The sequence below is a fragment of the Bubalus bubalis genome, chromosome 2 (assembly GCF_019923935.1).
Source record: "Bubalus bubalis isolate 160015118507 breed Murrah chromosome 2, NDDB_SH_1, whole genome shotgun sequence".
In the NCBI taxonomy this organism is placed as follows: Eukaryota; Metazoa; Chordata; class Mammalia; order Artiodactyla; family Bovidae; genus Bubalus; species Bubalus bubalis.
This window is the reverse complement of record NC_059158.1, coordinates 75,406,599-75,528,494: the sequence shown is the minus strand read 5'-3', so window position 1 is coordinate 75,528,494 and position 121,896 is coordinate 75,406,599. Positions and strand designations below refer to the sequence as shown.

Sequence of the window (121,896 nt, the reverse complement as noted above, 5' to 3'; positions counted from 1 at the left end):
TTCCTCAGTTTGAGTATCTCCAAAAGGCAGCTCCTTCTACACAGCCTCAGCAGTGAAAGGGAACCAGCCTGCATTCCTTTGGTGTTGAAATGATAAAGACGCATGTATTAATACCTCTTAAGACTATACTATTTTATACATCTATATGATTTACATAAGATAGATATTTAGGTATCTAAAATCTGTATTTAATTCAGCTGCTTATAGTAACTGCTGAATCATAAATGTTACTGCTAATTCTTGAATAGCTTTTGCTCTGCTTATTCATATAATTTATTAGCCATCTAACCACTTAAAGATTTTCTCCCTCTCTAAATAATTAAGTTGATAAAATACTTCTTGGGTAGTTTTCATTTTCAGGTTCCTCAAGACTTCTAAGTCTTTTTTTTTTTTTTTTTTAATAACAGTTATCTTCTAAGTCTGTATCTCTAAAAGTTTTAAGGCTAAAGCCAGAGGCCTCTCAAATTAGACTGTTTCAGCTCAAATTCCAACTCACTGTTTTCAAGCTGTGTGACAAGCTACTTAACCTCACTGTGTTTCAGTCTCCTCAACAGCTTAATAAGAGAATAATAATACCTATCCTAGCCCATAAGTTAAACAGTGAGAGCCTGGCATGGAGTAAGTAGCTATTAATATGTGATCAATATTGTAGAAGTGAAATACACTCCACGGGCATTTGCAACTCCATCAGTCCATCAGAATGGCAACTGCCTACATGCATGAGTCTGTTGTAAGTGACTGTGAGTGAAAAACACTGCCTGCTCTATCAGTAAACAGAGGATGTTGCAGCCGTCAAGCCATGATATTACAGCTGCTGGGAAGGTAAGCTCTGAGGGAACTCAGAAGGGAGGCAGGATGCCCCCCTCTCTAACAGTCAGCCACCGCAAACACCCTTCACAGTGTCTCAGAGTGAGAAAACATAGGATGCTGCCCCAGATAGCTGAGGTGCATATCAAAGGAAGAATTCCAAAGAACCCAGACTTTGCATTTCCCCATATACAGAAAAGCAGTAAATTCCTTAACTTGCGATATGTAGTTTTCCTTAATTAACAGTAATCTTTTGATGTGCTGACTACCTGGTCTGAGAGCCAAATTGGGATAGAAGTAGGGGGCTTTGATCTTCAATATGTGAACGGTTATTAATCACCAGTTTTCAGGGTAGAGTCCCTTACTTCAGTGGCCCTTTACATTAATCTCTGCAAATGATAAACATCTGTCTCAGGGGTGAGGTAGCCATTTGGGGGTACCAGCCTGGGGCTCCAACTGCTTCTTACACTGAATTTCAACCTTTCCTTCTGTTTGTAGCTCACTTGTGCCCCTTTTCAGAAAGCTATTACAATGTTGCCAGTTTCTGAGTCTTTTGGGAATCCTTCCCTGTCAGAGGAACCCATTTTCTTAAGATGGTTATCATCCTACCCTTTCTTTACCAGCTCCTAAAATGTTGTTCCTTTTCCTCTCCTAATTTCTTTGATCTTGTGGTTTTCTGTTTTAATTAAAAAAGACATATATATCCCAATGTTCATTGCAGCACTATGTACAATAGCCAGTACATGGAAGCAACTTAGATGTCCATTGATATAGATGAATGGATAAAGAAGTTGTGGTACAAATGAACAATGGAATATTACTCAGTCATAAAAGGGAATGAATGTGAATCAGTTGAACTGAGGTGGATGAACCTAGAACCTGCTATGCAGAATGGGTAAGTTAGAGAAAAACAAGTATCATAGATTAATGCATATATATGGAATCTAGAAAAAATGGTACTGATGAACCTATTTGCAGGACAGGAATAGAGACGCAGATACAGAGAACAGACTTGTGGTCACAGCAGGGGAAGAAGTTGGGACAAAGTGAGAAAGTAGCACTGACATATATACACCACATGTGTGAAATATGCAGTGAGTGGGGAGCTGCTATCTAACACAGGTGGCCTAGCCAGCACTCTGTGATGACCGAGAGGGGTGGGATGAGGGTGGAGGGAGGCTCAAGAGGGAGGGAATGTATGGCCGATTGTTGTATGGCAGAAACCAACACCACATTGTAAAGCAATTATCCTTCAATCAAAAAAAAAAAAAAAAAAACCAAACAGTTTAAACCCTTGTTACTGTGGGTTTAGTGGAGTGGGGGGAAGGGGAAGTGGCTAATTGCTGGTATTGAAGTCAGGATGTAAACCAGCCTTTAAGCAACTTCGTATTTCCTTTAAAATTTTTAAATTTAATATTAGAACATAATCATTTCCCTGTATAATAAAAAATAACTTGATAAATATCATTTAGTTGTTGCTTATATGACATTGTCTTTCCTTAATAACTATCCCATTTGGGCATGTTTCTAATGTTTCCCAGTTATAAATAATACTGTAATGAACATCTCTGAGTATAAAATCATGACCTGATTTTAGATTATTTCCTTAGAACTGTTAAGAAACAAAATTCAACTGAGTAAATATAAAGATCGAAATTGGCTTTATTTCACAATTCATGAATCGGGCGCATACTAATCAGTAGAGAGGAGCTCTGAGGAGCTGTAAAGAATGGAAGACTGTACAAAAGGGTAGAAAAGGGAGAGAGATAAAGAAAGAGTGCATTGTTTCAGGCAAGGTTACCTTCTTAGAGGGGACGGAAGGGGTCTACTGGGTGGATTACAGTGCTGACCAGGTAATTCTAGACCGGTTAAAGATTACATTCCTGGGAGAGCTAAAACTTCTATCAGGCTAGGTGCTGAGTCTTGGTTTGCTCAAGCGACTCCATCTGGGGCCTGTAGCGTCTTTTTTAACAAAATAAATTCCCAGAGGAAATATAATGCAAACAAGAGAATGCAGACAAAAGAAAGAGCAAATCCTTCAGTTGCCTCAGACTAGCCTGGAGGGCTGGTTAAAACAGCCTGCTGGGCTCATCCCTAGAGTGAATGATTTGGCAAGTCTGGGGTGGGGCCAACAATCATTTGCATTTTTAACTTGTTCCGAGACCTTGGCTAAAGCTAAGTGTTGGGAACCACACTCTGAGAACACTGATCAAAACCAGAGACAGGGAAAAATAGTCTTGAACAAGAAAAGGAGGTAAATTGAGAACAGATGAAACTGCAGAGGTGTTTGTTGGTGGGACCTAGGCAAGAAACTGCTCCTTTTTTCTGACTGAAGTAGGAGGCGGAATCCTCGGCCAAAAAAGGTAAGTGTAGAGCAAAAGGTGTGATAAGAAGAGTGAGTGATTCAGGTTTAAGCCATGGTGGGATTTAATGAAGGCACAGACTTGGAATCCTAAAAGAACATTAACTAAGCGCATTGATAGTGGAGGACAGGGAAGCCTGGTGTGCTGCAGTCTATGGGGTCGCAAAGAGTCAAACACGACTTAGTGACTGAACAACAAGGGCATTGAAAACCCAGCTTAAACTAGACATCATACATTTAAAATTATAGTCTTCATCGTCCTATAATCTTTCACAATGTTGTTCAGCTGCCAGAGGAGGCCTAAAGAGTATAGGGCAGCTGCCCCAGGGGCTGAAGCAATGAACAGGAGACCTAGGCTAGAGATGAGATCTCTGTGTGACCAATTTGCCAGAGGACAGGTTTGATAAGGAAATGGCAACCCACTCCAGTGTTCTTGCCTGGAGAATCCCGGGGACAGAGGAGCCTGGTGGGCTGCTGTCTATGGGGTCGCACAGAGTCGGACACGACTGATGCGACTCAGCAGCAGCAGGTTTGATCAAATATATGGCAGGCCTTGTGGAAATAAACGAGTGAGAAAGCTGGAAAGATGGGGACAGGACAGCAAAGTGAGTCAAATTATTAGAGCTGACCTTTCTGCAAATGGAGCTGTTCTGAAGTGTGAGAAGAGTTTGGAGATAGGGAGAATTTGATTGAGGAAATCTGTCATTTGCAAGGGCGTTAAAATTCCTGGGAATAATGACAAACCCTGGGTCACCTGGAGGTTGAAATAAGTAGCCCAGAGGGACAGTAAAATTGAAGGCTGAGATGGGGGGAGTCTCAAAGCCTTTTGTATCAAAGTTGGAGACAAATGAGCTGAAATCAGCCACGGAGAGGTAGGAAAATTCACACAACTCTCCTCATTTATGGTAGGTGGGGTGTGGGAAGCGGGTGGGTGTCATCTGCCAACACCGGAGTTGGCCAGGTGGTCGTGATGAGGGGCCAGGCCTGAGAGTTGAGAGCTTCACTAAGTCATTCCTGTAGAGGCTGGAGGGAAGCGAGAGTTCCCCCAGAAAAGCCTGAGGTCTACAGAGTGATTGTTGGTCCTCAGGAAACTCAGACATCTCCCCTCCAGGATGAAGGATGTTAGTGGCAGCACTGTGACCATTAATTCATTTCACTCTGTGGGGAGGGGAAATTTCCGCCTCTACTCCTCTTGGTTCTTATAACTGGGCTAATAATCAAATTAACACAAAACAGGTTAGGAGAAAAAGGAGCACGTTTTAATCCAGGTGCATGAAGTTCTCATGGAACCTAAGGAGTGGCCAAAGCAGGCAGCTTTTATACCTTTTAGAGAAAGAAACAATAAACTTGTGAGGAACTGGCAGGACAAAGAAACTTAGGCGCCCAATTAGCGAAGAATCAACACAGAATTTGGGCTTGGGGTAGTAACTTAAAGAGGTAAAAAGGTTTGTGTAAATAGGCCTCTCAGCCTGAATTTCCTATCTTTGGCAGTAAGGGTGTTTGACCTCCAGATGCAGGAAATCTACTTTTCACGGGAGAGATTTCCTGCTTTCAGGGAGAAAGAGAGGAGGGTCAGAGTATCCCTCTTTTGTTGGCCATTTCTTAAGCAACTTTAATCCAAAATCATCAATATGCCTTTGAGGGCAGCCTACCCCGGGCTCTGATGCTGGGGGGGCTGCCGTACTCCATCTCCCCAGGATCATGGTCCTTCTCTGAGCTCCAGGCAACCACTACCAATCCCTTTAGAGTTTGTACAAAAAAATGAAGCTCCGTGCCATTCTCATGCTAGGCCTTGGCAGCACTAAATCCCCATTCTCAAGGATTTTAATGACTGGGGGCAGGGGAGTAGGAAATGAAACGAGTCTTGATGGGGGCTCAGAAAAAGTAACACCTAACTAAGTCTAGAAAGCTGGATAGAAAACGATTTTTCCGAGGATCTTTCTAAGACAAAAGCTCTTTGAGACAGGTATTTTCTAGGAAGGAACCTTTTTCAAAATGCAAATAAACCGCTTAAGACCAAAGAGTACCTATTGTTTCCCACTATCTGCTATTTCTGGCACACTTTCTGAGAACAGGAATTAGCCTGGGGCCAAGTGCGAAAACGAGGGGCAGAGTGAGATGTTTGTAGCTGGGCTGCCCTGCAATGACGGAAGCCTCGGCCAATTGTAGGGTGTCCCAGCTTATAGGGAGAAAGGGGATAAACAAATACATTGCTCCCAGGTGACATTTACCTTTACTCTGCCTCTGAAATTATTTGCCTTTAAAAAACTGCATTTATTTCTTTGCGCTGTGTCTTAGTCACAGCATTGGCATCTTTAGTTGCTGCAGGCGAATTGTTCTTTGCGGCGTGTAGGATCTAGTTCCCTGACTGGGGACTGAACCTGGGCCCCCTGCACTGAGACTGCAGAGTCCTAACCACTGGACCACCAGGGAAGGCTTTCTTATAACTCTAAAGACTTGGCCCAAAGAGGGATGAGTAGAGGAGGAAAGGAGAGAAAAGAGACAAGCCTGTTGGATGTGATCACAGAGAGCATGTGGGGCACCTCAAACAAGCCCCAGGAACACTGGCATCTTTAGCGTGGGCAGAGGAAGTGAGAAAGATTGCCTGTAAAGGGGGCTATGTAGCTTCCTGGGGAAATACGCCCCATTCGGCAGCCAGTCTTGGGAAAGGGATTAAAGAAACCGAGAGATAAGAGTACATGGTGGATGCTGGAGTTTTCAGAAGTAAAAAACAGGCTGTCACATGAAAGGACAAGCAAATAACAACCAATCAGTAACTGAGCTGGGGTGAAATTCTTGAAAATTTATTCAGTGGTAGATTGAAAGCCATTAAGGAATTGCAAGTAGGGGAACGACATGGCTGTGTGTGTGTGTTCAGGTCTCCCGCTGACCAGGAAGCAGCTGTGTGGGTGGGGAATGAGGGATTGGCGGCAGGGGGATAAGAGGCAGGGAGAGGATTCAGCCACTCCATAGTCTCTTTCATTCTGTATTCATCTGTACTCGTTCTGAAACTCATTGAGTTTCTTCTTCTCCCTTCAACCATGTGTGTGCTCAGGCGCTGAGTCATGTCCGACTCTGCCACTCCACAGGCTGTAGGCCATCAGACTCCTCTGTCCATGGGATTCTCCAGGCAAGAATACTGGAGTGGGTTGCCATTTCCTCCTCCTGGGGAATCTCCCCAACCCAGGGATCGAAGCCATGGATGCATCTCCTGCACTGGCATTCTTTACCACTAAGCCACCTGGGAAGCTCACCTCCCTATATATAGGGGCCTTAAAAAAGCCTAAAAAATAGTCCGGAGACTTATTTTTTCTCCCAAGTTGTGTGGGGTGATTCTTCCTTTATACAATTGTCAGAAATGAAAGTGACAAATGTAGCCTCTTTCTCACTGAAAGAAAAGAAGCCTTGCTAGGTTTTAAGAAAAAGGAGACTGTCAGGACAGAGATATTCTATGTATTTTAACCAAGAAACTTCTCAGTTGCTGTCCTGGCATCCCCAGGTATTACCTTAATTTATTCAATATTCACTATATGTCACTGTAGAGGGGAAAAATAATTTTGCCTCTACCCTTCTAGGTTCTTGAATAAGTGCTGTGCTCAGTCACTCAGTTGTGTCCAACTTTTGCAATCTCATGGACTGTAGCCCACCAGGCTCCTCTGTCCATAGGGGATTCTCTAGGCAAGAATACTGGGGTGGGTTGCCATGCCCTCACTCCAGAATCTTCCCAGCCCAAGGATCCAGGTCTTCCACATTGCAGGAGAATCCTTTACGGTCTCAGCCACCAGGGAAGCCCATGAATACTGGAGTGGATAGCCTATCCCTTCTCCAGGGGATCTTCCCAACCCCTGTAATGAAAAGATTAACAAGAGGAAAATTTAATTCCATTCCTGTACAAAAGCCCTGCAAAGATAAGAGACTGAAAGACATGACCAGAGCAGGATGCTTTTATAACTTTTAGACAAAGAAATAATAGATTTCTGAAGAATTGACAAGACAAAGGGGTTTGGGCTGGAAGTAATAAATGGTGAGGAAGTAACAAGATTTGTTTATCCAGCTTTTTTGGCCCTAAATTCCCTGTATCTGGTGGTGAGGATGCCTATTCCAGGTACACTGAGGGTGCCTTTCATAAGGGAGTTTTGCTTTTTTTTAAATTTCTGCTGTACAGCAAAGTGACTCAGTTATATTTAGTCTTTTTCATATTCTCTTGCATTCTGGTTTGTCACAGGATATTGAATATAGTTCCCTGTTCTGTACTGTAGGATCTTGTTTATCCATCCTCTATGCTAGTTAGCATCTGCACATTTCAAGCTCCCAGTCCTTGTCTCCCCAACCCCCTTGGGCTACCACAAGTCTGTTCTCCATGTCTGAGTCTGTTTCTGTTTTATAGATATGTTCATTTGTGTCTTATTTTAGATTCCACATATAAATGATATTTGGTATTTGTCTTTCTGACTTCACTTAGTATGATGATCTCTAGGTATATCTATATTGTTGCAAATGGCATTATTTCATTCCTGTTTTTTATCACATGGGAGATTTATCTCCTGCTTAGGGGACAAAGGAAGGTGCGAGTGTCCTTCTTGTACTGGCTGTTTCTCCAGTGCCTTTAATTCAAAATAAATGCCAAGTGGGAGATATGTTCTAAACCGCTGTACCATCCATGGTACTAAGATGAGGACCGTGAATAAGACAGATGGGATCTCTGTTCTAGACTTTACATTCCAGGTAGGTTTTGGATGTGGGTGTGCACATGCATGCGTACATGAGTGTGTGCGTGTGTACGTTGGGAGCAGTGAGTGAGACGGACTGTAAACAAGTAACCATGAAAACTTGAGATTCTGAGAGCGGCTGTGAAGACAAAGCGTCCTGAGATATAATAGAGTGGAGGACAGTCCTCTGAATGTAATACAGGCTCAAGGGAGGTGACATTTGAATTTAGACTTGAAGGCAGAAAAGGAATTGGAGTACAAAGGTCCTTTCAAGCAGACGAAAGACCCTGTGCAAAGACTTCGGGATGGCTATGAGTCTGAGGTTCTGGTCACGTTTGAGCACGGCGGTCACTGGATTAGGATGAGATGGAGGAGGCAGGCAGGACTGGAGGAAGGGAAAGCTAATGAAGGATTTTTTTTTTTTGGCTAACGCCGGCTCTTAGTTTCGGCATTTGGGGTCTAGTTCCCCAAGACTCTGAGCTCCCAGTGCAGGAGGTCTAGGTTTGATCCTTGGTCAGGGAAAGTGTTAGTTGCTCAGTTGTGGTCTCAAAGTCAGACTGAGCGACTAACACTTTACGTTCCCTTACCAGGGATCAAGCCCAGACTCCCTGTTTTGGGATCTCAGCGTCTTAGCCACTGATCCACCAGGCAAGCCCCTGGAAGGATTTTTAAACTGGAGAATGATCCAAGTTTAGAATGATCCAAGTTTAGAATGATCTAAAAAACTGCCGTGGTTCTGTGTAAATATATAATTGAGGAAGTCACTGGAGTATCCAGAGGGATTTTAGCCAAGAGTTTAGCCAAGAACAGTGGTAGTGGCAATGCACAGAAGTAGATGGGCTTGTGACCTATGTGTGGAAGTAGAAGCAACAGTATTTGGTGACACATTAGATGTGAGAAATAAGGGATACAGAGAAATCAGGAATAACACTTGATTTTTAGCTTGGGCAACGGAGTAGACAATGATGCTGTTTACTGAGACGGAAAGATGTGGAGATGAGTGGCTTTTGAGGAGGGAATCGGAGATCTATTGTGGTATGTTATATTCAAAATGACATTAAGTAGATGGTTTAATATACAAGTTTCGAGCTCAGAGGAAAAGTTTTGGTTGAAGATATAATATTGGGAGTCATAGGAGATGATGGACTACTGCCCATGGGCTCAGATGATCTGTTCCTAAAGAAGTCAGATCAAGTCAAGCGTTTCCTAACTTAAGAACGTGTCATGCCTGAGTGCCATGTTTCAGGTAATCCCCGCGTTTCACAGGCAATCACCGTTCATTCTAATTTCTGTTGCCATTGTTTCATTTCACCTGTTCTAACATAGGTTTTCCCTTCGCTGTCTGAAAGTAGAGCATTCCTCTGAAATGTTTCACAACCTGAAATGGGGTGAAGAAGCAATTACCTTAGGACACACCTTGCTAACCAGTGCACAAAATAAACTGAGATACAGCACAGACAGTTCAAATCTGGCGGGTTGTTGCCAAGATGCTGACTGTTGTTCCCGGGGAAGGTTGGTGGGGCCCCTGTAGCTGCTTCCAGTTGCTCGCCACCTTTATAATGGTGGTTGGTGGCTGGCTGCAAAATAAGTGCTGAATGTTATTGTCATTTTTCATCTTCTTTTTTGGTAAAAGTGAAAATCCTCTTTGGCTTTCTTTCCACTGTGAAAAACAGGTAAAAGTGAAGTGGTTATAAAGCAAACTTTTGAAAAGCAGGGGATAACAATACAATAAGGGGATAAGTACAATAAGCATTGTACTTTCTTCATCATTGTCCAAAGTAATTTTTCCTTTGTGATTTCTTTGATTCATGGATTATTTATATGTGCACAGTTCAATTTCCAAATATCTGAGACTTCTCTAGTTATCTTAATGTTGTTGATTTCTAGTTGAATTATTTGTGGTCAGGGAATAGATTAGGTAAAATGGCAATTTCTTTTGAAGTTCATTGAGAATTATGAATTCATGACGTAAAATAATGCGTATCATGATTTTCCATTTTTACTTGAAAGAACATGTATTCCGCTACTCCACAGTTGCTGGATAACATGTTTTATAAATGTTAACTATGTAATTAGGTGAAGTTACTTAATGATGTTTTTTCATATTCTTCATATCCTAGTTTTTTGAGTGTGGTTGTGTGTTGGTCTAATTCTATTCATTTCTGAGATGGGATATTAAAATCTCCAACTATGATTGTGAGTTTCTCTTTTTCTCTCTTTAGCTCTATCAGATTTTCCTTTAATGCTTTGAAGTTCTGCTATTAGGTTCATACATTTCAGAATTATACGTCTTCCTGGTGAAACAATCCCTTTATCATTATAAAATATTCCTCTTTATCGCTGGTAATACATGTTGTTTTTAAATTGAATTTGTCCTGTATTAAGGTGGGTCTTTTTTTTTTTTTAATGCTTATTCATTTATTTTTGGCTGTGCTGGGTCTTTACTACTGCACTCGGGCTTTCTCCGCTGGGTCTTCACTGCTGCACTCGGGCTTTCTCCAGCCGTGGTGCGTGCGGTCCACTTTTCATTGTGGGGCATGGACCTCTCGCTGTGGTGGCCTCTCTTGTGCAGCACGGGCCCTTGGTGCATGGGCTTCAGCAGTTGCAGCACTCAGGCTTGGCAGTTGTGGCTCTTGGGTTTAGCTGCTCCACAGCACATGGAATCCTCCCAGACCAGGGATCGAACCCATGTCCCCCACAGTGACAGGCGGACTTGCACCCACTGTGCCACCAGGGCATTTGTGTCTCTTGTTGATAGCACATAGTTAGGTCTTCCTTTTTTATTTAGTCAGATAATTCCAGTCTTTCAATTGGTTTGTTAGATTCATTTACATTTGATGTAATTCCTGGTGTGTTCAATTCAGTTCCACTGTTTTTGCTATTTTCTCTCTGTCTTGGCTCTTTTTTATTCCTTTATTTCTCCTTTCTATCCTTCTGTTGGGAGATCATATTTTTTACTATTCAGTTTTAGTTCCTCTATTAGCTTTTTAGCCCTGACACCACAAGCCAATAAAACTGCAGATTATCTGCTGCAGGTCTAGCTGCCCCATGCAGCCTAGACACGGGAACATCCTGTGTGAGTGGATTTCATCTAGTGAGTGTAGTTCCCCTTTTTAAGGCTTGAAGGCACCTCCAGTTTTCGCCTGCTGTGGCCCCTCTCCAGTATCTTCAAATAGTTGATTACATTTTGTCCACAGTTTATAACTGTTAGCAGTGTGAGAGTTATTCCGGGGGTGGTTACTCTGCCACTATCAACACTATATAAATCTCAGTTCTCTTAATCCTTTAAAAGTCTTTCTTATTATCAATGAGAACAGCTCAGTTAGATATTGTTATTTAACGTCACTCTTTTTTTTTTAATTTTTTATTTATTTTTTTAAACGTCACTCTTTGTTCTGTCCAGGAGATCATGTCTCAGACTTTAGAAGACAGTAAAATCTAATTAGAACTTAATAATCATGTTTCATACTTTATCCATCTATCATTTTAGTGACAGCCCATTATATTGCTTTTCCAATTGTAGCTATAATTTTAAGTCTTATACAAGTAAAATAAGTGTGAGTCCATACAAAGAAAACTAATTAGCATTAATAGTAGGAGGGTTATACAGTTATGGCAAAACATGAAATAATAGTGCTGGGAATACTGAAGTTAGGAAGATTCTTTTCGGTAACATACTTCCTCTGACCCTGAGACACTGGTGAATGGAAATCTAGAGTAAGGAAGAGAAGTCAGGACAGGGAATAGGGGTTAGAGATTTCAAAGGCTTAAGACCTTCAGTCCAGTGCCATTGTTAGAACCAGTTTTTGTAACTTTAATGTAAAAGGTTGTTGAGAATACAGGCTTTCTAAGAAGTTCTATCTTTGGTTCTCTAAGATGTTTTTATCCTAATACGTTATTAAATTTTGTAAGAATCAGTATAACCTTTTAAATTCCACTTCTGATAAATGTTTTTTATTTGATTTTTGCTTTCTATTTCCAACCATTTTGAAGGTAGTTTTAAAATACATCTATAAGTTGATTTGTTTGAATGTCTCTGATGAAACTTCAATTTCAGAAATGTCTATTATTTCCTTTTTTTTTTTTTTTTCCGTATGTTGATCTTGATCCTCAGGAGAGTTACAAAATTTTCTTTTAAGTCGTTTAACTCTAGTCCTAGATCAGGTCCATAGCACCTGAAAAGTAACCCCTTTGATATACAAAGAATATAAAGAAAATAAACCCCCAGGGAGGCAGCATTGACTAGAGATTAGAAAAAGGGGCTGTCAGGATGATAATCCAATTTAATCAGCTCTCCTTTTTCTAAACTCTCTGCTACCAGTTTTCTACCCTGGCTTTTTAAGGATTGGTATGACTACCTAGTGCTTATTTGTATTTATACAATGAAGGCAAAATTTTATTTTCTTAACTAGCTTTTTAGTCATTTCACTGTGGAGTAACTGGTTTCTTTGATCTTCTCTGAAGGATCATTCTGTTAAGGGCCTCGTGTCATGGACATCTTACCCTGTCTTTTCTAGTTGGTGCTGTGCTAAAATTGAATTATGCTAAAACACAATGATGCTGTGTTTGGAAACACAAATACTTTTGAAGAGAAGTCAGTGGTCATTTGTATTTTCTTGTATATGTTTTTAAACTGTTTTTCTCTTCATCTTTGGTTTTCAGAAAATTTACAAAGGATATCACAGGTGTGGTTTTCTTTGTATTTGTTCTGCTTAGGGTTTGCCGAGCTTCTTGAATCTATAAATTTGGCAAATTTTCAGCTATTATTCCTTCAACTATTTTTTCCCCTGCCTCATTCTCTCTGTGCTTTCCTTCTAGGATTCCAATTACTCATATATTAGAACTTTTTATATTGTTCCCATAAGTCATGAAGTCCCTTTTCTGTTCTGTTCTCCCCCCCTCCCCCAACTGGTCTTTTATCCTCTGTTCTTTAGACTGGATAATTTCTAATTATCTCTCTTTATGTTCACTTATTATGACATCATAACCAGTATTCTTTTAAGTGTATCCATTAGATATTTTATTTATATTTCAAATCTAGAATTTCCATTTGGTTCTATTTTTATACTTTTGCTTTTTTTACTGATAGCTCTTATTTGTTTAAGGTCATAAAGAAAAAGTAAGCTTAGTCCTAATAACTTTTATAATCTTCCTTTGCTAACTTCAGTATCTGCAGAATCTTGAAGTTAGTCTGCACTGATTACGTATGAGTCATGCAAGTTTTCCCCTTTGTCTAGTGATTTGGGGTTTTATTCAAAGCATAAATAATCACTGTAGAAACTCTGGATTCTGTTCTGTTTTTCCAAAGAGTCTTGATTATTTGTTTTGACGGGAGGTTAACTGAGCCTACTTCAAACTCCACACTCAGCCTCCCCTGCAGTTGGTAGCAGCTGAAATCTCTGTTTAGTTTTTAAAGCCATAGATGAACTTTTTGGATCTCTCATGCGCATGTAGTTTAGGAATTAGCCAAAGATTTGGGCAGAACTTACGCGCAGAACTTGAGGCTACCCCTTTATGATTCTCTTTAAGAAAAAAAATTGTATTTATTTATTTTTGGCCGTGCCGGGTCTCTGTTGCTGCACCGGCCTCTCTCTAGGGCCTAGCGTCTAGTTGTGATGCGCAGGCTTCTCATCGCAGCGGCTTCTCTTGTCACGCCGCACAGGCTCTAGGGCGTGTGTGTTTCAGCAGTTGCAGCACTTGGGCTCAGTAGTTGCAGCTAGAATCCGAGGCTCAATCGTTGTGGTGCACGGGCTTAGCTGCTGGCCACGTAGGATCTTCCCGGATCAGGGATGGAACCCACATCTCCTGCATTGGCAGGCAGATTCTTTACCACCGAGCCACCAGGGAAGCCCAGACTTCTGTTATTTATTTCTAGTTTGACTCCATCATAGTTATATAATACCCTTTCTATAAATCACATTCTTTTTAATTTCAAAGTTTGCTTTATGACCCAGGATATGGTTTGGTTTCTCTGGACACTTTAAAAGAATGTGTATCATGCTGTTGTTGGATGAAGCGTTATATGAATGTTGACTAGGTTCTGTTGGTCGGTGGTGTTGAGTTCTTCTATACCCTTGCTGATTTTCTGGTTAATTTTATCACTCAGTGAGTGAGAAGCATTGAAATCTCCCAACTATAATTCTGTCTTTTTCCTGATACCCAAGCCCTGTAAATGTTACCTTATTTGGAAATTACAGATGTAATTTAAGTTAAGGATCTTGAGATGAGACCATCCTGGATAACCAAAATAGGCCCTGATCCCAATGGCAAGTGTCCTTATAAGAGACACAAGAGGAGGAGTCACAGACACAGAGGAGAAGGTCATGCAAAGATGGAGGCAGAGACTGGTGTGAGCAACCATAAGCCAAAGAATGAGGACAGAAACCCAAAACTGCAAGAGGCAAGGAACAGAGACGCTCTCCTAGAACTTCTGGAGGGAGCACAGTCCTCTTGATACCTTGATTTCAGAATTCTGGCCTCCAAAGCTGAGAGAATACATTTCTATTGTTTTAAGCCACAGAGTTTGTGATCATTTTTAACAGCAGCCACAGGATACCCATACAGTAGCATACCTAGCCTTCCAGGCTCTAATCTGAAAAAGAGGAGTCCAAAGAGACACAGCTTGACCAAGCTCTCACCCTAGAGATTAGACTACTGTCACAACTCTGGTGACAAATTAGACTAGATCTTTCAGACTCATCAAAGACAGTAACTAGAATAACCAGTCTTTACCAGTCTCCACTTAGGAACTTATAAAGCCAATGTTTGTGTCCCGTATGTTGGGACATTCATATGTTGGGAAATCCATGTGTTGATGTTCCATCTCCAGTGAAACAGTATGTGGCGGTGGGGCCTTCTGGAAGGATTGAGGTCATGGGAGTAGAGCCCTCGTGAATAGGATTAGTGCCCTTAGAAGAGATATGAGAGAAATTGCTTCTCTATCTCTGCTCTCCCCTGTTAGGAGAGCAAGAAGGCCATCTCAAATCAGGAAGCACACTCTTGCCAGGCACCTTGATTGTGCATTTCCCAGTCTCCAGAACTATAAGAAGTAAATGTTGTTAAAGTCATCCAGTCTATGGTATCTTTGTTGTAGCAGACTGAACTAATAGCAGCCAGTTTTTATAGTTTCTAAAATTTGGAATTTTGGATAATTCTTCTTGCTGCCCTAAGCAATCATATTTTCTTTTCTTTAAATTTTATTTATTTTTTTCTGGGTATAGTGGGTCTTCCTTGCTGCACGGGCTTTCTCTAGTTGTGGCAAGTGGGGTCTGCTCTGCAGTTGAGGTGCTTGGGCTTATTGTGCTGGCTTCTCTTCCTGCAGAGCACAAGCGGAGAAGTTGTGGCACACAGGCTCAGTTGCTCCACAGCATGTGAAATCCTCCCAGACCAGGGATCGAACCCATGCCCCTTGCAATGGCAGGTGGATTCTTAACCACTGGACCACGAGCGAAGTCTGCAACCCTGTTTTCTTATTGGCCATTTGGTCTCTTTTGCTTCTTTGTGACATTAGCTCACAGTAGTCCTCAGTCTGCCTTGGACTCAGAGCATCATTTATTTGCTTTCTATTTCACCACTAGCCAGTGTTATCTTCTGGTATTAACAAGGATTAACTAAGTTAAGAGAAAGAAAATGACCATGGGACCACTAAGGTATTAATGGATCAGTGGCCCCTATCTCAAGTGTCTAATCTGATTGGGAGCAGGGGAACATTATCACCTGGTATCAAATGTGATGCTTAACCACGTGGGGCTGGCTATTCAGATGTTGTCTGGTACAGTACAGCAGTAAAGAGTGTGAACTCAGTCTAAGCTGAAATAGCTATGCCACTCTCCATGTGTTCTATGACCTTGGGCAAGTTAATCTCTCAGTTTTTGTATTTTGTCTATAAACTAGAGAAAATGAACCAAGCCTGCCTTACAGGATTGGTGTGAGGATTAAATGAGTACAAGTCTGGCATATAGTCAGTGCACAATACATTTTATTTATTATTACTGAGCCTGCCAAGTGCATAACTTTTCCCATTCGGTAGTTCCAAAGATGCCCAGACCAACATGATTAAGATAATACTTTTCTAGTCAAAAATACATATTCCCATTGTTAAAATAAAGCTTCTAAAATCATAACTAACTATTGTATCTAGAGACAACATCATGGGGCAGTATCAAAGCTGCTTCCCAGTCTTAAGAGTTCACAACCTCCTGGCACTAAGCATCCCATCTCTAGTTCTGCTGCAATCCCTTCCTGCCATTTTATTAAATACAGCCCCTCGTGTCTCCAAGGTAAAGAATCCGCCTGCAATGCATGAGGTGCAAGAGATGCAGGTTCAACCCTGGATTAGGAAGATACCCTGGAGGAGGGCATGACAATCCACTCTAGTATTCTTGACTTAAAAAATCTCATGGACAGAGGAGCCTGATGGGCTACAATCCACAGGATCACAAAGGATCAGACACCACTAAGTGACTGAGCACATAGCACATTAGCACATGGAATGAATGGTACCTTTTACCACCATCAGCGTCGCTGATACTATTTAGATATTATTTGACTACTTATTAAAGTATCAGTTCAGTTCAATTGCTCAATCGTGTCCAATTCTTTGTGACCCCATGGACTGAAGCATGCCAGGCTTCCCTGTCCAACAGCAACTCCCAGAGCTTGCTCAAACTCATGTCCATTGAGTCGATGATGCCATCCAACCATCTCATCCTCTGCTGTCCTCTTCTCCTCCTGTCTTCAATCTTTCCTAGCATCAGGGTATTTTCCTATGAGTCAGTTCTTCACATCAGGTGACCAAAGTATCAGAGATCCAGCTTCAGCATTAGTCCTTCTAATGAATATTCAGGACTGATTTCCTTTAGGATTGACTGGTTGGATCTCTTTGCAGTCCAAGGGACTCTTAAGAGTCTTCTCCAACACCACAGTTCAAAAGCATCAATTCTTTGGCTCTCTGCTTTCTTTATAGTCCAACTCTCACATCCATACATGACTACTGGAAAAACCAAAGTTTTGACTAGATGGACCTTTGTCAGCAATGTTATGCCTCTGCTTTTCAATATGCTGTCTAGGTTGGTCATAGCTTTTCTTCCAAGGAACAAGCATCTTTTAATTTCATGCCTGCAGTCACCATCTGCACTGATTTCGGAGCCCGAGAAAGTAAAATCTTTCACTGTTTCCATTGTTTCCCCATCTGTTTGCCACGAAGTGATGGGACTGGATTGGAGAAGGAAATAGCAACCACTCCAGTGTTCTTTCCTACAGAATCCTGTGGACGGAGGAGCCTAGTGGGCTGTTTCCATGGGGTCGCACAAAGTCAGACATGACTGAAGTGATTTAGCATGCATGCATGCAATGGAGAAGGAAATGGCAACTCACTCCAGTATTCTTGCCTGGAGAATCCCAGGGATAGAGGAGCCTGGTGGGCTGCCATCTATGGGGTCGCACAGAGTTGGACACTCCTAAAGCGACTTTGCAGCAGCAGCAGCAGCAGCAGATGGGACTGGATACCATGATCTTAGTTTTTGAATGTTGAGTTTTAAGCCAGCTTTTTCACTCTCCTCTTTCACCTTCATCAAGAGGCTCTTTAGTTCTTGTTTGCTTTCTGCCGTAAGGGTGGTGTCATCTGCATATCTGAGGTTATTGATCTGTCTCCTGGCAATCTTGATTCCAGCTTGTGCTTCATCCAGTCCAGCATTTCTCATGACGTACTCTGCATATAAGTTAAATAAACAGGGTAATCAGTATACAGCCTTGACGTATTCCTTTCCCAATTTGGAACCAGTCTCTTGTTCCATGTCCATTTCTAACTGTTGCTTCTTGACCTGCATACAGATTTCTCAGGAGGTAGGTAAGGTGGTCTGGTAGTCCCATCTCTTTAAGAATTTTCCAGTTTGTTGTGATCCACACAGTCAAAGGCTTTAGTGTAGTCAAGAAAGCAGAAGTAGATGTTTTTCTGGAATTTTCTTGCTTTTTCTATGATCCAGTGGATGTTGGCAATCTGATCATACATATTAAAGTATATGAAAAGTATTAATGCAATTATATTAGGTATATACATATCTATTAATTAATGAGGAAATTAAAAAAATAAGATTTCTAAGAAATAAAGTAGCTATAGAGACAAGCTCAGTTAACCATGACCCTTGCTCCAAGAAAACCAGATCCCCTGTTTCCTGCCTTAAAGTTAATACTGATGAGTACAGCGCTGGGTACATACTGGATACCTATGGACAGAGTGAGAATGCTAATGTGAGCTCTTATATTTTTTTATGAGCCTAGGAACCATATCATTCCAATAACCCTACCATTTCATGCTTCTCTCCCACTGGTTACATTCTTGTTCCTTCTGACTTTCTAAATATCTCTTACATTCTGTTTTATACTCATCCCTCCCTCTGTCTTTCCAGAACAAAATTAATTTAGACCTCATTCTGTGTCCTGGATAGCTGGAACAGTTTCCTGTTTCCCCAGCATCCAGCTTCCTTGCCCCTTTCCTGTGCATTATTTTTTAATATATATATTTTAATTTTTTTATTTGACTGTGCTGAGTCTTAATTGTGGCATGTGGGATACAGTTCCCTAACCAGGGATCAAACCGGGGTCCCCTGCATTGGGAGTGTGGAGTCTTAGCCACTGGACCACCACGAAGTCCTTCTTGTGCATTCTTTATCCTGGAACCAGAGTGATTTTTCTATAGTGCAAATTTTACTGTGTTGTTTGTTCTTTTGCTCAAAACTCTATTGCTTTCAGGATACATAAACTCCTTGCTGCTGATGCTGCTGCTAAGTCGCTTCAGTCATGTCCAACTCTGTGCAACCCCATAGACGGCAGCCCACCAGGCTACCCCCTCCCTGGGATTCTCCAGGCAAGAACACTGGAGTGGGTTGCCATTTCCTTCGCCAGTGCATGAAAGTGAAAAGTGAAAGTGAAGTCGCCCAGTCGTGTCTGACTCTTAGCGATCCCATGGACTGCAGCCTACCAGGCTCCTCTGTCCATGGGATTTTCCAGGCAAGAGTACTGGTTTGGGGTGCCATCACCTTCTCCGCCTAAACTCCTTAGGCCTTTCCAAATTCTAGCCCAGTGGGTTCCTGTGGTTGCTGTTAAATCATCTATATTGCACCTGTTGGTACCTGCTTTCTGCTGCATTGCCTGGTAGTCCTATGTAGCAAAGCTCCTTCCTAGTTCTCCTAACACCACCTCATCATCCCCTTAGTCATTAATGTTTGACGGCACTTGTAGTTGCAGATGCTGGTCTTGCTGAAACAGGAAAACATACCCCTTCCTCCCTTTAGAAAATTCTTTCATTAAACGTTAAAGGGAGCAGTCCATTCTGAGTTACACCCTCAGGAGGCACAAGTTTCATCAGCCTGTTTAAAGACCATTAAGTGGAATTACTGTGTCCCACTCCCAAACGTCTCTTTGAACCAAAAATCTAAGTGGTCCAGGAGATTCCCAGCCTGGCTTGAGTATCTGTCAGTCATTTCCTTTCGCACTAAGTGACGCCCATCAAGGTCATGCTGGTTCTCCCAAGGCTGGATCTCTGTACACCTGAGCCAGACAGACAATGCTGACTGTTTTTTCCTTGTTTCTTCCTGGTGGCCCATGGAGGGAGGCCATGTCTATGAGTTATGGATGAGTCATGTTCATGAAAATTATTTTTATTTTAAAAAATGGCAACTCTTTTTTCCTGTCACACACCCTGTAGGATCTTAATTCCCCAACCAAGAATGGAACCTGTGCCCCGTACAGTGTTAGCTGAGTCCTAACAACTGAACCACCTGGGAATTTCCCCCAAACGAATCTATTAATATTACAGCAAAAAAGAACTGTGAACTACAATGGCTTTTTGGACTATTAATAGTTCCCTCACATTTCCCACAGTAATTTCTTCTCTAGAAATCTGGGAGAGGATGGGGTGGGAATGTGGTTTTCCTCCTCACTTCCAACACCTTTAACCTGACCCCATGAGTCCTTATGGAATCCAGATTTTTGGTGAGCTGTCTGTTGTCGTTATTTTTTTTTAAATGTGGTCATATGTACATGAAATTTATCATTTTAATCATTTGAAAGTGTGCAATTCAGTGGCATTGAGATAAGTCACTCGCTCAGTCGTGTCCGACTCTCTGTGACCCCGTGGACTGTAGCCCACCAGGCTCCTCCGTCCATGGGATTCTCCAGGCAAGAATACTGGAGTGGGTTGCCGTTTCCTTCTCCAGGGGATCTTCCCGACCCAGGGATCGAACCCGCGTCTCCTGCGTTGCGGGCAGATGCTTTAACCTCTGGGCCACCAGGTGCGCTGAAAACGTTGTGCAGCCATTAGCACTATCCATTTCCAGAACTTTCTCATTGTCCCAAACAGAAACTCTGTGTGGGTTAAGGAGTCATTTCCCTCCTTCCCTTCAGTCCCTGGTAACCTCTATTCTACTTGCTGAATTTTTCTATTCTATGTACTTTATATAATATTTGTCCTTTTGTGTGTCTGGCTGATTTCAATTAACACAGTGCTTTTTAGGTTCATCTATGTAACAGAATTTCATTCATTTTAAGGCTAATTAACATTCCATTGTATGTAAATACCACATTTTTTTCCTATCCATTCATCTGTTGATGGACATTTGTGTGCTTAACACCTTCTGGCTATTGTTAATAACACTGCTGCAAGCATGGGAGTACAAGTTAATCTTTGAGTTCCTGCTTCAACTGTTTGGGTATATACCTAGGAATGGAATCGATGGATCATGTGGTAATTCTATGTTTAACTTTTTGAGGTCTGCTGGAGGACTGGTTTTGAGTTGTATAGATTAATGTGCAGATTAGGCTCTTCCCTAGGGTCCTGACCAGTATCTTGAGCTTTTAACCAATCTATAGTCAATCCTCAAGTCTCCTTTTAGCTAATAGTCAAACTTCCTCTCTCTACAATTCTCTTTGCACAGAGTTGTTTAAGAGGAACCAATCTGAAGAAGAAATCAATGCCCTGGAAAATTCACAAGTAGGACAGTTTACAATAAGCTGTCTATGCAGCGAACAGAGAAAAGAAACTTTTCATGCCTTTTTTTGGGTACTCCCTAAGTTGTTTCCGGTGGTGAGAAAGTGCTAAAGTGTTAGTCGCTCAGTTGTGTCTGACTCTTTGCAACCCAATGGACTGTAGCCCACGAGGCTCCTTTGTCCATTGAATTCTCCAGGCAAGAACACTGGAGTAGGTAGCCACTCCTTTCTCCAGGGGATCTTCCCAACCCAGGAATCCAACCCTGGTATCACACTGCATGCATGTTCCTTACCATCTGAGCAACATGGAAGCCCCCCAGTGGTGGTGGTGGGATGATCAAATTAAAAACAAACCAAAAACTCTTGAGTAAAAACAAAAAGAAACCTTGCTAAGTACAAAATTTTTAAAAAGTTCTGGAAGGAGAGCAAGTTAGAATCGAGTATGGATCATAAAACTGTAGGCAGAGTTATAGTTATAATTCAGCTTCTGTAATGTTGAAACTGATTCAGTAATTAAAACTTGACTTTATCTCATTCAGTGTTTAATGGTGCCTTAACTTTAGCAATCAAGTATTTCACAATAGATAATGCTTATCCATTAAAAACCAAATATTTCCTCTTGTGAAAAATGGCGAGATTTGCTTTCAGGTTTCCATCTTCCATTCTCGCACCAGGCATCAGAGGTCAGTAAACTGACCTACTTAAAATGGTGTTGACATATGATTAAAAACAAACATACCAATACGGTTTGGAGGCGTAGGATTTATGAATTTGACTGAGCCAGGGTGGTCATGGGCTGGGCCCTCATGCAGAGGGACTTCTGGCAACAGAAGGGTAACTTTAGAGCTTTTTGGTTTCTTGCCTTTGTGCATCCTGAAAGCAGGCACTGGGCAAGTAAATCAATAATTAGGGGGTTATTTAAAATAGAGATTTGTCACCTGACAGAGTGCAACCTGTCTGTATCCACAAACACAGTGACAACTCTCCCAGCCCTTTGTCCCCACGTGTGTGGTGGCTATTGAGGGTTTCTCATTTACAGAGCAGCTTGGGTTCAAGTTACCTTGCTCGAAAGAAGGAAAGGTGGGTGGGACTAGAGCAGCACACCACCTGGGACATTAGCTTTGTTTTGAAATCCATCTAAAAGGGATACCTCTTATTAAGTTTTGCACTCTTTGTCCTAAAACCAAGCATCTCAAGGTTGAGATTGACTTAATTCACCTTGTTATTCTACAGGTGCTGAGTGCTCAGATCCTCAGGGTCAAGTACCAAACTTCATAGGAAATGAAATTCTTTGTGCAAAGTGAATAAAAGCGATGAGACAGCATACAACCATCCTGAAAGTTCATAATAGCCTGAGGAGTTCAAAGCTCTGTTACAGGAGATTGGTATTTTAGAATGTTTCACAGATTTAAAATTCCTCCCACCATCATTCTAGTTGGTAATAAGTAGTTACTGAGGACCTGCTGTATTTACAGCCCTTGCATCAGATACTGTCTGTATATGTCAGGTATGTGCTTATGCAACGTCAGGTATGTGCCTACTACCTGTTGCTCTGGCCAGTGGCCTCGTCATCTCTGCTCATTGAATTTCCATTCTTACTCATTTGTGTCTTTCAAAATGAACATTTTACCAGTATATGATTAACATAGTGACTTAAAACCTTTATGAAATAGCTAAAATTACAAGACTAACTGGCATTCCCTTTTATAGGACCCTGTATGGAACTGCATGTGTGTGTATATATATATATATTTTTTTTGGGGGGGTGCTGTGTTGGGTCTTTATAGGACCCTGTATGGAACTGCATGTGTGTGTGTGTGTGTGTGTGTGTGTGTGTGTGTGTGTATATATATATATATATTTTGGGGGGGGTGCTGTGTTGAGTCTTTATAGGACCCTGTATGGAACTGCATGTGTGTGTATATATATATTTGGGGGGGGGGGGGCTGTGTTGGGTCTTTGCTGTGGGCAGGCTTCTCTAGTTGTGGTGCATGGGCTTAGTTGCCCTGTGGCATGTAGGATCTTTGTTCCCCCTACCCCACAAGGGGTCAAAACCACCCCTCCCGCAGGTCCCCTGCCTTGGAAGGTGGATTCTTAACCGCTGGACCATTCAAGGAAATCCCAGGACTGCATATTTAACACTACAATATATGTCTTGATTGACAGGACAACTGTTTCAAAATTAAAAAAAAATATTTTTATCATAAAATGTTTCAGACACAAAAAAGCCCACAAAAAGTGAAATTATAATACACTCACGTATCTACTACTCACATTGAACACTTTGCCATTTTTTCTTTGTACCCTTTATTATTATTTTTTTAAATATTTATTTATTTATTTGGCTTTACCAGGTCTTAGTTGTGGCACATAGGACCTTTATTTGTGGCACGTGGAATAGCTTCCTGACCAGGGATCGAACCCCTGACCTCCTACACTGAGCACACAGAGTCTTAGCCACTGGATCACCTGGAAAGTCCCCATACTGTTTATTTTTAAAGAAAGCATTAGTGATAGAATGGAAAACCTCATCCTCCCCTGTGTCCTCCATCTTTCCCTCCTTAGAGTTAGCCTCTATCCTATTCTAATTGCTCATGTCTTTATATACTTTCACAGTTTATGTATGTTTTGTGTTTTTTTTAATTTGCATAAGGGGTATGCTTTACCAAAATGTTTGCAATTTGCTTTTCCGTTCAACATTAAGATTTACCTACACTGATGCACGTAAGCTATGCCATTCCTTTGAACACTGTTCAAATTCTGTTGTATGACTATACCACTGTTCCTGTCTCCATTTCCTTTCTGAGGGCCATTTAGATTGTTTGCAATATCTTACTATGATACACAACACTACTATGAATGAACAATCCATTCCTCTGGTCCAGTTAGCTCTGCCTTCAAAATGATGTATCTTAAAATCTGACCACTTCTCCCTCATCCCACAATCACCCTAGTCCAAAACATCATTTTCTCCTTTAGGGGCTCCTAAGTGTCTCACTCTTGCTCCCCCATCCCCGTTTAATAGTTCATGCAGCTCATGGAGTCTGACTGGGTCTTTTCTTCATCAGAATCCTTCCTCTCATACCTGATATAAAGTCCAAGCTTCTTCCGTGGCCAGGGAGCCCCCCTGTGATCTCTCCCATGCTCTTTCTTTCTCTAGCTTTCTGTAGTCCAGTATGGTCTGCTGCTGCTGCTGCTGCTGCTGCTGCTGCTAAGTCGCTTCAGTCGTGTCCGAATCTGTGCGACCCCATAGACAGTAGCCCATCAGGCTCCTCCGTCCCTGGGATTCTCCAGACAAGAACACTGGAGCGGGTTGCCATTTTCTTCTCCAATGCATGAAAGTGAAAAGTGAAAGTGAAGTCGCTCAGTTGTGCCCTACTCTTAGCGACCCCATGGACTGCAGCCCACCAGGCTCCTCCGTCCATGGGATTTTCCAGGCAAGAGTACTGGAGTGGGGTGTCATTGCCTTCTCCATATGGTCTGCAACTAAGCTTCTATTCACTGCCTTAGAGCCTTTGAACTAGCTGTTCACTCTGTCTTATGCCAGCACTTCCTTTATCTTCCTATGGATTCCTCCCTATTTTTTTTTTTTAATGTATTTATTTATTTGGCTGCACCAAGTCTAAGTTGTGGCATATGGGATCTTTAGTTGTGGTATGTGTGATCTAGTTCCCTGACCAGGGATCGGATCCGCGTCCTCTGCTTTGCAAGCGTAGAGTCTCAGCCACTGAAGTTCCCCTCCCTTGTTTTTATTTGGGTTTTTGATCAGATAACACCTCCTTTCCTGTTTCTATTATCTGAATTGGTACCTCTTTTATTTCCTATCCCTTTATTCTGCTTTTTGCTTCCCTGATGGCTCAGAAGGTAATGAATCTGCCAGCAATGCAGAAGACTTGGGTTCGATCCCTGGGTTGGGAAGATTCCCCTGGAGGAGGAAATGGCAATCCACTCCAGTATGTTTGCCTGGAGAATTCCATGGACAGAGGCACCTGGTGGGCTATAGTCCATGAGGTCACAAAGAGTCGGGCACCACTAAGCAACTACCAGCTTCTTCTCAGAATTGATCACATCTGGAATTATCTTGCTGTTTACTTCTGCTCCTCCACTAGAATGTAAACTCCCTGGGCTTTACGTCCTAGTTCTCAGAATAGTGCCCAGTGTTACAGATGTTGGCAAGCCTCCCCTGAACAAACAAGAGAGCACAGTACAAGCCTCAGTGCACCTTCTCCTGGACAGTGTCTTGGAAACTTGTTGATGGTGAAGCACAGTAAGAAGTACACATTTTATACAACACACACACAGACAGGCGCAGGAGTTTCAGGAAACAACACACTACTCTTATTTTTAAAATTCTATTTCAAAAAGAAAGAAAATATGCTAGTTGCAACCCACTAAATTGATTTCAAAATTTGCCAATGGGTTCTAACTCACAGTGTGAAAAACTTTGTTTTAGAGTATATACCTGTAAGTGGTTTTGCTGAACATTCCTGAATTGCTCTCCAAAGTGAAACATTTACTCTAATAACATCCTTGCAGGGATTTCCTCATATCCTTACCAACACATGGTCTTAACAGGCTTTATATTTTTTTGCCAGTCTGAGTGAAACTATCTGTTTTAATTTGCATTTTCCTATTACTAAAAAGAATAGCCCAGTGATCTTAACCTAAAAAAATAATGTAAACTATATTATAGTGCCCCCGGAGGACTAAGCGGATTCTTTACCAAATAAGCCACAAGGAAAGCCCTCCTTATCAGAACCAGTAGGCAAAGTGACTTAATCTTTCCCTTCCTTAGTTTAGCAATTCCAAATTCTCATATGTTTGATTTTAGTGGCACAGATTGCATTTCCAAAGACACAGCACTAAGAACAGTTTTAGTTCATTCACCATTCATGCAGTCATTTATTTACTCAACAAATATTTATTGAGGGCCCACTACTGCCAAGGAATTTCGAGGGACAGACCAACAACGTCTCTTGGCGCCTACCTTCCAGACCGGGAGTTCTTTGTCCCTGGCACTGTGGCAGAATGACCATGGAGCCGGCGGGTATTAGAAAGGCTGGAAGACTCCGACCAAGTCCCCTCCAATTTTTCCAATCCACATTCTTTTGCGTCGCTTGTTCACAAATTTTTGTCTTCAGTACACCCAGAGAGGAAGCAGTATGTTCAGGCATTCTCTTCCTGCAAAGAAGTATTCCCCAGAGAAGCTGGGAAGGAGAAAACTGATGTTTCATTTCAAGCATTTGTTTTAAAATGTAAGATTATAATTAGCGTCTTTTAAAGCAATCCAATTTATTTAACTTTTTCTTCTAAAAGCAACTTTTTTTCCTACTCTCTACAAACATTTGTTTTAAAGCTTCACACTTGATCTCGTCGTAATGTCAGTTTCGATTCAAGGGGCAATGAAAAATCTCACCTTCTTTCTGACTTAAGTGATTACAAATTTTGACAGAAGAAAGGAGCCCCAGATCACATTATTACAGTCTTTAGCTTCTATTCTTCTATAATCTCTAGACTTTATTATCCCATAGTTAAGTCTTAACTAACATCAGACCTTTCTTATTTAAAAATCACAAGTCTTATGTAAAAGAACTTCCCGAGCTTTCTGGAAAGAAAGATAAGGGATTTAGGTCATTTTATTACATTAGATAATGTTGTGGTTACCAGATAAGGGGTGCTAGCTATATCGCGGGACAGTGCCTGGGCTGTTGGGAGTTCATGCTCCAGTCTTTGATTTTTATTTTAAATACCTAAACCGCACGCCTCAGGTAAAGTGCTAAGTGCGGAGGCTGGCACCGCTCTCCATTACCCACTGTCTCCCGCTTTCCCCTCCCAGCCCCAGAATTCATGCAAATTAGGCTGCTATCCCGGGGGCAATACGACCCATTTTCGCGCCATTCTCTAGGGACCCTGCAGCTATGTAAAGAGAGAGGTCCCGTAGCTTCCAAGGCAGTACTTTTCCAAGGCGGATCTTAGGGGACTGCAAGACTATTACTGGACTTTAGCGTATCTGGAAGGGCTGCTTTTTTCTCGGGGCCGAGTGGGTCTTGCGCGGGTGGGCCGTTACCAAAGCTGGCAGGACCTGCGCCGCAACGCGGGAAAGTCGGCCGCGCCCCGCCCCTCCGGCCCCGGCTCTGCACACCCCGCCCGCCGGCCCGCGCGGCTAGGGCTCAGGCTCCTGCGCTGTGGGACGGCGGCGTGCGCGGCTGCTCAGCTCTCCCCGCTCCAGCGCCGGCCGCCAGCATGGACGCTCGCCGCGCGCGGGTGAGGCTGGACGGGCTAAGGCGAGGGATGGGCGCGGTGGGTGCTGGGGGCGGGCTGACCCCCTCCAACTTGGCCGGCGGAGTGCCCTTATCAACGGGGGGCAGTCCTGGGCGGCACCCGTTTAGGCAAGCCCCAGATTTTGTGCACTTGGGGGTATTTTAGAGACTAGGGACAGTGTCCAGCGGGCGTGACACCCGGCGCACGGGCGGTCAGAGTTGTGAGGTTTGAGGTTTGCAGGATGCTTGGCAGCCTGGAGGAGCTCAAGGCACACGTGTGCTGCGGGCAGCAGGGGCGGGCCGGTCCCCCATTGTGTCTGCTGGTCCGAACTCTGCCCGCGGGGCGCGGAGGGGAGCGGGACGTGGAGTAGGGTGCTGCCCTGCAGCCTCCCGGACCTTTCCCATGCGCAGCCCGGGGAGGATGAATGTCTAGCAACGCAATCTCCTGGGCGCACTTGGGACCCTTGCGCTAGCTTCCTGCTTATTTTCCCCTTGGCCGTGCTGGCAGGCGCATCTAACTGCTGAGAGTTGATGGGTTGGGAGTTTAAAGGTCTTGAAAACCGCTCTCTTTAGAACTTGGGTTGCGCACACTTGAGGGGGCACTTACGGTCACAGGAGGTGATTAGTGCAATGGTGGTCTGATCGGTTTGCCGACCATTTGCTCGTTTCCCATTCCCTTCCCCACCCCCCAGCCTTTCTTGCAGCAACAGGACGGAGCCCTGAATGGAACATGGAACGTTACTGTTTACTCTAACGGAAACCGGAACGGAGGGTCTGCCCCAGGAGAGGTTAGAGGGCGGGGGGTTGGGTGAAGAGGAAGAAAATGACAAGCTTAAAATAAATAGCAGGGGTAAGGGGCCCACGTGAGGGGGCTGGGGTACTCCGGGAGTGGGTTGGAGAGGGCGTGTTGGGGGCGTAGTTTCAGAGATACCTCTTCCCGAATGGACCTTGGCATTGGCTTTCAGGATGAAGAAAACCACATGTAGCAGGACCTGGAATATGACATCCCTGGGTTCAAATTTGAGCCATCATGGGACTTGAATAATCTGTTTCACCACTCTACGCCTCAGTTTCCACCTTTGTTGCAAGGAATTGCTTAGTGCCTGGCACCAAAAAAAAAAACAAAAAAAAACAAAAAACAAAACTGTTGAATGGTATTTGTTATTACCTACCTGCCAGGAAAATCCATGACCATTTGTGTTGCTTCTTTCTGTCTTATTCTCCAAGCATACATTTGCCTGTTAACCAACTTCGCATGCGCTGACTTGTTAACGCCCAGCAAGTATTTCCCTGAGAGCTTCCAATAGAATACCTCCCTTGAGGCAGTCTTGTGCCTCTGACTGCAGGCAGGTAGATTGATGATTGCGGGTGGGCGTGCCTGCTAAAACGCTTCAGTCCTGTCCGACTCTTTGCGACCTTATGGACTGTAGCCCACCAGGCTCCTCTGTCCATGGATTTTCCAGGCAAGAATACTGGAGTGGGTTGCCATGCCCTCCTCTAGGGGATCTTTCTGCCCCAGGGATTGAACCCCCACCCGGCTCCACCGGAAATGGTGATAATTCCTGCAGCAGTGTGAGGAGCACAGCTGTTTTAGGAGACTGCGGATTCCTTCCAGCCCTGTGATCTTGGGCAATCTTATTTCACATACTTGGTACCTTTAATTTGTTCATCTGGAAAATAGGGAGTTTCTGAGACCTCCGTTAATAGGTAGTACCTCTACCTATTATCACATTTTCATGATTTTTAAAAGGACAAGACTAAAACTTCCTAAGATGATTGAATGGAGTCTGTTGAGAAGCACTTACTGGGTGGTTGGGTTCCATCATCATGAAAATGATTTTATTTTCAAGAGAAATGTGTAACGTTAGGTGTAGAAAGATCAGAAGGATATTCCCCCTACACCTCACTTCTTGGCATTATTTTGTGGGACCCGTAGCAGAACTTGCCTTCTTAAACTTTTCAGTATATGGAGTCACTTCTGTTATTCCATGGCCATATTTCAGATATTAAAAATATAGGAAGTAATACAATAGTAATGAATATTCATTGGAAAGACTGATATTGAAGCTCCAGTACTTTGGCCACCTGGTGCAAAGAGTCAACTCACTGGAAAAGACTGTGGGAAAGATTCCGGGCTAGAGGAGGAGAAGGGTGCGATAGAGGATGAGACAGATAACATCACTGACTCAATGGACATGAGTTTGAGCAAACTCTGGGAGGTAGAGAAGGACAGGGAAGCCTGGAGTGCTGCATTTGATGGGGTTGCAAAGAGTTGGACACGACTTAGCGACTGCACAACATTTAGGAAATCTCTTCTTATGAAATATGAAGAAATGGTAGAAACTACTATCTTTTTTACATGAAGTAGATGTCAGTTGCATATTCTGATGATTGGTGCCAGGCAATTCATTGTTTATGAAGGAAAGAAGCATTTTCATATCCATAGGTCATATGTGTCTAATAAAAGGGCTTATAAAAACTCAAGACTTGTGTAGCAATGGAACTACAGAAAGAGCTGAGTGGCCAGCCTACTAGAGCCCTGAAGTGGAATTGGGCATTCTACCTGGGTTTGGAGGACTGTTTGACCTTTAACTTGGTTCTTGTACATTTGTTCACTGGGTTGATATATTTGATTTGTAAAGACTTGTGCAGAAATCACTGTTCCCCTCCTGATTGGCACAAGGCTTGTTTGAAAGCCTGCCCTCTTGAAGTAGAGGTGCTGCCCAGTGTTCGAGGTTTGAGAAATTAGCATCACAGTACAGAGCCCAAAGCTTACTTAGAAAGACCTCATTAGCTTGATTTTGGCTGAGGGAAAGAAATCACTCTACCGTTTTGTACTTTTGAAGTACAGTCTAATTTCTTTTTTTTTTTTTTAAGGGCAGATTTTTAGCAGTGTAGCATTTAATGCCTTGGGAGCTCAGTATCATGTTAAGAGTTTGGGAGTTTTTAAGGTGGGTTAAAGGGTAATTCCACAGGTATTTGAATACATTGATACCAATGGTCCCTCAAAGGGATCTCTTTTTAGGATTTTACCTGATTTTGGAACATTTTGTAGCCATTGCAAAGCCTCCTTTTTCTTTATAGGGTATAAGAAATGGACATACCTCCTCTGCGCTGTTTGAACCTACTCAACTCAAAAATGATACCTTTCTTTAGATTCTGCAGCAAGCGTCCCATTTAATAGTATGGCCATTTCCGTTTGCAGCAAAAGGATTGCAGCGCAAAGAAGAACTTCAAGAAATTCAGATATGTGAAGTTGATCTCCATGGAAACCCCGTCATCCTCTGATGACAGTTGTGACAGCTTTGCTTCTGATAATTTTGCAAACACAGTAAGTGCTGCCTGAGAATAAACACAATGGAGTCTGCAGTGCTCAAAACGCCCCAGATGCTTTGTGCATGATTAGAACTGCTTGCTTTTTGCCTACATTTCTATACAGCTGTTACGGAAATACAGTATGCACTGTAATTTCATTTCACTTTTTGCTGTGGTTCTAGGTAGTAATTGTTGGAGGTAGATTAGCTACTTATTCTATCCTTTTGAAATGTCGCCTAACCTAACATGCCTGATGATTTGCCATAACAACTCAGAAATCATTTGTAAACCTTTGAACCATTTTTCTTTGTAACAAAAGCTATTCTCTTGTAGTGCACTTGTACATGTGATTTGCTCTCTGCACGGTTTACGGAAAATTGGTTCTTCAAAAAGGAAAAAAAAAATGCACAACCACATTTATTTATTTATTTTACAGAAACCTAAATTCAGGTCAGATATCAGTGAAGAACTGGCAAATGTTTTTTATGAGGACTCTGATAATGAATCTTTCTGCGGCTTTTCAGAAAGTGAGGTGCAAGATGTGTTAGACCATTGTGGATTTTTACAGAAACCAAGGCCAGATGTCACTAACGAACTGGCCAGTATTTTTCATGCCGACTCTGATGATGAATCGTTTTGCGGTTTCTCAGAGAGTGAGATACAGGATGGAATGGTGAGTTTGAGAATTTCACCAATATCAAGCAATAAGATACATTTAGAGGCATGACATACTTGCTTAAAAATCTTTTTTCCGTATGATTTTCATTTTAGTCATGCCAGAAGGTTTTGTTGATCTTTTCTTCATGTCTTAAAGCAGTTTTTTGCTAATGTAGTTCTAATAGTAAGGCTTGAGGATTTTTGTAGTCTCTGAAAATCTTAGAAACTTGTAAGAAACAATTGGCTAGCATGCAGATTTCTGTGGCCACAGAAATCAACCCCAATCAGAGGAAGCAGATGTGTCCTCAAGATGAGCTCCAGTCACATTTAAGTGCCCAGCCCAGGGCCTGACATAGAGAAGGCCTTCAGTAAATGTTGATTCCCATAGTGGATCTATACCTGCATCTGGGAAGCCTGTGATAACTCACATTCAGGAGCTTGAGTGCAGGTAATGACAATTAGGGCCCTGCTTGCTTCCGCTGTTGCTCCTTCGTTGGCTTTTCTTATGCCTGCTGTCTTACCTTTAACCTCTATTGTCCTGCTAAGGACGCTGCTGCCAGGGATGCGCCTCAGTCCCACTCTTATCTGAGCATGCTGTTTACTTCTGCACGTTTTCCTCTTAGCAACACTTTCTCGACAAAGGAAATGTGTTTTGGGTGCATGCTCTTCAGCTCATTGTGGTCTGACACGGGTCCACTGCCTGGGACCACAGTTGCGCGGCGCTGACATAAGTGAGAACATTTGGCCAGGGAGTGTTTTATCATGACCTAACTTCATGATAGTGTAATATTTTCTCTTAAGAGGTGATGTTGATCTGAATCAGTGCGTATTGGAGTTATTGGCAGCACTGCTCTGTGAATCTAGATATGACTCAAACATTGTCTGCAGCCTGAATCATTTCTGGGCAGTGTTTCAGTTCTTTGTAGATGCTGTTTGTTGCGACTGAGAAAATGCCAATCGATTAAAAGGCTTAAGGATTTGTAAAAGTTTTTTTGTCATTTTATGTTCTCTCAGTCTGCACACTAAAAATAACATAAAGGTTATAAAAAGCAATGAGGTTGTTGAAATGTTAAAAAATGGGTCTTCCATTTTGGGACTTTATGGGTGGTATTTTTTACTTCTCTCTTTTTTGTTAGTTTTCAACCATCACCACAGTCAATTTCAGAAAGTTTTCATCACCGCCAAAAGAAACCCTGTTCCCATCAGCAGTCACTTTGCATCCTTTCCCAGCACCCTCAGTTCCTGGCAACCACCAATCTATTTTCTCTCCTAGGTTTGCCTGTTCTAGGCATTTCATATAAATGGAACCAAACAATACGTGGTCTTTTGTGACTGGCTTCTTTCACTTGGCATGATGTTCTTGAGGTTCTTTCATGTGCCATTACTTTGTATCTTTTTATTGCTGAATAATACTCAGCTGTAAATATTCAGACTATATCACCTTTTATGTATCCATTCATCAGTTGATGGATGTTTGAGTTATTGGCACCTTTTGGCTATTATGAATGATGCTGCTGTGAACATTCATGTGCAAGTATTCGTGTGGATATACACACCTGAGTATATACCTAAGAGTAGAATTGTGGAGTCATGCAGTCTCTATGTTTAACCTTTTGAGGAACTGCCAGACTGTTCCAAAGTGGCTGCTCCATTTTACACTTCTCCCAGTGTTTGCAGATTCTGTTTTTTCCACATCCTTGCCATACTTGTTTATTTGGCTCTGCTAGTAGGTGGGAAGTGATATCTCGTGATTCAGATTTTCCCCGGTGGCCAACTTTAATACATTTTAAATGATGGAAACATTACTTTTGGAATCTGAAATTTAAAAAATTTTATGCTTACACAAAATGGATTAGAGAGTTGTTAATGTTTAGTTGCTAAGTTATGTCTGACTCTTGGGACCCCATGATCTGTAGCCTGCCAGGCTCTTCTGTCCTTGAGATTTCAAGAGAGGTAGTCAGATTCATAAAGACAGAAAGTAGAATGATGCTTGCCAGGAGTTCTGGGGGAGGTGAATGGGGAGTAATTGTTTAATGAATATAGAGTTTTAAAAAATTTCTGGAAATGGATGGTGGTGATAGTTGCAAAAACGGAGTGTATTTAATGTCACTCAACTGTACACTTAAGAATGGTTGAAGAGGAACAACATTGTAAATTAACTATACTCCAATAAAAATGAAAACAAATGGTTAAAGGGGTAAATTTTATGTTATGTATATTTTGCTACAGTTTTTAAAAAAGTAGAGCATTGAGACATCTTTAATATAGTTTAATACTACCATAAGTATGGAAATCATGAGAGAACATATATTTGTCTCTAGGGAAATTCTTTTAAAATACATGGAGATTCTGTTTTTTAAAGAAGTGGAAAAAGAAGCTGGGATTTTTCACAGTTTAAAAAATGACTCAGAACCACTGTCCTAGAGGCTGTGACTGGCGTAGTACAGCGTGTCCCAGGAAAGCTCCTAGTTAATCGGCCCTCAGGTGGTTGCATTTATTAGTAATTCCGGATTTTGTTACTCAGAGCCGTCAGTTCAACTTGACAATTAAAGTGTTCAATGCAAATGTATTTGCAAGTGTCTTTTGTTCCAGAGGCATTGTGTAGTCACACTCTTGCAGACTTTGTGACAGTCAGCAAGTCATTAACGCCTCACCCGTTCTCATTGACCAGAGGCTGCAGGCCAACCGGGAGGGCTGTCGGACCCGCAGTCAATGCACGCGGTCTGGACCTCTCCGCGTGGCCATGAAGTTTCCCACTCGAAGCACCAGGGGGGCAGCCAGCAAAAGGACAGTGCCTCCTGAACCCCCAGAGAATTCTGTGACTGATTCCAATTCTGACTCGGAAGATGAAAGTGGCATGAATTTCTTGGAGAAAAGGGCTTTAAATATAAAGCAAAACAAAGCAATGGTAGGTATCTGACTTTGAAGGTGTCAGAACTGATGACCCTTCCCAGCATTTCTCTAAGCCACTTGTTGCTTATGTGTCCTAAGAACTATTTTCCACATAGCTCTGAAAACGTCATCACATGCGATTTAACATGTATTTCTTTCCCTTTTCTAAGGTTTCTTTCAATCTGAAAGTTTTGGGAAATGTACAGGGGAAACAAACTCTGAGTCATGCTGTTGTGATTTCTAGAATTTTCTTGTTTACAGCCGTTACTGTAAACCAATAATTTCTGTTTAATTTCCTCCTTTTCTAGCTTGCAAAACTCATGTCAGAATTAGAAAGCTTCCCTGGCTCCTTCCCTGGAAGGCGTTCCCTGCCAGGCCCCAGTTCAGTAAGTACAAATATTTGTTTGTGGAATGGTGTTTGGGGTAGTCTGAGGTGTTGTGATAGTTTAAAGTCCGATTTTGTTATTTTGTGTGATCTTGTAGACAGAGGTGATAGAGGAAGTCTTCTAAAAGATCTCTGGGACCTCTTCCTTGCACCCCAGGCCAGGTGTGGGCCCTCTACCCCATGCCAAGCACCTACAGGGCTCAAATCACCCCCTTTTTTTTTTGGCCGCACTGCCTATCATGTGAGATCCTAGTTCTCCCACGAGGGATTGAACCCACACTTCCTGCAGTGGAAACATGGAGTCTTAAGCACTGAATTGTCAGAGTAGTTCCTCAAATGCCTTTTGATAGGTTATTTCTCTCCCTCCCACCCAAATAAGCTAAGCCCCTCAGAGATAGGGAAGAAAAATTGCAAGTTGTTTCTTCTGTAACTCCAGCCCTTGGAACATTTCTACCTGGCATGGTAATCTATCTTTTTAAAATCTGAGAATGAAAAAAAAGAAAAAACAATTTCTTACCAAGTCATGGCCTAATATATGTGATTGTATTCTGAGGAGCTAAGCTTGTGCTACTTAAGAGATATTGTAGAAAAGATTTTTTTTTTAGAAAACAAGATTTTTTTTCTTACATCTTTATCAAGTCAAGAATAAATAGGTCATCCCTGAGTTTGAGAGAAACTGGGCTTGGTGTTACAGAAGCTGAATTTCAATGGCTGTATTATTTCTGGGCTCATTTCCCATGCATTACAGAAAGGACGAAGGAAAATGGCAAGTGGAGCATTCCTTTTACTTATGGGAAAACCTGCCTCAGGAGAAGCTGCCACTTGTCATTTTGGAGTAAGTGGGTCCATCCTCTGTGTTTTCAGCGTCCAAAGACCCCCAGGAGGCGCACATTTCCAGGTGTCGCCTGCAGGAGAAACCCTGAGCGGAGAGCTCGTCCGCTCACAAGGTCTAGGTCCCGGGTCCTTGGGTCACTCAGGGACCTGCCCACAGAGGAGGAGGAGGAGGAGGAAGAGGAAGACAAGTACATGTTGGTGAGGAAGAGGAAGTCCATGGTTGGCTACATGAATGTGAGTTCTCTGCTTCTGTGTCTGCTCCTCTGTTTGCCATCTTCTGTGGGTCCAGGGATCATGGACACAGGATGGGAGCACATACAATTTCAACACCAATGATCCATGTATATTTTTAACTTAAAAAATTAATTAATTTGGCTGTGGCAGGCAAACTCCGAGTTGCAGCATGTGGGATCTAGTTCCCTGACCAGGGACTGAACCTGGGCACCCTGCATTGGGAATGTGGAGTCTCAGCCACTGGACCACCAGAGAAGTCCCCAAGGATCTGTATTAAATGGCCTTCTCAAACCGTCCACAGTGGTTAAGGTCACATCAGCTTGTCTTGATGGCTGTTGGTAGCAGGCAAGAGAATTAAAAAGTTTTCTTGGGCTTTTCTTAATTATTTTTCAGTGATGTTGTTCTGTGATCCTTAGTAAATCCCCTTTTTCCGTAAGTTCCAAGACCGATTTCCAGGTTGAGTTCTCGGTGAAGGAGTGACAAAGCGAGGATCTAAGAGGCAGAGCTGGGGAAAGCGAGCCAGGAAGGACGCTGTTCCTTGATTCTCGTTATGCAGGAAGATGACATGCCCCGAAGTCGTCGCCCCGGACCCATGACCCTTCCCCATGTTGTTCGCCCGGTGGACGAAATCACGGAGGAAGAGTTGGAGAACATCTGCAACAACTCCCGAGAGAAGATCTATAACCGTTCATTGGTCAGAGCCTCTAAATAATGTCTGTAGATGTCCCCGTCTGTGAAAGACATTTTGCTCATGTTCTAATGGTCTTAGCGCATGGGATGTGTGCCTGGGTATTTTTCTCATGTAAGAAAAGAGAATTTTGTAGCATCCTTGGGATTTAGCCTGGTTAGTAAGTTTGCAGTAGTAGTAGTTGCTTAGGTAAATCTTCAGTAGCATTAAGTCTTTTCTCAATTTAGAAATTCATTTCATTCAACATAAGTAGCTGTTAATGTGTGCCTACATAGATAGGTGCTGAGAATATGCTGCTGCTGCTAAGTCGCTTCAGTCGTGTCCGACCCTGTGCGACCCCCATAGACGGCAGCCCACCAGGCTCCTCCGTCCCTGGGATCCTCCAGGCAAGAATACTGGAGTGGGTTGTCATTTCCTTCTCCAGTGCATGATAGTGAAAAGTGAAAGTGAAGTTGTTCAGTCATGTCGGACTCCTAGCGACCCCATGGACTGCAGCCTACCAGGCTCCTCTGTCCATGGGATTCACCAGGCAAGAGTACTGGAGTGGGTTGCCATTGCCTTCTTTGCCGAGGATATGGTGGTGTGCTAAAGACAAACAAGATTTGGGCAAGCTTTCTTTTGCATAAGATCTTTTCTTGAGATAGTTTTGATAGCATTAACTGTTGCATCTGCCAGTTGAATGGAATCACCATGCTCAATACTTTTCATGGCCTGGTGTATACGTGTGTATATAGATGTGAGGTAGGATTCAAAGAGAAAAGATCAGACTATCCACAAAAAAGGACATTCTTTTTTTTTATTTTAATATTTTTTGTAGTCAAATTTATCTTTCTTTTTTTTCTTGGTTGTGTGACTTGTCCTCAGCAGTAAAAGCACAGAGTCCTAACCACCAGGCTGCCAGGGGATTCACAGAGAATGACATTCTTTTAAGATTTTCTCTACAAAGAGTAGTGTTTCTGTTTTTCTTCTTATTTGCAGGGGTCAACTTGTCATCAGTGCCGCCAGAAAACTATCGATACCAAGACAAACTGCAGAAACCCAGAGTGCTGGGGTGTTCGAGGCCAATTCTGTGGTCCCTGCCTTCGAAACCGTTATGGTGAAGAAGTCAGGGATGCTCTGCTTGACCCAGTAAGTGCCTTGAAGAGGTGGTCCTGTAGGCTCCAAGGTCAGCTGTGAGCTGATAGAGGCAGAAAGAGATTGAGCTCTTGGTGTTGAAAGGCAGATGAATTCATAGTGTCGGTACTGGATAACTGTGAGCGCTTGTGGAATGCTCGGGACCTGGCCATTCAGGGGAAGTCTGTTCTGTAGTCCCCGTACTAGTAATGGTTGTGTGACTTTTTCCTGTGGGATTTCCCAAGGGAATGTGATCCATTAACCACATTATGTTTTTGTTTTTTTAATAGTAATAAAAAAGATCTGAATGCAACTGATGACACCCACCTTGGAGGTTAAACAGGAGTAGATAAATAAAGGGGTGGTAAGGTTTGACTTAATGGTGCCTTTTCACGCTTCTCCTTCAGAACTGGCACTGCCCACCATGTCGCGGGATCTGCAACTGCAGCTTCTGTCGGCAGCGAGATGGGCGCTGTGCGACTGGGGTGCTCGTGTACTTAGCCAAGTACCATGGCTTTGGGAACGTGCATGCTTACTTGAAAAGGTAGGGCTGGTTTTTCTCTCTTCTGCATCCCAATCTTAATTTTTTTTTTTCCTTACATTTATTTTTTCAAGTTATCTGAGAAACTTTTTTTTTAAGCACTTTTCGTATTTTTTTTCCCTCAAACTTTGAACTCTATTTTGTATTGGGGTATAGCTGATTAATAACGTTGTGGTTGTGTCAGGTGAACAGTGAAGGGACTAAGCCGTACATATACGTGTGTCCATTCTCTCCCAAACACCCTGCCCCTGTTCATTTTTGTTACCTTACGAAAGAGAAGGTGGCAGTCAGGATAGCAATCGCATGGAAAGCAGGAGAGGCACGTGGGGCGTCAGGGAGCAGTGCAAACCTTCCTCTGGGTGGTGGTGACCCTTGTGGGCCCTCGTGTAAAATTTAAGCTGTGCACTTCAGATGCATGTTACAACTCAACAGAAACATTTTTAAAGGAGTGAATTAGGCTCTCAGAAGATTATTATTATTTTTGTAACTTTTTAAAAAATAGAAGTATGGTTAATTTACAATGTTGTATTTGTTTCAGGTATACAGCAAAGTGATTCAGTTACATGTTAATATATTATTTTTTGTATTTTTTCCATTACAGTTTGTTACAAACCATTGATTATAGTTTCCTGTGCTGTACAGTGCACCTTGTTGGTTATTTATTTTATATATAGTAGTTTGTAACTGCTAATCCCAAACTTCTGATTTATCCTCACCCCAACTCCCTTCCCCTCTAGTAACCATGTTTGTTTTCTAGATCTGTGAGTCTGTTTCTTTTTTGTAAGTAAGTTTTTATTTGTGATTCCACATATAAGTGATATCATATGATACTCGTCTTTGTCTAATTTAGTATGGTAATCTCTAGGTCTGTCCAACTGGTCCATCCAAATCACATTATTTCATTCATTCTTTCTTACGACTGAGTAGTATTTCACTGTATATATGCACCACATCTGCTTTATCCATTCATCTGTCAATGGACACTTACGTTGTTTCTATGTCTTGGCTATTGTAAATAGTGCTTCTGTGAGCATTGGGGTGCGTGTGTCTTTTGGAATTAGAGTTTTCATAAGAGAATTCTTAAGCCAAAAACCATATCCTGACGTGTTCCCTCTTCTCTTTCAGTCTAAAACAGGAGTTTGAAATGCAAGGATAATAATTGGAAGATCCACTACCTGCCTTCCGCTTCACAAATCTTCCTTGTTAAAGTCTTCAGTTTTGTCATGTAATTGAAACCCGGGTTAAGAATTCTGAGGCTCGGTCTGTCTTAGAGGCAAATCAAGTTGTTCCCATTAAATGCGCATGTGTGTCTGGGCATCACAGAAGTGTAGTGCCAGCTGTACTCTGCCCTCCTGCAGTTTCTCCTTTGCTTTTCTGCCCACCCCTCGCCCCATGCCGTCCTCTTATTTCCAGTGATTCTCCTCCATCATTTAGTTTGGGAATCCTTTTTGAACGAAGTTTTATGAAAGCATGTTGGATTTAATTGGCATTGAAAATAGCCCTGGAATCCACGCATAAAACCAAGCACTTAGAAACACAGTAGTAGTATTAACTACCTCTATCCAATTTCAGAGACTGTCCCTGTAACTTGCTCACATGTAAACACTGGGTCTGATATAGTGTTTGTCAACCTTTTTAGCAGAATCATGGCACAAAAGTTGTAAGACCGTGTGGAAAAATTAGGTGATTGTTGGCAAGTAGAGCATATGACTGTGGAGGCTTCTGAGGATAATATTTCATGTATTTTGCTTGTCACAGTTGAGACTTAGTTGGTGCTGATTTCCCCTGCCATGTGCATCTGGCCCACACGGTCACAATATGAAGGTTCGAGGACAGTACTAAGCTTGAAATCATTGTAGAAAAGCCATCCTAGGAAATTGAGATGGGGAGGCTTCGGGAGTAGGCCAATCTTTGAATTCATGGAATAAAACCTCAGGATAATTGAGTTTGCCAAGTTTATTTCAGTTCATAACATCAGGTGTTTCAAATAAATTCTTGGTTATTTTGCATGGAAAATTGATACTTAAACTCAGCTACAATCCTTCGCAGTTTTTGCTTTCTTGAAGAAATTATAAGCCAGGCATAGAGGATTCATGTTCAGGTTTGAAGCACTTTTAAAACTGAGAAGTGTCTTTTTCGGAGAGGGGTGACTGTCACCAGTTTGCGAACTTGCCATCTCTGCCAGCTTAGTTTCTGGGCAGAGTCGTGTGTTGTCTCTCCCTGGCCCTGTTTTGGCACGAATCAAACCTTTCGTAGAGGTAGACTCAGAGTGCGTGTGTGTGCATTTTGCTTTGCATCTGCAGCCTGTAGCTCTGCCGGTTCGGTTTGGTGTTTGGTGCATAATTGGACCTTGAATCAATACATGTAAATAGAACTTTTGATCTGTTACACTTTTATACAAAGTTTTTTTATTTTAATAATAAAACATTTTGTTTTAGCTTGTCTACTTTTTTAAAATCTTTGATACTCAATTTTACTGCGCCGAGTCCTAATGTTTCTTTCCTATTTAAACAAAAGACCATTTCTGCCTTTTCAAGACCCACCTCTCCCCTTTTGGCTTAAGTTTCTGATGACAAAGGGCTAGCTCTTTTGAACAGGGCCTGATTTGGTGATGTGATTAATAGCTGTGAATCAGAATCAGCTAAGATGGCTACATCGACAGATAGAAAGTAGGGACCCGTGAAGTTTTACAATGATGTTTTCCTTCCCTTGGCCCTTTGCCAACACAAGAACCAACAGCAGTTTCACAATACCTGGATATTTATTTTAGACTCCCTGTACCTTGAGGCCTGTTCTAGGACTGAGAATCAAAAGACAGAAAAAGCATGGTTCAAAAGTTCTCATATCCCATTCTTTTATTTTTTAATTTAAAAATTAAAAAAATTTTTGGGGGCCATGCCGAGCAGCATGTGGGATCTTAGTTCCCCGACCAGAGGGCAAACCCAGGTCCCCTGCATTGGAAGTGTGAAAAAAGTCTTAACCACTGGACTGCCAGGGAAGTCCTAGTACCTCATTCTTCACTTTAGGGTTGGCATAGTACACCCTCTTAGTTACAGAGACAAAGAAAGGTAGGAAATTGAGAATTTTGGAGAGTGTGGGGCTAGTCTGTAGACCTATACTGTAGCACACAGTTCTGGGTGAACTTGGGTGTGTAGTTCAAGGGTGAGGAGAGAAGAGGCAAGCTACTTTGTTAGATGCCAAAATGGGGAGGCGGCCTGAAGGATTGCAGATGGGCATAGCTAGCCACATAGGAAACTTTGTAAAACATAATTCTGTGCCTTGAAAGTTTGTTGGAAGTGCTTATTATCAGATGAAAGTACCTGCTGGTAACCCAGGATTGCAGCAGTGCTCAATCCAACATTATAAATATTTGACAAAGAAGGGATACTAGAGTTAGTTCAGCACCTACTAAGTACCAGACACAGTGCTTAGTACAGGATGTATGTTAGGCATTTTGGAGATGAGACTCAGCAAGGTTAAGTAACTTAAGAAAACTGAAGAGCTGTGCCTGCTCTTGTAGCCTGAGAAGATTTTAGATAATAGAGCCAAACACTGTTCTGAGGGCTTCTGATAGACTGGGTTACATATGTGATAGATAAGGCTACATATGTTGATCTTAACAGGTAATACCATCCACCCATAGTTACATGTTTATTTCATTTTCTCTCATAAGAATGAAGTCATTGGGAGCAAGAACACTTTGATCCAAATACTCATGTAGTCTGGATTCAGCAAGTGGTTACTAAGGGAGTTCCCTCGTGGTTAAGATTCTGGGTTTTTACTGCCATGGCCTAGGTACAGTTCCTGGTCGGGGAACTGAGATCCCACAAGCCACACAGCCAAGAAAAAGAAAAGCTTACTGAATATTTATCAAATGAATTGAGGTTCCTGGATGGGAAAGTTCCTGAGATTTGAGCAGAAAGAACTAAAGTCATGGTGGAGGAGAAATAATGGATAGGTCCTAACATTTGTTAATCCCAGCATTAACCCCTATGAGGTATAACCTTTCTTTGTGATACAATGCTTAGCTTTTTATGAAGCTGCAATGGTCAATTCATTAAAAATCATGTATTTCTAATAATGTGTTTTTCTATGGGAAAATACAATTTAGTTCATTGTACTAACTTGAATACCGCTGTTCAACTAAATAAAGAATTTGTATTGAGCTGTTAATGAGCTACAAAAAGATAATTTTACATATAGTAGCTCTAAATGGTATCCATTTGGGGAAAATTTGGGGTGGCAAAAATTGAGTTCATGGACATTAAAAACTTACTGTAAGAGAGAAGATACTGGCTTCAGCAGTGGTCCATCCTGTTTCATCTTGCTCCCTCCAGTCCATTGAATTATTGTGAAGAAAAACCCAGGCATATGACATGCATACATACTTCAGTATTTCTAAAAGACTTGTAGAACCATAATAAAATATTATTACACCTAAATAAAGTTAGAGTTCCTTAATATCAAATATCCAATCATTTTTCAAATTGTCACTATCCTACGCCTCACCTTCCATTTATACAATTGACCTATTTGAATTCAGGACTCCTAATGCTTATTTAAAGTCTCTTAATTATTAGGTTTCCCCTCCCTTTATTCCCCTTGCTATTTATTTGTTGATAAAAGTCATTTTCTCCTGAAGAATTTCCACATTTTACTAACTGCAACCCCATAGTGTCATTTAGCATGTTCCTCTGTCTTCTCCGTTATGTCTAGAAGCTTGATCAGGATCGGATGCAGCAACAGTACTTTATTTTGTGAACTGACATCAGAAGACTTACTGTCCTGTTCTCTCCCTTTTTGTACTGTTAATAGCCACTGACAAACATTTTCTGTAAATTCTCTCTTCATTAATCAACTGGGAATTTCCCCTCAACTATTTATTTATACTAGGTACAGTTTTTACATAATAGATGTATTAAGAACTTGATTTTTTTTTTAACCAGTTTTCAGAACCAAAATTAGCTCTCCAGTATCTTCTAATGGTGCCTAACAAGGGTTTTCTTGTTTACTTGTTTAAGTATCATTTGAACTCTTGGAGTTTTCAGATATTTGATGTGTTTCAATTCATAGCAGTTGTTATTCTCACTGATGCCCAATTTGGGCCATTGAGAGAGCTGTCACGTAGGCCCCTGCATCCTTCTGATGTGACCCCAGGGGTCTTTATAATACCCTTTGTTTTCTAGTAAGACAGAATGTTCCAGGCTCACCCTGTACGTTTTCTACCTCAAACCTACAGTCAGCCATTCCTCCATTGTATTTTGTTTTCATAACACATTTCTTTTGTATCTATCTATATTACATATACACACAACTTACGTAAATGAGCTCATATATAAACAAATTATCAGATCAGATCTGTTGCTCAGTCATGTCCGACTCTTTGCGACCCCATGAATCGCAGCACGCCAGGCCTCCCTGTCCATCACCAACTCCCGGAGTTCACTCAGACTCATGTCCATCGAGTCAGTGACGCCATCCAGCCATCTCATCCTCTGTCGTCCCCTTCTCCTCCTGCCCCCAATCCCTCCCAGCATCAGAGTCTTTTCCAGTGAGTCAACTCTTCGCATGAGGTGGCCAAAGTACTGCAATTATATATAAATATATTAGTGTCACTATACATAAACACGGTTTCAGAACAATAGTACCAATATTACTACTTAGATATTATTACTGAGAACAGTTAAAAGATTTTTCTCTTTTCACCCTTATTGTAAGTTCTTTGGTACTGTTTTTAAAGTCATTTTAAACTCTATATGGTTATTAAGTTTACTTGTGTTATTTTGCTTTTGTTTTTAAAGACAGCTTTTTAAAAAATTAGGATTTAATTTTGTCTTCTAATGATGTAAAACAGTTACGTATTTCCAAAGTTGAGCTTACAAAATAAGATGTTTTTAGTGAAGTCTAGATTTTATTTCTGTCCTTCCACCCTGATCCTTCTCTCCCTCTCTAAATTAACATCTTACACTTTTTAATGACTTACACTCAGATTTTTAGAACTATAAACAAATATGTATACATATCTACTCTTTTTGCCTTCTCAGATAAATTATAGTATCTGACTCACTATATACTTTTTAAAAATCTTTTTTACTGAATATGTATGGGAGAGAGTCATAATTTAATTTTATTATACAGAGAATTCTGAAATATGCTCACATACATGAACATGGAACTTAAGCCATGAAGTTTCAGAGAAAAAGATGTTGCAGAAAGTGGTTTCCTCTACTACTGCAACTCTGAAGGACATACTGTTCTGTAAGCTTGTGCTAAGATACTCAAATTCTCTCTTCTCACATTGAGCTTAGTAGGCGAGTCATATCAGCAGGAACCAATATTTCATTTTTACTTTTATTTGATTATACATTCTTTAATAGACTAGTCCTCAAGTATGTCTTCTAAAATGAATAGCTGTAAATGTTTCTCAGGGGTTTCCCTGGTGGCTCAGACGGTAAAGAATCTGCCTGCCAATGTAGGAGGTGTGGGTTCAGTCCCTGGGTGGAAAAGATACCCTGGAGAAGGAAATGGCAACTGACTCCAGTACTCTTGTCTGGGAAATCCCATGGACAGAGGAGCAAGGTGATTGCAAAAGAGTCAGACCCAACTTAGCACCTAAACAACAAAAACTGTTTGTCACTTGTTGAAGACTACCCAGTATGGCTTTTTAAAAAGTAATAATTACCACAGGAGCTTGCCTAAATTTTAAGACATGACCATTTTGAGTAACCTAGTGCTTTAGGAGGAAAAATATGTAAATAAAATTCCTTTATGCAAATGATTCTTGCAATTCTCATTGCCAGTCAGATTTTTGTAAATCATGATAAACAGATGCTACTGAACTAAATGACTAAGTAAAATTATGGAGATAGATTCTACTTATCTTCTTTTTCAGTGTTGGGGAGGGGGAGAAAAGGATGATCAGGGCAGACACTAAGAACTCTATTAATTGATTTTAGCAAAGTGACATGTGGGATTTCTAAAATTGGAGAGAGCTGACAGGCCCTGGTAAGAGAGAGGTTTGATTTCAACTTAGTTTGCTTTACCAGAAAACTAGGTTTTAGAAACAACCTAATATCAAGCTTGCCTAGTGTTTAGCATTTTTGTTTTTTTAGTTTTTATGACTTTTATGAAATCCTTAAAGAACAGAATACAAAATTCTGGCATTGACAGTTGGTATAAAGGGAAATTTCTGAGCTGTATCAGTTTGCCTAATACAGTGGAGTTAAAAGGCTTGGATGTTTTCTTCCCACTTCAAAAAAGTTTTGAGTTTGTTTTTTTTTTTCATCTTTTTTACACATCTTAACACTGAAACTATGCTGTGACCCCTTTCCCTAGTGCAAGAACAGCCTGGAAGCAAGGCTGCTCATTCATAGTAATGGTTCTTACCATTCCTTCCTGGCTGCACCCTCTGACATGGGGGAGGAAGTACTGTCCCACCTTTGGAAAAAAAGAAAAACAACTCCTAACAGCTTTCCCGAGTAAAATGGCCATGGCGCCTTGTAGCGGGTGAGAGTCCATTTGTTTCTTTTTTATAAAAAGGCAGAATCTCCAGTTTTAAAATGTGGAATCACTAATGGGAGAGAAATGGGGATGGGGGTGGGTGGCCTCCCTATGCCCGGAGTCTTTGGAAAGGCCAGTCCGTGGATGGGCAGGTGGGGCTGGTGAGGGGCAATGGCCTCCCGCCAGCCACCACAAACTGTGACAACCGCCGGGACTTGGGGCAACCACAGAGCTGGCGCCCGAGCCCCCGCCTCGAACCTCCCTCCAAGTCATTCTTCAAGAGCAGGGAAGGGAAGTCAACTGACGTTTTAGAAAACTAATGAAACCGGACAAATGGACTAGAAGCTGGAGGATGGTCTGGGCTGCATGCCCTCACGGCTTAGTATTTGCTTTTTGTTACTTTTTTCCTAAATTTAAAAAGATTGAAAAATGTACAGTTCTGGATTTCCCTGGTGGTCCAGTGGTCAAGAATGCAGCTGCCAGTGCAGGGGACACGGGTTCCATCCCTGGTCTGCAGAGATGCCAAGGGACAGATAAGCCTTTGCACCACAACTACTGAGCCTCTGTGTGGTAACCACTGAGGCCTGTGTGCGCTAGAGCCTGTGCTCCGCAGCAAGAGAAACCACCATGAGAGGTCCACGTATAGCAACGACAGAGTAGCCCCCACTTGGCGGAAACTAGAAAAAAACCCACGAGCAGCAAGGAAGACACTGCATAGACAAAAATAAAATTAATTAATTAAAAAAATGGACAATTCTGTGGCTTCCAGCACACTCATGGTGTTGTACAACCATTACCAGAACACTTTCATCAACTCCCACAAAAGAAACCAATCACCAAAACAGTCACTCCCCGTTTTCTCTGTCCTCCTCAGTCCATCAGATCAGATCAGATCAGTCGCTCAGTCGTGTCTGACTCTTTGCGACCCCATGAATTGCAGCACGCCAGGCCTCCCTGTCCATCACCAACTCCCAGAGTTCACTCAGACTCATGTCCATCGAGTCAGTGATGCCATCCAGCCATCTCATCCTCTGTCGTCCCCTTCTCCTCCTGCCCCCAATCCTTCCCAGCATCAGAGTCTTTTCCAATGAGTCAACTCTTCACATGAGGTGGCCAAAGTACTGGAGTTTCAGCTTTAGCATCATTCCTTCCAAAGAAATCCCAGGGCTGATCCCCTTCAGAATGGACTGGTTGGATCTCCTTGCAGTCCAAGGACTCAAGAGTCTTCTCCAACACCACAGTTCAAAAGCATCAATTCTTCGGCGCTCAGCCTTCTTCACAGTCCAACTCTCACATCCATACGTGACCACAGGAAAAACCATAGTCTTGACTAGACAGACCTTTGTTGGCAAAGTAATGTCTCTGCTTTTGAATATGCTATCTAGATTGGTCATAACTTCCCTTCCAAGGAGTAAGCGTCTTTTAATTTCATGGCTGCAGTCACCATCTGTAGTGATAGGAACTCTGCTTTCTGTCTCCTGGATTTGCCTGTTTTGGATGTTTGGGAATATACAGTATGTGACTTTTTGTGTCTAAGTTTTTTCACTTAGCATGTTTTCAAGGCTCATCCGTGCAGTAGTTATCAGTACTTTATTTCTTTTTGTGGCCTAATTATATTCCATTTTATGGTTATGCCACAGTTTTCTCAATCAGTGGATGAGTATTTTGATTGTATTCACTTTTGTCTCTTGTGAATAGTGCTGCTATGAACATTCATTTGCAAGATTTTGTTTCAACATTCAGTTTCAACCTAGGACTGGAATTGCTAGGCCGTAAAAGTAATAATTCTTTGATTGAGTAACTGCCAGACTATCTTTTTCACTTGCTTGATTGTACTCTTTGGTGCACTAAAGTTCTCCTTTTCAAGGGGTCCGTTGTATTGATTTTTTCCTTTTGTTGCTTGTGTTTTTGATGTTATATCTAAGAATCCATTGCTGGGCTTTCCTGATGGCTCAGTGATAAAGAACCTGCCCGTCAATGCAGGAGACACGGGTTGTGTCCCTGATCCAGGAAGATCCCTGGATCATAGGAAGATCCCTGTGCCACGGCAGCAGTGAAGCCCCCTGTGCCACGACCAGTGAGCTTGTGCTCTAGAGCCCATGAGCCACAGCTACTGAAGCCTGCGCTCTGCAACAAGAGAAACCACTGCAACGGGAAGTCTGCACACTGCATCCAGAGAGTAACCCCCTGTCTTCAACTAGAGAAAAGCCCGCATAGCAACAAAAAACCACCACAGCCAAAAATAAAATTTAAAAAAAAGGAATCCATTGCTAAATTCAGCATCATAAAGATCTATACCTATGTTTTTCTTCTAGGAGTTTGACATTTTTTAATTTTTACGTCTGTGATCCATTTTGAGTTAATTTTTGTATGTGTGTGAGGTAAGGGTCCAGTTTCATTCTGTTGCATGTGGATAGCCAGTTGTCCAAGCACCATTTGTCAAAAAGACATTTTTTCCCTGTTGGATGATTTCAGCACCCTCGTTGAAAATCAGTTAACCAGATATGAATGGGTTTATTTCTGGGCTCTTATTTCTATTCCCTTGATCTTTATGTCTGTCCTTATGCCGCAACAACACTGTTCAATTACTACAGTTTTGCTGTAAGTTGTGAAATTGGAACATTTTCCTCCAACTTTCTTTTTCAAGATTGTTTTGATTATTTTGGGTCCTTTGCAATTTCATGTGAGTTTTAGTATCAGTTTATCCATTTCTGCAAAATTGGAAGTTGGAATTTTTATAAGAATTACATGGAGTCTGTAAGCTGATTTAGGGAGTATTGCCATGTTAACAAAATTAAGTGTTCCAGTCATGAACATGGGATGTCTTTCCATTTATTTAGGTATACTTTAATTTCTTTCACAATGTTTTGTAGTTTCTAGTATAGTTTCTGAGTCTTGCATCTCCCTGGTTCAGTTTATTCCCAAGTAATTTACTCTTTTTGATGCTATTGAAATTTAAATTATTTTCTTAATTTCATTTTCAGATTATCACTTATATATAGAAATACAACTCATTTTTGTATATTGAAGCTTACTATTGTTTTTAAGGGAACTTTTCTCACCCGTGCATCCTTGGAACTTATGCTTGTTCTTTGGGTTTAACAGTCAGACCTATAGTCTTTCTAAGAAGTCTCCTTAGTCTCATCCATCTTGATATAAGAATTTGAATACTGTCTTGTTACCAAGAAGTTTTGCTCTTTAATTAACCATGGAGGGACTTCCGTTATGGCCTAGTGGCATGGATCACTGGTCAGGGAACTAAATCCCACATGCTGCCTCTAAAGATCCTGTGTGCCACAACTAAGACTCAGAGCAGCCAAATAAATAAATATTGTAAAAATGCTAACCATGGCTTATACTACATTTTAAAATGCCAACTGATATGTTGAGATGGAGAAAAAAGGGAGATACGGGCAATAAGCTTATATTCATCATATTTTAAAATTTATTTGTATTTTTTTAATTACTTTTATATAAAACTGAAATTTCATAATTTAAATCATCCACATCCGGCCACTCACAGGTAACCACAGGTAAGAATTGGATTACATGGGTGTTGAACTTAAGTATTGTTAATGTTGCTAAGATCATACTCTGCATATAATTTTTGTCCTTCTGTTTTAAAAATGTCTAAATTCTGTAATAGCAACTCACTGTTAGGAAACATCAATTTAATCACTATAAAAAAGAATAATTTCTTTACATTTATTTATAATAGAGACAACCACTTTGGACATGTCTTCATGGGTTTTTTTTTTTTTTTTTGGCCATGCCGGAAGGCATGCAGGATCTTAGTTTCCTGACCGGGGATAGAACCTGTGACCCCTCCAATGGCAGCACAGAGTCTTAAGCACTGGACTGCCAGGGAAGTACCCACACACACACACACACTGTTTTTTTGGAACACATGTATACCTATGGCGGATTCATTTTGATATTTGGCAAAACTAATACAATTATGTAAAGTTTAAAAATAAAATAAAATTTTAAAAAAATAAATAAAAAATAAAAAATTAAAGCATTACACATGCATTTTTTAAAAAAAAAAAATCAAATATTTCTGAAGGATTCCTAGTGAAAAGCAGCAATGTCTTTCTCCACTTCTCCAGAACCCCAGTCCTACTTTAACTGCAATTTTTACAACTTTTGAGGGATAACCTCCATATCTCAATATTTTCCCAATATTTCTCTCTCTTTTTTTTTTTTTTTGGCTTAAACAATAGATTTATTTCTTGAAGTTCTGGAAACTGGAAGTACAAGGCTAGTGTGCTAGCAAGATCTGAGGCTTCTCTCCTTGGGTGGCAGATAGCTGCCTTCTCCCCGTGTCCTCACTGGCCCTTTCCTCTGTGCTCTGTTACACTATCTGTTGATCTCTTGACTTCATTTTCCCCACATCCTCATCATCCCTCAAGGCCTGACCAGAATAAGCATATTGGCCCCAGATGTTAGAAGCAACTAGAATTTTGTAAGCCCTTACATGTGCCAGGCACTCTGCTGTAATGTTGCCATTTTAATCCTTACCACAGCCAAATGAGTTAGTTTACATCGTTCTAGTTTAAAGGTAGGGAAACAGATATTCAGAGAGGTAAGAAACTTGTCCAAGTGTGGCAGATTGCATTTTCCAAAACATGGTCACAGTAGTATTTCTGGTCCCACCTGCTTTTCCAGAACCCTGCTTTCCCGGAACTCCATTGCCTTGGAGTATTTCCTTACTCCTTAAGCCAGGGTAAGTCTCTGTGGCTGACTTAATGAGTAGAATGCTGTGAAAACACTGCTGCTGCGTGACTTACAAGCCTGTCTTTATAAAGGTAGAATGCTTCTTACTGTCTTTCTCCCCATGGGTTCTTTTTTTTTTTTCCTTTCATTTTTTTAATTGAAGGATAATTGCTTTACAGTATTTTGTGGTTTTCTGTCATACGTCAACAAGAATTAGCCATAGGTACATCCTTATCCTGCCCTTCCCAAACTTGCCTCCCATCTCCCTCCCCATCCCACCCAGAGCTCCTGTTTGACTTCCCTGAGTCAAACAAATTCCCATTGTTTAGCAAATTCCCATTGGCTATCTATTTTACATATGGTATTGTAAGTTTCCATGTTACTCTCTCTATACATCTCACCCTCTCCTCCCCTCCCCACCTCCCGTGTCCAAAATGACTGTACTACAAATCATTTTGTAAATAATCTGTAAATGCAATCTACAGATCCCTGTGATTCTTACCACAATATCTTAAGGAAACCCTCGCTCCATGAGGAAGCCACATGTAGGTTTTCTGGCTAACAGCATCGACTGGAGGGCCCAGCTAGTACAAGAGCTGGCATTATATCCAGACATGTGAGAAAACAAGCCCTCAGATGACGCTCGGCTCCAGCCCATGAGTCACTCTTAGCCTTCCAGCTGGGGCTCTGGACAGTGTAGAACAGAGACAAATTGCCCCTTAATGCCCTGTCTAAATTCCTGACCCACAAAGTTGATGAATGTGACAAAAAACAGTTGTTTTATGCCACTAAGCTTTGAGGTCATTCGATACACAGCAATAGATAACCAGAACATCAAGACACTGTACATCTGGTAAGTGATGGACCTTGGGTTTGAGACTCGTTTCTCCTCCAGAGTCTTTGCTTGTAGTCACTAGGCTCCATGATCTGTGAAGACTGCCATATTAGTTGGCTAGGGCTGCCATAACAAAGCACTACAGACTGGGTGCTTTAAACAGTAGAAATGTATTTTCTCATGATGTGGGAGGCTAGGAGTCCAAGATCACGGTGTTGGCAGTGTGGGTTCCTTCTGAAGCCTCTTTACTTGGCTTGTAGGTGCCATCTTCTCCCTGTATCTTCACATGGTCTTTGCCTTTGCTCACTTGTGTCCTAATCTCCCCTTCTTATAAGGGCAGAACCCACATGTATGACCTCATTTTACGTTAATTACCTCTTGAAAAACCCTCTACTCAATTACAGTCATATTCTGAGGTACTGGGGGTTAGAATGTCATCATGTGAATTTGGGGAAGACACAGTTCCACCTAGGACAACTAGCCATGGGGTGGGGAGCTCTGGCTCCTAGCTCACTCTGCCCCCTGCCTTCATCTATTTACCTTCCAGGGCAGTGGCTTCAGAACCTGGCCGCGCGTTAGAATCATCTGGTGCGTTCAAACAAGAAGAGTTATAGCCAAGCCCTACCCCAGACCAATTCAGTCAGAATCTCTGGGGCAAGACCTGGGTACCAGCGTGTTTTTAAATTTCCTCCCCTTGATTCTAATGCGCAGCCAGGGTTGAGTATGACCGCCCTGGGGTGGAAGAGAGGTCTGGTGAAAGCGCTGAGTCAGTCAGGACAAGTGAGGGTCCCCTGGGGCAGCCGGCTGGTGCTTCGGCTACTGGAAGAGAAAGAAAACTGACAGAGTCCCAGTGCTTTCCAGTAGCTTAGGTACGAAGAGGCTGGGGTATCCAGTGGGATAAAAAGCAGAAGATGGAGGGGAATATCCATCCCATTAGTTAAGATGTGAAATTCCATCACCTGACATTGGAAACCAGAATAAAAGAGGGGGAGCACAAGATATTCAATGGCACTAAGGTAGCATAAGTGAACAAGGGGTTTGGTGTGAATCTTTTCTTGTTAGAGCCTGGTTTTCATGTCTTACTTTGGAAATATGTAACTGAGCAGAATTTATTGACTCGATCTTATAAAATATGAAAATCAGCTGCCAGTAATATTGTTCAGCCTGGGAGCTCCAGACTTACATGTCAGAAATTGATGACATATGGGTTCCTTGATCTCGGTTCACGATCAGAAGTCAGCAGCATCAAACCGTTTCTACCTTGTCCTTCCCCAGCCAGCCACACTCAGCAGACCTCTATTCCATTCTTTCCTTCTGACTCCCAGCCTCCCGCTTTGGCTGTTTCTGGGACTGTTTGTTGCTTCTGAATTGACACAAGGGATGTTGCCTATTCTCGAAGTCATAAATTTATATTAGTATTACTACAGTAAATTCTTTATGAAATAAAAATCAATAGTCACCGACATCCTGAGTAGTGAGGAAAATAATTGTTTATGGCACTCAGCTTAAGCTGTTCTGGTAATCACGTTGAAAAATACAATATTTATTCATTAGATCAAATTTAATGAGGCCTCCTGGCAGTAATTATAAAAATTACTGTAGCAGTAAATTACTAATGAGTTGTGATGTGCTTCCTACCTGTGAAGGACTGGGGGTTGAAAAAGCCTGCTATCCAGATGAGGATGTGAGGGGGGGAGCCCCACAGGCTCCGCGCTGCTCCCTCACCCAGGCAGGAGAGGAGCAGTGTGCCCAGACCACAAAAGCAAACAAGAAAAAAGGCCAAGGACATGCAACCCGGGCAGCGGGGGGAGAGGATTTCTTGCAGCCGTCGGAACACGCTCAAGATTAGAGCATTCTTTTCCCAAAGGTGAGCATCATCTCAGCGGCTTGGAGTTACTGGCGTGCTGGGGTCACAGAGGAGCACTAATCTGATGCCTGGGAAGGACAGCGTTTCCTATTAAGGCTGGGAAATGATTCCAGACACACGCCGCCCCCTTTAAGTCTGGGGGCTCGACTCTGACCGTGGAGGTAAAGGTTCTGCCCGGTGCTTTCAAAACCAGCCGCTGAGCCTCTGCTCTAAGCAAACACAGTTGATAGTTTCTTACAAGCTCCTGGGGGTTTCTTTCCTCCTCGGAAGGCTCAGAACTGCCTAGAATTTTTGTTCTTCTATTTGGAGCCAATTTTTTTTTTCTTTAAAGATGCAAGTCATTAATTTTGATAGGAGATCTATACATGGAAAAGTCAGAAAACATATTGATCTGAGGTCAGATACAATTAAAAAAAAAATACAGCAACAGAGTTAAATGGGCACATTAAACCTGAATGAGGTATGGTTCGACACAGCTTTGTACTGCAGTTCTCTGGATTAATATAAACGGTGGATACTGCTGTACCTCATAACAGGGCTACTGTGTCGGGGCCCTATGATAGCCTTTGTTCCCCAGACACAGAACCATGGCCTTCCCATGAGGGACAAGCCATACCGGGTGAGGACCTCCCACCACCAACTGCTGGAGTCAGGTACCTGGTGGAAACGCCGCAGAAGCCTCAGCACAGCATCCCCCTCCAAAGCAGTGCTTCTGAATAGCAGGCAGGCTGTCGTCTGGAGTGACAGCTATCTATTCAGGTGGCGGCTGCTTTTGTCTTCTCACTTGTAACACCACGAGGATTTTTGTTTAACTTTCAGGATTCTGACAGCATCTCAGAATGTCATACTCCGAATGGGTCCAGCCCCTCCTCTCATGGGGAGGATGCGGTGACATTAGAGTGTACATTTTTTTTCTTTAAATTGCAGATGCCTTAAAATGAGATTGTCAGGTTTGTTGGCTCGTCAGACGACAGTATCAAGATTGTCACAGTGTATTATACCACTATAATATGATCATGGTACACGAGACTAAGGAGTAATATTGTACTTAGTGGTGGGACTGAGTCATGTTAACACTAAAAATGGCGAGCAGCCTTGCGTCTTACCAGAGAACCTAGGAAAGATGTTATCCTGCAGGACGTGAGGCCAGAATTTCATCATCCAGGGAAGGTCAAGAGCCCTCCTAGGACAGGGAGGAGTAGTGGAGTCAAGATGAGGGATATTTGGGGAGACCTGAGCAGAAGGGAGCTGGGGGCTCCTCAGGAAAGCTGACTGAAGCCACCAATACAAAGTGATTATTGAAGGAAGGAGTCAGTGTCAACTGTGAGTTTTCCTCACAGTTAGAATCATGTGGCTAAACTGGAAGCAATTTAAAGAGGAGTGTTATCTGCCTTGCTTATACCCTTCTTTGCCATTCATTCCTTCATCAGATGTTCATAAGCCCTCCTGTGTGCCCAGCCCTGGGCATCAGGCACCCAGCGGTACAGGTACCAGGCACAGGCCTGCCTGGCAAGGTCTGCAGTGCAGACAGTGAACAAGTCTAAGTACAAACTAACATGCATTGTCTGTGGGCTTTAAGTGCTGGGGAGGAAAAGGCCTGATTTCTTTAGGGAAAGCAATTCTGAAGCTGAGAACTCAAAAGATGAGGAATTAGGAGGGGAATGGTGGGGCAGGGAGCAGCATTCCTGTGCAGGAGATCACGTCGATCCTGTACGAGCTGACGGAGGGTCAGAGGGATGGAGGGAAGAGGTGACCCCAGTCACCATTTGAAGAACATGACCTCTGGGGTCAGACAGACCTGAGGTTGAATTTGGGTCCATCAACCTCTCTGTGTTATTTGAAAGAGCCTAAATAACATCATCTGGAAAGCCCTCAGCCAGCACGGAGCCTGGCGTGTAGTAGAAATTCAGTACGTGGAAATAATCATTATCATTACTGAGGAGCAGGTTGGTGAGCTTATCGCCATGTGGTGTGCAGATAATCCAAGTGCTTGTTCTATGGTGGTTGGACAGTCAGGGTGCTGGACAGACTAAGGCATGTGCACGCACGGCACTGCCATCATCCCTGAGTCAGGGCATAGAGGAGAACACAAGAGTAGTATTTATGCTGATACAGGACAACAGTATCCCCAAGAAGACATTCATCTACTTGTTAGCATCAAGCAATGCCTCCACATATGGTAAATGAGCTTGCACATCATAGTTTGAGATTATTTGTTCAGTGCACAAACCACACAACTGTACTCCCAAACCCTGAGTCCCACATGCCGTTCTCTGAGTGCCTATAGAGTAGTCAATTTCAAGCATGTGTTTTTTTCTAAGGCAGGCTGCTCTTGTGCCTACTAGTAGAGAAAGTCTGTTTCCTAAAACTGATAGGATTTTCAGGGTTTATCTTTTCTTTAAAATATGCACAGATTCCTCCCTGCACTAATGTTACTGCACACAGCAGTCATATTTGAAGAAGGAAACTTACCCACAAGAACTGCAAGAGAAATGAAAAATGTGTACCCAGAGCCCTCCCAGAAGTCAAGGATGTCAGTGTTTAGAGTATGTTGAATTGGATCTTTGCACTTCTGAACTCCATGTCCCCAGGCTCAAGAGTAGCCTGGGAAAGATGAAGTGCTGGGGTTTCCCCATTGCTTCTATTCCAAGAGCCCATCAAAGGCTGGCTGAGATTCATTTTTCATGACTGGGTTATGAGCATATTTATAAAGGATTAACCTGGGCCCGACAGTCCTGGAATATGATACGGTTAAAATATTTTATTCCACGTTGTCTTCTTCACTATGTCTTCCCCTACTTCTTGATAACGAGTCCTTGTCATTGATGGGATTATATGCATCCTAGTAGGCCTGCTAGGGAAGACGTAGCTTTTTCCAACCTGGACATCCACAAGGTGAATAAGCTCTTATTTTCTGAGAATTTTTGTCTAGAGGAAAAGTGTTCACTGCTGGGTTGACTGAGCTTTATAACCCAAATGGCTGAACAAATGAGTCGTGGGCATCCTCAACTGGCTTATCCCTTCAAAAATGCATAAAGCGGGGAGCTGTGGGGAGGGGGGGACAGGAAAGAGGCAGGAGGAGAACAGACACAGGCTGGAGACTCACCAGTCCTGCCAGGGGCGGCTTTGTTTGGCCCGGCCTGTCTCTGGTACCCGGGGCACCCGCACATCCTCACGCAGCTCGGCTCTCCCTCGCCTGCAAGCCTGCTGCCCCGAACTCTTTTTAGAGCGCCAGGTCTGAGTGTGGCTTAAAGGGCCATCTGCTACAGGCACATGGTCAGCCCTTTGTGGAAGCTGCTTATTGGGGGTACTTTAGAACTCAGCCTCTTTGTCCCGAAAACAGCATACTTCTGTGGGCTTTTTTTCCCCCTAAATTGAACCACTCCTGTCCCTAATTGTATCACTCCCGCTGTCACCTCCTAGCCATCAGAGCCTGTGGCATGGTTCTGATTGTGTTGCTGTGTGTCCTTGAAGCATCCTTTTTGTTGTGTTCAATGGCTCTCCTTCAGCTCACAACACAGTGGTCGCAATGGTCTCCTAGGGTCACCCATTCTCCACTGAGGACCAGCCCAGAAAAGCTCAGTCGTAATGAACGGGGCTTCAGACGGACAGACACACACGCGGGCTTGAGAGCCCTCCTGGCTTCGGCCACTCTTAACAAGATTTTGTCATTTGTGGCTTTTGCACATTGGAAGAGAACTTTCATCTCTGAGTTTCTATGGGCTATAAATACTTGGTAGGTTAAAAAGGAATCATTCAGAACATGAAATAAACATAACCTGGCACGTACACAGCAACACACCTCAACGGAGCCCTTCAACTTGGAGGCCAGAGCTGCGGGAATCTGAGACGGGCCTTCCTTCATCTCCTCTCTCATTCACTTCCCTCCCGGGCTGGACACTGCTCTGCTTGCTGACCTCTTTTGGTTGGATATTTTCCTAATGAGGCAGGAGGATGAGGTCTCCATGTTACTTGCACCTTTTAACCATGAAGTGAAAACTCGATTTAGTTGGGATGGGGGGGGAAAATGTGTACAATGTATGGAAAACACGATATGGATAATATGTATCTTCCACAAATAAAGAAATGAGCTTCGACAGAGGCATGCTCTGCCTCGATTCTGAGAAATCCCTTCCCTGCTCTCTGTGGCTTTGTTTTTTGAGATAGGTGCTTTATTATTATTTTCAGATTATAAAAGAAGTATGTGATTGTTGTAAAAAAATTAAGTTATAGAAAGATAGACTAAGAAAAATCAGCATCAAACATATTTTCCAAAGATCGTATCATTAATACCTTTGTCCTGTGTTCTTTTTTCATTGAGGTGTAAAATACACATAGAAAGATACTCAAATCATAAATGCATAACTCAATATTAAAAAAAGTTTTTTTTAATAGTATACATCCATATCATGACCACAACAAAACATTCCTTGCACCGTAGCAGACTACTGTGTCCTCCAGAAATCCCTTCCTGAGGACATACATATATACATATCCCATTTTTAGACTTTGTTTTCTCTGTATTACACTTTTTAAGCTTTGCTTATGTATAGCAGGTGTTTTTACAAAAAGGAACCCACCACTTCATATGGTATTGCCATCAGATCTTCTCATTTTATATAATAAAAAATTTAAAATTCTGTATATAATAAAATATATAGCATTACTTTATATAATACCAATAAAATCTCACATTATGTAATATACAAATATATAATTTACATAATTATCACTTTCCTATCTTTGTCATTAAATCTAAAACTAAACCATCATTTGTCATGGCTGCATCCTGTTATTAGATGTAGCATAATTTGTAAACTAACATTCCCACTGACGGACATATAGCATTGTTCCCTTTTGATTATGTTTAAGAATTAACATTAGGTTAACATTTACGAGCAAGCTTATTCCAAAGGTTTTGTAATCCTATTTTACCGTGAAGTGTGAATATTTCTTAAATGCTTCTACATTTTTATGTTATCCATCTCTTGTTCTTTCTCTCGCGTGGACATGCTGAAGGAGTCTGTGTGCGTGTATATTCTGTTATTGTTCATGCAGTAGTCCCAGTCTAGCCCACTCTTGGAGCAGAGGACAAAAAGCGTGTTTGGATCCACACATCATGTCATGAGGTTTTAAAAGTCATTTAAAAATTCTCATCGAATTTCACTTCATTTCTTTACAGATTATTCTATTGACAAAGGCAAAAAAAAAAAAGGTATCTGACTCAAGTCCTCTGATCCCATGCTTAATGAAACATCACCCTTTCCCCTTGACTAGAAAGCACCTTCATGAATACGCACAGTCCATTTCTTTCTGCTCTAATCCACGAGTATCACTGCCCTGGTCTCTCAGGGTTTTTGTGTAATACTTCATGCTTTTTATTAGGAGTTACAGTCTTGTACAAAATTCCAGTGCTGTGGGTTGGCACGCTCCCTGAATTTTCAAATCAGAGGTTCATTTTCCTGGTCAGTTATTTAATTTATTTTGAAGACATCTTTTATTTTCAGTCAAAAGGACAAGGAAAAATAATTCGCAGAGATATGTGTTTAAAGTAAAAGGGGGTTTTTATTAGGATGTTTGTTTATGTCAACGCTTCAGAATTCTTTTTAGTCTAGAAGCCACAGGGATTATTATTTCTTTGTCATGGAATCCCTAGATCTTTGTGGGAGGCCTAGAAGAACCAGTTTCTCTTCCTTTAAACAAATTCAATTCAATTCAGTTGCATTGGCAGAGCAAAATCTTATTTTTTTCTCAGCCAACGAGAGGAAAGTCTGCCTGGGAGTTTTCTAAACATGGATTTTTCATCCTAATTTTTACCCCAGGGTGAAATATAAATATATAAATATTTACTATATAAATATTAGTTTGTATATAATATACACATTTATACATAATACATATGTATAAAGTACACATATCCTTTTCTCCAAGGTAATGAGGGCACATGAAATTTCTCTCCTAAACCCCTTCGTGCCTTGGAGATTATGTATGAATGAAAGTAAGGCTTCTTATAGGCTTAAGAGAAATAGCCAAGCAAATGAACACTTGTTTGAAAAAAATTCAAGCAAACATCTGAAATGTAAAAAATAAAATATGGTCTCTCACAATCCCACTACCTCAGGATTAAGCATTGTTAATTGTTGGCATTTGTATCAAGCTTTAGAAATAAAATATGGAATTGCACTATTCATATCATGATGCAAAATGCTGTTTTCACTCCACACATACTGGACACATCTCTATAGCAGAACAAAAAGATCTACCTCATTAGAATGGCAGTAGAAGATTCCATAGTATCAGATCAGATCAGATCAGTCACTCAGTTGTGTCTGACTCTTTGCGACCCCATGAATCACAGCACGCCAGGCCTCCCTGTCCATCACCAACTCCCGGAGTTCACTGAGACTCACGTCCAGCGAGTCAGTGATGCCATCCAGCCATCTCATCCTCTGTCGTCCCTTTCTCCTCCTGCCCCCAATCCCTCCCAGGGTAATTTGTTAATCATTTTTGATCAATGGACATTTAGGTTTCTACAGATTTTTCTGTTTAAAAGACTGTATATAATGAATCCAAATGTCTCACAGGTCCAGTTATAATTCTAGCCACAGATCTTAGCCAGTCCCAGTTGGCGGTCGGTTGGTGGTGGTTTTTATCCATTTTTATTCCCAGAAAGGGATAGGGCCACCTACAGCCAGTGACCGACCTGCCTACCCAGTACACCAATGTAAATATAAAATCTATTTTTCCTTTTTCTATCGCAGCCTTGTCCCAACTCCTTCCTCCCACCATACCTTCTCTTTTGCCCCTCAACCCCACATCAGATGGGGAAAAAAAGTTTCCAAGAGAAAGTTTTGGGCTTCACCGAGGCTAATGTATCAGACTCCTTCAGAAAAATGACTACATTATATTTTTATAGTTCCATATTCCTAGCCTCCTCCTACAAGTTCTCTAAATTGCTCTACATTTACAAACTGACGACTATGGTCTCTGAGAGGGTTTCTGGTGACTGGAAGGTTTATGGTTGGTGATGCAATGCAATAGCAATTTCACACCAAGTCCCGCATTCCTGAGTCTAACAAGGTGCTCTTGAGCCCAACATATGGCATTTTGAGTGTTCATGTTCATGCTCCCGCTCCTTCATCACGGAAAATAACAGTACACCAATAAGCTGAAAACTGCACCAAGAGGATGGCTTTCAGACTTGCATGTTAAAAGGGCAGAGTTCTGTGTGTTGTATTTATACTGTCAGCCAATGAAAAACAGACAAGATTTAGGAGAAAAGAAAGCCTATTTACTAGTGCAAAGTACACAATGGTTCACTTTACATATTTTCTTGATGGACACAAAGTGACATCCATACTGATTGACTGTCAGCATGTGCCTCTCCACGGAGCCAGGCTCTCTGTGATGGATCAGTCGGGCTCAGGCAAGTGTCAGGAAGATTATCAAAAGAAAGAGCTGCCTGTAGTTGTTCCCTTTCTGAAGAGATTGACAACTCACCCTCACAAAAGGAAACATTAGTGTGCTATTTGCGTCTCTGAGAAAGAGACTGCGATAAGATGACATGATAAATGGTGGGGTGGAGGTGGGAGGGAGGTTGCCATAAAAACACACAAGGTAGCTAAATTGCAAAGAAAACCTCAACTCGCAAAATTGATGAGGCTTGTTTATTTTAAGGTGAGCTCATCTGAACTCCAGAGGTGTCTGCAAAAATTTTAGCATAAGTTCTCTAACCAGTGTTGCCAACAGCTTGAAGAGAACTCTTAAGAGAAATCTGAACTATTACGTGCCTTTCCTTTTGTGCGTTTTCTCTAGTTGCTTCACGAGGACCATTGATGAGCTTGAAAGTGAAAGTCATGTCCGACTCTTTGCTACCCCATGGACTATACAGTCCGTGGAATTCTCCAGGCCAGAATGCTGGAGTGGGTAGCCGTTCCCTTCTCTATGGGATCTTCCCAACCCAGGGATCAAACCCAGGTCTCCCTCATTGCAGGCGGATTCTTTACCAGCTGAGCCATCAGGGAAGCCCTGGACCATTGATAGCCTGCATGAGAAGACACAGTGTCCCATGAAGCAAAAAGGAATTAGGTAGATCTCCCCGCTCCATGAAATCCAGAGTGGGATCTACATCAGGCATAGCCCCAGGAAGAGGGGTTTGTATATTGGATTCACTGAGGGCCTTTATTACGATTCTGAAACAAACTGGATGAACTTGAGTGTATCCAAATAGGAAGTTGACCCCTGGAGATGTTCCACCCCTCATTAATTGCAGGGATGGCACCGATTTCAAGTGTTTTCAGGTCATCTTGGCAGACCTGCTTCCCAAGCAAATGTGTGGGAGTTGCTACTCAGTGAACCAGTTGCACTTGGAGATGAAAATGCCTTGACAGGCAGCTGAAGTCCACATGGCACCTGCAGGAAGCAGTTACTTTTCTCCTCACTGACCCAGCATTCTTACAACATTCCCAGCCCCCCAGGGTTCTCCTGGGGGAGTCCCCCTCCCATGGCAAACCAGGCAGGTGGGAGCAGAGGTGGTTCTGGATCTCATGGTCTTGCTGTAGGAGCTCAGCCTTGGGCCAGGCTTGTCCCTCTGCGAATCCTCAGGGTCTGGGACTGGAGTGGGTCCCTAAATAATACTTTATGCATGTGGTTGATCAAGAGTTGCTGAGAGCTCTGGGAAGTTTTCATTTAGCGTGAATCTCAAGAAGAGGGTTCTGGCGAGCCTGGGTCTCTATATGCCCCAGCCAAGACAAGGATCTCTGCCACCGATTCTTTCCACTTAAGCTTCCTACATACATAAGCCCTGGCTTTTGGAGTTCATGATAGAGGCTACCCAGCGAATCAAGACAGGCTCTAAAAATGCCTCTGAAAGGCCAGGTGCCACCAGGGATGGAGAGGAAAGGCTGGGCTCTGCACACTGTCAGCCATGTACGCACTGACAGGGTAGAAAATAGCACTTTCTGTCTACATTTGGGTGTGAGTAGAAAACATGGTCAATATCGAATACCAGTAATAACAATGGGAGCAGAGAGCTTTCTGATTTTTTAGAAAATGCTTCTTTCTGCTCTGCGGGTACTGCTCTCTACTATTATATCCTTCCTTTGATGACCAAGGGAAAGGCTACCCACTCCCTTCTCCAGGGGATCTTCCCAACTCAGGGATCGAACCCAAGTCACCCACATTGCAGGCGGATTCTTTACCAGCTGAGCCACAAGGGAAGCCCAAGAGTACTGGAGCGGGTAGCCTGCAGTGCAGGAGACCCTGGTTCGATTCCTGAGTTGGGAAGTTCCACTGGAGAAGGCATAGGCTACCCACTTCAGTACTCTGAGCAACTTTCACTTCACTTTGATGACCAACTTCACTATGTTTTTTAAATGCCATACTTTGTCCTGAGACTTAAAGCAACTTGAATCCTCGTGTGATTAGCCTTTGGTTTCTGAGTGGTTTACATTTCACTGAAAAATGTTCTTTTCAAGAATGACTGGGTGAGTGGCTGCGGTGGTGTGTTTTCTTATAGCAGTGGAGGGGCTACGATGAATGATAAGATGCATCTTGGTTGGTCAGTGAGAATGACGTGCTCAGGTTATGCCAGTCACTAATTTGGTGACTTCTTACCACTAATTTGGTGAGAGCATTGGGAAAATCCCTCACCTGCCCACAGAGGAGGCCAGATACAGGTCTGGGTCTTGCCACATTTAGGAGACTTCTGGGAGAGAGGGGCTTCCCTGATATCTCAATTGGTAAAGAATCCGCCTGCAATGCAGGAGACCCTGGTTCGATTCCTGGGTCGGGAAGATCCACTGGAGAAGGGATAGGCTATCCACTCCAGTATTCTTGGCCTTCCCTTGTGGCTCAGCTGGTAAAGAATCTGTCTGCAATGTGGGAGACCTAGGTTCGATCCCTGGGTTGGGAAGATCCCCTGGAGAAGGGAAAGGCTAGAGAACTGAGTGCCGAAGAATTGATGCTTTTGAACTGTGGTGTTGGAGAAGATTCTTGAGAGATCAAACCGCAAGGAGATCAAACCAATCAATCCTAAAGGAAATCAGTCCTGAATGTTCATTGGAAGGACTGATGCTGAAACTGAAGCTCCAATACTTTGTCCACCTGATGAGAAGAACTGACTCATTGGAAAAGACCCTGATGCTGGGAAAGATTGAAGGCAGGAGGAAAAGGGGACAACAGAGGATGAGATGGTTGGATGGCATCATCAACTCAATGGACATGAGTTTGAACAAGCTCCGGAAGTTGGTAATGGACAGGAAAGCCTGGTGTGCTGCAGTCCATGGGGTTGCAAAGAGTCAGACCCTAGTCAGTAACTCAACTCAACTCAAGTGGGAGATAGAATGATTCCTTCTCCTTGGGCTGATCTTTATCTTGTGAAGGCCCCCTTGGCCCTGTCTGAGCCCCTAGAGAACCCACATCACCATTAAATCTTGTTGTCTATTCTTGATCTTCTTCCTCTTCCTTTTCACATTTAAAAAATAAAATCTAACTTTCCCTTTTCTACCCTAGGCAGCCTCCTGTTCCCATGACAGGTTGTGGGACCCTTTAACCCCGAGGAGTACCAAGGCAAACCTGGAAACTTTCAGGAGGCCCTGGATCTAAAGTGATTTAGAAACAATAGTTGAGAGAAATGGTGAATAAGCAGAAAGTCAGAAAAGGAAACTCTTGTGAGGACTGGGGAGAAGAAGGGAGGCAAGCAAACTAGAAAGGGGAATTGGGGAACTGGAAGGAAAGGAGAGGGAGACTGTGTGTTATAGAAACAGAGAAAGAGAACTAAGTCCGAGGAAATACATCAAGTTACTTGAGTGAATCCCTCCCCAGCTGCCAAAAAAAAATCAACAACCAAAACCAAGCAACAACAACAACATCAAAACCCAGAGAATGGAGTCCTGCCCCCAAGTTTTCTAAGGTCAGCAATACACACCAGGTAATCTGACCATGACACCAGGTGGCTGACGAGACTGCACATGAATTAGCCTAAATGATTTTACCCTAAAAAGCCAAGCTTTGTTCTCTAAACCAGTCCCTAAGTTGAAACGGAATTTTAAGAAACCTAGATACCATGTAATCCAATGTCCTCAGTTTACAGCCAAGGACACTGGGTCCTCAGATGATCAAGGATGACCAACCAACCAAACAAAAAATGCAATCCATTGTGGCCACATTGCATTTCGTTTAACCAGCTATATGGCTTTAGCTTTTGTTGTTGCTCGCCTTTTAAAAAATAAAATCTACCTTAGATTTCATTGCCTTTGGTCAACAATCGGAAACTAACATGAAAACATAAATTGTGATGGTCTGGGCATTATATTTGATCAATGCAGATGCACAGAGGAGATTGCTGAAGAAAGTTAATCAAGAGGAAAATCATCACAAACACATGTGCAGTAACGTTTGACGTAAAACAGATTACTGAAGGGGGAGCATAATTTGACTAGTATTGTCTTTCCTTTATAGTCAATGCTCTGTACCCACAGGGGATCGTTTCCAGAACCCCTATGGATACCAAAATCCTTGGATGCACAAGTCTCATATAAAATGCTGTAGTATTTGCATATAACCCATGCACATCCTCCCATATACTTTAAATCATCTCTAGATTACTTGTAATAGCTAATACAATGTAAATGCTATGTAAATACTTGTAAATACAGCATAAATGCCATGTCAATAGTTGCTGGTATGTAGCAAACTCAAATTTTGCTTTTGGGAACTTTCTGGAATTTTTTCCCCAAAGCATTGTCAGTCTTCTGTTGCTTGGATCCCTGGATGTGGAACCCAAGGATACAGAGGACTGACTGTATCTTTAGAAAGTTACAGAGAGCAACTTGCTATTCTAGAAGTAATATCAGATGTAGCTTTTGAGTTTTTGGAAGTTTTCAAAGACTATCATACAGTAGACTCATCAAAGGTAATAAAAAACAGAGGAATTCTAAATATTTTTGGTGTCATGCTAACAGTTAGTTAGCATGCAGGGGTCTATTTGTCTTGGTTGTATCTGACTATGGTTTTATCTAAATTAGGCATTTGGATGAAAAGAAAAGTTTGATATTAGAACATGAATCAGCAAATATTGGGCATGTAGAATTACCCCGGACCATTAAAAAGCAATTTGTTTTTTGGGAAAAGAAGCTGAAAAAATATTCTTATAGGGAGGAAAATATAAAAAGGAAAATATTTGTGGATGGTTGCAACTGATATGGTATATTGAAACCTGTTTCTCTAAAACAAATTTCTTACATGGCTAGATCTTATCAATTGTTGAAAATAGAAGATCTTTATGATTTCAAAGAGTGGCTTATGAAGTTTAATTTGTTTTATTGGCTATTTTTTTTTAAGCTGTAGAGCCATTTCCTGCTTTGCTTTGGTCAAATTAAAGGGAAAAGAAAAAAATCAAACAAGAGAATAGCCATGTTAAGTGAAATCGATGACCATATAGAACACAAACACTTTGCCACTTTCATGAACAATTTCCCATCTCTGTGTGTTTATGGACCTCTTCCTCTGAGCATCTCTGTGTATTTACTAACTGCTGATGGTGTCCGCTCACAATGATGGGCTCTCAGACTGTCGAATGGGCTGCCTAGTCACTCTCAGGAGCAACGTCTAGCTGAGGGAACAGGGCATGCAGGGTCAGTACCCCCTGAGGCAGTCTTTGATCCATGCATGTAGGTCAGCTCTGGAACTCTGGTGAGAAGCTGCTTCCAAACAGGGCGGGGCAGGCAAGAATTCGCGGCCTGTCCAGCTCGCCTAGCAAAACCCTAATTGTCATCCTTGCTCCCAGTAGGTACCCTGATCAGATGCACAAGCCAGTGATTCTGTCGTGGCAGTCATATTGATAATGACCCAAGATGTATAATGTGTCTGTGCACACCTAAATGACTCTGTATCATTAAAACAATGTGCACAGAACACAGTTACAAATTCTTCATTCTAACCAGGCTGTTGCTGGTTCTTTTAGCTGAATTGTTATGAAATACTAACACGGCCTTTTTTTTTATTTATTTAAAGTGGGGAGAGGCAAACGTTCCCTCTCTTTTTTGAAACTCTGTCTTGTAGCAAAACATTATTATTCCATTTGTCCCAAATTAAACAATTTAATATTATAGAAAATGACTTTTCTCTATTTAAAGGAAATCAAGTAATGTAGTTTGCAAAGTAAAAGGCAGGGTTTCATCTTTTAGACAAGAAAAATTAAGAGAGAGAAAGACATGTATTGTCTATTTAACAATCGAAACACTCCAATAAAATAAAATAAAATTGTGATATCATAATAATGAGTTCTCTTTCAAATGGTTTGCTGTGAACTGAATTGTGTTCTTTATATAACCGAGTGACAAATGGTTTAATTCAGTATCAAATATTCATAAGCAGTAAATGTGCTACATTATCAGAACAGGCATAAAATCATAAACAAATACTGTAGCATGATGGAAGCTAACGAAGTGGATGTCTGCACCGGTTTTCAGTGTTATTGTGGTTTTGAGTCCAAGAGAGAGAAGAGAGAAAGAACGTTCCCTTTCCTAACCATCCTAAAGTGCAGCTGTTGAGAGGAACTCGGATATTGATTCTCATGGCTCCTCAGATCAGAAGGCTAAAGCCAGATCAGGGATTAGACCACAGTGTGACAGAAATTCCTAGATACTTCACAATGGATCACGGTAGTATTTCTTTATCAGGAAAGCGAGTATGTGAATTGAATCTTGGTTTTCCTTTAAGGTTAGAATGGCCAGTTTTCCTGAATCTAAAAGTGATGTAGGTTCTGACCATCCAGGAAACTAGATGAGAGTTTAGCCTGCACGTCACTCTCTGGCCACACCGTGTGCCCGGTACATGGCTGAACTTAGTGGGAAGACAGGTCTTAGGAAATAACGGAAGTTGAGACTGGAAAATCCAGCTGTATTCTGCAGGCTCTGAGAGTCTTCTAGGACCTCCCTGGAACAAATCGATTCATTTCTTCTTTTCGCTTCAGCCAAACGCTCTCAGAAACACATGGGGCTTCGGTCTGTTTCTCTGTGTCTCTCTTTCCTAACAGTGTTTTGCCTCACAGAGGGCCCCACACCACGATTTCTCACCTGCCATGCTTAGACTTTTCTAGAACACATGAGTTCAGAAAAGACTGAGCCCCACCCAGTGTGTGGGGCAGGCCAGTAGAGGAGCTCTATTCTCATCTCTGTAAGCAGTCATTCAGAGTTGCCTAAGAAATCTCTAAGAATGCCACAGAATTGAAATCAGCCCTCCCAAATGGCATGAAGAGTTTTTGGTCGTTAACTCTGCCATCTCCTGTTAGCTAAGCTCATTTGTTTTCCCTCCTGAGAGAAGAGCTCTTGCATCTAATCACACCTAATCTTTCTGCAAAGATGTTTTCCTAAAAAACTGTGTAAATCAAGTTTTGTAAATCTAATCATATGTTTTATGCATCAGGGGAACTTGAAATGTAAAGAAATCCCATGGTGCATCCTTCTGTAAAATGAAGATTTGCTCCCTTATTATTCATTTTTTATAAATCTGAATAATTATTCAGTGGGTTGAAGGAGCTATGCCTTTATTTCGATTTTTGCATTTGGTGTCTTTCCATTTCTTATTTTCAGTGAGCTCACAAATGGGCGCCATTCTACTTTTAGAGGAAGGAAACAGCACATATCCTCTCTAATTCTTAGGTTGTAAGGAGCCTCCAAATTCTGTGCCAGTGGATCCTAATGAGCCATTGTCTGAGTGAAAAAAAGAGCCAGCAGAAACCCTTACCCCTATCCTGCATCATAAAACCAGAGATCCATTTCAGACTGTCTCAGTTCTATTCCTTCCCTTCATCTTTCTATCCGAAAAATAAAAATAGTTCTCAACTTAAAATAGGATGGCATCAATGAAAGCTTTATCTAGGATGCATTCCCCAAACAGGGACAGCAAGTTTCTCAGCCACCAGGGATCCTGGAGAGCCTGATGTCTGAAGATGAAGTTAGAAATGAGGGAAGGTTTACTGTTCATTCTTCTACTCGACAAAAACCACGGGGTCCTATAGCAAGCAAAGGCTTAGCAATCAGAGCAGAGTGAAACCGGATTCCCAACGTTTGTACAGTAGACTTCACTCCTAAGGGCAACTTTCTTGAGGTATGTTTTCACCCTTCATCCCCCGGATCCCAATTAAGGGAAACATTTTTTTGAGACATGTCTTTTAAAACCCCATGATAGTAAAGCAGGTCTGTTTTTTCTTTCTCGTCTTGCCTCCCTCCCTCCCTTCCTTTCTCTTTCCTTCTTCCATCTAGATGGTCCATGCAAAGCGTCTGATATTCGAAAATGTAATCTTATTAGTGAGAAATGTGTCCTACAAGGACCTTGTTTCAATTCGAGAAATTCTCCAAACCTAAATTCCCAGTTCGGAAGAGCCCAGTTCGATCCGGGCTGGGCAAACTGGAGCATTTTCAGTAAAAGGGAGATAGCCGAGGGGAAGGAAGAATCACAAATGGCTGAACACCGACGTCAGCTCAAGTCGGGAAAAGCCACTACAGGAGAAGAGAAGTGGCTGACTGAAAGCTCCCTCCTCAATCAGGGCTTCTGCACTCACAGGAATGAAATAATTCCGAGCGGCGTTACGAAACGCCCTGACTGCCAGCAGGGGGAGCTCTAGCTCCGGAAACCCGTCAGTGTTCCGGGACTTCTTACCGAGTCTGCCTAGATCTTTCCTAGGAGTTGAGCACTGTGTGACCGCAGAGGTCGGTATACAACACCCACGGTGACGTCCCTTAACCAGAAACAGGGGTCTACCCTCGCACGGCCCCTGGATGAGGAGAGCAGTTAATGCCTTTCTAGCAACAGAGCTAAAACAGGCATTTTAAGAGCAAGCGACCAAAGCCTTCCAAAGACAGCAGAGAAAAAGCCTCTTCCTTCTTTCTCTTCCTCTGCCCCTGGGCACAACTCTGTTTCTCGGGGCCAGGACCAAGGTGTGACAGGACACATTTTGCAGGTGTAGTCTTCCGGGTTGGGCAAGCTGCCAGTGGTTGGGGTGAACTGGATTTCTGGAGGCCATCCATCAGCTCTGGGTCACCGCTGGGACCCTGCTGCTCTCGCTTTTTTTAGGCAGAAGGTACAGAGAAGCCTTCAGCTGTACAAAAGTCTCCAGGTATCATGTCTTCGGTGCTTGTTGTAGAAGGTTCTGCAGAGAGAGGACGGCAGCCCCACTAAACACAGACACGTAATATAAAAACCATTCCAGCCCAGGAAATACCTGAGAAGCAGCCCGACTCCAGCACCTTGTTCCAAGCTGTGTCCTGTGGAACACTGCTGTCCCTAGGGAGTTTCTGGGTATTGGGGGGACAAAAATCTTCTGCCTATATATGAGTATGAGAAAGGCTGTACCACCATCCATGCGTTCCCCTCTCCACGACCTCTCCTGACAAGACAGTTTGTTCCAAGTTCAGATGAACAAGTGAAAAAATCCACTTAATTTTCTTTAGCCCAACTTAATTGATCTGACCATGAAATATTTTTCCCTTGCTCCAGAGAGTACCTATAACGCAGGCCCTTGTGTTCTGTGGAGCATACTTTGAGAAATGCTGAGTATGGATAAAAGAGCCACGTTCTAGGGGTGAAGAAACGTGTGTTTCTGCAGGTTGGCTTTGAACCTAACTGTTGTGATTTTCCATGAGTCATCTTAGCCTCTCTGGGTCTCAGTTTCCTCTTCTGTAAAGTGATGATTTCTTCATTTCTACACACATATACGGTCCCAGAGGCGATGTGAATCCTGGACATTCAGATACATTCAGAGCTCCTAAAACCTGTGGAAACTGATCACATGTTTATGTGGAAAGAGTTATGAACTTTTGTCTGTGAACAGACAAGATTGACAAAAGCCATATGACAGTAAGAGGCAATATTCCTCTCTCTCTGTATTTGGTTTATAAACCACACTAGTCCTGTGGCTACTTCTGTGTGTTTATCTGCTTTGCTTAACCTGTGGAATAGCTTGCATGCATTATTCTCTTTACTTTCCATGTGCAAAACTGCAAGGGTTATATTTTGATTTAATTCACATAATGAATGAATTTTATTTGTTTAGGACATTTATCTGGAATCTTAGCAGTGATTCCACAGGTTGCAAGGACATACAGGCTCCTCCGAGCAACAGCACAAACTAGAATGCCTGCTGATGGTGGTTAGGGACTGGTGTTAATGAAACAGTGTAAGTTGGAAAACATACAGCAGAAAGTTTTGCTAAAAGAGCTGAAGGAACAGTGATTGGAGTATCAGGGTCTCTGGGCTAGAAATGCATTTCTGCTCGTTCCCCTAGTCCCTGCTTCTCCTTCACTTAGAAGTAGAAATGGTATTAGCTTGGATTCCTTTCCTTGGGAATGTAGATGAGGTGTATCAGAAGCAAGGTAGGGAAACATGGGGTTTGTGGTATGTTATTGGACATCCATCTTGCACATGCCCATCTACAAATCCTTGATCAGCAGTGTTGAACAAGTCCAGCAGGTATTGATTAAGCACCTACTCTGTGCCAGGTGCTGATTCTTACCAAGTGGAAAGTCTTCTCTTCTAAGCTCTGGCTCGAGTTTAGGCTGGTCTCTGGAGACTTTGCTCATACGTGCATCCTTCACTGATAGCTGCCAGTTGCTAAACTGTTACAGTTGGATCACACAGCTTGGCGCTTATTACATCCTGCCTTGTTGCTGTGGTTTTCTGTGAATTCCTAAGTAGGATGTACGCCTCATGAGAGCAGGGGCTACACCCTAACACTCTTTTCCTTGCCTGTGGTACTTCTATAAACACCACTCAGCCAATCACAGCGCATCACAGCAGAATCTAGGGAATCCTTCAGACAACAGGTCTCTGCACCTCAGAGTATTAAACCATGTTTTAGAGCCAATGGTTATGGTGTGTGTTAAGTGGTCATAACTATCTGTTATGTCTACTCTCGTTGTTTCAGTGGGTTTTTGTTAGTTTCAGGATTAGAGAGTCTGATTTGGGGTTTACTTCTCACCATTGGTTGTTGATAATGTTGTACACTAAGACTTGTTGAACTCCAAAGAATTAAGTGCCTTTCTGGGTGGTCTGAATTCACTCTCCTAAGGCAACTTCCACTGATGTGGTCTTTTCCCTGGTTTTCTGTTTTACTAGTTTGTGGCTAATTATGAGGGTTTCAGTCAGTTTGATGAAGCCACAGATGGCACCACCACCCCAGGTGGCCCAGAAGAGGATTTGTGGAGCTGTGGGGTCTGGGCCTCTTCAGAGAGCCCCTCAAGGAAATTAGTGACATGGTCGTGGGTGCCTGTCTCTGCCTTTCTCACGGCTCCCCTCCTGGCATCGTTGCCCACCTTCTGGAGCCGCTACCCCCCACTATTCTGGAACCCAACTTAGGTGTTCCCTGCTGCAAAGTTATTGCCTAATTACGGTGGGGGCTGATGAGCCTTTACAGTGGGGTCCCTTTCAAGTGTGTCCTTGCATGAAAAATAGATCTGGAATATCCAGCAGTCCTTCACAAAGCCTAACACGTCTGGTCTTTCACATATATCCCAATTTGTAACCTTTGCACAAAAGTTTTATTTGTGTATTTTTATTTCATTTTATTTTCTTTATTTGGCTGCTCCAGGTCTTCATTGTGGGATGCAGGATCTTCCAGTTGTGTGATGAGAACTCTTAGTTGCAGCATGTGGGATCTAGTTCCCAGGCCAGGAATCGAACCTGGGCCCCCTGCACTGAGAACGCAGAGTCTTAACTGCTGGATTGCCAGGAGAGTCCATGCACCATGGCTTTAGCGTCCACAGAATGTTTCCATGCACAGTGTCAGCTGAGCTGTGGAACATCCAGGTGATTGGCGCCAAGAGGGAGGAAGAGGTGGCAGGCCTGGAATCGTGTCCCTCTGACCTGCCTTTGCTGTGTTTCGCCTTGTATTGTGGTTATTGGCAGGTATGTCTCTTATCGCCAGAGCCTGTCGTGAGATGTAGAGGGCAAGCGTTCAGTCTGGAAACCTGGGACTGAAAGTCAGTCTGCCCATCACATACAAGTGGACAGCGGTGATAATGGGGATTCAGTGCTCCCTGTGTGCGAGGAACTGTACATAATTTCCCTTGCTGTCTTAGTCCACTTGGGCTGCTCACGCCAGAGACTTGCTAATACCCTGCTAATACCAGCTTGGTGTGTCAACAACAAACATTCATTCCTCATAGTTCTGGAGGCTGGGAAGTCCAAGATCAAGGCACTAGCAGATTCAGTGTCTGGTGAGAGGATGTTTCCTGGTTTGTAAAGGCTGCCTTCTCGCTGTGTGCTCACATGGTGCAAGGGGGAAGAGAGCTGTCTGGGATCCCTTTTAAAGGGCACTAATCTGCTTTATGGGGCTTCCCTTGTGGCTCAGTGGTAAAGAATCCACCTGCCAATGCAGGAGACTTAGGTTCCATCCCTGGGTTGGTAAGATCCCCTAGAGAAGGAAATGGCAACCCACTCCAGTATTCTTGTCCATGGGAAATCCCATGGTCAGAGGAACCTAGTGGCTACAGTCCATGGATTCGCAAAAGAGTCGGACACGACTTAGCATCTTAATGACAAGAAGAAGCCCGTTCATGAGGCTCCACCCTCATGACCTAATACCATCAAAGGCCCCACTTCCAAATACCATTGTATTGGAAGGTAGGCTTTAACATGTGAATTTAGAGGGGGAAACAAACTTTCAGTCTAGGCTTCCCTGGTGACGCAGATGGTAAAGAATCTTCCTGCAATGCTGGAGACCTGGTTTCTTCACTGGGTTGGGAAATCCCCAGGAGAAGGGAATGGCAACCCACTTCAGTATTCTTGCCTGGAGAATTCCATGGACAAAGAAGCCTGGCAGCTTCAGTCCATGGGGTCGCAAAGAGTCAGATATGACTGAGCGACTAATATTTTCACTAAACATTCAGTCTAGAGCATTCATTTAATACTTATGATAGCTTGAGAAGCATATATTCTTTTTTTGTTTGTTTTTTGGGCATGCCTGGGCCTGTGGCATCCTGACTATTGAACCTGGCCCCTTGGCAGTGAGAGCACAGAGTCCCAAGCATTGGACCTCCAGGGAATTCCCGAGGCATACATTCTTACCCTGTTCTACAGTGGAGCTTAGAGCAAGGGTTCACAGTCACTAACTGATGCTGCTAGGATTGAAAGTGATGTTTTGTCTGTTTTTAGCCCATGATCAGTTTCTGCATTGGTTGCTGAAAGGCTTAAATCTGATAAACTGCATGGTGCCAGCCTGACCCACAGATAACTCACAACAAACCCTAGGTCTTTCTCTCCTTTCCCTTGAGTCTAGGGGCCTAATCACCCCCACCCACACCTGTCATGTGCCTGGTCCCTACAGTATAGTCCTTTGTATAAGGTGATTCTCAGTGAAGGTTTATTGAGTTAAATGGAAATCAAAGCTAAGAATGAGGAAGTCATTTTGCTTTTCTAAGCAGGTGGAGGAAATATATGCAGACCCAAGTAACCATATTGCAAAAGTTGCTGGCATCTATGTTGGAGCATAATGACACCAGAGTTGTGACTTTAGTCCCTAAACACCATCTCTGATCCTTCACCCATCTCTCCAGCTGCCCCTTCTTATTTGCTTTTTAGGCTTCTCTTTCTCTGTTCACCTTCAGGATTCTGTATCTCAGAGTCCCTTCTACGTTGCTAACTCTCAATTTCCTTTCATAGCTCTGACTCCCTTCCTGCAGGCAGTTATATCCCCAACACCTACTCATCTTGGAGCCACACACCTCATACATCTTCTACTGAGTTAATTATTCCCTCATCCCACTTAGCTGCTTTTCGTTTTAATCTTATTGGTATCATTTCAGGTAGTGAAGGTTTTACTGGAAAAAAAACAAAAAACAAAAAACAACACATATGTGAGAGAACCTGTTAAAGCTGAAAAAATCAAAGCCAAAACCAGGCTTTGGGGGAAGAGAAAGCACAGTGGATCAGAAAAAGCAGACTCCCAGAGCAGCTCTGGGAGGTAAACAGCGGGAGCTGGGATGCTTTTCATCTGGGCCCCATTGCTAAGCTTACTCAGCTTTCCTTCAGGGTCTGCTGGACTTGGTACTTGTTACTGAGTGGCTGGTCCACCCTACAGGCTGAGCATCTTTTTCTTTGTACTTCATTGCTTCAGTTTACTTTCCAGTTTATCACCTTGTGGTTTCCTTGGTGGTTCAGAGGGTAAAGAATCTGCCTGCAATGCAGGAGACCTGGGTTTGATCCCTGGGTCAGGAAGATCGCCTGAAGAAGGGAATGGTTACCCACTCCAGTATTCTTGCCTGGAAAATCTCTTGGACAGAGGAGCCTGGCAGGCTGTAGTCCATGGGTCCCAAAGAGTCAGATATGACTGAGCGATTAACAATGTTCACTTTCATTTTTCTCACCTTGCCTTGATCCCTCATGGCCCAGTTCTAGCTCATGGAATCACAGTGCATTCTGGCATCTTTAGCTCCCCTTGATTTAAAAAAAATTTTTTTTTAGCTGCACGGAGTCTTCTTTGCAGTGCATGGTTTCCCAACCAGGAATCAAACCTGCATCTCCTGCATTGCTAGGCAGATTCTTAACCACCGGACCACTGGGGAAGTTCCTCCCCCTGAGTGTTGCCACCACTGAATCATTGTCTCAGTATCTTTACAGTTCAGGTTGGAGACAATCTGATTGCCAAGCACATAAAAACTCCCAGCGTATATGGATGGGGCTTCTTTGATTGCTTAGCTGGTTAAGAATCTGCCTGCAATGCAGGAGACCCTGGTTCGATTCCTGGGTTGGGACGGTCCGCTGGAGAAGGGATAGGCTACCCGCTCCAGTATTCTTGGGCTTCCCTTGTGGCTCAGCTGGCAAAGAATCCACCTGCAATGCAGGAGACACTGGGGTCAGATCTGATCCATCAGCTGTGGTCAAGGGTAGGACTCCTGGGTTGCCTTTCTTCATGTCTGTTTCTACAACCCAAATCTCTTATGCTAAGTGAAAAGGGCAGTCATAAAGGATCACCTGTTGTATGAATGCACTTATATGAAATGTCCAAAAACAGACAAATCTGTAGAGACAGAAAGCAGATGAGTGCTTGCCTAGCACTGGGGGTGGTTAGGGAATGGGAAGATGACAGCTAAGGGGTGTGGTGTTTCTTCTGGGGTGATGAAAATGTTTTAAAAGAGATTGTGGTGATGATTACAAAATTCTGTGAAAGCACTAAAAGCCATTGAAGTGCACACTTTATTTATATATATATTACTTCTTTTTAGCTCAAAGATTTCTTTTAATACCTTTATGGTAGTTGTTTATGAGTCCTTTTGAAGCATTTTTTATGTACTTATTTTTGGCTGTGCTGGGTTGCGGCATGGGGGCTCCTCTCTAGTTGTGCTGTGGGGGGCTTTTCTTATTATGGAGCATGGGCTCTAGGTAGCCCCAGCTTCAGCAGTTGTGGCACATGGGCTTAGTTGCCCCATAGCCTGTGGAATCTTCCTGGACCAGGGATTGAACCTGTGTCCCCTTCATTGGCAGGTGGATTCTTAACCACTGGACCACCAAGGAAGTCCATGTGTCCTTTTTTTTTCCCCTAAATGAACATTCATCATCTCATATAGATATAAAATAAATAGAAAAAAAATTTTTTTTCCTTATGATGAGAACTCATGATATACTCTTCAGTTCAGTTCCGTTCAGTCACTCAGTCGTGTCCGACTCTTTGCGACCCCATGAATTGCAGCACGCCAGGCCTCCCTGTCCATCACCAACTCCCAGAGTTCACTCAAACTCATGTTCATTGAGTCAGTGATGCCATCCAGCTATCTCATCCTCTGTTATCCCCTTCTCCTCCTGCCCCCAATCCCTCTCAGCATCAGGGTCTTTTCCAATGAGTCAACTCTTTGCATGAGGTGGCCAAAGTACTGGAGTTTCAGCTTTAGCATCATTCCTACCAAAGAACACCCAGGACTGATCTCCTTTAGAATGGACTGGTTGGATCTCCTTGCAGGCCAAGGGACTCTCAAGAGTCTTCTCCAACACCACAGTTCAAAAGCATCAGTTCTTTGGTGCTCAGCTTTCTTCACAGTCCAACTCTCACATCCATACATGACCACTGGAAAAACCATAGCCTTGACTAGACGGACTTTTGTTGGCAAAGTAATGTCTCTGCTTTTGAATATGCTATCTAGGTTGGTCATAACTTTCCTTCCAAGGAGTAAGCGTCTTTTAATTTCATGACTTAGTGACTTTTATATATAGCATACAGCAGTGTTAATTATATTTAGCATATTGTATATTATATCCCTCGTACTTATTACTTATTTATCTTATAACTGGAAGTTTGCACATTTTGACTGCCTTCATCCAATTCACCCTTCTCCTATCCTCTTCCTCTGGTAGCCAAATCTGATCTCTTTTTCTCAGAGTTTGTATTTTAATTGTAATTTACCTATAACACCATGTTATAGTGTTCCTGGTACACAAAACAGTGATTCCATATTTCTTTACATTTCAAAATGATTACCAGGATAAATCTAGCCACCGTTTGACATGCATTTAAATGGGTAAACTGCATAGTAAGCGAATTATATCTGAATAAAGGTGGTTTGAAATAGAGTGTTTGGTACGACAGTTTTCCGTAGAGGAGCTGAAAACACAACAGACACCATATCCTCCTTAATTGTTTATCTTAATAAACACCGCCACTCTTTACATGCATGGGTGGGTGTGTGCTCAGTCGCTTCAGTCATGTCTGACTCTTTGCGACCCTATGGCCTGTAACCTGCCAAACTCCTCTGTCCATGGGATTCTCCAGGCAAGAATACTGGAGTGGGTTGCCATGCCCTCCTCCAGGGGATTTTCCCCACCCAGGAATTGAACTTGGATCTCCTGCATCTTCTGCATCACAGGCAGATTCTTTACTTCTGAACCACCAGGGAAGCCCCACCATTCTTTACCCATTTTGCCAAATCAAGCTCTGGAATTTATCCTGACATCTGCATCTCTTTCAGTTCAGGGATTCCCTCCTTCTCTGATCCCAACTCTCAGGACAGGAGTTGGGCCTCAGTTTGGGTCAAGTGCTCCTTCTCGGTGCTCCAGAGGCGTCTCATAATTGGGCATCTTGTTTATTATTCCATATTCTACTTGGTACAAGTAGACTTGCTAGCGAGTCTGTGAGGATCTTTCACCTCCATTCCTAGCATGCTGCCTGATGCACTAGGTACCTAAGAAGGTTTCTTGTGTGGATGGATGGATGGGATGGAATGACGGCAAGTGCAAGTTCTTGTCTCTGCCCAGGATCACTGCCTTGCCAATCCTACCGATCACCTAAGATACGTGTGCCTTGGGAGAGTGGCAACGGGATGGGTAGGTGCGTGCTCTCCACCACTGTCGTCTACCGAAGAATCCAAACCACAGATGGTCTTGATGCCGCTTAGCTCATTACTGTCACAGCGGTTATCTGGGGCAACTGGGAAACTTGGAGGGACTCGATTTCCACTCACTCTGATTTGTGATGAGTTTCTGACATGTTCTGGGGCATGATTCACTCCTTGTGGCTGAGGGCAGACCCAACACTAACAGCACATTACAGATCCGCTGTTTCCAGTCATTTCCTGTCTGTGCCAAGCCTGTTGGCTGGGGCGAGGGGGGAAAGCCAGGAGGGCGAGAGAAGGAGGAGGGGGGAGGAATGGCCTCCTCAGAAAACACCGATTGATTTGAAATATGAAACCTCTTATTGATAAAAGCAAAGCCTAGACGGAAGGAAGTGGTTTGATATAGCACACTATTTGAAAAAACCATGTGCATCTGTTTAGCACAATATACAACATAATGACAGCAATCTTCCCTGTTTGTATCTATTCATCTGATTATACAGAGTAACAATTCTTTTAGTTACACATTTATTTACCCAGGGATTTTTTTAATGGATAATAAGTTAGTAAATCAGATAGCATGTGTTCTGGATAATACTTTAGTAAACTGTCTACCACCCAAGATAGTTGCAATTCACATTTTATATTATATCCAAAGTTCCATTAATACACACAGCACGATGTGAGGCTAGAGCAGCTCTTCAAGAAGGACAAAGCAGATTTTAATGATTATTTAATACTGTTTGATCTAGACACATATTATGTTGAAAAGCTACAGATTTCAGTCCTGCAATGCACCACAGATGTAATGAGAAACGCAGACTTATTTGAAATAGAATCCAGTGGTCTTCTTTTGATGCAGTTGCCATGACTGTGCTGAAGTTTCCTGTCTTTGCCTCAAGGATACATTCTGAGCTTTTTCTAACTGGTGAAAATCCAGACTTCAACCCCCAAACATATACTGTTTCGTGGCAAAATAATGAACACGAAGGAAGAAATGGACTTCCCTGGTGGCTCAGTGGTAAAGAATCTGCCTGCAAGGCAGGAGATGCAGGTTCAGTCCTTGGGTTGGGAAGATGCCCTGGAGGAGGAAATAGCAACCCACTCCAGTATTCTTGCCTGGAGAAGTCCATGGACAGAGGAGCCTGGTGGGCTACATACAGTTCATGGGGCCGCAAAGAGTTGGACATGACTGAGTGATTAACACTTTCACTTTCAAGGAAGAGTATTTAATTTAGACCAATGAAATATGATAATAAAAATGGAAATCATTCTTCCTGTCTCTCTGAGGTGAACACAGAAGTCAACATAATTCCTAGTCCTTTCTGGAGTGTTGAGTGGGCCAAAATCTGTTGAAGACTTGAAGATGGAAAAAGAGCAGTGCTAAGAAGAAGGGCTCATCACTTCTTTCCTCCTCACACAGCCCTGGGTCAGGCTGCCAAGAGAATGAAGCTGCTGTTGCCACAGGCCCACAGCCTGTAAAGACAGCCACAGACTTATCCAGTAGCACCCTCTAGCAAACCTTCACACCCTCTGTGCCTCCTTACAGACCTCAAGGGGGCATTTAAGAAAATCCCACGGACGGAGGAGCCTGGTGGGCTGCAGTCCATGGGGTCGCTAAGAGTCGGACACCACTGAGCAACTTCACTTTCACTTCTCACATTCATGCATTGGAGAAGGAAATGGCACCCACTCCAGTGTTCTTGCCTGGAGAATCCCAGGGACGGGGGAGCCTGGTGGGCTGCTGTCTATGGGGTCGCACAGAGTCGGACACGACTGAAGCGACTTAGCAGCAGCAGCAGCAGGACGTGGTCTATTGTAGTCTGAAGACCACATTATGTATCTTACTTTATTTATTTAATTCTTTGGCTGCATTAGGTCTTAGTTGCAGCATGCCAAACCTTTGTTGCGTCATGTGGATCTCTGTTGAAGTGCACGGCCTTCTCTAGTTGGGGCATGCTGGCTTCGTTGCCCCTCAGCATGTGAGATCTTGGCTCCCTGATCAGGGATCGAACCCATGTCGTCTGCATTGGAAGGCAGATCTTAACCACTGGAGCACCAGAGAAGTCCCTACATATTTTGGTTTAAAGGAAATGCCTTGGGTCAGATTCCCTTTGCTTTGCATGTTTATAGGGTATCTCCAGAAATGGACACCAGAACCCTTACAATTCAACAAGTCATCCAACAGGGAGCCTCTAGGCTGCTTTGAGGATTCAGTTCCTAAATAGGGAAGAATCTGCACATTATATCCACTCAGATACAGATAATAGCAGCCCTTTTTGTTCCTCCTATGGTGTGGCATGGGACAGTCTTATTGGCTATGGACGTGGCATTAACACTTGGCTTGTTCTTGAACAATCCCACCAGACAAGCTTCTGAGCTAAAGAAGACTCCACAGCTTCAAAAAGTCAGTTCCTTGGGACAGAATGAAAAGACATTGGCTACGTGAACTACTTTCTTGAAATAATTGAGCAAAATTGGATTTGTTTCAGAGTAGGACAAAATATGAAGATATATTGGGAAGAAACCTGGCATTAATGAGTATCTACTACTTACCAAGCATTTTCCACGCATTTTAGATAGCTTCTCATCTAATAGTTACAGTGGCTTTATAAAGTAGGTCTTATCATCCCCTTTTCCAGACAAGAAAACAAAATTCAAGTTTGCAGTTAATGAGGGGCAGATTCCATCTCTATGTCCACCCAGCACTAGCTGGCCCAAGAGAATCCTGTGTGGGTTCTCTGTCTCAGTGTACCTCAAACTGGGTGCTTCAACCCTATCCTCTGGGAGTTATAATATACCTACCTCTGCCCCTGTTCCACACCCAGAGATTCTGAAGAAATTGGAGTGGGCTGGAGCCAGGACATCAGTATTTTTAAGAAACCTACCCAGCTATTCTAAGAAGGAACCAGGGTTAGAAACGATTGGGTTACATCGTATCGCTCATAGAGTTGCAACCCCACGCTGTCACATACATTTATCTGAATCACATGGGTCACAGGTGACAAAGATCATGCCATCTATACCGGGAGACAGACAAGGAGAAGCAGATGCCCCAAACACAGTTAATTACCAATCTTTTCTATGAACGTCTCACACATTAGGCATTCCACAGGGAGATTTCAGACCACATTGACCTCTTTTTTTTTTTTTTTTTTTTTCCTGTTCCAATTCAGCAAGTATCTTGAGATGCTTTAAATCTATGTTCTGGTAGTAGTTGTATTGTACCAAACCCATTCAAGAAAACTCAAGAAAGGAAATGATCAAATGAAAGTGAATCTTTGATTACAGGGTCAAAAACGGGTAAAAGTTTAAGATTTGGATTTTTCTAACAGTTAATTTCTTTCCTTCATTTTCATGGTCTCAAAACTCTTACTTGATTGGATTTTGTTTGTTTTAGAAACTAGAATCCAGTTATTTGCCTGGCAAATTGTTCTTGTGCTACAGATATTCAGTCTGGATCAGAAACAGCGGAACCTAAATCATATTAAATGTGGACTTATTGTTGAATCAGAACTAATGTCTTGGTGGAACTTTTTGCCTTTTTGGTGTTATAGGTAGTTTCTTTTGACACATTAATACCATTGCTTTCCCTCAAAACTTTGAGGGCTATTTATAAGGCACAAAAATCCTCCAGTACTGTCCTCTGAAACAAAAACAACCCACTCATAATCTAGGAGCTAAATTATGTAAGCAATGTGGTTGTAATTAGAAATATTAATGCTTATTGGAGGAAATGCTCCTAAATGCTAATGACCATCCTTGTTGATTAAAGGTAGATGTGAAAAATATCCAAACTAAACCCCCAAACTTGAGATTTTAAAAACTGTTTATATCTGTGTTCCTAGTTATCATTTTCTTCCAAGACAATGGCTTTGGGTCATTTTTACGAGAGTCTTTCTTTCTTCTTTTTTTAAAAATTTGCATCTTAGTTGAATGACCTGCTTTAATAAAAGCCTTTCATTTTAAACATATGGGAGACTAAAAGCACCAGCTTTTATTTTGCTGAAAGATCTTTATAGTGAGCAAATCTGTGCTCTCAAACTTTTCTGACTTGTTTCTTTGAACTACTTGGTTTCTATATATAAATATTCTATGTACACACACACACACACACACACACACACACACGCGTGCGCGCGCACACACACCTGATTCCAGACTTCATTGAAGAAATGGAGCATTGCTGCTGCTGCTGCTAAGTCGCTTCAGTCGTGTCTGACTCTGTGCGACCCCATAGACAGCAGCCCACCAGGCTCCCCCGTCCCTGGGATTCTCCAGGCAAGAACACTGGAGTGGGTTGCCATTTCCTTCTCCAATGCATGAAAGTGAAAAGTGAAAGTGAAGTCACTCAGTCGTGTCCGACTCTTAGCGACCCCATGGACTGCAGCCTACCAGGCTCCTCCGTCCATGGGATTTGCCAGGCAAGAGTACTGGAGTGGGGTGCCATTGCCTAATGGAGCATTAGGTATGGTTTAATCCAGAAGGAGATAAGTGAAAATAGGAGGCTTAACTCCCGCAGAAAGCTTTCAACCTGGCAGTGTCAGGATGAAGAAAAGAGACACTGCAGCCAGAATGCCTACGATTGATCCTGGTCATGTGAGACAGACAAATCGTTCACCTCATTTACCTCAATTTCTCCACCTGCAAAATGGGACTAGTATTTGCTAACTTCCCAATGGAAGTGTTATGAGGGTTAAATAAATTAATATGTGTGAAGTACCTAGAACACTACCTGGCACATCGTAAGTGCTTAATACATGAGAGATGCTATTATTATTTTAGGTGGAACAGATACTCAGATCAGTGGCAGAGCTAGTAAAATTATGCAGAAGCTCATGTGGATACCTTATGTTTTAAAAAAAGATTTTCTCTTTTAGCTGAGCATTCTCTATGCAAGGAAGTGGAGGGTGGAGGGGAGCAGAGGACTTTTTCCTTGTCTTGCTTCAGTGACATCCAAAACTCAGTTGTTTTGTTTTTGTTTCTGGGTGATGCTCTGGGAACTTCAACAGATACTAAAGAACAAGTTCAGAATTATTTTCTGGTGACCTGCAGTTTACTCTCCAGACTAGGGCCACAGGCTAGGGTTTAACTGAGAAACCACACTCTGAGCCTGGACTTGGAAAACATGGAGCTTTTAATTAACACAGGAGGATGGAAGGGTTGCAGACCATTTTCTTCTCTTCCTTCCTTCTTTCTTTTTCTTTCTCATTCTCTTTCTTTTAAAAAATTATCAATTCTAAAAAAAAAAAAATTCCCTTGTATAAACTATCTACTTGCCAGCTGGTCAATAAAAAGTGTCAAATTAAAAACAGAGTAAGTTAACTAAAAAATTAATTATATTGCTAATGTAGTAAATGGGCTTCCCTGATGGCTCACTTGGTAAAGAATCCGCCTGCAATGCAGGAGACCCCAGTTCAATACCTGGGTTGGGAAGATCCCCTGGAGAAGGGAAAGGATACCCACTCCAGTATTCTGGCCTGGAGAATTCCATGGAGTGTATAGTCCGTGAGGTCGCAAAGACTCAGACACAACTGAACGACTTTCACTTTCAATGTAGCCAGTAGCGTACACTACTCAATACTGGTGTGCCGCAGCATATATACTAGTATGTGGGGGACCTCTCTGAGAGGTGCACAGACAGAGGGTTCTCTCTACCTTGCGGGAGGCAAGCGTGTGTTGAGGGGAGCACTTGCTGGTTCTTTTGTCTGGAGTTTCTCACCTTGCCCCAGCTTGGAGGGCCCCTCAGGGGCCCTGAACTCTGAAAGAATGCATTTTTTATGTCTCTCCCAGCTTTTACTTAACTACTGCATTTGAATTACAACACTCTTTCTAGCAAAATTAAATATTAGAAGAAAAATGATTTTCAAAAATACCCCTCATGTCTTCCTTTTATAACGCTGAGCACATTTTGAGTGCATGCAGTTAACTACAAGGCATTCTTCCCTTGGCTACAAGTTCAGATGTCTTGTCTTCATTATAGAACAGTCCCATGCAAGCCCCAAATTGCTCATATTTCACTTTTATGTCTTTCGAGTCACTTAGTATATTATTCTTAAATCATCTATTCAAACCCTTGTCTAAGTTTCCTTTAATTTTTGCCTCTATACTTTGTATCGCCTCTGCCTTAAAGCTAATAGTTGTTTTCCGCTTAAAGAAACACAATAAGTCCAAATAATCTTGTTTCTGCATACTACCGCCCCCCCGCCCCCCATTATAGATTGTTCTTTTAGTGACTTCTAGTCTTGGGCTTGCCGCCTACAATAAAGAAACTTAAATGTCATTGCCTATGTTTGTGTAGAGGATTGGTAATTCTGATTAGTCACAATTAAGTCATCAGCCCAATAACCAAGAAGAAGAGCGCTTAAATATGTTGGATGAAGTCTTTTTAATTTGAATATAGATTTTTGAGTATGGATGGATCTCAGAGATACATTAGGTTTGACTAGACATTTTTTAGATGAAGAAACCAAGAGCCAAGAGGTTACTTTTCTTGGACAACTGCTAACATGACTAGTTAAGTCTCCTGACTTTCATTCATTCACTCATATCTTCCTTCCTTTCCATAATGTTTATTCATGCCTACTATATAACTGTTTCATAATGAACAAGGGGCCAACAATGATCTATTTTAGGAATAAAAAACCTGGGCAACATATGGTCTGTCAAGTAGGAGAGCCCCAAACAGAGGCACAGAGACAAAATATTCCAAATGGGAACTATCCTGGAAAATGTGATTTGTGTGGTCATTGTCACTCTGGAATAACACTCTCCCTATAACTCATACCACACCACTTTCACTGCGATGCTATAGAATCCTGATCCAAAACAAGACAAAAAGAACCAAAGATAACAAGAAAGCCCGTACACATTTTCAGACCTATAATAGAGATGGAGCTGCCTCAGATGTAGTTCAACAGTTAGCGCAGAGATATTGTGGCAACATTTCCAGGCATTTCCATAAATCCTTTCTAGATTCTTCTTTCCTCCAACTCAGGCAAGACAAACAATAGCATCCAAATGATGTTTAAGAACAAGCCCCCAGCATGACCAGGGAGGCTCAAGCGGCCCTGGAGGAAGGAAGGGAGCATATGCCCGCTGTTTGCGCGCCGCCTCGCTCCCATCTTCCAGCTGCCTTGGCCTCTTTATTTCACTTTGGGAGACAGGAGCCCGACTGAAACGCACACACAAAAAAAGGTTTAGGATTAAGAAGCACCTTCTCTCTCTAACCTGTAACGGCTTTCATCCTAACAAAGGTAGGAGGAGCCGACGAGAAGGAGCGGGCTGCCGGAGGGGTCGAGGAGGAAGCCCGGCGACCGTGGGGGAGGGGGGCAGAGCCACCTTTTTAAACTCGCTGTCCCTCCGCTCTCAGTTTTTCTTCACCCAGAAGCGCCATCTGTTCACAGACTTGCTGCCCGTCCATTTGTTTTCCATTCAGTAACAGCTTATGTAGGAAGCAGATTATGAAGTGAGCAAAGATGCCGCTGGCTGGATCAGGGCTGTACTTTGTTCGCGCCCCTGAAAACTTTACAAAAACACGGCAGCAGCGAAGCGAGCTCTTCGCGGACCTGACCCGGGCGCGGCCCTTGTGCTCGGGCATGGATTACACCGCCTGCCTTCTATTAGCCGCTTTATGCGACATCCTTTCAGTGTTGATGAGGTTTGTTTACACTGTGTTTTTAAGTATACGGAAATGATTTTTTCTCCAATGTTTTCCATTTAAAAAAAAAAAAGTTGACCTTGCTAGCCTAACAGGAACATAAACCATCTGAGAACAGGAAATTTATTATCTCTTCCTGTTACTCCCTCTGCTCTGGTTAGCTAGAGGCTCTATAATACACTGACATTTTGGCAAAATTTGCAGGCGTTCTCTTATATACGTAGACCTATTTGGTTATACGTTCAAAAACAAGTGGAATCAATCACAGAGGTGGCTGTAGACATCAAAATATTACCTTTTGCTATCTCAGAAAAAGAAAATATACACTGTCTTTGACCTTTTTTTTTGCCTTTACATATTTTTTTAATTAATTTATTTTAATTGGAGGCTAATTACTTTAAAACATTGTAGTGGTTTTTGCCATACATTGACCTTTCAAAGCATCCTTGGAGACAGGATCCAGATCCCTTGATCTTCACACTGGGCGGTGGTACATCCCGCATATGTGACGCTGTCATGCAAAAACCTTTCATCATCAAAAACCACGTCATCATCCCATAGCGCTGGTATACTCAAGATTACATCCCCAAATAGCATTGGACATTTTAGTCATTTAAGACATTTAGATAATAGATAATGATGGACCAACATGTTTGAGCATAAAGCATCTTCTCTTTTTAGAATTATTTTCTTAGACTACATCATGAGATGTGGAATTAGAGTCAAATTTGTGCCACTTTGAATTTAATCTTCAAACTCTGCCACTTAAAAATTACCATTTGATTAGAAATATAAAGATGAGGACCACTAAGTCATCATTGCATTTAAACATTTTCCAAACTATTAAATAGCCTTATCATATTTCTTAATTAGGGCTTCCCTGGTGGCTCAGTGATAAAGAATCCACCTGCTAATGTAGGAGACGTGGGTTCAATTCCTGGGTTGGGAAGATCCCCTGGGAAAGGAAATGGCAACCCATTCCAGTTTTGTTGCCTGGAAAATCCCATGGAAAGAAGAGCCTGGGGGGCTACAGTCCATAAGGTCACAAAGAGTCAGACACAACTTAGTGCCTAAACAATAACAATCACAACTAGAGTTTTCATCTGTCAAACAAAAAATGTTTATTTACTTGAAATACTCTTAAAATCCAGAAATATGAATTGTTTTTCAACATATTCCTTATTTTCCTTAGGAATTCAATGAACAGAACTCTCTGGTAGAGAATGTGAGTAGATTGGATTATGTTAACTTAAAACTTGACTGTGTTATTTTGGCATTATAATACATTCTGTACATACCATAAATTGCTTAGGCATCAAATAACTGACGTGCAATCAGATTTTCAACTCTAAACGTCATGGTTTAATAACCTATACACTGATATTTTTAAACAGTCAACTTTAACTCTGGTATAATTTTTAAAATCTCATTTCATACTTTCCTTGGAAATATTTATTGCTTGTTTTTTCTTTTTATTATTTTTATTTTGCACTATAAAAAAATGATGACAACCAGTAACATACTGCTTTTCTTCACATTCATGTGGATTTTTGGAAATTATTGCCTTTTCCCCTAGAGAAATAGCCCACAGGCAAAAAAGAAGTAGTGCCACATTGAGAAATCTGCAAATCTGAGAAGTCAACAGCTTGAAGACAACCCCAAGGGGCAGGGAAGAACACATGTGTCGCCAGAGACGAGACAAGCACATATAAAGACAGCAAGCTGGGTTGACTACCATTTCAATGCCACTGACCCAGGAAGTGGGTACCCTTTCTCTCTCATGGCACCCACTTCCACCACATCAAAGGGGTGATTTTTGGTCTATGGCCTAAAGAACTCTTTTCAAATGATGCAAGAGTTGCTTGGAGGAGAGGTTCAACAAGAAAGGTTCAAGTATGAATAAGAATCATGCCCAAGTCCAAAGTCAGGGAAGAACCCACAGTGAGAAGGAAACCGGAAGTGTTCTGTCTCACTACTTCACCTAGCTGACTCCACCTGACCCAAGATAGAGTCTCAAAAGCATCCAAGGGTTCAAATTGGCATATACATCATGTCCCTAAAACCCTAAAGGGTTATTTTCCTGACTAGGTGGTGATCTTTATGCCCTGAAGCAACAGAGACAGATATAGAGACTGCCAAAGTTAAAAAAAAATTAGGTGGAAATTGTGCTTCCTTCAAAATGAATTGGCTTCATGACTACCTTTTCTCCTGGTCTAGCAACTGCTTTCTCCCATGCTGCAGGTATTTATTGCCCTATGCTTGAAGTGAAAAGGTGAATTTTGAGGTGCAAAGACTGGGCAGTCCCAAGGGCAGGAAGTACAGAAGTCAGCACACACTGTGTTGTCATAATGGCTTGGCCTTCCTTCCATCCCGAGGTCAGTCTGAAGTTTGTCTGCCAACCTAGTGACCCCTTTACTGTCCCACCAGGGCAGCGGGATGGGGCAAGGTCTTCAGTATTGCACAGGTATGAAATGTCCCTGAGTCAAAATACAAGATCACAGTTGTTCTTGGGGCTGGGCTGGCGGCCCTAGCCTGGTTTTAGCAGGATGTAGCTGTGGTCAGGGGGCCCCAGCTGAGCTCTGAGAGGGGTGGGCACTGGGGCCAGCACCAAGGTAGGGAACGTGCAGTAGGAAGCCTGCACGTCAGGGCTCAGTGTCAGAAAATGGGTGAGGAACGAAGGGCCGGCTGCCTCCCCTTGGCAGGAGGGAACCTTGGGGGTGGGTGTGGAAGACAGGATCTTGGACTCAAACTGTAGGAGCTGGCCCATGAAGCTGAAGTTGGGTGAGACCTCGCTCCTCCTCTGCTTGATGTAATCAAAAGTGTCCTTCAGGTGGGACTGCTTAGTCTTCATGAGGTAAGCCATGCAGATGGTGGGTGAGTGGGAGATCCCAGCCTTACAGTGAATCAGGACTTTGCCTCCCTTTTCCCTGACCCAGTCGATGAAATCTATTGCTTCTTGAAAGTGGGAGCTGACGTCAGCAGCATGGCTGTCTTCCATGGGAATCCATTTGTAGTGTAGGTGGGTCGTTCCCTAGGAGACATTGAGCAGAGAATGAAGGGGGCAAGTCAACCAACTCACCTTTATATTGCTTTGTTGTTGTTCAGTCACTGAGTTGTGTCTGACTCTTTGCAACCCCATGGAGTGCAGCATGCCAGGCTTCCCTGTCCTTCACCATCTCCCAGAGTTTGCTCAGACTCATGTCCATTGAGCTGGTGATGCCATCCAACCATCTCATCCTCTGTCATCCCCTTCTCCTCCTGCCCTCAATCTTTCCCAGCATTAGGGTCTTTTCCAAGGAGTGAGCTCTTTGCATCAGGTGGCCAAAGTATTGGAGTTTCAGCTTCAGCATCAGTCCTTCCAATGAATATTCAGGGCTTGCTCTTTAACAACTACCTCTCCAGAAAAAAGAAGCCCTGATATGTAACATTTGCCAATTATCATGGTGTAAATACTCCCACTGATGATGATTTTGAGCTGACAATGTGATTTCACCGACATGGAGTTAGGCAAAGACACAAAATCTATTCTTGGGAGCTAGTGTAAGCTGGCTCCAGTGCAATTTCTTCTTCCTCTGGACCATGAGTCTTCTTTAATTCAGTGATGAGTCTCCTCTTGGACATCTCAGATTCTTTATCTAATCTTGACCTCGTGGTCAGCCAGTTGCTCCTCCTTCAACTTTTCTCTGTCCTCAGACATTCATTACATACTTCCTATCTGCCAGATTTAGCACAAAGTATTATGGCTACCAGGTCAGTTAAGACAGGGTCTTTTTCTCAAGGAGCTTATCAAGGAGTGGGGACCAAATAAATTACCAGTCTGCATGGCATGTGGGACCTTAGTTCTCCTACCAGGAATCAAAGCCGTGTCCCCTGCAGTGGAAACTCAGAGTCATAACCACTGAAACGGAAGTTCTGCTCACAGTCTTAGACAAAGAAGTGCTCTCTGTCTTGGGAGACTCAGATGTAAGCAAAATAGGCAGAAATCCCTGTCCTCGTGGAGGTTACAATCCAGCAGGGGACACAGAGCATAAACAGTGGAAATAGGACAACGCATAGTAGGAAGGATAGTTCTGAGGAATTGACAGAAAGCATGAAGTGGGGAAGGGCAGAGGGCCTGCAAGGAGTGGTTCCAGCGTGAACCTGCTGGGAGCCTCCCTTCTGCTTGGGTACCAGGAGCTAGGGAGTTCATATTTGCCCCAAGAACCGTGCCACTCATTCCAGCTCCCATCACCTCCGACACTCCCCTCTCACATAGCCCCACTTCCATCCCCAGCCTCACAAGAGTCTTTTTGCTTCTGTGACCATGAACACTCACCACAACTCTCTAACCCATCCTCTTCAGGTCAGCTACAGCTGATGGCCCTGAAGGTACCAGCATTCTAGGTGTTTATCCCCTGCAGAAGCTTAACATGTCTTCGCTGCTGGCAGTTTTGCTCTCTACCCTGCTCCCGTGCTGATCAACTGGCTGTGCCTCAACCAGCCAGAGGGACTTTCACCACGTACATCCAGTTAGAAGCCAGCTCATGCAGCTGGTTGGTGATATCAGCCTCTGCTGTCACATTAACCCTGGAACGGGAACTTTGTCCCCACGTGGAAACTAAAACTGGTTTGGGGGAGTCCTTGCGGGTGAATATTCTTTTGTGTTCCTGATACTTTCTCTTCCTGCCTTCTGGGAATAGCACCCTCATCTTTTGGGGAAGCTCTTCTCTCTACCCCATCTGGATCCGATGGGAATTCATACATTCATATAATCCCTCTTACGTGTACATAGTGACTGGTCAAAAAGTGGGCCCCTGGCCAAGCTGGGGTGATCACAGTAGTCACCTCTGTGGCCACAGTGACTCTTCCCCATTGGGTGACTCAAGAAACCAATCAGAAACTCTGCTGGGGTTTCAGTAACTAAACCTGGGAGCAGAGCACTTTTTTTCTTTTGAGGAAAAGCTGGGAGATGTGAGCCCATCGCTGTGGCAACCATATCTGTTCTGGTGGAGAAAATCAAGCAGGGGGAGGTGAGAAAGAAGCTGATTTACAGAAGGAGGCAGAGATAAGAGAGTCTGGCTAGGCTGAGTCCCTGGCTCTGAGACTCTCCAGCCACACTTCTGCCCTTCAGGCACTCCAACCGGTACACTCCTCTTCTCCTTCGCTGAGTTGGATTGGGTCTCAGTCACTGGGAATTGGTGGAATACGACTGTCATACTTGGGGAAAACTCAAAGGGTTCAGGTGAGCCTTCCAACTTACCTTTAGAGCATTAATTCTTCCTTGGAGCTTTTTCTGACTGTTCCCAGTAGGACTTGTCTTCCTTTTTTGTGTCTACATAACTCTGCATTTCTTCATTCTCTTCTTCTCTTGTGGTGCTGGTAATCCTTAGTGTACTGACTGGTTTATCCACATGTCCCATTTGGAGAGTAGACATTGGGTCTTTCTCTTTTTTGTATTCCCAGAGTTGGCACATTGCTGCTTAGTATATGTTTGTTGATTGAATGAATAAATGGATAGATGGGTAAGTACCATTACCATTTAGTATGTACTAATACCTTTGAATGTCAATTCTTTAATCAAAATTTCAAAATCTAGAGATTCTCTGGGCACTAAATTAATTCTGGGATTTTGGAGAGGTTTTGAGATGGTTTGGGGAAATTGATGTTCCCTTGGCAGTACTTTAGAGTCACCAGAGAATAGCTAGGAGTTAATTCAAGAATGCCCAGGACACTTGCTGATGGAGCTCCTTGGTTAGCTCAGGGCAGGGGGTAGCACCTCCTTTGGGGCTACAGAAGCCAGTTTGGGGAACTCCCACCTGGCACCACATGGTGCAAAGCCCTCTGGTCCACAGAGGTACCCAAGCTTGCCATGTGAGTTAGACAGAGCAGAGATTTGGCTTTCCCTGACGTGGTGTTGATTTCATTTTCCTCCTCGAACGTTCTGGAAGGGACTGAGATTCCCATTCCCGGTACACTCGTGGTCACACTCCCACTCCTTGAGCATTTTCTCTCAGCATAGTTGTTTTTACTGATATAAATTTGTTTTCCCCAAACTGCTTTCTTAATCACAATGTCTTTTCTCTCTCTCATACACAGATACACACAACACTTTTCATTTATGACATTATTTTCTTTCTGTCTGATATTTTTAGACTTCGGCATAGACCATGAACTTTTTAAGAGCAAGGGCCATATTTTATTCATCTTTGAATCATCTGTTCTCACATTTAGGTTTTTTCTAGTTTCTTCAATCCAGATCATTTACACAGGTTTCTCCAAAGGGATTTATATAATGTCATTGATTTCCTCAAATCTAGATACATTTTATATGTAGTAGCATTTATGAACATTGTGAAAAGCAAAAGAAATCTGCATAATATCACAGTATTATGCATAATGTGTGCATCCCATTCCCTGTGGATAGACACCCATCAAAAGACAGCACTTGTTGGGACAGGTCTTCCACTTGTGGATGGTCCAGCATATTGACCCCTCTTTCCAAATGCCAACAGGTGCCTCAGTCATTGAGGCAAATAAAAAATGCCAGTATAGTTAAGTTCTAAAAATATTAACTGCAAGTGAATCTCCCAGATTTAAAACAAAACAACATCAGCTTCTTGAGGTGCTTATCATTATTATTATTTGCTGTTAAAAATGTTTACCCCTCATTATTATAAAAGTAATATATGCTCATTATGAAAAAGTTCAGAAAGAGAAATAAAAATATTCGTTCTTCCACCCTCTCAGAGTTAACCACTTTAACACCTTGATTTATATACACTTTCAATCCACATATGTATATAAATAAAAATAATATTGGGCTATTAATTTCACTTTGTAGCATGTGTTTTTCCCCAAGAAAATGTTGTAAACACTCTCAACTGCCGATAGAGACATTTCTCCAACATTATTTTTAATGACTGGCAGATTATTTTATTGTTGAAATATGCTATGGCTTCCCTGGTGGCTCAGTGGTAAAGAATCCGCTTGCTAATGGAGACCCAGGTTCCATCCCTGGGTTAGGAAGATCCCCTGGAGAAGGAAATAGCAACCTACTCCAGTATTCTTGTCTGGGAAATCCCATGGACAGAGGAGCCGGGTAGGCTGCAGTCCACGGAGTCGCAGAGTCGGACATGACTTATCAACCAGTATCATCATCACCACATACTATGATTTATTCTCTCAGTACCCGATTGCTGGTACTTTTGGTTGCCTTCAATGTTGATAGTTATTAACAGTGTGGCAAAGAACCTCCTTGTTACGTCTTTTTGTAGTCCTTCATTGTTTTCTCATGATAAACTCCTGGAGTGGAATGTGTATTTTATGATCTTTTCACACATACTGACAAATGCCCTGCCCCATAGCCTGAGTTGCCTTCATAACTTTCATTAGTCATTGTTCAGTCAATAGATACCGTTGATAGACTTCTGTGGATGAACTCTCCTAGTTCTTTACTGTGAGTCTTCCTCAGAATGACCTGTTTTGTCGTTTAAGGACCACCATGAAAAAACTGAGGTACATCTTGTACACAAGACATTTTTTAAAAGCCAGGAAAAGTAAAACAATCCATAGGGAGACTCATCGGCGTGCCATAAAGTCAGTGTGGTTGGTGATTATGTCTCTTGATTTTATTTTTGAAATTAATTTTTTATTAAAGTATGGTTGATTTACAACATTATGTTAGCTTCTGGTGTACAGCAAAGCGATTAATTTTTATCTATCTATACTTATCTCTCTATATAGAGAGATATATATTCTTTTTCATGTTTTTTCCATTATGGTTTATTACGGGATATTGAATATAGTTCCCTGTGCTGTACAGCAGGCCCTTCTTTATCCGTTCTCTATATATGATTTGCGTCTGCTGAACCCAAACTCCCAGTCCATCCTTCCCCAACTTGCCCTGCCCCTCGGCAACCACAAGTCTGTTCTCTATATCTGTGAGTGTTTCTATTTCATACATGAGTTCATTTGTGTAATATTTTAGATTTCCCATTTAAGTTATGTCATACGATACCTGTCTTTGAGTTACTTTACTTAGTATGATAGTCTTTAGGTTGATCCAGGTTGCTGCAAGTGGCATTATTCCATCTTTTTTATGGCTGAGTGGTATTCTATTCTATACACCCCCCCCCCCATATCATCTTAATCCATTCATCTGTTGATGGACATTTATGTTGCTTCCATATCTTGGCTATTATAAAAAATGCTTCTGTGAACATAAGGGTGTGTGTATCTTCTTTGAATTATAGTTTTGTTCAGATGTGTATGCCCAGGAGTGATATTTCTGGATCATATGGCAAATCTATTTTGAGTTTTCTGAGGGAACTCCATACTGTTTTCCACAGTGGCTGTACCAATTTACATTCCCACCAACAGTGTAGGAGGTTTCCTTTTCTCCACACCCTCTCTGGCATTTGTTATTTGTAGCATTGTGTCTCTTTAAATGCTATTTTGAATATGCTCATTATGGCTCTTTCACATGCTCTTCTGAAATGCTACTTATTACTACTTAAGATGTAAATAACTCATTGTAGATTAACAACTGTGTGGTTAGTGGGCTTCAAACATAATGCCCTGCATGCAGCTTTTGAAACTTGGGACACCAATGCTATTCACACAGGTCCCTTGCTGGTCAGCCTGAGGCAGCCAGTACAGTCAGAAGCTGATCGCACTGTGCCTTCCACGGAAGCTCCTAGAGCACAGTCGTGTAAGGCGAGCCTTGGACTCAAAGTCCTTCTGCCCACTGACTCCCAGCCCTACTTATCTCTCCATGAGGTCAAGCTGCAAGTGCCAGAATTTCACTTTCCCCAATTTTCTGTTTTTGCTAATTGCATTTACCTTGCCTTTAATCTTTTTTTCCCTATACATATTTGACATTTAAAAAAGGTGTTTTTAGCCTCTGAATTTAAGCAAATTGGTCCACAAAACTCCACAGTGAGTAGCAAACTCTGAGTTAATGTTCACAGTGTCCTGAATGTTAACATGACCATGAAATCTGCCTGGTTTTGCTGTAACTACAGCTAATTTTAAATTGGATATACAGAGTTACTTCTTTTTCTTTAATGAGTCAGAATATCCAGTTCAATTTGTTCAGCTATTTCATTACTGTTCTTTACATATGACGGTAAAATTATAATGTTAATTTTAAAAGCAGAGAATCCATAGTAGATTTGTGTTTGGCTAAGAGAATACTCTTATGTGAGGCTTTTCTGGGTCTGACATTCTAGAATGCCTTTTTAAATAAAGAAGAGTGAACAAGTGTCTGGGACTATTGGAGAATGTCCTTTGGCTTAGTTTTAAAAAATACTTTCATATTTAATACCCTGCAAGTGAGACGACGTAGAGATCTGCCAAGCAAAGCTGAGAGAATTGATCACAAAGTCTGTAGCATACTACTGATTTTCAAGTGATTCTGAAAAACAATCCTGATAACTTGTCAACAGTGAAATAACAAAGGGTGTTGTCCCCAGGTGTCTGTGGGATTAAAATACTGTCCTTTTCACATTCACATTTTTTCTTGCCCTAAATTCCTTCTTTGGAATTCCCCTGGCACACTCAGAAATGCCCACTCATATTGTCCTCCTTGGTCATGAGGAATAATAACAGCCATTTCTATTAAGATGGTATTTTCATTAGCTGCTGCTTCTTTTAAGAAGCTTCAGTCATGTCCGACTCTTCGCGACCCCATGGATTCTTTGCAACTCCGGCTCCTCTGCCCATGGGATTCTCTAGGCAAGAATAGTGGAGTGCTTTGCCATGCCCTCCTCCAGGGGATCTTCCTGACCCAGGGATTGAACCCCTACCTATTACTTTGGCAAGTGGGTTCTTTTCCACTAGCACCACCTGGGAATCCCCATTTTCATTAGAACCATTCTTATTTGTCAAAAAAAATGTATGAACAGTGTTCTGTATTGAATGCGTATCCTTAATGTTCCAGAGTTAGCACTCTGATGTTTCTACAACAATTATCTGAGACTGTAGTCTCAGATGTAATCATCTGTAATTTCCAGGTATCGCTTCTGGTTCTTTGGTGCCTAATTCAGTCATCTGGCTCTGGATCACTGCTCTACTCTTCCCCCTCTATGTGGCAAGTGTTCTGCTCTTTCATTTTTCTCTATCCTGTTCATCCTGAGTATGGATACAGACCCTTCCTGTAATCCCCCAGTAGAAGTTGAGGCCAGTCTATAATTTTTGAAGGTTTGGGAGTATGGGATGTGAATTAAACCCCAACTCCAGGATAACAGATAGATGGTTCTCAAAATCCATCACCCCATCCCTCACAGGGATACCCACCTGTGCACCTTCTTCCTAGGCTCTGCCAACCACCATCTGCAGAGCCTGCTTATCTTCTGTGAATGGGAGGCAGCCACCCTTCCCATACATGTTTCCGTCACTGGAGTCCAGACCCAACCTTGTACAGATCCAGAAAAATGAAAAGGTTCTTCTTTTAACTCAGCTTATGTCTTCTTTATTTCCATGAAAATTGGTCTCTTCCAAGGTTATGGTTACTTGAGTACATTTATGTCTTAGTGGCTGCCCAGTTCCTATGACCTTGCCCTTTAACATGTAAAAGAATTGAGAATTCAATAGTCTGATGTCGAATATTTCTCAAAGTTTGGGTTAATTCCTCAGGTTTGGCAGAGGGCTTTGGCAGAGCGGTCAAACTTTGGCTGTGGCAGTTCTAGTCTTCCAGCATGAAGGCCCTTCCTGTAGCCTGTCTGGAGTCTATGCTGCCTAAATTCGTGTTTAGTAAGGAAATATTTTTCCTAAAGGAAACAATCTACAGAAGCATAAGTCTCATTAAAAGCCACATCCAGCGGACATTATTGAAACAGACTCTTAACTCTTCAGTCAAAATCCTGTGCATTTTGGTCTTTCTCCAGGACAGCTAGAATACATGCTTTATATTTGCACCTTTCTGAGTGATGGGTCTAGAAGAGTGTGGAGACAGTAAGAGAAAAGAGGCCTTATTACCCATCACTCTATACCAATGATTCTCCAAACGCAAACCAAAAAAGTTCCCGTGAATCAAATAAATGTGAGAAATACTGGCTAAAACAAAATTCTTTTTCAAATCAAAATCTGTTTTTAAGACTTATGATTTACTCTATCCATTATGCATCTTTTAGGGAAAGTAAAACGTGTTTCTCAAACTTCTTGACCATTGATTTTTTTTTCCCCCTACACAGAGCTACTTTTCTAGAATTCTAGTCAAGATTGGATGGATAAAGATGAGACCTTTTGTCTTCCTTGATTAAGGACACACAATTAATTAAGGACACATACTAGGTTATGCTTAGAATTAAGTTTCTAACTTGCCCCAGGGAGTAAAGAGAAAGCCCAGAAAGATAAAGCTGTGATCCAGCAGCTTTCACTGCCTGACACAATCTGTTCCACTCCAGATGACTTCTCCAGTGGGCCCACAGGACACAGCAGACCCCAGCATCTGGGATCTCCAGTTTCCTTCCTTGTTCTCTCATTCTCCCTGTTCTTTCCTCATCCTAAAAAGTTCAGGTACATACACTTGAGAATTTCTTCCTCTCTTACCTGTCACCTCAGGCTTCCTAGGTCACACTAGTGGCAAAGAATCACCTGCCAATGCAGGAGGTGCAAGAAAAATGGTTCAATCGCTGGATCAGGAAGATCCCCTGGAGAAGGGCATGGCAACCCACTCCAGTATTCTTGCCCAGAAAATTCCATGGACAGAGGAGCCTGGTGGGCAGAGGAGCATGGTGGACTATAGTCTGTGGGACCAGTGAAGAGTCAAACATGACTGAGTGGACACTCACCTATCACCTATCAAAACCCTTCTTGATGGCTTACTGTGTTAAAAAACTTTTTTTCCAGAAGGCTTTTGAGAGACTGCTGTGCCACTACTTATCACTTGAGATTTGATCTTTTTGGATAAGGTAATGTTTGTGTAATGTCTGGGTTCTGGTGACAATCACACAGTAAAGTATTAGTAGTCAGTGTTCATTCATGCAAAGTATAAAAATATAGACATGGTCAATCTTTAAATGTTAATATCTAATATCCACTTCAGGATTTCCTCAATCATCCTTTATCTTTAGATGATGAATCTCATGTAGTGACCATGACTCTTCCTTTCTGGGTGAAAGATAAACACTTGAGCCTATAAGTCAAGTTAATTTTATGTCAAGAAGGCATGAGGTACTCTAAGTGCGATTTCTAATCCTCACTGCTTTACTTTAGTTTTTTGGAGATCTGTAGACTGATCTATCCTCAAGAAGTGTGAATGAAGGAGTAATGTAAGAGAACCAACCTATACTATTAATAATAAAACATTGGGGTGTAGTGTCCCCGTTTCCTCTAATAAATGTGTACTCGCACATGTACTCACAGTAATCACAGTATTTTAAAGACAGAAAACAAGATACCTAGAAAGTGGGATGTATTTGTCTCAGTAGACCACATGGGACAAAAAAGAAAGTCAAATGGAGGACTCATCCATCAGGTGGTTGATTTTCTCTGTTGCCACGTTGAAGAGTTTCATCTATGGTCTTGTTTTGTGGTGGGATTAAGGAAGAGGAGCTGTGGGGAAGAAAGAGAGAGACAAGTTGCAGGAAAGTCAGTTTAGAGATTTCCCCTGGGGTAAATTATCTGTTCACACAAACACTTTGATCTGCTCTTATTGAGTTAGTTTGTATGAGAAATGTTTTATTTTATTTTTTTGGTCTTGAATTTGTTAAAGGCCATCCATGAGGAAATAGAACAATAAAGACTTTATTTCACTTGTTACTTCCCTAGTGACATTATTTCTGAAACCTGCCCATGACAGAGACCTAGTGAGAGTAAGAGGGTTTGGCCTCTACTGTCAGAAGGAAATTAGAAGTGGCAAAAAAAGCATGGGAGAGGGGCTTTCCTCATTGATGAAAGTAAAGAATGCAACTCATTTACAATTGTTCAGTATCAGTAGCAATCTTTTTTTTTTTTTTTGGTGCTTCATCCAAGTCTCCTATATAGCCCTTAACACATTGCATTAAAATCTTATTTGTGGTCCTCAGGTAGATTTGTGGACAACTAGGTCACACCAAAAGACTTAATGTAGAGATTTATAGGTCTAGAAAAATCTCAAGTGTTCTCTCGCATGGACTGTGAAGTCTCTCAACACCAGGGAGAAGCACACATAGAAAGGTGTGGCTGAACACAGCAGATGGCAGAGAGGCCACATCGAAAAGAATATGATCCCTGAATCCGTTAGGATGTTTCGGGCTGCAAGTAACAAAGCAACCGATGAATGCTTACTTATATCAATAGGGATTTGCTCTTCTTACATAGCAACATGGATGGATGCTGGGTGTTGGTTCAGCAGCTCAATCGATATTTGGCACGCTCAGCACTTCCTTCAGTGTGGCAAGATAGCTGCTGCAGCGTCAGTCACCAAATCCACACTCAAAGTGATGCCTGGGCAAGACAGTGCAATTGGTGCGCCTGTTACTTATTCATTCAATCACTCATTCAACAAATATTTACTGAGCACCGGCTACATGCTGCTACTAAACTAGGCATGAGGAATAGAAAGATGCTGAAGACAAGGAATAGAAAGAGGAACATCAAACATTTTCTGGTCTATCAGGTCAGCAAACATCTTCGCCTTATGTTTCATGGTCGTGAAATGGATACATGCCCCTCCCCACCCACTGCAATCACTGGTAAAGAGTAGATGGAAGATTGAAGTCTTATACCAGTCAGAATTCATTTTCTGAGGCTAGGAGAGGAACTGTTCTTCCTAAGAACATGTAACATTCATAATTCCTGAGTTTTATTCACAGATGTTGCCCCTAGGACTCATTCATTCACTCATTTATTCAACAAATACTTAAGAACACCTGCTATGTACCAGATACAACTTAGGTACTGGGGTTAGAGTGGTGCATAAGACAAAAAGTTCCAATCATCTATAAAATAAAAACAGTGCAAAAAAATCTTGTAATACAATATGGTAAGATGAATTAAGGTGATACTTGGAGTGGAGAAGAGCCCAGAAGGAGTTATGAATTTTTCATGCCCAGAATAGAGGGGTAGATTGAGAGAAATGAAGACTTCCTAGAAGAGGGGATATTACAGCAGGCGCTTGGGGATAAATGTGATTCCATAGAACAGAGTTGAAGGTGAAAGAGAGTAGTGAGGGACTCAGGATGCTCTGAGCTAGTTGCAGTGACCATGGGATTCTCTGTCTTTATTTCCGCATGCAATTTCATCTTTTGCCCAAGTTTGTAGGTTGACTACTCATACCCCTTGTTCAAGGAGTGAGAAGTAAAGAGCAGAGGGTAAAGGGGAAGGCTGGTTTTACTTTGGAGTTGTCTTTCTCCAAAAATGTCTTCAATTAACAAGTGTAATCTCTTTAACCTTTCTCTTGTCCAGCCAAACTAGGAGACAGGAGAGTTAAAGTTCTCCAGAGAAAGATCAAGCCTTTTAAAGAATTAAAAGCAGGGGGCACCATTCCTCTCCTTGTTCCTTTTCTTTCTTTCTATTTGTTAAAAAAATTTTTTTGGCCATCCCTTGGGGCAAGTGGGATTTTGGCTCTCTGACCAGGGATCGTACCTGCACCCCCTGTATTGGAAGTTCAGAGTCTTAACCACTGGACTGCCAGGGCAGTCCCTCCTCCTTGTTCCTGATACAGTTCTAACCTGTCACCCTCACTTGAGTAACTTTGTTGGCCTGACAAGGAGCACATGGAGTGCAGTCTGTCTATTCAAAGAGCTTTCCAGTTGCAAGCTCCACTGCTCACAAACAGTGGGAAGGCCTGAGGTTTTCCATTATATTCACAAGGGGGCTTCAGAGTAAGAAGAGGCCCAGCGTCTGTCTGCATTTTAGGGAAGTCTAAACACTGCCAGACGAAGACTTCCAAGTTCCCCTGACTGCTAATCCACAAAAAAAACTGGTTGGTCTTCTTTATAAGCCTAATCCATCTGTCAATAGTGGTTAGGGGTCTGAGCACACACTGCTTCAGAAACACCAGCCCCTTTCTGAATTAGTCCATCAGCAAACACACAGCAAGCGCTTTAGAAAGCACGGGGTTAGGAGATCTGACCTTAGAGAAACCAAGTGACATAATCCTACTCTGCACAACTCTATTTTGGATCTAATGAAAATCCTCTGTTGAGGGAGAAGAAGAATCTTCAGCTTTAGGATGTACCTGAGGGCATAGGAATAGATTAACTCCGAAATTTTAGTTTTTTTAGCATTTTTTGTTTTAAATTTTATTTATTTTCGGCTGAGTCTTCATTACTGCGTGGGCCTTTCTCTAGTTGCGGTGAGCGGGGGTTACTCTCTAGCAGCAGTGCTCGGGCTGCTCATTTCAGTGGCCTTTCTTGTCCCAGAGCATGAACTCAAGGGCGCATGGGCTTCCGTAGCCATGGCAGGGGGGCTCCGTAGTTGCAGCTCCTGGGCTCTAGAACACAGGCTCAATAGTTGTGGCTCACAGGCTTAGCTGTTCTTCAGCAAGTGGGATCTTCCAAGATCCCACAGGGATGGAATCCATGTCTCCTGTATTGGCATGTGGATTCTTTATCACTGAGCCACCAGGGAAGCCCTGAAAGTTTTATTTTGACCTAAAAGTGTAACTTTAAAAATATTCTTTATTGCTTCAAAAGGTTAATTAAAGGTGGTTTTTGGAGGAGCACCTTGAATTGGAGCAAATTTTGGATACTGTGTCCTGGTAGGGTGATGCCAAAGCTAACCCCCACATACTTCCCTTGGGCAAAAGAGAGCAACTATACTCCCTTTGCATGGCTGAGTTATTGCATGAGTTACATTAGCAAATATGATACACAAATATGAACAAAACTCTATACACTTTCAAATTCTGCAGGTCTATTTTCCAAATTTTAAATAGGAAAACTGAGAATTCTTCTAACAGTGAGTAAACATTAGTAGAAATCCAGTTTTATAAATCACAAACAATGAAGAGCAGCTCAGTTCAGTCACTCAGTTGTGTCCGACTCTTTGTGAACCCCATGGACTGCAGCACACCAGGCCTCCCTGTCCATCATTAATTCCCGGAGCTTGCTCAGACTCATGTCCATTGAGTCAGTGATGCCATCCAACCATCTCATCCTCTGTCGTCCCCTTCTCCTCCTGCCCCCAATCCCTCCCAGCATCAGGGTCTTTTCCAATGAGTCAGTTCTTCTTATCAGGTGGTCAAAGTATTAGAGTTTCAGCTTCAGCATCTGTCCTTCCAATGAACACCCAGGACTGATATCCTTTAGGATGGACTGGTTGGATCTCCTTGCGGTCCATGGGACTCTCAAGAGTCTTCTCCAACATCACAGTTCAAAAGCATCAATTCTTCAGTGCACAGCTTTTTTACAGTCCAACTCTCACATCCATACATGACCACTGGAAAAACCATAGCCTTGACTAGACGGACCTTTGTTGGCAAAGTAATATCTCTGCTTTTTGATATGCTGTCTAGTTTTGTCATAGCTTTTCTTCCAAGGAATAAGTGTCTTAATTTCATGGCTGCAGTCACCATCTGTGCTGATTTTGGAGCCCAAGAAAATAAAGTCTGTTACTGTTTCCATTGTTTCCCCATCTATTTGCCATGAAGTGATGGGACTGGATGCCATGATCTTAGTTTTCTGAATGCTGAGTTTTAAGCCAAATTTTTCACTCTCCTCTCACTTTCATCAAGAGGCTCTTAAGCTCTTCTTTGCTTTCTGCCATAAGGGTAGTGTCATCTGCATATCTGAGGTTATTGATATTTCTCCCAGCAATCTTGATTCCAGCTTGTGCTTCATCCAGCCCAGTGTTTCTCATGATGTACTCTGCTGCTGCTGCTGCTAAGTCACTTCAGTCATGTCCGACTCTGTGCGACCCCATAGACGGCAGCCCACCAGGCTCCCCCGTCCCTGGGATTCTCCAGGCAAGAATACTGGAATGGGTTGCCATTTCCTTCTCCAATGCATGAAAGTGAAAGGTGAAAGTGAAGTTGCTCAGTTGTGTCCGACTCCTAGTGACCTCATGGACTGCAGCCCACCAGGCTCCTCTATCCATGGGATCCTCCAGACGAGAGTACTGGAGTGGGGTGCCATTGCCTTCTCTGGATGTACTCTCATATAAGTTAAACAAGCAGGGTGATGATATACATCCTTGATGTACTCCTTTCCCAATTTTGAACCAGTCTGTTGTTTCATGTCTGGTTCTAACTGTTGCTTCTTGACCTACATACAGATTTCTCAGGAGGCAGATAAGGTGGTCTGGTATTCCCATCTCTTTAAGAATTTTCCCGTTTGTTTTGAGCAAGCCCAGGTAGTTGGTGATGGACAAGGAAGCCTGGTGTGCTTCAGTCCACGGGGTGGCAGAGTTGGACATGCCTGAGCAACTGAACTGAGCTGCTCTTCATTGTTTGTGATTTATAAAACTGGATTTCTACTAATGTTTATTCACTGTTATAGGAATTCTCAGTTTTCTCAATGAAGAGCATTCTCTATAATAAAAATATTTTTATACAAGTTAAACTCTTTCATACCATAAATAATTCCTTCCACTTTACTATTTGATTATATATATTTGTCATATTATTGTTTTAAAATAAATTTTGAATTTTAGAATAATTTTATATTTGCACAATAGCTGTAGAGCTAGTACAGAGAGCTCCCATATGCCCCTCATCAATTTCCCTCATTATTCACATCTTACATTAGTGTGGTGTGTTTGTCATAATTAATGAACCAATACTGATACATTATTATTATTATTAAAGTCTATACTTCACTCAGACTTACTTTTTGCTTAATGTCTTTTTTTCTCCTACAGTATATCATTCAGGGTATCTCATTACATTTAATGATCATGTCTCCATAGGTTTCTCTGGGCTATGATAACATTTCAGGTAGTTTTCCCCCTTCTTTTTTTTTGATGACTTTGACAGTTTTAAGGAGTACTGGTCAAGTATTTTGTTGAATGCCCATCAATTTGGGTTTGTTTGATATCTTTCTCATGATTAGACTGGGGTTGTAGTTTTTGGGGGAAGGGGAGACACGGAAAAGTTCCATTCTCATCACACCACATCAAGGGCACATCATTTCAGCGTGACTTACCACTGTTGCTGTTGATCTTGATCACTGGACTGAGGACGTGTTTGTCAGGCTTCTCCACAGTCACATTGTACTTTCCACTTCTTTGCATACTATACTCTTCCAGAAGAACTGTTTCTTTCTGTAACTGTTTTCTTTTGTAATTGTAAATTTTCTCACTCCTGTCATTTTGTATCTTCTCTCTCTCTCAGTAGGAAGCTGGCATTCAGTGCAGGAATAGGAGAAATATCTGCCTTCTCTAGGGTTTCCCTTCTATAGGTGCTTCAGATGGTAAAAAATCTGCCTGCAATGCAGGAGACCTGGGTTCGATCCCTGGGTTGGGAAGATCCCCTGGTGGAGGGTATGGAAACCCACTCCAGTATTTTTGCCTGGAGAATCCCCATGGATGGAGGAACCTGGTGGGCTGCAGTCCATGGGGTCATAAAGAGTTGGACACAACTGAATGACTTAGCACAGCACATGCTCTTCTACTTATAAGTTATAGAAAATAAAGAAAAACTTTTTGTCACTTGTAAAAGATAATAGAGGGGCTTCCCTGGTGGCTCAGTGTCTAAGCCTGATTGGGTTTGATCCCTGGATTGGGAAGATCCCTTGGAATAGGAAATGACAACTGACTCCAGTATTCTTGCCTGGGAAATCCCATGGACAGAGGAGCCTGGTGGGCTGCAGTCCATGGGGTCGCAAAGAGTTGGACACGACTTAGTGACTAAACAACAACAAAAGATAATAGAAACAATTAGTTTCTATTTAGAGAATTTCCTTTTCGGAGAAGTGTTTTAAACATTTCCCTGTGCGTGTAATAGGACATATGGAATTTATTATAAGATCAGTAATTGGATCACCATGAGGGTAGGTATTAATGGAAGTGGCAATGGACAAAGTGATGAGGCCATTACCTCTCTCTACGAGAGTGTGGACTCTGAGGACAGTGCTGGGGCGATGTTTCACTGTGCTTCATCCTTATACCAATGTTCCCACTTTCACAAGAACCAAACGGAAAACCTTAGGTCAAATCATTGTACCTTTCTCAACCTTCAGTTCCCCACTGTTATACCTAGAAGCTCTTACTTGTTTCACCAATCTTACTGCATCTTTGAGAGATGATTGTTAAATCTGTCATGCTACACTGAAAAGGATAAAACAGGTGTACAATTCCTTAGCCACAATTCCAAAATTAAAATGTTTTTCTAAAAACTGGATGTTATTTCCTAACTTCCTTGGCAGCAAAACATGGCATGACCTGATCAAGGCTATTGACCATTTTTATTTATCTCACTTAGTACAAACATTTATACATTAAGTGGCAGAAATGTGACTCTGTTTGATTACAGAGTGCTGCCCAGACTTCAGCGGGAATGTTAGTTAATTCAGTCACTCACAACTCTTTGTGACCCCATGGACTGCAGCACGCCAGGTCTCCCTGTCCATCACCAACTCCTGGAGCTTACCCAAACTCATGTCCATCGAGCTGGCAATGCCATCCAACCATCTCATCCTCTGTGGGAATGTTATAAATATTATATAATATATGACATATGTCCTCAATTATAAGTCTACATTCTTAACATTTCTGATTTCTGAAATACATTTGAGGCAACAGGGTTCAGAGAAGAGACTGTAAATCTCTGAGTTGGGTATCAGGATTATTTACTTGTTATTAAATAGGACTTCTCTCAAACTTTTCCCAAAGTCAGCCACTGACTTTTTTTCTTACATTGTAGAGAGAATCACAGCAAACTCACTTATCGTATTTACACTTATAGTATAGTCTCATAATTCTTCAATGTCAAAGCTAAGAGGTGTATGAGAAATGTTCTACATTATCAGATGTGTAATTTTCCACTATGGGTAAACCAGGGCCCAAAGCCTGTATACAGCAGGTCACTCAGGTGGAGAGTTGTACAGATAAGACAAAAAGTCATCTGACCCCCTGCTCTCACATTCCATCTCCTAGATTGCACAGCCTCTATTGCTGGTTGTAGCGTCTCCTCTGTGATTAAATCCATTTGATGGTACCTTTTATTTTTTATCTTTTGGCCACACTGCATGGCATGTGGGATCTTAGTGCCATTGACAATGTGGAGTCCTAACCACTGGACCACCAGGAAGTCCCTGATGGTACATTTTAAGTTAAGCACTTGCTGTGCTTTAAAAATATTACTCTTCCTTATCTACTTTTTCTTTCCACTCTGTCACTTTATTTAAGCAGAGGAGTTTTTGTGCCTGTATATGTAAAAACAGTATGTAAATTTTGGGCTGGTCCATTACTATATGGAGGCAAATATTTTTTTTCTCCCAGTTATTCAGTTAACTTCACCTGTTAATAGCTAGGGAAACATTATATTTTTAAACTCTATGTAAAGAGCTATCATAATCAAATGCAGTGCATCCCTTAGAATTTCAGTGAGCTCTGAAATCAGCTCTCTAACTTCAAATGCCCCATAGCTAATTTCACATGATGCATTAGCAACAGGCAGCTGGAAAGCTGAAACCTAAATAGAGTCCTAGAAACAGTTAGAGAAAAGTTGCTTTTTTAAATAAAAAACATTTCCATCTTTAACTCACAACTTTATATGGCACACTGGGTATGATTTGACCTTTGAATTTTATTCCTCTTGTTTGGTATTCCAGATGGCCTCGGGTACAAATAATAGAAGCATAAAACAGGCTCCTCTGATTAATAATTTGTGCCTTCCAGTGAACGTATGCATGAAAATGTGGGTGGAAATCCAAAGGCCACAGTAGGCCTGTTAGCGCTGCGTATTCACAGAAGGATTGATTGGAACTAAGTCTATGAGTTATGTGTAGAACATTATCCTTGAGTCGAGTTATATATATGTCTTAAACAATTATGCTTTGTTACAGTTTATTGGCTCAGATTCTACTTGTGAGACCAGAGTAAATTGCTGTCTTTTGGAGGTGGGTATTAACTATATCAATCTGCCCTGATGAAGCAGGGAAATACACAGAACTGTATTTTTCTGAAATTTTGCATACACATTAGTACCCATCGCTTGAGTCTCTAAGAGGCCTCTGAATATTCAGAAATTTCCAAATGACAAGGTAAAAATCACATAGGTGAGAACGGTCAGTTGGTTCCAGACAATTCTCCAATCAACCACATCCAGCTGGAGACAAAACTCCTTCCCAATCAAATACTTCTGGCCAACATTTGAGTTAAAAGGGGAATTTTACAAGATTTTTTCCCATTCTTCACAGATCACTTTTTAAAAAATACAAACTCAGGGGACAACAAAAGATAAGATGGTTGGATGGTATCACCAACTCAATGGACATGAGTTTAAGCAAACTCTGGGAGATGGTGAAGGACAGGGAAGCCTGGCGTGCTACAGTCTGTGGGGCTGCAGAGTCGGACACGACTTAGCAACTAAACAACAACAGGTATTCTAGCCAGAGATGGTTTCAGGAGTATAATGTACTGTCTCTCACTTAAAAGGATGATGCTGGGGACAGTCTGCCAGGAGGACGTGCTGTTTGAATTGCTTTTGCTATGGTGAGGAGCGGCATTTTTCTGATGTGCCATCATGTTCTCTCTCCAATGTCCTTGACCAAATGGACACTGGGGCATATGAAATGACACTGGGACCCCTTGGAGAGGTTCCTGGGGTGGAGGCATGCGTGGTTCTTGAGAAACCACAGGAAGAAAAATTTAAAGGACACTGAAGCTCGTAAGGAGCTGCCAAATCATGTTTAAACCTTTAACACCTTTCCTCACCCAAGTACTAAAGATTTTCATCTTAAACCTACCTCTTCCTTGATTTAAATTAGGAGTTTTTTTCTTTGGTCACTATAAAGAGTTCCTTTTGCATTTTGCTAAAGGCGCCCTATTTTCCTTCATACATTTGTTACTCTTTCATACTGGAAACTGGAAGATGAGCCAAAATGAATTCAGGCAGGAGTCTGAGGAAGCTGAGAGTCCACAGAAGCACCAGATGCTTTCTGCTTCTGAGTCACTAATCTTTCCCTCATTTTGAGCTTAGGAGACTATTACCTGCAAAGCTAGGCTGTGCTTAGTCACTCAGTCGTGTCTGACTCTTTGCAACACTATGGACTGTAGCCCGCCAGGCTCCTCTGTCCATAGGGATTCTCCAGGCAAGAATACTGGACTGGGTGCCGTGTCCTCCTCCAGGGGATCTTCCCAACCCAGGGATCAAACCCAGGTCTCCTGAATTGCTGGCGGATTCTTTCCCTTCTGAGCCACCAGGGAAGCTCGCAAAGCTAGGGGCAGACTAATAATACAAGCTGAGTTGTTATCTGTCTTTAAATCTTGTGTTGAAACCATCCATAGATCTGATGTTAAAGATAAAGAGGAAAGTTACACTCCAACTTGTACTTTCTACAGATGTGCTCCGTTCTGAAATACAGAAGCTGTATCTTAAAATATAAGGGTAAGATCTTTGTAGATAAGATGGGGCATAACTTGCATATATGTTGTACATATTTGCTTAGAATCCATGCTCGATTAAGTGGCTTTAGCTCAATGTTCGTAAAATAAATTTAAACATTGATACTGCAGCCAACTGCAAGCTTCAATATCAGGAAAAATCAGTAAAAGACACGGCTGACTTTTAAATGAGTTAATTTGATTATATCACCACAAAAGACCTTCACACAGAAAGAAAAACAAATATGGCTAATTTGACAGGAGTGATTCAAAGTGGTGAGTTGCTAAAAAATAATATAGACTTCTCCCAAATGAGGAAGAAGAGTAAAATGTTCAAGCTATTTTAGGTAACCATTCGAAAAGTAGTTGTGAGGGTATTTTTTTAAATCCTGAAAAAAGACACTTTTATATGGAAAGAACTGGAAATCCTTACTTTCCTGTGAATAGTCTCATCATTAAAAAAAAAAAAAAAAAAGACCACAGTTACTCTTCCATCCACTTTCAGCAGGAGAAGACATGACGTAATAAGCATGAGCAGCAGCCCCTTGGTCTGGTCAGCACAGTGCAATGTCAGTGGTAAAGGATGTCATGGGGACTCGTATCTGAACTTCACTGAGATCGGTTTGGGGAGCAGCTCCCAGAGAGCTCTGGCTTGCTCCTAGGTCCGAAGCTTTGTGCAGCCCTGAACATCTCTCTTGTTTCAAACCTTGTGTAATCTGGAAAACCCAAATTATATGAGGCCAATAATGATGTATGTTTGCCAAGGCTATGCAAAATTGAGAGAGAATCACTGTCTTCATTGTATTAATATCAGTTTCCTAAGACTGTCTGGACAGAATTTACTGTCTTACAGTTCTGGAGGCCAGAAGTCCCAAATCAAGGTGTAGCAGGCCTGTGCATCCTTGGAAGGTGCTGGAGAAGGGTCTGTTTTGGGGCTCTTTCCAAGCTTCTAGTCGTTCCTTGGCTTGTGGCCCCATAACTTCAGTCTTCACATGGCTTTCCTTCTGTGTGTGTCCATGTGGCCAAATTTCCCCTTTTTATAAGGACACTAGTCATATTGGATTACAGGCCTACACTGTTCCTACGCTGTGCTCGCGCTCAGTCACTCAGTATGTCCGACTCTTTGCAACGCCATGGACTGTAGCCCACCAGGTCCCTCTGTCCATGGGATTTTTCAGGTAAGACTACTGAGTCAGTTGCCATTTTCACTCCAGAGTATCTTCCGGATCCAGGGATTGAACCCATGTCTCTGTGTCTCCTACATTGGCGGGCAGATTCTTTGCCACTGTGCCACCTGGGAAGCCCATATTCCTATATGAGCTTATCTTAATTTTCTATTAAGAAAATGATCCTATTTCCAAATAAGGTCTGAGGTGCTTGGGCTTGAGACTTCAGCATATGCATTTTGCTTGAGGGGACACAGTTCAGTCCCTAACATTCACCAAGCAGATTTCCTATATGTTAAACTCCATTCCACCCGTGCTGCTGGATGGGGTTGTTTCTAACTTTTCCAGTGGAAAAAAGTCCCCAAAGAAATGACCCTGTGCAGAGGGAAGGCTGGTGAGAAACTCAGCTGCTAGTGAATTTTCAACTCGAGTTTGAAATCATTTTTCTTCTTGGTGAGTGCGGACTGAAACAGCGATGAAGACTCTCAAATCTATAATGTCAGTCTTGTCAACAAGGAAATCTGCATCACTGTCCTTCCAAGTGAATCTTTTCACAGGCTTTCACTGTGATTTCACGGCTTCTGTAGTTCAATCCCCATTTGACTATCCCAAAGAGGAATCAAGTGCTCTTTTGCTTATTCTTGATGTGGTTGTGGGAGACTAGAGAAATAACCATTCACAGAGAGAACATCCAGAATTAGTGGACCAGGATTAATACCTGTTGGGAAACGGGGATAAAAGGAACTCTCCTGGAAGGCAGAGAAAGTTCTGCTGGAGGGTGGAAGGTCCCATGCAGCTGCAGTCCATGGCAGCAATTTCTTCACTCTGGTGAAGTTCATCTAAGTTCAAAGTTACACAGACCAACCCCTTCTCTTCAGGACTTGGCAAATTCAATCTCCTCCTTTTACCTTCTCCTTTTCTGATAACTGGCAAGATCATTTGAAGTGATCTGAAACCAGATTTCAAATTCTAATTGAGGATTTGAAAGCTGATGGCCAAATCACTGGTCTTCTCGGGGAGCTCAGTGGATAAAGAATCTGCCTGCAATGCAGGAGATGCCACAGATTCAATCCCTGCATCAGGAAGATCCCCTGGAGGGCAGAGCAACCCACTCCAGTATTCTAGCCTTGGAGAATCCTATGGGCAGAGGAGCCTGGCAGGCTACAGTCCACAGGGTCACACAGAGTCGGACATGACTGAAGCGACTGAGTGCGCACGCACGGGCCAAATTATTCACGATTTCTGGTAAAAGTTATGCCTCTTTTCTCTTACTCTTGGGTAAATGGACAATAATAAGAAGGAGATTGGGAAAAAATGGCTACAGAGAAGACCAAAAATAAAAGCAAAAAGTAATCAAATTAGAGAGATCATATTAGGAAAACAAGGGCTAAATGAGAAGGGGGAGGGAGTTAATAGCAGGTGTAAAAAAGTGTTAGAAAACACAAACCTGTTGCTGAATAAGAGATTAGAACTTTTTTTTCTAGACCTCATCTCCAAAAACTTCCTTCTAACTAATAATGCTGCAGATCTTGGCTTGCCTTGGTGTTAGCAGTAAAGGAGCCAATGAGATAGTGTCACTGATTATCCCTCAGGGCTCCAGGAATAAGACAATACATCCAGTGTTTATCTTCAAAACAGTAACCAAGACAAAAAGTAGTCCTTTCCCAAGTCTTTGCCCGCCAGGAAGTCCCTCATTCGGATCGAATCCCCACAGATTTTGAATAAAGAAGGGCAGATCCAGAGTCTCCAACAATGAACTCATGGCCTCTGATCCAGAATGTGTATCCATGATCAGACTCTGCTGATGTGGGGCGTGTGGACATGCCTTTCCATAAAGACAGCCACATCGATTTATCTCATAGTTTCAAGGACTCTAGTGGCTCGAAGGCATTTTTTCTTCTGTATTGTTGGATCCCTAAGAATAGGCATGGCCAGTGGGATCCTGCCAGTTTGCTTTCTTAGTTTCTTTCTCTTTTTTTAATATTTATTTTTAATTGGAATATAATTGCTTTACAATGTTGTGTTGGTTTCTGCTGTACAACAACCTGAGTCAGTCATAAGTATACATATATCCCCTCCCTCTTAATGCTCCCTCCCACCTCCAACCCCATCCCACACCTCTAGGTCAGCACAGAGCACTGGATTGAGCTTCCTGTATTATACAGCAACTTCCCACTAGCTATCTATTTCACTTATGGTAATATATATGTTTCCATTCTACTCCCTCAATTCATCCAGCTCTCTCCTTTCCCCTGCTGCGTTCACAAGTTTGTTCTCTATGACTGAGTCATCTCTATTCCTGCCTTGCAAATAGGTTCATCAGCACCGTTTTTCTAAATTCCATATCTAGTTTCTTTATTTTCATTTGGATGTTCTGTGGAAGAATGTGCTTCCTGGCTTGTCTAGGTTGTTGGCAGAATCCCGTTTTGGGGGGCTCTAGAATTGTGGACCTTGTTTCTTTTCCAGCCATCAGCTGGGAGCTGCCTTTAGCCCCTGGAGACTGCCCTTACGCCCTGCTGCTTGGCCCCCTTCATCATCAAAATCAGCAGTGGAGAACGTTTCCATGTTGAGCCCCCCTTGTTCTTCCAATCTCTTACTTTTTTGTTTTTTGCAACTAGTCAGAGAAAATCCTCTTTCTTTAAAGGGCTCATATAATTAGGTCAGGCCCATTGGGATAATCTCCCTATTTTAAGGTCAACTAGGCTGGGACCTTAATTACATCTGCAAAATCCTGTTGTTGCAGAGTTTGACTGAATAACTGGGGAAAGAAGCATGCGTGTCAAGGGCTGGGAAACTTGGGAAACCATCTTAGAATTCTGCCAGCCACAGAACCCTTCCTGCACTGGATTTTAGTGGCGGTTCTGCAGAAACAGTAACAGGCCAATTTGCTATATGTATAGATATATATCTCTAAATAACAGAAGACTGCAGATATTGCATGATGTATTTTTCAAGATTGCTACAGTGTTTTTTAAAAAACCATCTTACCATTTACAAAAACAATTCTTAACACTTTTGCATCAGAGTGGCTTGAAAACCAGAGTGGTGGATCTCCAGAGTTGAGGGAGTCGATGGTGGTCACTATAGAGAGGCTGGTTCTTAGGAGAAATTGTAACACCTTGTGTGGCCCCACTCTCAGGCCAGCTCCTTTCAGTCTGTTGATTTAATAAGCACTTAATATGATCATTTTGCTCTTAAGTCTGAATTTTGTAGCAAGAGCATAAACTTGTACTGAGGGCTCAATTTTGCTAGCATAATAATAAATCTTAGACATAGAATCTGAAATAAATAAAACAAAAAATCTCCTTATAAAATATTTTGGAAAATATTGTGACTCGCAAAGACCAAAATAAAAAGACATAATCACACCACCCAGAGTCAACCACTGTTAAGTTTTTGACTTTTTGTCTCAGTCTTTTTTTCTCTTTCCCTATACATAAACATGGAGAAGGAAATGGCAACCCACTCCAGTGCTCTTGCCTGGAAAATCCCATGGATGGAGGAGCCTGGTTGGCTGCAGTCCATGGGGTCGCTAAAAGTCAGACACGACTGAGTGACTTCACTCTCACTTTTCACTTTCCTGCATTGGAGAAGGAAATGGCAACCCACTCCAGTGTTCTTGTCTGGAGAATCCCATGGACGGAGAAGCCTGGTAGGCTGCAGTCCATGGGGTCGCACGGAGTCAGACACGACTGAAGCAACTTAGCAGCATACATAAACATATGTGTTAGTCAGGACCACATAATAATCTGAACAGAGAAAATTTACTCTAAAGGACTATTAACTATGACTATTAACTAGGCATAATTAGGAAGGTGAAAAGTCTGAAGAATACCCTAGGGCTGAGAAAGAGCATCCCAGAGAAGTACAACTTCAAAGGGAGCCTTCTTGCCAAGACAGATGGCCATCTGGCTGGAAAGGAGGACATGTCTGCAGCCTCACTGGTTGGGATCGTTCTCTGGGCTGCCTGAGCCAGGACTGGTCCACAGCTGCTGGGAAAGCAGAAGACACACCTCTTCAGGGCAGGCGCTCAGAGGCAGTCGGGGTAGTAAGAGTCGCCTTCCTGGCGGGGTAGGGTGATGGTGGTCTCGCTGGGAGTGCCGCTGCAAGTGGTCGCTGGCTGGGGAGGGGCCGGTACTTTCAGAGGGACTGCATACTCTGGGTGGGTGGCTGGCGCAGAGGCCTCTGACTGTGGCGAAGGAGCAAGAATAGAAACAAAGGGAAGCTTCTGAACCAGGAGGGGAAGCTTCTTCTTCCTACATTGTCTCTCCCGCTCCCTCTAGTAACAAACCTAATGTGGAGCTCATTGCAAAGGAAAAATGTTCGAAGGGTACAGCCCATTAAGGCAGATGTAATGAAAGTGGGTTTGGAGCTGAGAGGCAATATATTGCCAAGCTGAGATCACAACATATACCTCATTTTGTAACTTGTTTGGCTTACTTAACATACTAGAAACATTTTCCCATGTGATAAAAATAATCTTCTGCAACATAATTTTTAATGGATATGTGATATTTCGTATTATGGGTGACTCATTACTTATTTAGGCAATACCCATTTTGGGGACTGAGGTTATTTCTAACCTATATTGATAATAAACAGTGTTGCAATAAATATTCTAGGAGTCAATTCCTTAGGATGAAGTCCTAGCAATGGGATTTCTGGGTCAAAGAGTATATCCATTCTTCATATTTTTGATGCACACTCTGAAATTTCCCTTCAGAAAGATAACAGTATGTCTTAAAGCATTAAGTACTGGTAAACTTACTGCATTTCATTTTTAATGTGTTCTAATTTTAAAAACATGCTAATTAAGTGAATTTCATGATGATAATGAAATAGTCTTGGATAAAACAATTTTTATAGCAGCATTTAATAATGAGTGATACCAAAGACTTACTTAAAATGATAATGAAGTGGCTATTAGTACCAGTGCCAAAGAGAAGGAAATACTCAGAACCTACAAATGAAGACTCTGATTATTCCAAACATAAATCTCAGACTGTAAACACAAAACCTATTGGAACCAATCATTTTTATGGTTTTCAAAGGAAGAGACAGAAATTTAACAGGCTACTCCAAAAGGATTGCTTTAAAAAAAAAATCAGTAATAATTAGATTTCTGGTTTTCAGTCAGAAAAATACAATGGAGAAAAAAAAAAAAAACCTAGAAAGAAAAAAGAGGCTATCAAGTGGCTCAAACTCTGTTCTTCCACTGCAGAGGGTATGGGTCTGACAGTTAAGATTCTACATGCCTTGTGGCTCAGACGAAAAAAAAAAAAGCAGAAATAAAAAACATATGAAATCAAGAAGGAAGGAAGAAAGGGAAAAAGGAAGGAATGAAAGAGAACAAGAAATCAGGAAGATTTAATAAAAGAGGCAGGGTAAAGCCATTATGGAAAATGCTATGGAAGTTTCTCAAAAAAATTAAAAAGACTAAAACCATACATATGTGCATGCTGAGTCACTTCAGTCGTGTCCAACTCATTGCGACCTTATGGATTGTAGACCTCCAGGCTCCTCTGTTCATGGACTTCTCCAAGCAAGAATACTGGAGTGGGTTGCCATGTACTCCTCCAAGAGATCTTCCTAACCCAGGAATTGAACCTGCGGTTCTTATATCTAAGTAAAACCATATGACCTAGCAATCCCACTTCTCAGTGTATATCCAAAGGAAATGAAAACAGAATATTGAAGGGATATCTGTACTAGAATGTTCATTGCAGTATTATTCACAATAGCCAAGTGTCTATCAATGGAAATAGCCTAAGTGTCCATCAATCGTCGTCATGAAGTCGCTCAGTCGTGTCCAACTCTTTGCAATCCCATGGACTGTAGTCTACCAGGCTTCTCTGTCCATGGGATTTTCCAGGCAAGAGTACTGGAATGGGTTGCCATTTCCTTCTCCAAAGTGTCCATCAATGGAGGAATAGATAAAGAAGAGGTGAAATATATATATAATATCTATAATGATATATTACCATATAATTATAATGTTAACAATTAGAATATAATATAATCATAATATTAATTTATAATTTAATATAACAATAATGTATTGTACATATGATATTATTCAGTCATTAGGAAGAAAGAAATCCTGCTATTTGTGACAACATGGATGGCCCTTGAGAGTATTATGCTAAGGGAAATAAACCAAACAGAGGAAGACAAATACTGCATGGTATCACTTATATGTGGAATAAAAAAAAAAAAAAAGACTTAAAACTCATAGAAACAGTGAGTAGAAAAGTGCTGCCAGGGAAGAGGGGCGGGGGAATATGGAGAGATTGGTAAAAGGATACAGACTTAGAGCCACAGGATAAATAAGGCCTGAGGATATAATGGAAAACATGGTAACCATAGTTGAAAACACTGTATTGCATAATTGAAATTTGCTAAGATATGAACAGAACTTAAATGTTCTCCAAAAATGCAAAGAAAAGATAATTGAAGTGATTGATGTGTTAATTAACTTGGGACAAATTCCTCACGATGTACATGTATATTAAATCACGGCTTTAAATATCTTACAATTGAATTTATCAATTATACCTCAATAAAGCTGAAATTAAAAATTTTAAAAAAGGAGAGAGTAATGAAGAAAAGAAGGAAAACTAGAAGGAAAGAAAATATGAAAGAGTGCAAAAATAGAACACAGACAAAGAAGAGAAAACAAACAATTTTAAGCAAACTCCATCTCTGGGATGGTAATATTTAGTTGATTAATATCAAAACATTTTTAAGTGCTAGGAATACACAGCTTAAGAAAGACATGCTTTCATAAAATAAGTCTTAATTGCTCAATGTGCCAGAGAAGTGGAGGTGGCAGTGTTTTTGTGGCACTTATGTGGCGGTGCCCTGTCATCATGGAAGTCAGTACAGAAGGGCGTGCATTTCTGCAGGACAGAGGAGCCTGACAGTCCATGGGGTTACAAGAGTCAGACACGACTTCCCAACTAAAGAGAGAGAGAGAGAAAGAGAGAGAGGCAGTCTCCAGTGCTTTCATTTGCTGTTAAATGCCTCAGAATAAGCGGCACGTGTATCTCAACAAAGACGCTTTGGTGTCCACACAGGGAGTATTTCTACCAGGGGGTGGTAGAATTTACCTGCTGACTGGTTGGTCGTGGCAAGCCGATTTCTCAACAGGTGGGACGCAGGCCTGGCTTGCGAAGGAGCCAGAACAATGTCAAGGCTGCTGAGGGGAGGTGGGTCTTCCTCCACGTGGCCTGCATTCCAGCCCTGGTACATGCTCTCTGGAGGCCACAGGGTCATTATGCCAGAAAGGGCGGTGCAAAAGACATGGAAAACATTGATCCATGTGCACAGAGATCCAGTGCTCTCTATGCTTAGGATGTAGTTATTTCTCTGAGCTTGTTCTGACAATTATTTTTGGCACAAAGAGCTCTATCAAACGGGATGAAAGTAAGTCAGTAAGGCTGAGGCATGAATGGTCTTTCAGAATATGGGGTTCACCCTACTCTTTGGAAAGAAAGAAATTCATTGCTACTCCTCTGCTATTTCCCTGATCTGTTTGGGAGCTGGCAAACTGATTTGATAAAACAGTGATAGATTTGTCAGATTAAGATAGTAATTTACTTCCATTAATTTGAGAGACATCAATGTCTCACAGTGAGAAGAAATATGGCTACCCTGGTGGGATACATTTAAATTCATTAGATTTCCCTGCTTTCATCTGAGACACTGAGACTTTTTCTTCTCAGCCGATAAAGCCTTTCAATTTTTACTTCAAATGGTACTAAACAAGCACTCATCAATTTATACTTTAAATTCTCTTAACAATATCCAGGTTGGATGAATCTGTTTAATTAGCAGTGGGTTGATGCTTTCTTGGCCCTCTGCAAGTCCAGTTACCAGAATAAAAGAAACGCACGGAAAGCTGCTGGTTGGAAAAACATGCCTTCTATGATGGCGGGGAACCAGAAGAGACATTCTCCCAACAAATGTTAACCCAGGGAAAAAAATTTGAATATATACAAAAGATTAAATTAACAATAGATGAATGGCAAATGAGAAAGCTGCCAGTGACCAGACTTTCTCAGGAGCCAACCTTTAACAATATGGATTATTTCGGATAATTCATGGTTTGCCACCCTTCAGTCTTTGTCTCCTCTATAATATCCAGGGCACATCTTAGACAGATAATTAGGGCATTATCATATGCCTTAACTAAGTCGGACAAATTGCCTTGCACTTCTTGGTAAACCAACCTCAGGCTCTGTCATTAGCCTTGTCTAATTGCTCCAAATAAAGTCTTTGCCGTTTTACCGCATCAACTTTATTTGTCAATACTCAAGCAAGAGTGACTGTTTCCTTTCCTGTCGGGCTCCATGAATACGCTAGTCACTAGGTAACCTTACAGTTAATCCAGGCCACAGCATGGTAAAATGTAAGAAAATGTAAAGGTCAAAAACATGTTTCTATTATGAAAAAAATGAATGATAATGACATAATTTTTTCAGCTCATCAGGCTCTTTGCTAAGTGCTGCTGTTATTGCCAGATCAGTAGTGTATAACAAAGAAGTGCTTTCTGTAGCCTGCTTCATTAGTCTGCCCTGTAGGACCTCACCTCCAGACCTTTCACTAATCTGTTGGCCAGCTCAATAGTCTTGTTAGTTCTATTCACTTCTTCCTGACAGCAGATTTTCTCAGCTGTAGCCCTTGCAGAGGCCATGGTTAAGGCAGCCAGGTTTGTGTCTAGTTCCTTTAAATAAAAACAGTGAGAGACAACTTTGGACATTGTCAGAACAAGGAAAAAGATCACCACTGACTTATTTTATATTGCAGAAAGTTAAATTATACAGTGTGCCCCAGAAGTAAACACACCCTCAGATGGGAGGCAGTGCCAATTCACACAATGAGAAGGTGCAGTGGGGAAAACGGAAGAAAAGGATATTGGGCAGTTTATGTAATTTTTGTTGTTCAAAACAGCACCAAGGGGGGAAAAATAGGAAACACGCACACAAATTCAAAATCCTAGAGGGAAATGGAGAATTCCATTTTCCAGACAAATTACCAGAATTTATGAAGATTTAATGCACTTGATTCGCCTGTACCATTAGTGCCAATAACACACTTCATACAACGTGTCCCTAAACATTTTGCAATGAGAGCCTACGGCAAGATAAAACCCAGGGGAAGCTTTTAAGGTGGGAGTTGAAGAGCTGCGAGGAATCAACAGCTCAGGGGGAGGGAGCCCCAGCGCCGGGGAAGCTGGGGGAGTGTGGAGAAGAGCAGAATTTCCAGCTGAGGATGTAATGGAGATGGGGAGATGGGGGTCCCAGGGAGCTGGCTGCTGGGGTAGGTGGAGCTCAGGGAGGGAAAAGCAGGAAAACAAGGTTGTGAGTATAGTGTGTGCAAGAGACTTGACCGGTTCTTTGCAAGGGGCAGACTGTGAGAGGAGGGAGATTTGGAGAAGAAAAGGCAACCTCCAAAAAGAATCATGGCTCAAGTAGCAAAAGAACTACCTATTTGTGTGTGTGTGTGTGTGTGTGTGTGTGTGTGTGTGTTTGATTTGCTGATCTCTTTCAAGAAATCACCCACTCACTGAAAGAACTTCCATAAAGACAGGGAGACAGCTGATGCTCTCCACAGTACGCTGGGAAGGCATTTGTAGTGGCAAAGGATAAAGCTCATGACATTGCGTAGAATTTTGTTCACGATAGTTTTATGAAAAAAAATGTTAGCACTGGAAATAACTGGATAGAACCATGAAAACTCTCTTCAGATATATAACATATATAAGAATCTAATGATTCCTTTGATACGACTATGCGTTACTATTAGGAATCTGTTTTCTACTTAGTAAAAATGAGGCCAACAGCCTGGCAGGAAATGGGAAAGAACAGTTTACAGAACCTTAGGGAAGAACCTCAGTTGGTACTTCTTGGGCTCATGGAATTCTTTCTCAGGCTTGTCCTGATCTAGTCACCACTTAAAATTCCTCAAGCCAATGAAATAACCCCCCTCCAACCTTCTGAATTTTATTCTTCCCTCCCTTCTTTCCAGACAGCTGGCTCATGGTTGTCCACCTGCAAAACCAATGTAAACCATTAAACTGGACTAGGAGGAAAGACCAGATACTGCAAAGTCTTGTCTCATGTCTTACGATATCCATTTGCATTAACGATAACCCAGATGGCAAGTGGCAAGCTTCCTTTAAGAAGAACATTAGCTTCTAGTTTCTAGAATCCTCTGATCAATCATTTATTAGACATAATGGCTACTGGATTAGTTTGCTAGGGCTACTATAACAAAGTTCCAGAAACTGGGTGGCCTAAACAGCAGCCATTTATTGTCTGGCAGCTCTCCAGGTTAGAAGTCCAAAATCAAGCTGCTGGCAGGTTGGTTTCCTTCTGGAGGTGGGAAGAGGGGTCTCCATGCCCGTCTCCTAGCTTCAGAGATCTGTTGGCTATCTTTGGTGCTCCTTGGCTTATAGACGCTTCACCGCATGTCTGCTTTTGTCTTCACGTGCCATTCTGCGTGAATGTTTTCAAATCTCCCATTTTCATAAGGACAGCAGTATATTCGGTGTCCTCCTTTTAACCTGATTAACTCTGCAAAGACCCTATCTCCAAATTCAGTCACATTCTGAGGTGCTGAGTTAGCACCTCTACAGATGAATTTGGGGAGCATGCAACTCAGCCCGTAAGAGCTGCCAAGTGCCAAACACTGTGCTATGAACTTGAAGGGGAAGGGTGGTACCAAGATGAATACGGTATGGCCCCTGACCTCCCCGGCTGGCAATTTAGTGAGAGAGGCGGGTTGATATGCAAACGAAGGCAAATAAAAGAAGGGAATTTATAGCCAACTACAGCTACTGCTGGGCCTGAGGGAATGGGAAGCCCAGGCCGATTGTTTCTGGGTAGCGAGGCGGGGAGAGCTTGGCCCAGGCTTTGACTCGAATTTCCCCTTTATTCATGGGCCTGTGGGTGTGTCGTCCCTCACTCCTCCTGGAAGTAGCTGCAGTGGGTGCCCTGCTGAGGGGTGGGTCGGGATGACAGGGTCCTCGTGCCTCACTGCCAGGTGGGGAGTGAGCCCTTGGTTCTGTGACGGGTGGATGGGAGAGCAGAGCCCCAATGTTCCGTGTCAGGAGAAAGGGAGAGCACCCAGCACAGACAGACGCCTGCAGGGATGGGGGGTGGGTGCTGTCTTTAGCCCACATGGTTCAGGGACCCAGAGAGGGGTCCCTGCAGCGGCCTCGCAGCTGCACAGCCCTGGGGAAAAAGCAGGCCCAGGATGTCTCTTCAGGTGCTTTCCTGTTCTCTAACCTAAATTCTTCCTCCCGAGACCCTTCCCTGCAGCCCTCTCTTCAGTCGCCCTGAGAAGGCCAGAGAAAATCCAATCAAAGCAACCACACGAGCTTGAGACTAGTACCCTTTATGGACTGTTACCAAATTTCAAGGATTTATGGTTCAACTGTTCTTTGGAGGATCATTTGAGTTCCTGCTGGAGGGACTGGAATGGGTGGGAAATGGAAAAAAGAAAGGCAAGGAAAGAAAGAAGGCAGGGATACCGGAAGAGAGGGGAGGGGGCAGGAGAGAGAAGGGACTTCTATGAAAGGAACCCAAAACAGACTCTGAGTTTTTTTTTGGTTTTTTTTTTCCTACTCAAATCCACCACTTCCCAGAGTTACATCTCTAAAACACTGAGTGATTCCCCACTAAAGGCAATATGTTACTACTCCCATTACCTCTAAGACAAAATCCAGACCCCTTGGCACATCACACTGAACCTCCCAGCCAGGCTGCGGACTCCTGCCAGCTTCTCAAACTTCCCTCCTCTTCTTTCCTACCCCGACCTCTACCCTGCCTCACAGCGGTAATTCCCATTCCTACGCCACACCCTGGAGCTGTGTCCTTGCTGTTCTCTCTGCCTAATCTTCCAAATCTGTTCCTCATTTGAATATGTCACCTTCTTTGCAAAAGCTTTCTCTGAACCCCAGGCAAAAGCAGTCACCAGTCACGCCTCCACCCTCCTCTAAGTTGGCACAGCCTTGTTACTCATAGTTACAATAGAAATAATATTGTATTATAATTATATATTTCTCATCCATCTCCCCAAGGAGACTGTGAACTCCTGTAGGAGGGGATTCTGGCCTGATTCATCTTGGAGGTCCCAGCACCAGCACAGGGCCCAGCCTGTAGCTGATACACAGTCAGCCTTTGCTGAATGAACGCCTATTTGCAAGGCTTAGGAAAGAGAGGGGAAGGCAGAAAGTAATGAGGAAGGTAGACTAGATGAGGGGAAGAAAAAGACAGCAGAGAAGCAGGAGCATTCTGATTCTTCACAGCTCCAAGTTCTCTCATTCATTGGATAATTATCGCCTTACAGGGTTAGCCACTAGGTGCTACGCCAGGAACTGGGGATGTGGAGATGAAAGACACAGTGTCTGTCTTCAAGAAGCCACAATTTAGGTGGTGTTGGGGAAGGGGATGCACAAGAAGGAGGTGACAGGTGAAGGGACAACCAACGAGCAGATCAATGTTAAACACACAGTGATGGGCAGGGACAGAGGGCCACCCATCAGGCCTGCGGGAGTGGAGGTGCTGACGATTGAATAGGTGTGCTGAACAAGAGTGATGGATGGAGAACAAAGGAACAATATTCAGAAAACTATTGATGGTGGATCTGTCAAGGAGAGTTTCTTACGTTTAGAACCTTTAAGAAATGTATTTATTTATTTTAGGCAGTGCTCAGGGTCATTGTTGCTATGCACCAGCTTTCTCTAGTAGCAGCTAGTGAGGGCTCTGTCTAGTTGCTCCTTGCCGGAGCAGGGGTAGAATCCATATCCCCTGCATTGGCAGGCAGATTCTTAAGCACTGGACCACCAGGGAAGTCCGAATTTAGTGCTTTTAATGTTTATTTTTGTATTTGAAGGTAGCCGGACTTTGCACAGTGTTTCTTGAGGTATAGATCTTTTGATTCTCTCTAGCATATGTACAAAGGTAACTGAGATAATTGAGATTGGCCAAGGAATATAGGAGCTTGGCTTCCTAGGTGACGCTAGCGATAAAGAACCCGCCTGCCAATGCAGGAGACTGAGCACAAGGAATATCGAATTCAGCCACCTGGGTGGTTTCTTCAGATTTGATGTTATTCATTTTATCAGTAGGAAAAGATTTATCCTTTTATTGTAGAAACTTTTTTGGGGGGATTCATTTGGGTTTTTGTTAGTGAAGCTGTGAACCATTCATTCCACCCCCAGGGTCTGTCTTCCCCAATGACTGGATGTGTGAAGCTGGGTGCCCATCCGCTCTAGAGAAGCATCAAGGGGTCATGTCATTTCGTTTCCTTTAGAAGGGCTGGAGACTTGCAGCTGGCATGATTTTCTTTTAGGTCCTCTTTTGTTTGACTATAGTCTTTCCCAACACTCTGAGAAGAAGTGCTAAACAGAGGAAAGATAGTATCATTCTTCCTGCATTTTTCCATATGGCTGATAATAAGACATATACCCCTCTCTTATAGGATGTGCATATCAATGTGGTTAATATGAATTTTTTTCCATGTCCAAATCCCTTTCTTTTCCAGCTTCCTTCTCATTTTTTCTTTCTTTCCTTCCTTCTTTCTTTCTTTTATTTA

General features: G+C 42.3%; 1 protein-coding gene and 1 long non-coding RNA gene across 8 annotated transcripts; one reads left to right on the top strand and one right to left on the bottom strand.

Annotated features, from left to right (window-relative positions):
• Nucleotides 1–705: 705 nt before the first annotated feature.
• On the top strand, nucleotides 706–40,218 carry CDCA7 (cell division cycle associated 7). 7 transcript variants are annotated; one of them, XM_006063031.4, is made up of 11 exons: nucleotides 26,850–27,126; nucleotides 27,815–27,910; nucleotides 30,328–30,453; nucleotides 30,874–31,110; nucleotides 33,766–34,002; nucleotides 34,295–34,372; nucleotides 35,236–35,439; nucleotides 35,996–36,133; nucleotides 37,106–37,255; nucleotides 37,648–37,784; nucleotides 38,907–40,218. In XM_006063031.4, exons 1-11 carry the CDS (start codon nucleotides 27,106–27,108, stop codon nucleotides 38,935–38,937), a joined length of 1,455 nt encoding a protein of 484 aa, XP_006063093.3. In that variant the 5' UTR covers nucleotides 26,850–27,105; the 3' UTR covers nucleotides 38,938–40,218. The 7 variants fall into 7 exon arrangements, with proteins under 7 accessions (XP_044789603.1, XP_006063095.1, XP_044789619.1 ...); XM_044933668.2 differs by lacking the exons at nucleotides 26,850–27,126; nucleotides 27,815–27,910 and adding an exon at nucleotides 706–822; XM_006063033.4 differs by lacking the exons at nucleotides 26,850–27,126; nucleotides 27,815–27,910 and adding an exon at nucleotides 2,500–3,170.
• A 56,766-nt stretch (nucleotides 40,219–96,984) lies between these two features.
• On the bottom strand, nucleotides 96,985–115,475 carry LOC123328483. The gene is made up of 3 exons (XR_006543335.2): nucleotides 115,404–115,475; nucleotides 97,928–98,086; nucleotides 96,985–97,213 (listed from the first exon to the last, which is right to left on the bottom strand). It is a non-coding gene; the product is annotated as an uncharacterized LOC123328483 (long non-coding RNA).
• Between the last annotated feature and the right edge of the window lie 6,421 nt (nucleotides 115,476–121,896).

What these genes read in the sequence shown, in the direction of transcription:
- CDCA7 (XM_006063031.4), top strand. Translation starts at nt 27,106, where the DNA reads ATGGACGCTCGCCGCGCGCGG. An exon ending in CTGATAATTTTGCAAACACA is followed by an intron (nt 30,454 to 30,873) that starts GTAAGTGCTGCC and finishes TTTATTTTACAG; the next exon opens with AAACCTAAATTCAGGTCAGA. An exon ending in CCATGGTTGGCTACATGAAT is followed by an intron (nt 35,440 to 35,995) that starts GTGAGTTCTCTG and finishes CTCGTTATGCAG; the next exon opens with GAAGATGACATGCCCCGAAG.